We start from the raw sequence: 105383 nt of genomic DNA on the forward strand, positions 1-105383 counted from the left end.
AGGGCAGGAAACTTACTTCACAGGTGGCCCTTGGCCCTTTGCCACTTCTCCATCCCCACTGAGTCATTTGCAACTTGGGCCCAAGGCTTGGGAGCCCTCCACCCCAGAAACACACTCGGGGCCGTACCTCTGTCTTGTTTGGTGTGACAGGGACCAGAAGCTGAACCTGAGGAAGGCAGCCCCTGAGGGGTACAGGGAGGAGACAGGCTTGCTGCCACACCTATGTAGGTAACCTTAGCCAAACCACAGGGCTTCATGGGGGAAGCCGTGACTCCTCATCAGAGGAGCATGGAGACCATGAGCTCTGGACTTATGGGGGCCAGGTTCCATGCGGGGTCCACCATGGAACGGGCTCACAGACCTCAGGCAAATTACCTTTCTAACCTCAGTTGACTCATCTGTAAAACAGGTCTAACAGTAGTTTCTCAGAGAGTTGTTGTGAAGGTTAAATACCATAATAAAGGTAAAGTATTCAGCTCTGGCAGTAAACTAATGTGGTGACACTCTATAACCACACAGGTCTGGAGACAGTCAGCACGTCGAAGGCCTGGTTCACAGTCCTGACTCTGCAAACAGGAGCTGACTCCCACGGTTCTGCAGCCTGACCTCCCGGGGACCACCGAGAGCAGGGGGACTTCAGGTGCGCCCTGCCTGTGGGACTGAAACCTTGTTTATCAAATTCCAAGCACACAGTGCACCGAGAAAGGGTAGCTCGCTCCTTAGAAAATAACTCCTGACTCAGTTCATTTTAAGTAGCTAATTTCCCCCCAAAATGTTCAACATGTGTCCCTATTTTGTAAAACTATCTGCTGACCATCACCTTTTCAGCAACATTATCTATTGGGTGAAAATACCCTTCTCTGCTGGCCTGCCTGCAGTGGATTTTTTTTTTTTTTTTTAATCTGTTGCTTCAGGTCAGGAAGCTTCCCTGGTAGCTCAGTCGGTAAAGAATGCACATGCAACACAGGAGACCCGGGTTCGATCCCTGGGTCGAGAAAATCCCCTGGAGAAGGAAATGGTAACCCACTCCAGTATTCTTGCCTGGAAAATCCCATGGACAGAGGAGCCTGGCAGGCTACCAACAAGAGTTGGACCCAACTTAGTACCTAAACCACCATGTTCAGGTCAGGAACAAATGCAGAACTTGGATGTCCTTTTATTTCCCTCATGGCCCCAGGTGGGCAAGCGGACAGGCCAGCCCCGAGGCCCAGCTCGCCGTTCCCCACTGTCCGGACCCTGCCTCCTCCGCCCTGGCTCTCCTGACTAGAGCCGCCCCGGTTCAGACTTGCTCGCAGTGCCCCCAAGTGGTATGATTAGAGAGCTGCAGCTGAACCGCAGCCTCCAACAGAGCTCTGGGCCCTAACCCTGAAGACTAATCCAGGACACTCTCTCTCACCACTGACACCTAGGAGTTCTTGGATTCTCAAACTGTCTACCCAGAAGGCTAGTCCTCTGAGCCCTGACCCCACGGGACCCAACAGCAGAAAGATCTTTACTTAAGAACATCCTCTTTGTCTTCTTATAAAAAGAACACATTGCATCAGCAGGTAAGTGAGCAGATGAGTTATTCTACTTCCATACTATGAAATGCTGTGTCAGCATTCAACACATTTTATTTGATGCATTTATATGTAGCTTGAATCTTTTATATTCTTGAATTACATGTGCAATTTTGAGGGGAAAACCACATTGTTTTTTTAATGGAAAGTGTAAAAAAAAACACAAAGAGCAACATTTGCCTCTCACTGGCACACCACTCAGAAGAAAGCGCTTCTTTCTTCTGTCGAAGAGTGAAAATACTGGGACAGACAGCCCTGAGAAGCAGCACATCTCCGACCTGGGGAGGTCACCTGGGGTCCCCAGGCTGGGCTGACAGCTGCTAGCCTTGCCCACCCTGACCTGAGCCACCCCCAGAGGCACCTGCTCCTGTAGGGGGCCTCCCCAAAGCCTCTTTCTCCCCGGGGCCAGCAGAACACTCGGCTTGTAAGCCAAAAGTTCCTTCTCTTTGTTAACTACAAAATAAACATCTCCAGGCCCCCTGGGCTACTTGCAGTACAAATGTTTATGCCTTTGGAAAGAGAAAAAAGACTCTTGCAAGTTCTCCCAAGCAGATGGGCGCCAAGTTTGTAATTAACCCTCAGCAGTTGGGGTGTCTGATCTTCCGCCAACGGGTCTGTAGCAGGTTGGGGGGGGTGGCTAATGTGGGTTTCTGCTATAAATTTGCTTTTGATGGGCTTTTGAGGCCTTGGAACGCTCTCTGGAAAGGACACTGGCTATGCCTTTAAAACTCTGAATTAGGCACTAGGGACTCACCCCTAGAGAAAGCCCCCAACACAGCAGCACCCATTCCAGGTGAAGGGCTGTGAGCAGCTACAGCACTCAAACCACCTGGGGGCGAGACCCCTGATGTTGGGTGTGTACACAGAGGCAGGCGGAGCAAGGCTAACGGTTGCTGAAGATCAGGTACTTTGTCCTGTCAACAGTGGACATTGATTAAACATCCGAGGATCAGGCTCCCTGCTAAACTCAACACACTTTGTATTATTTCATTTGAGCCTCCCAGCCACCCACTAGGGTGAGTATAGTTATATTCACATTTCACAGATGAGGAACCTAAGTCTCAGAGAAATCAAGTCTTCTTTTTTCTTTTTTTTTCCCCCAGTCTCGTTTAATCCCAACTAGTTAGGTCCTTTTCTTCAGACAGAAGGCAGCTCTTGCCCAAGGTCATCAACCTGGTGACTGGAGGGCAGAGCTGGGACTGAAACCCAGGGCTTTGCAACTTCAAAGTCACCTCCGGCCATCCCTGTGTGGTTGTGCTTCACTAACACAAAGGGCAGTATCGCCTTTCAGATCCCTAGAAACAATACCAAACTCAAAACCCACCTGTGGGGTAGGTACCCAGAGGGAGTGAGAGGGCCAGCTGTCAGCCCCCACATCCTGAAGCCTCTCAGGAGAGGCTGGGGGAATCTCAAAGGATCAGCCTCCTCCATCTCTCTACTGGGGAAACTGGAGCCCAGAAGGCAGAATTCATGCCCCCATGTTGCCACCAGGACTTCGCCTCCACAGTCCATGCCCTTCACATGACTCCATGGAGCTTCTTGAAAAGACTGAAGCTGGTGGCAAGCACTGGACGTGGAAAAGAGGGCAAAAGCTGATCTTCCAAATTGCTTGGGTCTTTGGTCTTAGGTGGAGGGCATCACCCAGTCTAAGGGTGTTTCCTTCTGATGCAGAGTTGGCCATGGACTGCTGCCATCTTTAGCTCCAGCATCATGTGCATTCAAGGCACCCTTGGTGTCAACAAACAGTGTTGGGAGCCAGTGTGTGTAGAGGGTCTCCAGATTTTTTATGGGTGGGACCCAGGAAAGAAGTCCTTCTCTGTACTTCATTTCCTCCCACATCCTATTGGCCAGCACTAGTCACATGGCCTCAGCTGGCTGCAAGGTCTTCTGGGAAATGTAGTCCTGCAGGAGAGGCAGCGTGGGACATGAAATAGGTCCGTTGAAGGCACTGTTTCTGCCACAACTATTCAAAAATCCCACAGTCATATCAGGGCCTGAAATACCTCAAGATCTGAGGGAGGTCCAGGGTGAGTGCTGCTCAGCATGTAGTAGGAGCAACAGAGGGTGAGGCTGGAGAAGTAGGCCGGCCCAGCGTGAGAAACACCAGCGGAAAAGTAGGAAGGAGAGAGGATCCTGATTTGCAATCAGGCCCTTGTGGCTCAAGTCCCTGACATCAGTCCAGCCACAGCAGGAGAGGGACAGGATGGTGCCAGAGCGAGAGGCAGAATCTTCCGGATGAATGTTAAGGGAAACCCAAGAGCCCTGAAGATGTTCAGAGAAGGCCCCACCAGCCAAGAGTCCTGGCCGGCTTTCCAGAAAAGAAGAGGATGCGAGGGGGAGCTGGAAGAGAGGAGAGGAGAGAAGCAAGCACAGGGTGCCAGGGAGGGAGTTCTGAGACAACAGCGACTCGTGCCAGCAGGGCCCACTTCCCGTGAAGGCTCAACTGTGGGGACGCAGGGCCGCACGTTCAGAAGGGCCCCGAGCTCTGCTCTGCTGTCACCATCTTGAAATTCCTAATAATTTTCAAAGGAGCCCCACTTTTTCATTGTGCATTGGGCCCCACAAAATTGTGTAGCAGCCCTATGTCCAGCGGTATGGATGTGATGACCCTGCCTCCAGGGCAGAGGTGCTGCTGACAGAGGCTACTTTCCAGCCTGATCGTACAGCAAGGCAACAAGAAATGGAACTGGAGGCAGCTGTGGGGGGCTGGGGTGCGGTCAGCTCAGGTGTGTCTTGTTCCTTAACGTTCTGAGGTATAAACATTTAGGAGGGACTGGTTTCAGATTCTACCCATTGGGAGGAAAAAGATGTTAGCTGGTGAGAGATTTTTTTTTTTAATTGAGAATGATGAACTCAGTAAGAGATGTAATTTTTTGTTTAAATAAGATCCTCATATTTTATTTTATTTATTTATTTTGGCTATGCAGCACGTGGGATCTTAGTTCCCCACCCAGGAATGGAACCTGCCCTCACTCCCACACACACATTAGAAACACCGAGTCTTAACCACTGAACTGCCAGAAAAATCCTGAAACATGATGTTGAAGATGACAGACGATAGATGAAGTCCAGGTGCCCAAATGGGGAAATGAGGGCATTGGATTGGAGCAAGGTTCATCCTAATCTTAGGAGTCTCTACCTTCATATAACAAGAGACATTCAAGGAGGCCTACCCGTACGGTTTTTTAAAACCAGTCCTGTTGTTGGTGACATTGCAAAAGCAGGAAGCAGGTTAACTAAGCCAAAAGGGAAGTGGCTGTGGGTGGTGGGGATGGGGGTCCTCTTCAAGTCAAAGAGAGTGTCAGACACAGCTGGCAGGTTGATGGGACCAGCCCTCTACTGCGTTACCTGCAACAGGCCACAGCCTTAAGGGAAGAGGAACCTAGTGCAGTGAGCTCGACCTCGACACAGAGCTTGATTCCAAAGAGGAGGAATGACTAATAATTTGCTGAGTACACACAGTACCAGGCACTGCGCTACACACCTGTGTGAGTTACGCTTGGCTGCATGACATATCCCGTAATTGAGAAGTTTGTAACAATGAACATGTGTTATCAGCAGTTTCCCTGGGTCAGGATTCAGGAGCAGCTGAGTTGAGTGGCTTTGGTTTAGGGTCTCCCATGACGTTATAGTCAAGATGTCAGTGAGGGAGCAGCTTTCCACTGTGGCTCAGCGGTAAAGAACCCACCTGCCAATGCAGGAATCTTGGGTTCCATCCCTGGGTCAGGAAGATTCCCTGGGGAAGGAAATGTCAACCCATTCCAATATTATTGCCTGGAAAATCCCATGAACAGAGGAGCCTGGCAGGCTACAGTCCATGGGGTCACAAAAGAGTCAAACACGACTGAAGCGACTAAACAACAACAGCCGGGGAGGGTGAAAGGAGGAACACCCCAAAGGAATCCAGCTCAAGTCACAATATAAGCACATAAATGTGTGGCTTGCTCAGGGTCAGTGGTAACAGTTGTTTAATGGCAGAGGTGGCCTTGTCACTCAGTGACATCAGTGGTCTTCAGGCCCCGGGCAGGCTTCTCTGAGAATGTCCCAGAACCAAGTTGCATGTCATTTTCCTGTTGGTCAACATCCTGGTGTACGTATTTCACTGCAGAACCTCACGGAAAGGAGGATTTGGGCATCCCTGGATCTCCCAGCCAGACACCGGCCCCAAGGACCGCAGTCCCACCATGACTTCAACCACCGACTTTGAGTATCAGTGGGTGGCCTGGGCCCCCAGCAGAAAACAAGCGTAGTGAGTAATGACAGGTGAAGCGTGCGCCCTCGGGGCGGGCCCACACGCACACGTGAGAGAGCCCAGGGACCCTCGGACAGCATGCTGAAACTTTGTGGGAGGCTGGCCACCCCATCTTTGGACCAGACCTGCCTAATTTACCTCTGGTTACAGACACCTTCCTAAAGGCCAGGACCAAGTGATTTAGGGCACAATCCAGAGTGTCTGCCTGTAGGGCCCCCTCCCAGTGGAGGCACGCACCCCTCCAGCATCCTCAGCAGGTGGCCCTCCACCCCTGCGTGCACCTTCCTGCGGCCGGAAGCCCCTGCCTCTGCAGGCAGCTGCTCCTGCACTTGACAACACAGCTCTCGCCTGTCCAGCCCTTGTACTCTTGCTGGCCAGAAACGTGGGCCTTGTCCTGACCTTTCTCTCAGTCCCATCCGCTGCCCTTTGTCTCTCTGCCGCTGCTGAGGTCAAGCCATGACCACCCCTTCCTGGGAGACAGCAGTAGTCTCCTTGGAGGTCTCCCTACTCCTGTCCATTCTCCACCCTCCCACAGGGGGGCCTCCTGAACCCAAAGCTGACCAGCTTCTTCCTGCCTAAACCTGTCCACAGCCAGACGCCAGCCCCGAGAACCCCAGTGCTTCCAGGATAACAGGGCTTGTATGAGCTGGCCTCAACTGACCTCTCCACCCTCATTAAGAAGAAGGAGAGGCACTCGTCCTCGTGATGGCCCAGTCTGTGGAGTCTATTTCTCTCTAAATAAATCCTTTTCTTATCTATCCAAAAAAGAAGGAGGAGGAGGAGCCGGAGAAGGAGAAGGGACTTCCCTGGTGGTCCAGTGGTTAAGAACTCGCATGCCAGTGCAGGGTACTTGAGTTCCATCCCTAGTCTGGGAAAATCCCACATGCCGTGGAGCACCTAGGCGCATGCGCCACAACTACTGCGCCGGTGCTCAAGAGCCTCAGCTAGAGAGTAGCCCGCACACCGCAGTGAAGACCCAGTGCAGCCTAAATGAATAATAGAAAGTTGAAAGCAAATTTTATCAACTTAAAGAAGATGATAGTGGTGATTGCCAACACTTTACAGCACCTACCAAGCTCCGGGCACTGTTTAAATGCCCCAGACTGCCGTGTTGACACCTTGATTTTGACCCAGTGAGACCCATTTCTAACTTCCGGCCTTTAGAATGATAAGGGAATGAATCTGTGTTGTTTGAAGCCACTAAGTTTGTGGCAGTCTGTTATAACAGCCATAGGCAATGAATACATCCTATTTGAAATTTAAATTGAGAACTTTAAAAAAATCTATTAATTTGCTTAAAAATAACAATGAGTATATTTCTTGTTATACCAAGAATATTTTTATTTTAAAGTAATTATATTTTTAAAAAATATTAGTGTGAAGATGGCTTAAAAAAAATACTTTTGCAAATCTTTTTATGTCTGGCTCCACAGAATGATGGCTGGATTCCCATGTCTGCGCCTGCATTCTGTCTGTTGTGATGTAGTGTTTGGGTTGAAAATATGAAGAAAATTCAGCCTCAACAGACAGGAAGGTGGAAAAAAAGGAGGAGCATTTTCAAAGCATTTTCAGATAACAATGGCTATTTTTCTTCGATATAAACTAAAATGCGAACGTGGCAGTTTCTCAAAGGTTACTTGCAGTGTGGAGTCTGAAACCGTATCAATGGTCTTTGTTATGACGGCCTTTGAGTGATTCTGGCCTTGATGCCCCTTTGCTACCCAGAGGAGCTGGCAGTCCCCTTGCTGGGGGGACCATGGAAGGTGCTGGAGGTAACCCAGCCCTAACAGGAGGTGGGTCAGGGGAAGGCCAGAGGTGACAATGGGGTGGGGGTGGCGAAGCAGTTCGGGACAGTGGCATTGGATTCAACCAGCTGAGATCTTTAGAGGCCGCTGGTGACAATATGACACTGCCCCATCCCCTCCCCATAGACAATTACACCTCCAACAAAACTAACCCTAAGACACAAACCTTCGTGCACATTGGAAGTAAAATAGCTTCTCTCTTTAGATCTTCTGTTATCTTCTAGCCAGATTCTGGCCAAGTTTGTCAGAACCACCTCCGCTCATCTCTCTGGTCCTGCAGTTAAGACAAGCTGAGTGTGAATGCAGGTCCTGCCATGCACCGGTGTGCCCCTCAGTACAGCGGGCGTCTTAGCACCTGTCCACCAGGGTTGTAAGGGTCCTGAGAGGAGGCTTGTGAGGCACGGTGCCTGGCGTGTGCACGTTCAAGTTTGCTGTGATTATTGTAGGAATGCAAGTGACCTTCCAGGGGCCTCCAGCTGGCTCCTGCAGCCCAGATCTTTCAGCCAGGGCCCAGGACTTGGCGAGGTCGGCTGAAGTGTCCACTCTCCCCTCAGCTCCTTAACTTGGGGTTTCCCTGGAAGCCACAGGGCTGGGGAGGGAGCAGTCGATGAAAATAATCCACAAACAATCTATAATAAGAATAGCAAAGAGTTTTATTTGAGCCAAACAGAGGACAATAGCCAGGAAGACAGGTTCTCAGATAACTCTGAGAAACTGCTCTGTAGAAGCATGGTTTTCAGCACAGTTTTAGGTCTTGTCAGAACAAAGAACATCAAATGCATCAGGGATACATTCCTCCAAGTTTAAAAAAAGAACAGATCAGCATGGACACAGTGAGTCAGCGTGGCCTTGGCACCTGGGAAGGGAGTCTTAGCATCAGGGGAGAACAAGCAAGCATTGGCATCCCAGGAAGGGAGGCATTTAGTCTGTGTTTTTATCATGGTCATTCCTTACATGTAGTCAAATATCCCTTTTTATTTTAAATCAAAGCAGACATGCAATATATGTTTAATAAGTCACAAATGGGCCATACTAGTTAGCATAAAATTCAAGTTAACTCATGTATAAGCCAGAATGACTCCCCCGGACCCCAATACGTTGGACATTTCTTTTATCAGAGGAATACAAGGAAGTGTCTCAAACACAAGCAACCTCTCCATCTCTTCTTCCTACAGAGCCCAGAGCCGCTGCAGCCCCTTCCAGAACGATGGGCCTGGGGAGGCTGGGTTGGGGGTGGGGGGGACACAGGTCAGGAAGGCAGCACATTTGTCCCACAAAATTGAATAAATATTTACCATTTTGCTTCAAAAAAGAATAAATATTTTAAAGTAGAACGTAGACTAGGTGGCATAAACCACAGAAACACATTTTCTCACAGATCTGAAGGCTGGAAGTCCAAGATCAGGGTGCCGGCAGGTGTGGTCCTCCTGAGGCCCCTGTCCTCGGCTTGCAGACGGCCGCCCTCTCGCCACTCTGCACGCGGTTGCCCCGTGTGCACGTGCGCTCCTGGCATCTCACCACGTGCCCAGATTTCCTCTTCTCCAGGCGTATCAGATGAGGGTCCACCCGAATGACCTTGGTTTAACTTAATCTCCTCTTTCGGTCCACACGTTGTTACTTCTTGAGACACCAGGGGTTAGGACATACACGTATGAATTTGGGAGTGGGCACGATTCAGCCCTGCACAGGTCCTGAGAGCTTAGTTTTGTCTGAGCCAAGGGGCTGCAGGCAGTGGGGAGAAGCACAAGGGAACTGGGCGTGGGAACAGGCCCCACGATCAGAGGAGGAGAGGGGATGCTGCCTGCTGTCGAGGCCGTCCGAACGCGGGTTGTAAAAGGATTTCCAGACAGAGTGTTGCAGAAGGGAGGAAGTTTATTCAGAACAAAGAGCAGAGATAGTGTGGGCTCTCTGAGCTCAGTAGGCTGACTTTGTGACAGACCAGAGAAATCCGATGGGCTGCTGTTAGAACAGCAGGCCGGCTCAAGGGAAAGCCAACACTTTCATGGGTTAGAAGCCATTTTTATAGCTTCAAGACAAAGGGAATTCCTGCTGAGAGGGTGGCATTAGGTGATTAGGGCGCCAAGGGTGAGCACTGAGGTGGGCACTTTTGCCTAATACAGGCTCAGGAAGCTTGCGGGTGATGATCAAGGGGGCTTTTGGCAACGGTTTCAAAGGGGCTCAGAGAATCCCATGCACAGACCGAGCCTGGTGGGCTACAGTCCATGGGGCTCACAAGGAGTGGGACACGACTGAGTGACTAACACTTTCACAAAGGGGCTCAGTCAGTTCCTCAGGTGACCTTGGTTCTGGCATCTGTGGCCTTGGGATGGGACTCCACACCTGCCACAGAGATCTTTCTGGGAAGCAGAGGAGCCAGGAGTACATACCATGTCTGTACTCCAGCTAAGTGGCACAGAATCCAATGGGCGGTCTCTGTCTGGCCGGAGCTTCACTGGTAGGCCCATAGCCACGTCAAGGCCTGAGGCCTTCCGGAAAGTAGAAATTGGAACTTGGATGTCAGCCCAGCCCAGCAGAGGGGGCCTGGGAAGGAGATAGCTAGGGAGGCAGCCATGAGGGCCACAGGGCCCAGGGCGAAGATAACATTGAACATGCACCTCCCTCCTGGGCCTCTCCTTGCCAGAGCTGGGTGTTCGCCCACAGGCCCTGGACAGATCATCTCTGCACAGCCTCAGCCTTCACCATGACTGAGAAATACTCCTGCAGTTTCCGCAGCAACCCCTGAACTTCCTTTCACTGTCTGGACTGGCTCAGGCTTTCTCCACATTCTTTTCAACTTAATTGACATTTATACAGCTTCCTACCCCCAAATTGCAGAATCCACATTCTTTTCAGATGTACACAAAACATTTACCAAGATAGACCATATTCTGGGCTATAAAACAAACCTCAGTGAATTTTAAAGGATTTGAGTAAGCTTCTGCCTTCAGAAATTAAAAGAGAAGAAGAAAAAGAAGAAGAGGGACTTCCTGGGTGGCCGGGTGGTCAAGAGTCTGCCTTCCAATGCAGGGGATGTGGGTTTGATTCCTGGTCAGGGAACTAAGATCCTGCATGCTTCGGGATAACTAAACCTGCATACTGTAATGAAGAGCCGGAACGGCCAAAAACAAGAAGAGCAGGAGAAGGAGAAGGAGAGGAGTGGTCTTTGCTGAGTGTGTAGAGCTTCTCCGTTTGGTCTGCAAAGAATATGATCAATCTTATTTCAGTACTGAGCATTTGGTGATGTACATACATAGAGTCGTCTCTTGTGTTGTTGGAAAAGGGTGTTTGCTATGACCAGTGTGTTCTCTTGACAAAATTCTGTTAGCCTTTGCCCTGCTTCATTGCCTTTTATTCCAGGTATCTCTTGACTTCCTACTTTTGCGTTCCAATCCCCTCTTGATGAAAAGGACATCTTTTTTTGGTGTTAGTTCTAGAAGGTCTTGTAGGTCTTTAAAGAAACAGTCAACTTCAGCTTCTTCAGCATTAGGGATCTGGGCATAGACTTGGATTACTGTGATGTTGAATGGTTTGCCTTGGAAATGAGCCGGGATCATTCTGTTGTCTTTGAGGCTGCACCCAAGTACTGCATTTTGGACTCTTTTGTTGTCTATGAGGGCTACTCCATTTTTTCTAAGGAATTCTTGCCCACAGTAGTAGACATAATGGTCATCTGAGTTAAATTCACCCATTCCCATACATTTTAGTTCACTGATTCCCAAGATGTTGATATTTACTCTTGCTATCTCCTGCTTGATCATGTCCAATTTACCTTGATTTGTGAACCTAATATTCCAGGTTCCTATACAGTACTGTTCTTTTCAGCTTTGGACTACACTTTTACCACCAGACATATCCACGACTGAGTGTAATTTCCATTTTGGCCCAGCCACTTCATTCTTTCTGGAGCTATTAGTAAATTGCCCTCCGCTCTTCCCTAGTAGCATACTGGACACCTTCCAACCTGGGAGGGGTTCATCTTTTGGTGTCATACGTCTTTCCCTTTTCATACTGTTCATGGGGTTCTCGAGGCAAGAATGCTGGAGTGGTTTGCCATTCCCTCCTCCAGTGGACCACATTGTGTCAGAACTCCTCACTATGACCCGTCCATCTTGGGTGGCACGGCATGGCTCATAGCTTCATTGAGTTATGCAAGTCCCTTTGCCATGACAAGGCTATGGTAAATGAAGGAAAGCTATGGCAAAGCTAGACAACACATTAAAAAGCAGAGATATCGCTTTGCCCACAAGGGTCAGTACAGTCAAGGCTATGGTTTTTCCAGCAGTCATGTATGGATGTGAGAGTAGGACCATAAAGCAGGCTGAGAACCGACAAATCGATGCTTCTGAATTGTACTACTAGAGAAGACTCTTGAGAGTCCCTTGGACTTCAAGGAGATCAAACCAGTCAATCCAAAAGAAAATCAACCCTGAATATTCATTGGAAGGACTGATGCTGAAGCTCCAATATTTTGGCTACCTGATGTGAACAGCTGACTCACTGGAAAAGACCTTGATACTGGAAAAGATTGAAGGCAAAAAGAGAAGGGGGCATCGGAGGATGAGATGGTTATGAATTTGAGCAATGGACATGAATTTGAGCAAACTCCGGAAGACACTGGAGGACAGGGGAGCCTGGTGTGCTTCAATACATGGGCTGCAAAGAGTCGGACACGACTTAGCATTGGAACAACAAAGTGGTCTTTGCAGATATAATTAAGAGTTGTGAAGTGAGAAGATCATCCTGGATTATCTGGGTGAACCATAAATCCAATAACAAGTATTTTTATAAGAGAGACACATGAGGAAAAGGTGTTACGAAGTCAGAGGCAGAGGCGGGAATGACGTAACCAAGGAATGCCAGGTGGCCACCAGCAGCTACAAGATATGAAGAAGGGATTTTCTCATACAGGCCCCTGAGGGAGCATGGCCCTGCCAACACCTTCCTTTCAGTCTTCTGACCTCCAGAACAGTTAGAGGATAAACTTCTGTTGTTTTGAGCCACCGAATATGTGGTAATTTGTTGTGGCATCCTCAAGAAACTAGTATAGAAATGCATATGCAATTTTTTTTTAAAAAGAATTTTGGCCCACACCTTGAAGTGTACTTGAAAATTAACTCAAAAACAGATCATGGGGCTTCCCTGGTGGCTCAGTGGTGAAGAATCCTCCTGCTAATGCAGGAGACACAGGTTCGATCCCCGATCCAGGAAGATCTCACATATCATGGAGCAGCTAAGCCCGTGTGCCATGACTGCTGAGCCCATGTGCTGCAACTGCTGAAACCTGCACGCTCTAGAACCTGTGCTCTGCAGCAAGAGAGGCTACTGCAATGAGAAGCCCGCTCACCATAACTAGAGAGCAGCCCCCGCTCGCAGCAATTAGAGAAAAACCCGCATAGCAATGAAGACCCAGCACGATCAAAATATAAGTAAATAAATTAAAAAAAAAAACAGATCATAAAAGTAAAATGTAAAACTAACTTTTCTATAAGAAAAGAAAACCTTTGCAACCCTAGGTTAGGCCAAGATTTATTTATTATTGTTATTTATTGCTGTACTGAGAGGCACATGGGATCTTAGTTCCCTGACCAGGGATCAAACCCATACCTCCTGCATCCAGAAGACAGATTCTTAACTACTGGACCACCAGGGAAGTCCCAAGGCTTTTAAAATTTATCTGCTCCTGCATGTCCAGCACTGACCGTGAGCTCAGGCTCCCAGAGGGCGCTCAGCAAACGTGTCTAAGTGGGACGAATGAAGCCATTCAGGGCCCAAGACGCTCGGGCCACAGAGCCGGCATTGAGTCTCCTGGGGATTAGAGTCGGCCACGTTCCACCCAGCAGGGAAAACTCAGAGCTGACGTCAATTCAGACCCCACATACATGATTCTTACCCAGCGAGACGTCAAGACAATCTCACTCTTTGTCGGAACTGTGGTGGGAGTCTTAGGCAGAGAGAGAGAAGCAGTCTAAAATCAGTCGCTTTTCTGAAACCATCCACTCAAGAAATTAAGGATTCTGTCAACGTGCCCTGAATTTCTGGGCCCAGCAATTAATTCCTTCTAGATTAAAGGATTGTTGTGTTTCTAATACATTATTATGCGGAGCGGGCTTGCTGTGAATTTTAAAACTTTAGCTAGAATCCTCATTAACGGGGACCTTTTATCTGTGTGCAACTTCTAGAGGAGGCTGGCGGCTGGAAAGTAAGCTGACACATCCAAAAAGGAAAAGCACCGACTCAGGGGGCATCCTGACGCACATTCAGCATGAGCAGCTGTCCTCTATCCCAGCGGCAACAGGGCAGCAGGCCCAGGCTGGACATTGTGCCTCGGCCCACCAGCCCTCACCCACCCTGTCAGGTGTCCACGGCTGTTATCATCTGCAGCTGACAGGCGAGGGAACGGCGGCTGGTGAAGGGAGGTGAGGGCCCCTGGCCCAAGCCCGTGGCAGCCCAAGTCTGTCTCACCTCCAGATCCCATGCTTGTCCTGTTTTCTACTGCAGCCCCTGCTCCCCAGACAGTGGAGATCGCTGTGCAGAAGGATAACCCCAAGGCCTTCTGAGTCCACCGTCCATTCAACAGCCATTCCATCTCAGCACAGTACCCAAGGTCACATGTGTGCTGGGAGCGAGGTTCCACTGGGCCCTGGGGAGCCCAGAGGCCACAGGGAGCCATGGAGACGCAACTGCATGTGAGGCTGAGGGTGACCCAGAGGCCAGGGGTGCCATCCTCTGTCTGGGCACCTCGGGGTTCCCTCAGGGTTCTCTTCTCAGCATCCAGTGTGGCCGCACTCACGGCAGAAACTGAATTCAGAAGTAACCCTTTGTGGGGAGCTTTCCAAGACCTGGTCAGACACTGGCTGGGCCACCACGCGTGAACCTGGGTCTCCCCACTCCGAGTATTTTAGCCAGTCCTCCTTTTTATATGCATAGCGTGTGTGCACACAGCCTCTTCCTCACTGCACCCCAGGCCCCGCTGCCTGCCCCTCCACCCTTACAGTCCAGTGCAAGTTCCTGGAACCCAGGGTCTCCTTCTAGAAACTTCAGAAACTCAAAAGGGAGTGGGTCAGGAGCTCCTCTAAAAAGTGCCCTCTTCCAGCTCCGCAGGCGAGAGGTTGGGAGGCAGGCAGGCCCCTGAGAGCAGCTGTAGTCCCAAGGCCTCCTTCCTCGGGGCCCCTGGAGTCCACCTAGGGCAGAGGGGCTGCTCAGCGCCTCCTCCCAGGGCAGCTGGAGCTCACCACCACACAGAGCCTTCACAATATTCTTCTCTCGGAAAATAAAACCTAAAGGAAATACTGGGACTTCCCTGGTGGTCCAGTGGCTAAGACTGTGAGCTCCCAATGCATGGGAGCCCCGGTTTGATCCCTGATCAGGGAACTAGATCCCACATGCAGCAATATGAATTCACATGCCGCAACCAAAACCTGGTGCAGATGAATAAATAAATATTAAACTTAAGGAAATGCTGATGCATGCAGCAACATGGATGAACCTTGAGGACATGATCCTGAGTGAAATCTCCCAGTCACAAAAAGACACACACTGTGTGAACCCATCATATGAGGTCCCTCAGTTCAGTTCAGTTCAGTCACTCAGTCATGTCCATCTCTTCGTGACCCTGTGGACCACAGCACACCAGGCCTCCCTGTCCATCACCAACTCCCAGAGTTCACTCAAACTCATGTCCATTGAGTCAGTGATGCCATCCAACCATCTCATCCTCTGTTATCCCCTTCTCCTCCCACCTTCAATCTTTCCCAGCATCAGGGTCTTTTCAAATGAGTCAGCTCTTCACATCAGATGGCCAAAGTATTGGAGTTTCAGCTTCAACATCAGCCCTTCCAATGAACACTCAGGACTGATCTCCTTTAGGATGGACTGGTTGGATCTCCTTACAGTCCAAGGGACTCTCAAGAGTCTTTTCCAACACACAGTTCAGAAGCATTAATTCTTTGGTGCTCAACTTTTATAGTCCAACCCTCACATCCATACATGACCACTGGAAAAACCATAGCCTTGACGAGACAGACCTTTGTTGGCAAAGTAGTGTCTCTGCTTTTTAATATGCTACAGCTGTCAAAGTCATAGAGACAGAAAGCAGAATGGTGGTTGCCAGGGATGTAGGAAGGGAGGGATGAGGAGATTGTGTTTAATGGGGACAGGGTTTCGGTTTTGCGAGATGAGAAGAGTTCTGGAGATAGATGGTGGTTACACAATATGGATGCACTTAATACCGCTGAACTTCAAAAATGGTTAAAATAGTCAATTTAAATGATATGTATTTTACCACCATTTTTTATAATCTGTTTTATATCGATGCGCTGCTAATGTTTTTTATTTATTTATTTATTTTTGGCTTCCCTGGGTCTTTGTTGCTGCCTGTGAACTTTCTCTAGCTGTGGCGAGCAGGGGCTCTTCTTTGTTGTGGTGTGGGGTGTCTCTTGTTGTGGGGCACAGTCTCTAGGCTCGAGGCCTTCAGCAGTTGTGACTTGAGGGCCCTTGAGCAAGAGGGCTTCTGTAGTTGTGGCTTACAGGCTAAGTTGCTCTGAGGCATGTGGAATCTTCCCGGACCAGGGATCGAACCTGTGTCGATCCCATTGGCAGGCAAATTCTTATCTGCTGCGCCACCAGGGAAATCCACCCTGATTTTTTTTAAGTTAAAAAAGTATCTAAAATTTTCCTTCATCAAGCATCCTGGTATTCCCATTCTCCCACCGAATCCTGGCAGCCGTATTTGGAGGTAATTTCTACTTCTGCCCCTCATTTAATAGCTAAGGAAACCAAGATGAGCGGGGTGATATGAGTGGCTTGAGGTCACCCAGCAAGTAAGCACAGGGCCAGGCTTGGCCCAGGGGCCTACTGCAGGACCTGCTGTCTCCTGCCAGGGTCCCTGGCCATAAAGGGAGCCACCCCTCCCTGACCACTTGCCACAGCGCAGTCCCGATTCCCCTGCCAGGGGCGGCCGACAGGCCCTCCAGATGATGGGTCCCTGCTGACCGGGAAGGGGACAAATTGGAAACCCCCTGCCAGGGCTTCCAAGTGCAGCCCAGCCCTGGAAGTGCCTGTGCACTTCTGCTGGTGGGGCCGGGGGGCCGGCGGGGAGAGAAGTAGCCCGGCCCGGCCACAGGCCTGGACAGTGACCGTTGGGGGGACAGGGTTTTGGAACGGCCCAAGGCCCCCCCCAGGCCCTGGAATGACCAGTTTCCCCAGACCATGACGCCCATCCCTACCTGTATAGAGTCCTGGGGCTGCAGTAACCAAGTACCACAAACGGGAGGCGTGAACAGCACACTTCTGGCCTCGCAGCTCAGGAGGCGGGAGTCTGAGTTTGAGGGCTCTGCAAGTGCCTTCAGGGGCCTGAAGGGGCATCTATACCACCGCTCTCTGTACCTTCTGGTGGCGTCGGGCACTCCTCGCATCAGTGGTGGCCCTCTCCCTGTCTTCACACCATTTTCCCTCCATCTGTCCATGTGTCCAGATTTCCCCTTTCATAAGGACACAGCCATGTTGGATGAGGGTCCACCTCAATGACCTCACCTTAACTTGCATGCTCATTCACTGCAGTCATGTTTGACTCTTTGCGATCCTATGGACTGCAGCCCACTAGGCTTCTCTGTCCATGGGATTCTCCAGGCAAGAATACTGGAGTGGGTTGCTATGTCCTCCTCCAGGGGATCTTCCTGACCCAGGAATCGAACCCGCGTCTCCTGCATTGCAGACATATTCTTTACCACTGAGCCACTGGGGATGCCCAACTTGAGCATCTTCAAAGACTCTCTTTCTAAATAACATCACATCTCAAAGGTTAGGATTTCAGCATGTTTTAGAAGGACACCATCTAACCCACGACAGCTCTGTCCCACGACAGTTACTGCCTTTGGCCTCCCTGAGGCCAGCGGGGAAGGTTCTGAGGGTTGGGGATATTTGCAAAGTGAAAGGACATTTTGCATACTCTTTAAGATTTTAAGAATTTATAACCGTTGTCGCCCCGTACTGAGTGCTCGCCGTGTGCCAGGCACCCTCTACAGATGACTGTCACCCATTTTGCAGCCCTCAGTGGAAGGAATGAGACTCAAATCATCACAGTTGGAGTAAAAGGCAATGCCTGGGAATTCGGACAGGAGAGGAGGTGTGTGGGGAAGGTTTTTTCTACCTCCTAAATGTCTCCTTCCCAGGTGGTGCTAGTGGTAAAGAACCCCCCTGCCAATATAGGAGACTGTAAGAGATAGGGGTTTGGTCCCTGGGTTGGGAAGATCCTCTGGAGGAGAGTATGGCAACCCATTCCAGTATTCTTGTCTGCAGAATCCCATGGACAGAGGAGCCTGGCGGGCTACAGTCCATGGGGTCGCAAAGAGTCAGATGTGGCTGAAGTGACTTAGCACGCAAAAATCTCCAGATCTGGTGACTTCTCTCCATCCCCACTTGCCCTCCTGTACCAGTGTCCTGGGGCTGACGTAACAAATGAGCACAAACTTGGCTTAAAGCTGCAGAAGTGTATCCTGTTACACTTCTGGAGGAGGAAGTCAGGATGTCAGCAGGGCTCCCTCTGAAGCATCTAGAGGGGGTCCTCCCCTGCCTCAAGCAGCTCCCGGGGGCTCCAGGAGCTCCTCGGCTGGTGACTGCATCCCTCGTGAAGCTCTGCCTCTGTCTTCACAGCGCCTTCTTTCTGTCTCTCCTCCAGTGTTCTTTATCAGGACATTTGTCCTTGGATTTAGGGCCCATCTGGTAATCCAGGATGATCTCATCTCAAAGTCATTAATTTAATTATATCTGCAGAAGACTTCCCTGGGGGGCCAAGGGGTTGAGAATCTTCCCTCCAATGCAGACGACAGGGGTTCAATCCCTTGTCCGGGAAGATTCCACATGCCTCAGGGCGACTAAGCCCATGAGCCACAACTACTGAGCCTGTGCTCGGGAGCCCTCGATTTGCAACTGTGGAGCCCATGTGCTGCAACTCCTGAAGCCCGTGTGCCTAGAGCCTGTGCTTCACAAGAGAAGCCCCCGCCCTGAGAAGCCTGTGCACCGCGTCGAAGAGTAGCCCCTGCTCACCACAACCAAGTGAAGTCTGTGCGCAGCAATGAAGACCCAGTGCAACCAAGAATAACCAATTAGTTTCAAAAATAATTTATATTTTAAATTACAAGCGCAAAACATGAGAGACCACCAAGCCAACTAGTTAGAAACAAGAAAATACAGGCACACCCATAATCCCCAAGAACAAAGATATCTGGTGTCCAACCCTTCAAACATCCCTTTGCTCTTTTTACTTATATGGATCCCGAACGGGTGGCCGTGTACGTGGAAACTGTGACAACTCCTGGCCTTTGCATTCAGCTTCCTCTGATCTCCTGTGTGACTATCCATACAGAACAATTCAGCGCAGATTAGAAATAAACCAGATTTAACTTCAAAGGACAAGCAGTCAAGAGTTAAGCTAAGAAAGAAGGAGGATTTTCAGCTGTCTGGAGGTGGGGAAAAGATTTTCAATGGGACTGGAAGTTCTCTTTATTTGGCAAAAAAAAAAAAAAAGCACTAAAAAGAAGGAAAGCCCAAACCCCAAACAAAGATCTGGGGAATCACTACATCAAGGTGGATGGATTACAAATAATTTATTTTCTTAAAAAAAAACTTTAATGATATTATATTATCATAATGTTTTACCACTAAAAAGAGTCTAAGAAGGCTTTGAGGGATTACTGATGAAAAAGAATGATTTCATAAAACCCAGCAATTCTTAAGGAGAGTGCAGCCAAAAGGGCCTTTCCTGTTCTTTTATGGTTTCTTCCAAGAACAGGCTCACTGAGACAGAGAGCGAGTGAGCCGATAGCCACAGACCTGAGGGAAGCTGTGAACATCTCAACTCCAGGAATGAGAGTTGCCTGTGAGCGCTTTGGAAGGAGTGGGTAAGAAAAGGCATTCGAGGTGTCTCTCTTTCAAAGGACTGTGGTGAGAGATTTCCCTGGTGATCCAGTGGTCAAGACTCCATGCTTCTGCTGCATGGGGCATAGGGTCCATCCCTGGTCAGGGAACTAAGATCCCACATGCCTCGAGGCACAGTGGAAAACAGAAATGACTGTGGGGAAAAAAAATGGAAATTCTTAACTGTCCAGAAAGAAAGGCTGAACCATCATGTTTGCTTTTTTTTTTTTTTAATATTTTGCTGCAAATGTTTCCCCAAACTATATGTTCTTTATTACAAAAATTATTTGTACAAACATCCCTTCTTAAACAGTGATTAGTAATCCTAATATTTACATTCAAGTGTTTCACAGATTCCCATTTAGTCTAAAAAAGTATCATTAAATAGAAACACATACTCAGAGGCACAGTCTAGAGGGCTGCGGGCACAGAAGTCCCTGTTTTCTATTCCTTCATCCAGGGCAGGCATTGTTAAGTGATCACAGCACTCTTTTCCGTCAGTCTAGAGACTGTCTCTGTATTCCTGTCTGTTCTCAAAAGGCAGCTTCTTGGAGTGGATCAGAGAGACCAAAAAACCCCCCAGAAAAAAAAAAAAAAAAAAAAAAAAAAAAAAAAACCTCACTTCACTGCAGGTGTAAACCCAAGACGCCACCTAGTGGCAGAGCGTCCTAATTGCAGGCAGAGTACAACTGAAACTAGAAGAACCGGTTGGTTCCCTGGGCCAGCTAAGAAAGCCAGCCACGATGACAGTAATTAAACTATTGGGTCTAGTCTTGAGTAAATACATAGAGAAAAATTCTGAATTTCAACAGGGATTTTCCTTGCTTTAGCTGGAGAGATTGGCCAACAGAAGCATGTCATAACGAGGGACCTTTAGAAAATCCGATTCTCCCCCAATATTCTCTTTGCGGAAGACTGGCTCTTCCATCTGTCAGGTTTACCCTGATGCCCAGATGTATCATTCTGCAAACTGCACACCCTATGCCTCAGATTCACGTGGGTACTTTTTCCTGAGCAGAATGTGGCAGCCCTGCGTAAGGAGCTCCACTTTTGAATTTGAATGCTCCTCTTAAGCTTATGGCTCAGTGGTAAACAACCCACCTGTCAGTGTAGGTGACATAAGAGACATGGGTTGGATCCCTGGTTTGGCAAGATCCCCTGGAGAAGGAAATCCACTCCAGTATTCTTGCTTGGGAAATGCCATGGACAGAGGAGCCTGGCAGGTAGCAAAGAGTCGTACACGACTGAAGCGACTTAGCTCGCACAGTTAAGCAGCTTACCCTGAGACAAGTGCTGCTATCCCCACTTTCCAGGCAAGCACACTGAGGCTCAGAGAGGGGAAGCAGCTTGGCCAGGGCCACAGAGTGAGGAAGATACAGGCAGGATTGAGACGTCGTTCTGCTGGCCAAGCTGGGGCTACAGTGTCAGCCCCTTCCTGACAGCAGGCTGGAGTCCAGACAGGTCCGCTCTGCTCCTGGGAACGTCCCACCATGGCAGGACAGAAGCAGCCCAGATGGGCCAACGGGTCCCCATTGGAGGGAGCTGGGCACAGTGCGGGGTCCCAGGGTCGAGTCTGGGCCTGGACTGTCCTGACCATCTGCTCCAGGGCTCCAAAGCCAGATGCTGAGTGGCATTCTGTTGTCTCTAGCTATGCAGCTTATCAGCCTCCTGGCCTCCCTTTCCTGGGCAACATACCTCTGCATGGGCGGCTATGATAATGTGTGCCGTCTACAGGCACAGAGATAAAGGCCCAGGGCTGGCTCAGGAGGGGGCAGGCCCTTGCCGCCCCCGCGCTCTGCCCGCCACCTGCCCCTTGCCACCGCCCTGTCCTCCCACAGTCTCTCTGCTCTCTCCACATCTCTGTCTGCCGCGTGGCAGCCCTGCTGTCCTCATCAGGCCGAGCTCCTCCCTGCTGACGCCTGGGCTCAGTTTCTGTCTCTAACATCCGCGCTCTCTCATCCTGCTCTTCTCTGTCTCTGTCTTCCCTCCCCCTGTCTTCCTCTTCTTCCCTCCCTGGGATCAGGGAAGAACACAGCCCACTTCAGTTTCTCATGGTTCAGTGCCGACATGGGGGCTGCCCCAGCTCTCTGCCAGGACTTCCCTCTGGCCAGGGAGCCCACCTCCCCAAACAGCCTCCCCTCAGGTGCGTCATGAGTGACTGGAAGCCCTGGGCCAGGCCTGGTGAGGACAGGGGCTCGGGGTCCTTCCCGGGAGGGCAGGGAGGGGCTGCCTCCCAGGGTCCAGCTGGTTCAGAGGCCCAGTTCCCAATCCAGCCCTGTGGAGCCTCAGCCTGCCCAGAGTTGGAGGTCTGTCTTGAAACCTCACCCCAGCACTCAGGGGCCCTCCCAGGCTGCAGGCGCCCTCCAGCTTCTGGGCTGGGAATCTAAGAGCTGCCAGTTCATATGTGCACACACACACACACGTACTTAATTCTTAGGGCAAAGGGTGACTATAGTATGTATACTTTCTGGCATTAATTTTTTCTTTGAACCATGCAAAAGGATTCACAGTAAAAACTCACACCTTCGGTCCCTCATTCCATCTTCCCAAAGGCAGCCAGCTAGCAGTTTCTGGTGAATTCTTCTAGAGAAAGTGAATGTGTAACCTGAGTACTTATGGGGGGTATTTGTGCAATTCCCCACACACGCCAGCATCCTTTACACAAAGCTGCCGTTACGCTTTTCACTTAACTGATCTTAGAAGTTCCACTATCTACCCCATCTTTATATAGGTAAATGTATATATAAGCCTCATCTTTAGGAATATGTATTGGTATATATAATTCCCATGCCACAAAACCCATTCTTTAGTATGAACAATTGAGTGATTTCTAGTATATTCAGAGTTGTGCAATCATCGCCACTAATTTTAGAACATTTTCATCTCCCTAAAAAGAAAGCCCAGACCCATTAGCAGTCACTCCCGAGTCCCAGTCCCCAGTCCCCAGTCCCTGGCAATCACTAATCTACTTTCTTGTCTCTCGGGACTTGCCTGTTCATTTCATATAAATACAGAATGTAGCCTTTGGTGTCTGGCTTCTTTCACTCAGTATAATGTTGTCAAGGCTCTGTAGTGCGTATCTGTGCTGTGTCCCTTGTGATGGCTGATATTCCACTATGTGGCAATGCCACGTTTCCCATACCCCATTGACTTCGCAGCGTTCCTCTGACGGGTGTGCCTTAGTGTACTAATCTGCAATGGTATTTCGGTTGTTTCCAGCTTTTTGATACTACATATAGTGCTGCAGTTCATTTCCTTCTGTTCTTTGCAAATGTACATGTAAGAAATTGCCTCATTGTGGAATTACCAGGTCAAGGTAATACAAGTTTTATCTTTTATTACATATTACCAACTGTGCTCCAAAGATGGAATATATGAAGTGACATTTTCCCCCACAGACTTGCCAAAGCATTTTATCAAAAATCTTAGCCATCAGTTTTGGAAGGTGCTATCTCCCTGTGGTTTTCATCTCCAATTTTTCTCTTTTGAGTGAAGTTGAATGCCTTGTCATTCCGAGTTGTCTGTTCATAACTTTTGTTTGTTCCTCTATTGGGTCATTGATGTTACTGATTTGTAAAAGCTCTTTATATATGGAGGAAATTAGTTGTCTTTTTTCTGATAGGTTGCCATTTTTTCCCACAGTTAATCATATTATTCTTTCTCTATGCAGAAAATTTTAAGTACTCAATGCATCCTTTATGGCTTCTGGGGTATGTAGCTTTCCTAGTACTGTTAGGAAGATTACAGAAAGGGGCCAGCAACTATCTATGACCCATCAAGGGAACCAGACAAATCAACAGGTGGCTCTTACATAAAATTCTATGAGTGGGGAAGCCCAGTGGACACAAGACTTAGAGTTGGTGTGTGGGACACCTTCCTGGAGGCAGGGAGGGAGTCATGTCTGAGCTGAGACAGAAGGGGTATGGGCATTGGCAGGCAGAAGGGATGCAAAGGGAAAGCCCCATAGTCCAGCTGTAGAGCAGAGGGTTGTCTGGGAAAATGGAGACTCGCATTGGTATCTCAGGGTCTGGGGCAGTGGGAAGGTGAGCAGGCCAGGCCACATTCCATTCTTGCCTCAGGGCAGCAGAGACACTGCAGGTTCCCCCCATGGAGAAATGCCTCCATTCGCCTTAGGGAAGGTTCCGAAGGACTGGAAGGGTCAGCGAGGAGGCACATGCGAGGCCACATCCCATGGGGAGTGGAAAGGTGGGAAGGGACAAGAGCCGAAGAGCGGGCAGGTGGAGAAGATCCAGGCTTGGCCCCAGAGGGCTGGACCGGAGGGCAAGGCAGGGAGAGCCTGGAGTCCAGGTACTCCAGGGCTGCACACACTCATATGCTGTCCATCCATTTATGACTTCCCAGGCCAAGCTGCAGGCTAGAAATCCATTTATTCTCGGGCCAGCGGCTCCATCTGCCTGACGGGGCTGCCATGGCACAACTTACATCAGCAGCACAGGCAAACCAGAGCTCACTGGGCGGCCAGGGCCAGACATGGGCAGCAGATGGAAGCAGGCCCAGCTCCTGACTCTCAGGGCTGCAGGGTGCGGCTCTGAGCAAGGCAGAGCCTGTGGGTGCATAGGATGGCGCTGAGCTGGCACCCTGGTCCCACCCCCTCTGCTCGGCCCCCAGAGGAGCTGAGACCAACAACCTGGGGTCCTTTTCCCCAGGAGAACTTCTCTCTGCGTCTGCCTCTTTGTCGATCTCTCTGTCTTTCCAAATGCCTCTGCCTCTCGCTGGCTCTTTCTCTTTCCTTCTCCTCTTCCTCCTCAGAGTGGAACCCATTCATCCTGTGGGTGTCAGGTGGGGCAGGCCCACATGCTGCTGGCCGGGCAGGCACCTCCTGGGGCTGGTGGGGCTGGCAGGCAGCTCCGGGGTCTCTGCTCTGAGTGGCTTCTCTCACCTGTCCTTTGCACTTGCCAGATACAACTAATCTGCAGGGACTCGTGGCTGCCACTCCAGATGCATCCAGCAGGGGATGGGGAGATGGACGCTTTCCCCACACAGAAGGCCTTTTCACCTGGCATATCTTTTTCCTAGACCCTTGGTGACCAAGCATCCCCCTTACTAGCAGACAAATTCCACTACCAGTGATTTAGAGTTTAAATGAGGAAGAATGCCTGTTAAATGGGCCCCAACATTTAACAACGTTCAACATATCAGTCATTAACACTCTAGTATAAATGAGCCAATAATTTTTTTTTTTTTTTCCCTATTCTACCTGCCCCGTCCCCTCCAGCTAGGGGGATGCTGCCTTAAGAAGACTTTACTAGTTTGTTTTTGCAAGAGGGGAGATGTGGAGAGAGAAGCAGAGCAAAGGAACCCCCAGAGAAGGGAGGAAGGGCAGAAGCAGGGGGCAGAAAGGAGGGGATTTGGGGGGAAAACCAGAGGAAGGCAATTGGGACAAATGTTGTTAAGAAGCAGCCATTTATTTGTCTAGTTCTTCACGGCCAACACAGCACAGCCACAGGAAAGTCCCCAAGCCTTGTATCCCTCCCTCCTCTGCCTTCCAGATGGGAACACCGAGACCTGGGGAGAAGGGTCTCACTGTGGATCACGCACACATCCAGGTCTCCTAACTCCAAACATAGGTGCCCTGCCGGCCACTCTGTCATCCTCCCCACAACCCCAGAGGTGCCAGCCTCTCCTAGGATTTCCGAGGAGGGCAGGAAGGCCCTCTTGGGCCCCTGATTTATGATTTTCTGACAGCTTCCTTCCTGCTACCATTCCCTTCCAGCCCCAGTCCCAGCCCCATGAGGAAGGAAAGAACTGGGTGAGAAGGGCAGCTCCATGGAGCATAACTAACTTGGCTGGGCAGCTACAGGCCCTCGGGTCCCCCAGCATCCCCGCCCTGGCCCAGCGAGGGGCCGCAGCCCCGGGCCTCCAAATCAAAGGCAAAGGACGCAGGCATTGTTCCCTAACCTGGAAGGCCGGCCCTCTGGCCCTGCCCTTTGTCTAGGCAGAGGTTCTGCAGGCCTCTGGTGCTGCCTGGGCCCCTGGGGGCTGCTGCCGTGGACTTGGGTACCCCAGCCCTCTTGGGCTGCTCCTGCCCCTATAGAATGGGCAGGATATGGCTGCAGATCACCAGGGGCACCTGGGCTGGTGTGTGGACAGGGCTGATCTTACAGGCACCCCCAGCCGGGGAGGCTGCCTTTGGGACATAGGCGGAGAGGAGAGGCCCTTAGCACAGGCCCCAGGGGGAGATAACGGGAAGGAAGGCTGTGACCCAGGTTTGTTTGCTGTTAGGAGAACAGCATTTCCTGTTTGGACTAGGCTGCTGGATGTGTCAGTGAATCCACACCAGCAGGGCTATGTTTCCCAGACCCCGTGGCCTGCTTCAGGGTTGGGGTGGGGGCGGGCGGTGTCTGAGTCCATGTCCGCATGTGGCCCACACACTTGTGTGTGCATGTGTGCTGCCTCTCACCTCCTCAGCTCCCGATGGGAGTCTAAATCTGCGCTGATCTCTCTTTTCACCTAAAGAAGCCCCCCATGCAGGGCTGGACCAGAGGGTGGCAGTGTGGCCTGGTGGGTAAGCACCCAGGCCGGCCTCCATCACTCACCAGCCTTGAGCCCCACACCTGGGGATAATCTGGCGGCCTCCCAGGTGTGGGGGAAGAGGGCAGGCGACAACGAAAGTAAAATGCTTAGCGCAGCACCTGGCGCACAGTCAGCGCTCCGACCAGACCGGAAACTGCTGTCGTTACTGGCGGTTGTGGTCGAGTCTTGGCAGCGAGAAGATCAGGCCCCCGGGGAGGAGGCCCCTCTCCTCCCCATCTCAGCAAACGCTGAAACCTCAAATGACCAAACCCAGGTCCCCGCAGCATTTCCTGCCCTTCCTGCTCAGGGAGCAAAGAGGACCAGAAACTAGGCTGATGTGCACCAGGAGGGTGTGCTCGAAAGGGCGCCTCATACTCTGCCCCAGGACCACTGCCCAGAGACCCAAAGCTTAAAAACTGCCTTGTCTTTTGTTTGTTTAATTGAAGTAGGGTTGATTTACACTGTTGTGTTAGTTTCTGGTACACAGCAAAGTGACCCATTTATATATATACACGTTCAGTTTTTCGTATCATTTTCTATGATAGGTTATTACAAGATAGTAAATATAGTTCCCCTTGTTTATCTATTTTATATAAAGTAGTGTGTATCTGTTAATCCCAAATACCTAATTTATCCTTCCCGCACCTTTCCCCTTTGGTAACTGCAAGTTTGTTTTCTATGTCTGATTCTATTTCTGTTTTGGAAATAAGTTCATTTGTATCATTTTTAAGGTTCTACATATAAGTGGTATCATATGGTATTTGACTTTCTCTCTGACTTACTTCACTTAGATGATCTCCAGGTCCATCCATGTTGCTGCAAATGGCAATACGTCGTTCTTTTTACGGCTGAGTAACATTCCATTGCATATACAATGAGATATCACGGTATATATAGGTGTATATATATACCACATTTTCGTTATCCCCTCACCTGTTGAGGACCACTTAGGTTGCTTCCATGTCCTTAACTGCCTCGCTCTGGGACTTCCCTAGCAGTCTAGTTGTTAAGACTGTGCACTCTCAATGCAGGAGGCATGGATTCAACCCCTGTTGGTGAACTAAGATCTACACAACAAAGAGTAGAAAATACAGCATAACTAATAATATAAAAACACTACATCTCAGAAGGACATTTAAGGGCATGAAGAAATGCTCATGCTATCTTAAAGAGAAAGCAAAGCCAACACTTACAGTGATCTACAAATATGTACGAACATGTAAAGAAAAAAAAACCTGCCTTGTTTTTCCAGGTAAGGAAATGAGGCTCAGAGAGGAGAGGTGACTTGTCCCAGGTCACACAGTACCAAGTGGTTGCTCACTGACGTCTGGGCCAAAGGGGCACTGAGCCTGCATTAACTGCTGGACTGCACTGCCACGGGCTCTAGCTGTAGAGGTTATTTTTTTGGCTGCGCTGGGTCTTTCGTTGCTTTGTGCGGGCTTTCTCTAGTTGTGGCTCCGGCTTCTCATTGCGGTGGCTTCTCTTGTCAAGGAGCACGGGCTCTATGTTCTCGGGCTTCAGTAGTTGCAGCGCACGGGCTCCATGGTTGCGGTACATGAGCTCTAGAGCACGGACTCTCGTAGCTGTGGTGCACGGGCTTGGTTGCTCTGCGGCACGTGGAATCTTCCCAGAGCAGGGACTGAACCTGTGTGGCCTGAATTGGCAGGCAGATTCTTATTCACTGTGCCACCAGGGAACTCTGGGTTTTTAAAAAAATATGTATTTTCATTTATTTATTTGGCTGCATGGGGTCTTATTTGAGGCACACAAGATCTTCTAGCTGCAACATCCGGGCTCTAGTTCCCCAACCAGGTATCAGACCCGGGTCCCCTGCACTGGGAGCATGAAGTCTTAGCCACTGTTTCACCAGGGAAGCCCTCAGTTCAGTCACTCACTCATGTCTGACTCTTTGCAACCCTATGAACTGCAGCACACCAGGCCTCCCTGTCCATCACCAACTCCCAGAGCTTACTCAAATTCATGTCCATCGAGTCAGTGATGCCATCCAACCATCTCATCCTCTGTTGTCCCCTTCTCCTCCTGCCTTCAGTCTTTCCCAGCATCAGGGTCTTTTCAAGTGATTCGGTTCTCTTCATCAGGTGGCCAAAGTATTGGAGTTTCAGCTTCAGCATCAGTCCTTCCAATGAATATTCAGGACTGATTTCCTTCAGAATTGACTGGTTGGGTCTCCTTGCAATCCAAGGGACTCTCAAGAGTCTTCTCCAACACCACAGTTCAGAAGCATCCATTCTTCGGCGCTCAGCTTTCTTTATAATCCAACTCTCACATACATGACTACTGGAAAAACCATAGCCTTGACTAGATGGACCTTTGTTGGCAAAGTAATGTCTCTGCTTTTTAATATGCTGTCTATGTTGGTCATAGCTTTTCTTCCAAGTAGCAAGCATCTTTTAATTTCATGGCTGCAATCACCATCTGCAGTGATTTTGGAGCCCAAAAAAATAAAGTCTGTCACTGTTTCCACTGTTTCCCCATCTATTTGCCATGAAATGATGGGACCAGATGTCATGATCTTAGTTTTCTGAATGTTGAGTTTTAAGTCATAGCTATGCTGCTGCTGCTGCTGCTAAGTCGCTTCAGTCGTGTCCGACTCTGTGCGACCCCATAGACAGCAGCCCACCAGGCTCCCCCGTCCCTGGGATTCTCCAGGCTATAGTTTCAAATAAATACCCTGGACCAAGGGCCCCCAGCCTCTGATGTCACAATGTTGATAACAGCTTTTCCTTAGAGTATCCACTGCTGGAGAAATTCCACAGTGGCTCAGAGCTCCCACAAGTTTGGTGACAAAGGAACATGTATGCAGTCCATCTGGGCTTCCCTCGTGGCTCAGTGGTAAAGAACCCGTCTGCCAATGCAGAAGACTTGAGTTTGATCCGAGTTGGGAAGAGCCCCTGGAGTTGTTTTTTTGTTGTTTAGCTGTGTCCGACTCTTTGTGACCCCACAAAGCACACCAGGTTTCCCTGTCCTTCACTCTCTCCTGGAGGAGATGTCCATTGAATCAATGATGCCATCCAACCATCTCATGCTCTGTCGTCCCCTTCTCCTCCTGCCTTCAGTCTTTCCCAGCATCAAGGTCTTTTCCAATGAGTCGGTTCTTTGCATCAGGTGGCCAAAGTATTGGAGCTTCAGTTTCAGTATCAGTCCTTCCATTGAATATTCAGGGTTGATTTCCTTTAGGATTGACTGGTTTGATCTCCTTACTGTTCAAGGGACTGCCAAGAGTCTTCTCCAGCACCACAGTTTGAAAGCATCAATTATTTGGTGCTCAGCTTTCTTTATGGTCCAACTCTCACATCTGTACATAGTTACTGGAAAAACCTTTAACTTTAAGTGTATGGACCTTTTTCTCAAAGTGATGTCTATGCTTTTTAATGGGCTGTCTAGGTTTTTCATAGCTTATCTTCCAAGGAGCAAGTGTCTTTTAATTCCATGGCTGCAGTCACCATCTGCAGTGATTTTGGAGCCCAAGAAAGTAAAATCCATCACCGTTTCTATCGTTTCCCCATCTATTTGCCATGAAATGATGGCACCGGATCCCATGATCTTAGTTTTTTTAATGTTGAGTTTTAAACCAGGTTTTTTTTTCACTCTCTTCTTTTACCTTCATTAAGAGGCTCTTTAGTTCCTCTTCACTTTCTGCCACTGGGGTGGTGTCATCTACGTTATCTGAAGTTATTGATATTTCTCCCTCTGGAGTAGGAAATAGCAACCTGCTCCAGTATTCTTGCCTAGAGAATTCCATGGACAGAGGAGCATGGCAGGCTACAGTCCATGGGGTTGCCAAGATTAGGACATGACTGAGCGACTGAGCCCATGTGTTCATCACAGAGCATCTCAGACGCATTGCGAACAGGTGTGGCGGTGCTCCTCACTCGGTGGTCCTCCCGGGTCCCTCCCAGGACAGAAGCCACTGCCCAGTACTTTCCCTTCCTAATGAGCTGTGTGCCCTTCAAAGTGCTATCTGGGGTGTTCGGCTTTCAAAATATATATATATATATGTATTTATTTGGCTGCACCAGATCTTCGATCTTTGTTGAGGCAGGCAAGATCTTTACTTGTGGCATGTGAACTCTTCGTTGAGGCATGTGGGATCTAGTTCCCTGACCAGAGGTTGAACCTGTCGGTCCCGGCAGAAGCGGGGAGGTCAGAGACTATTCTGGAGTTTGGGAAGGTTCTAGGTGCCCTCTGATGAAAGCTATGGCCCCTCCACATAAACACACACTCCTGTCACAGACACATACATCACACACACGCACACAGACATCACACATTTCACACACCCCACCACGCTTGCACACACATGTGTCATATACACATACCACCCTGGCATACACTTTGGAGGAATTCACAGCCCTCTGCCCAGAAGCCCATCCATACACCCCAGATGAAGTAACTCCACCCTAAGCCTGTCCTTCCAGTATCACAGATGGGGAGACCCAGGCCCCGACCAAATGCTGTCTGCACTCTTCCTTGATTGTGCTAAAGAGATGACACCCCCTCTGAAGTCAGGAGGCCTGGATCTGACCACTCATGGAGTGCTTTGGGTAGATAACATCTCCTCTTGGCCTCAGTTTCTCCATCTGTAAAACAGCAATAAAAGTGGACACTGACTTATAGGGTCAGCCCAGGTCTTCTTCTCCCAGGGGGAGCTACAAGTGCCTGGGCCTTCCTCTTTTTCTCTCTAAAATAGGGATGACTGTGCCCACCTCACCCACAGTGGTCTTAAGATTAAACTGAGAGAGAACGAGAAGCGCAGGTGAGGTGCCCCCACACACAGTGGAGCGCACCGCTTGGGCAGCTTTTGTTGCATAAGTGGACCGCCCCTCTTGCCTCCATGACTGGATCCCTCAAAAATATCCAGAGGGGATGAGGCCCCTGGCATCATTAGCCCAGGCTTGGTGGTTTTAGGTCCTGGCTGCGTCAGAGACCGTGGCTCGGCCTCAGTTTGCAACACGTGGTTGGGCACCTAGGAACTGGCACCCCGCCCCCAAAAGGGACAAGCAGCGCAGGGCACCAGGCTCAGGTGGGCACCTGGCGGGCTTCCTGGCAGGGTCGTCCGGCCCCCTGGGGCTCCTTCCGGGTTGGCAGCGGCGGCGCAAGGGGCGGGGGGCCGCGCGGAGGGGCCGGGCGAGGCCGGGAACGCGCGCCCCCGCCCCGCGCCCGCCTCCCGCCCGCCCTCCCGCCGCTGCGCTGGGAACCGGGATCCGCGCGTCCGGGGCGGCTGGCGGCGCGGGCGGGCGGGCGAGCGGGCACGCCAGGCTGGGGGCGATTGCGAGGGGCCGCGCGCGGAGGGCTCCGGGCGCAGCATGGGCGGCCCGCGGGCCTGGGCGCTGCTCTGCCTCGGGCTCCTGCTCCCAGGAGGGAGCGCCGCGTGGAGCGTCGGGGGAGCTCCGTTCTCTGCGCGCAGGTAAGGGCTGACCCCCACACCCTGCACCACCTCAGTGTCCTGCCAGCCCGGGGTTGGGGATCAGGACTCGGGGCACCCCCGCCCCCAACCTCCGTGCAAGCCCAGGATTGGGAAACGGACCCGGTTCCCCACCTCACTGCCAGCCCCGGTGGGGGCAGGGACCGTGGGCCTCATTAGCTGGCAGGAGCTCCGGGCCGTGCGGGGGTCCTCTGCTTCACGTATCCAGAGCCAGCAGCCCCCGACAGCGTTCTCCAGCCCCCACCACTTCAACTCCGGACCCCAGGGGAGGGGGAAGGGACACGACGGAGGAAACCCCAAGATTCCTCGTCCCCTCCGCAGGGCCCCCTCCCTGCACGTAGGAGAAGCCCAGATCACCCTCTAGCTGACACTTGGGGGACCCTCCCCCCTTTACTCTGCTCCTGGCTTTTTTTAGTATCCCAGCTATTTATTTCCCTCGAAGGAAGAAGACGGGTGGAGTTTCACAGACCTAGGGTCAGTGTCGGCCCCCAGGGACCTGGCATTTTAGACTGAGTGCTGTGGGAGTGCTCTGTCTTCCTGCCCATCACTCAAGAGCAGGGAACATTCTATCTGGTGGTGTTTATGGAGCATCCCCTAGTACCAGCCAGGGGGCCCTTTACATGCAGTGTTAAGGATTGAATGAGTTAGGGAAGACTTGTCCCCATTTAGCAGATGAGCAAATCGAGGCCCTGGAGAATTGACAAAAATCTAGGCTCTCTGAGCACTGACAGAAGAACCGGGATTCAAATCTGTGTCTTTCTGGCCTTGGTGACACTGTTTGAACCTGCCCAGGCCCTGGTCCTGACTGTAGCCCCTGCCCCCGCTGCGGTCCCCTCTCAAGGGCCAGCCACTGCTGTTGTCTGAGGCAAACAATACAGAGTAGCCAGGCCTCTCCGGGCCTTTTCATCCCATTCAAAGGCCTGCCGGGCCCCCACCCCCTATGGCCTCAATTCTTTAATTCTTTTCAGAAATTCCGCTTTCCCAGTGGTCAGGGGCCAGCGTGTACCCACTGGGCTAGCAAGAGCAGGTGACGCAGGCAGGGCTGGAGGGCAGAGGTGGCTGTGATGTCAGAGGCCAGAGGTGCAGTTGTCTGAGACGGGGACTGATGCTGGCCGCTGTCACAGCCACCACCGCGCATGCTGACCTGGGCTGGCATTTCACCTGCACCTGTCCCCCTCCAGAACCTTTCCGACTGCCAGGAAGGCACACATTTGTATGGTCCTCATTTCATAGAAGACAAAGCTGAGGCTCAGAGAGGGGATATGACCTGCTAAGGGCAAGGACGTGAACCCCCAGGGTCCCAGGTGCCAGAATGACCAAGACTCTGACCTGGGAATACCCAGTGTCAAGCTCAGGATGACGGTTGAGAAGGGCGTAAGGCCTGCACTGCCCTTCGGCCAGTGCACTGCCTCCCAGCCTGGGCTCCTTTCCCCGCAGGGCTCCCCGTGCGGGAGCAGGACTGTGGCTGTGGGGCTGTCACCCAGTCATTGAAGGCTCAGAGTGGCCTGAGCATCACAAAAGCCCTGTAGGCAATGCTGTTGCTCCCATTCTATAGATGGAAAGACTGAGGCCAAGAGAAGAAACAGCACCTCAATCTAAGTCAGTCAGTTCCCAGATCCAGTGTTCCCTTCACCACGGCAGCTCTCTGGAAGAGGGAGCACGGGTGTCAGCTTGGGGAGCCGGGAAGGGTTTGCAGGTCATGGCCAGCAATCAGGGGCTCCAGCCTCAGACACAGCAAGGTCTCCTTCCCGCTCTGTCACCCACTCAGCGTGTGACCTTGGGCAGGTCTCTTCGTGGCTCCAGGGCTTAGTTCCCCTCTCAGTTTCCTCCCTCTTCCCCTCTCCCCTCCCCTCATCCCCTGCTCACGCAGGTTCTGAGGAGGGTCCCAACCTGCAACACCAACGTTAAGTGGGGGGGGGACCCTCGCTAGAGGAATCTGTGGTTCTGGGCTGCCAGGACCTCCCCTTGTGGCCCCAGCCCAACCTCGCTGGGCCTTGCTGGAGACGGCATGGGGATGTCGCGCCCATCACCCCTCCCTCCAGCCCCGCGCCCCAGGCGCCCCTTGGCAGCCGAGGGACCAGAGGCAGAAAAGAGGCTTTGTGCCTGGGGAGGGGGAGGCCCGGGACAGCATCCAAGGGGCCGCCCCCAGGCCCAAGAATGTGGCAAGACTTCGAGACCCCCGGAACCAGGGTGCCTGGGGCTGTGCAGAGCTGCCTGTGCTCGTCTTGCCCCTGTCCGCCCCCGCAGTCCCTGCTGGGGGGTCTTCCGCCCCTCCGAGGACCCTTCCAGCCTGTAATGACCCGTCTGTGTCTCAGCACTGTGGCTCTGGAGTTGATGCCATCACCGGCGTCCTGGCCCATCCTCCTCCCTTGCAGAGTACTGGCTTCCTCTGGGCAAATCCCAGAGTCAAGGAGAGTGGAGAACTTTCTTCCCCATCCTCTCCCCGGGGAGCTCAGATCCCAATGCTGCACCCATAGGGGTGACCTGGGTAGGTGACTTCTCTCCGGGCCTCAGTTTCCCCTCTGTAAAATGTAGAGCCTAACAGTCACGATCTCAAAGTCAAGGCTTGGGGTGGGGGTCGACCCTGTACGGAAGGTGCAGTACTGGTGTCCCTCAGGGAAGCCCCTGGACCCCAGCCTCCTGGCGTGGGCCCCATGTCATGGTCCAGGAACAAGAACGACCAAAAAGCACGTCAGCACTGCGCTCGGGGCTTAGGGTGAGTCACACGCTGCTGGAGGAGGTCCTGCTGTCCCCACGTGCAGATGGACAGAGCGAGGCCCAGAGCCGGCCAGGGCTCGTCTGAGGTCACCAGGTTAGGGAGCAGCAGGGCCAGGGTTGGAGCTTGGACTCCGGTGTGGGGTTCGGGCTCCGTCCACCCCACCCCCACCCATGGGTCTTCTTTCTTTCCTTTCCTTTTCATAACGGCCCTTGGCCCCCAGCCCGCTTGGCTGCCTCCTGCAATTAGCCCCTATCACTGTTCCGGATCACAGCCCTGGGCCCTGTGGAGACAAAGTCCCCTGGGCCCCTCGTGGCAGGGGGTGGAGGGCAGGTGGGCGGGGGGGGGGGGGGGGGGAAGCGGCCCTTTTAGGGGCAGCTGGTGCCAGGCCGAGCTGGTCTGGCCTGTTTTCTCTCCTCCCGGCAGCCTGTGGGGCTGCGGAGGTGCTGAGTGGGCAGGAGTGGCAGGCCCAGCAGAGGGGTTCTGTCTCCTCCCAGCCCCTGCCATCGCCCCGTCCCACAGGAGGTAACCCAGCCTCAGCGGCGGGGTCTCAGGCGGGTTCTCACCAAGCATGCCGGAAGGTGGGCGGGGGTTGGGAGGGCGAAGAAGCGCCCAAGGACAGCAGGCTGGAGGCGGGGCTTCCAGGGGCCACGCCCACCTCTGGGAAACCCCCGGGTCCAGGCTCCCCTACCCAGGGCAACTGCCTGTCCTCAGTCATTCCGTCATTCAGCAAACCTCCCTGGGCGCCTTTAAAGCTGAGCCCCATCCTGGCTCGATCCCTGCCAGCACCCTCCCCTAGCACCTTCGTGGGGGAGAAAAAGCTCAAAGCTGCTGTGAGTGGCTGGGATGGTTTAGGGACACCCTGCAGATGCCCAGCTGTGCCTAGAGCCTCAGGAGGCTCAAAAGGTGATAGGAGTTTGCGGAAGCAGGGAGAGGGCTTTGCAGGCAGAGGGAATCTCGTCTGCAAGGATCGGGGGTGGGAAGAGGGCACTCATGGAGGGAGGGCAGGAAGGAGAAAGAGTGCCAGCTCAAGTGTGCGGGTCCCAGCGGTCAGGGTAATGGGCAGTGTGGGGGAATGTGGACTCCAGGCCAGTAACACCCCTGGAAAGTGGGCGGAGGGGCCAGGCTGGGACCCTGCTGAGGAGCTCCGGTTTTATCCTGGCCACAGCAGAGCTGGGTCTTCAAGGCCAGAGAGGGGTGGGAAAGTTTTTGGTGACCTCCCCCCATACAAGATAAAGGCCACGAGGGGCTGACCTTGAATGCCACCTGGTCTGACTGTCCTCTCCTGTCTAAAATCTCTGCTGGCCGGTCACCAGCTCGGTGTTCCCTACGCAGGGGAATTGAACTGATGAGCAGTAAACCAGGGAACCAGACAGCAATTCACACAGGGGAGATTTCAACTAAGGAGGAAGAAAAAAATGGGCACCTCTGCCTAGGGGACACCAGCCGCGGGCTCTGCAGAGCTCCGGTGACGTCTGGATTGGAGTGGGCACCTCAGAGGCCCCCTTCTCTGGGTCGCCCACCTCTGTGCCTTTAGAGGACTGTTTCCTCCTCTGGGGTCGATTTCCAAGGGACTCAGAACAGTGAAGGGACGTCCCTAGAGTCCTATGGGGAGTTTGTCCGCTGGTTCCCTCCAGAGACTTCCTCCTCCAGGTGGGCCGGGTGGGGGTGGCAGGCGCAGGGCTAGGTTTCTGGGGCAGTGGCGGGACATTCCAGGTGCTCGCCGGCCCTCAGCCCTACTCAGGGTCACAGGCCTGGGGCTGGGAAAGGAATGACCGCTTCAGGTGACCCTCTCAGCTCAAGCCCCCACCCCTCCAGACTTTCCTTTGTGGCTTGGAGCCCGGGGTCAGCAGGTTCCCAGGCGGAGGCCTTCACAGAGCCACAGACCGTAGCCCAGGAGATGGGGAGGAGACCGGAGCCCAGGGCCCTGGGAGGGAGGCGGGGGGAGGGCTGAGCATCCATATCCCTGGGTTCAAATCCAGACCCTCCACGCACCAGCTCAGTAACATCAACAGTTTTCTCCCCTCACTGAGCCTCAGTTTGTTATTGTTCAGTCGCTCAGCCATGTCTGACTCTGCAATCCCATGGACTTCAGCATGCCAGGCTCCCCTGTCCTTCACTATCTCCTGGAGTTTGGTCAAATTCATGTCCATTGAGTTGGTGATGCCATCCAACCATCTCATCCTCTGTGGCCCCCTTCTCCTCCTGCCCTCAATCTTGCTTCAGTTTACCCCTCTATTAAATGAGGCGGGGGATGTTCAGGCTGTGGGAAGATGATGTAAATATATTTATTTTTTGCATATTTATTTATTTGACTCTGCTAGGTCTTAGTTGCTGCTAGGAAAGATTGAGGGCAGGAGGAGTAGGGGACGACAGAGGATGAGATGGTTGGATGGTATCACCGACTCGATGGACATGGGTTTGGGTGAACTCTGGGAGTTGGTGATGGACAGGGAGGCCTGGCGTGCTGCGGTTCATGGGGTCACAAAGAATCAGACACGACTGAGCAACTGAACTGACTGACTGAGGTCTTAGTTGCAGTGTGAGGGATCTTGTTGCCTGATCAGGGATGGGACCTGGGCCCCCTGCATTGGGAGCTTAGAGTCTTAGCCACTAAACCACTAGGAAAGTTGATGTAAATACCTTTGGTATACAGTCGGGGCTCAATATGTGCAGCTCAGGATAATTATTCGGTGGCATTTGAAGGAGCCAGTCCTCCACACTTGGGGTGGTGACCTTGCTCCCGGCTGTCACACAGAGGGGACCTGGGGATAAGTGAGGCAGGGCCTGTCTCCCACATGCCTCAGGGAGGGAGGGGGTGGATGTGACTCACCAGCTGAATTCAGCGTGACAGGGATACAGAGCGGAGAACCACCGCTCTGCTCAGATGGGGGCAGAGGTGGGCGAGGACTCGGGGAGAGGTGACAGCACAGCGGGTGGGAGGTGCCAGGAGAGAACCGGGGGGAGGGTGCTCCAGGAGCGGACCCAGCAAAGGCCTGGAGGTGAGGGGCCCGCGGCAGGAGTGGGCGCAGGAAACGCCAAGGGCTGGGGGTCGAGACACCAGGGCCAGGTTTCCATTGTCTGACCCACCCCCGCCCCCACACAGGGCTCTGGAAGTCACTCCTCAACCGCAGCAGCAGGGAGACTCCCACCAGGGCCCAAGGGCTCGGAGGGCTCACGGGTCGCCCTGCCTGGAGTCTTGACGCTCCCCGAGAGAGAGAGAGAGAGGGAGAGAGAGAGTGCATGCTGCGGGTGAGCCCTAGGCTTCCTGTCTGTTTCAGGAACTGGTGCTCCTATGTGGTGACCCGCACTGTCTCGTGCCACGTGCAGAATGGCACCTACCTGCAGAGGGTGCTGCAGAATTGCCCCTGGCCGATGAGCTGCCCTGGGAACAGGTGAGCGAGACCGTGTGGAGCAGGAGCTGCTGGCGTTCCTGCTGTGGTCGAAGAGCTGGGGCTGGGGGGAAGCCGGGGACCCCAAGGGTGGGTGGACAGAGGGCCCACTGCCCGTTTCCCGGCACCCCCCCTTTGGCTCTTGGGCCACCCTGGAGAGCTTCCAGGGGGAGGATTCCCCCATTCACCCGCACACCTTCACTCAGTGAGTGTTCACAGCTGGAGGACAGGCCAGCCCAGCTCACAAGGGCTTCCTGTCCAGTTATTTTCTTGATTCCCCACCCCTGGCCAGGGGCTGGGGACGGACTGGAAGGGCTGAGGCCCAGAATTCAAGAGGAGGGACGCTCCAGAGAGGCCTGGAAGTGGCAGAGGATCCCAGGACCCTGGGCTTGTCCTCACGGAGGGCGGGAGAGGGAGCGGGAGGCCCTGTCTGAGCCGGGTGACCCGGGCGCTCTTTCAGCTACAGGACAGTGGTGAGACCCACGTACAAGGTGATGTACAAGATGGTGACGGCCCGTGAGTGGAGGTGCTGCCCCGGGCACTCGGGGCCGAGCTGCGAGGAAGGTAGGACTGCCTGGGGCCAGACCAGGTGCCTCCCCTCAGGTGCGAGGGAGGAGCCGTAAACTGTCCTTCAGACGGTAGGCGCTGAGGGTCAGAGCAGCACGTGTATCAGGGGCTGCTGCATAGAGCTGCCGGTCAGTCGCACAGCCATGGTGGGTGTCTGCTGTCCCTCGGGTGTTGACGGGACCCAGTCAGGACCCCTGGAGGAATTTCCTGAGTGATGTGTGGCTCATAATCTGAAGTTACACATCCCAAGCCTTTCCTCCAAACTTGGGGACATTTCCACGGGAGGTGGTGACGACGCAGGGGAGGATCAGCAAGATGGGGATGGCTACACCCCATCCTGCAGGTTCAGAAACCAAGGCTCGGGATATGTGACGGGCACGCAGGTCCTCAGTGGTGGGGTTCTGCCTGGCTTCCCCCAGGCCCTCAGTGATGGGAGGACCCAGCGGGGCAACCTGGGGAGGAACGTGCCCCAGGCAGAGGCACACCCTTACCACACTCCCTTCCCTGCATGCAGCTCAGGGGGCTGGGTGGAACACCCAGCAGGGGTGCAGAGGAGGCAGCCTGCACCTCCCCAGAACTGGGAACTGGGGAGCGCCGTCTCCTCCAGGGGGCCTGAGTATGCTGAGCGGTCCAGACTGCATCCACCCTCATGGTCTGGCTGAACCCAGGGAGTGGAAGATTTGGGGGCCCCCAGAGTTGTGCTCCCAAGAATGGCCATAAGGAGGATGGACGGGCCCAGAGCCAGCCTGAGAACCAGGCCTGAAGGCCCCTTAATGGAAGGAGGCGCTGGGGCCCCCAGCAGCACGTTCACGTGTGTATCAGTCAAAAGACACATCCTGGTTCCAGAATCAAGGGACCATGATGCTACAGTCATAGGTGCTTCTGAGAGACTTATCCCCTTCACCTCCCTGGGGCCCGTGGCAGCCCCAGCTCACAGACGGGGTGATGGAGACCCAGAGAGGTGAAGTCACACGGAGAGGGGGCAGACTCCCCACAGAGCAGGGCAGGAGGGGCCTGGCAGTTTCCATGTTGGGTGGGAGAGCCCCCAACACAGTGGTGGTGATTCAGGCAGCCAGAGGGAGGGGCAACCCAGGACTGGTATGGAGAGGTGGTTACCCAGACAGGTGTGGGAGGGAGGGGAGCCAGGAACTGAGCCCTCCCCAACCTGCTGAGGGTGACCGGGGAAGGCAGAAGGGCCCGGGGCCAGGAGGGCATCCAGCCAGGAGGGGCTGCCGCCAAGGAGGCTGCAGAGATGCTGGTGGTGAGGAGAGGGCGAACCCCCAGGGTGTGGGGCCCCCCCCACCCCGGGTGCAGAGCGCCTGTGCTCAGGCAGGGCCTGCCCAGACACAGGTTACCCTGTCTTCGGCTCCCCTCCCAAGGGCGGACCCTCCCAGGTCTGTCGGGCCATCGCGGAGCAGTCGGGGCTGAAGGACAGGTGCGGAGCGCCCATGCTCAAGCGCCCATGTCCTCGAGTCCAGCTGCTGTAGGCCGTGCGTCCAGGACCCGGCTGAGGGCTGGGGCTCTGCGGAGGGTGAGCAGGGAGGGAGACGAGGCCTGGGGTGGGGTTGGCCCTGACACCTCCCTCTGTGGGACCTTGGAATTCCAGCCTGGGGATGAGGGCCTCCTGGGCCAGGCCCGCTTAGCCACACTCCAGCTGTGTGGCCTCGGGCTGGGGACTCCCTTGCGTTGTGCAAGTGGTTGTGCAAGGGCATCAGGCCGGCCTGGGGAGGGGAGGCTGCACTCTAGGCGGCACTTGGGCCCACTTAGGGGTGGGGGGTGGGGGTGGCGCGCCTTCTCTGAAGGGCACCGAGCTGCCCTGTGCTCTTACCGGGCACTCTCCTACGCTGGGCCTCGGTGTCCTCACCTGTGAAATGGACAAAATCATGCAGTCTGCCTCTCGGGGATGTTGGAAGGACGTGAAGGTGATGCGGCAGCCCATGAGGGGGGCAGCGTGGGATACCCAATGGGACGGGAAGGGCCTCTCCCCACCCACAAGACCAGACCGAGTAAAGGGAGGCTTAGGCCTGCGTGATCTAGAAAACTGCTCTGGGGATGGGGGGGCGGGGTGGGGAAGCATGAGGACATTGCTGACCCGCAGCGGGCTCTGACCTTCCTGTGACAGCCAGCTTCAGGCTGGGCCCCCAGCTGTTTCCCCTGCTGACAACTGCCCCTGTGGTCTGTCCAGTGCTGTGACGTGACCTGAGGCCAAAGAGCTGCCTCACCAGGGGCAGCGGGGCCCAGAGTGAGTCAGAGGGAACAGAAACACCTATCACTCCAGAATCCAGCCTTGGATTGGCTGTGCTCTGCTGTGTGACCTTGGGCAAGTCACTTCACCCCTCTGGACCCCATCTCTACTTGGAAGTCACCCAGGATCGAGAGGTGCCCGTCTCGTATCTTATTGAGAGGGCCAGAGACTCACATCTCCACCATGCCTACTTAATAAATGTCTTCTTTTCCTCTTTGGCCCCCTGTGCTGGGGGATCTGCGCTGCCTCCCAGCTCTGAGACACCCCCCTTCTCAGTCAGCTGCTCGGCAAACAGGCCTCTAGTCTCTGATATTTGTGAGGCCGGCAGACTTCCTGGCTTTTAGCCCTGGGTTTCCCATCTTGATTGAGGATGGTCTCTTTGATCTTCTTGACAATGAGGAGGAAGGGGCTAGAACAGGCCCCTTTTTACAGATGGAGAAACTGAGGCTCAGAGATGGTGTGGGTATCACTTGTAGGTATTACACAGCAAGTAAGCATCATGGCCGGAATTCTCCCAAGGGCTCAGACCTGAGGTCTGCAGCGTGCCCCTGCCTCAGACCCTCCTGCAGTCACCATGACGACAGGAGGAAAGCTGCCACTGTCCCCTATGCCGGGCACCAGGGCTGGCCCTCACCTGCATCGTGTCCTCTTGTCGGGGTGCCAGAGGTCCAGATGTGGAAACTGAGGCTGGGAGAGTGGTCAGAGCAAGATTTAAAGCCCTCAGTCCCACCGGAGCTGGGTCTTTCCTCTGCAGGGATGCTGGCTGGGGGCTTCACTTGGTGTGTTCAGACACCCGGGAGTGAGGCAGCCAGCCTCAGCCCCTCCCAGACAGACAGACAGAGCATCCAGGCTCCTCACCTGCCCCGCCCTGTGGGCTCCCCCAGAGCCTCCACTGGCCCCCTGGCTGTCTGCTCCTGTCCCCCACACCTGCCCCTTCCCTGTCCGTGGACCCCCGCAGCCCTTGTCTTCCACGGTTGGGGAACAGCAAGGGAAGAAGTTCGCTCAAGGTCACGTGGTAGGAAAGCGCCTTCTGGGCCGCCTGGCCTCTGCCTGCCCAGGGCTGGGCCCTTGCCGAGCACAGCTTTCATGCTCTGACCAGCTGCGGGGTGCAGAGTGGAGCCTGTGTCTTACTCCGCAGATTCGGAATCCTGCGTGTTAAACGCTGTTGGAATTTTCCCGGATCTGCCGTCCATTCCACTCCTGCCCATCCATTCTACTCCCATCTGGGGGGCTCGAAGGCCCCCACCTCCAACTCCCGTGGTCACATCCACCCCCCGTCAGGAGGCTCCCCCCTCCGCCCTCCCAGCTGCCTCAGCCAGGTGCCCCAGCCTCGCCCTCCCTCCTTTTCATCCCAGGGCCCACTGTGGCCTTCCTCCACCCCAGAGCCTGGGCAGTGGCTGTCCTCTCTGCCTGTGACCTCCTTGGTGCTCCCGCCTGGCTCCGTTAGTCCCCACCCTTCCATCACTAATCCTGTCTCTCCAGTTCCCAGCATAAGTCTGGCGTTAAGTGGATGCACGGGAAGTGAGTGGGGACCTCGTGTTCCCCCAGGGGGGCCCAGGACTGACACAGACCAGGGCCTCCCAGAGGGTTCTTGGAGCTCCCAGCCCCAGCCCTGACCCTGGACCCTGACTCAGGCCAGTAGTAGCAAATATTTACATTTGCAGAGTAAATTCCCAGGAGGGGAGCTGGGCTGGGCAGGGGAGGTCTGTGGTCACTGAACCCAGCAGACCTGGGGGGAGGGTTCTGGAAGAAGAAGCCCCTCGGACAGAAAGTCAGAGGTGGAGCTCAGGGACACCCCCTACTTCTCATACCATCCCCGCTGAGGGGGAATTTAAACTGGGTGCCTTGCCCCCTTCTCCCTCCTGCTGTGTGGACAGGCAGCCTCTGCTCCCTGGGCCGCAGTGTTCTCATGAGGAACCGTTGAGACCGAGCACAAGACACTGGGCAGTGGAGGGGCGGTTGCTGGGGGGCCACAAGGCTAGAAACTGCAGATGGCGCGGGCCCTGTGGAGGTCAGGGTGGAGTGATGAGAGCTTCGGCAGAGTGGGCTTTAGTGGGTTCTCTAGTCTGTCCAGGAAGACTTTCTGGAGGAGGAGACATGGGAGCAGCAGCTGTGGGAATGAGGAGGCTGTGTGTGTGTGTGTGTGCGCGCGCGCGCGCAGGGCTGGCCAGCATCTCCCAGGTGGCGGATGTGGTCTCAGGGAAGTGGTCCAGTCAGGGTCCCATAGTGGAGCCAGAGCGTGTGGTCCTGAAACTAGCCTGGAGCTCTTTGGAGGGCAAGATTGGGGCTGGGGAGGGGCCCTTCAGGATGGACCACCGGGCTAGGGTGAGGGGGTTCTCAAGCCACTGGGGCCCGCTTCAGGGGTCCTGACTCAACACCAGTGGGAGGGATGTGACATTTCTGTCCTACAGGAGACCTTTCCAGCCTGAGGCTTTTTCCCTACTGGAATTTTGTGTGGTATAGGGCCATTTGGGCTTCCCTGGTGGCTCAGTGGTAATGATGATTGCCTGCTGATGCAGGAGACTCAGGTTCAATCCCTGGGTCAGGAATATCCCTTGGAGAAAGAAATGTATTCCTTCTCCAGTATTTTACCCTGGAGAATTCCACGGACAGAAGAGCCTGGCGGGCTACAGTCCATGGGGTCGCAAAGAGTCAGACACGACGTAGCAGCTAAACAATAGCACCATTTACAACCTGGCTCAACTCTTAAAGTATTTCTGTCCATTTATTAGAATTTGGGGGAGTTTAGGGGATCATCTTTTGTGAATCTTGAAACCAGAGCCAGTATCTTCTGGTGTTTTTGACAGTTTTTGTTGTTTATTTAAACTTTCTTTCTTTTTTTAAAATTTTAGCTCACAGTTTCTTTGAGCCAATTATGTCTCCACTGATGGTCAGGCCATGTTTTCATTAGTTTTTCTAGTTCTCTCTGACTCCTGGTGAAATGGCCCAAAGCAAGTAGATTGAAAAAGAATTTCCAGCCACACGTTTCTAGATTAATAACTCAAGGACACCCTAGCATGATGTTAGAACACTTATGTTCATTTTCAAGACAGTTGTGTCTGCCGTCCACAGTATTTTGCCTTTTGCTTGCTTGCTTTACGTTCATTTTCAGCCAGTGACTCATGCATTCCTCCGTAAGAGGTTTGGTGAAGCTTCTGAGGCCCTACTGCGTGCTGGGTACTTTCCCCGGCCACACGCAAGATGGATGAGGTCCTTGCCTGGTGAGGCTCCCATTCTAGCCTGGGGGTGGGGGAGCAGGAGATCAGACTGGGAGCTGGCAAGCAGATGACATTTTTGAGGTGGAAAGTGCCGTGGAAAAAAGGGAAGACGATAGCAGGGTGGTGGGGAGGGCGGGCAGGGCAGATGCTCTGCCAAACTTCATCCCAGAGAAAACCCACACTTCCTTGGGGTCGGGGGGATGGCCGGTTCTTTGGTTGACATCCTGCAAAGAGTCAGCCAGTGGCCTTTTACAGCTTCACCTGGGAGCAAAGAGGATGAGGAGGGCTTAACCGAGGCCGTTCTTCTCAGGAGCCAGCCTCCTTGATGGGCACTGGGCCTCCCGCCTCTGCCCACCTGGACTCATGGTGCCGGGTGGCCCAGGAAAAAGGAGGCCAGGTCCCGGAATCAGACTAACCCAGCTTCCAGTCCAGGCTTCAGCCCTCAGCCAGGCGATCAGTCACTTCCACCTCTGCCTTGCTGCCCCGCAGAGGGAGAGATTCATATTCGCTCATCCATTTATCGGAGCCTGGGGGGCAGAGGAGTGGTAACACCAAGCTGCCCTGTGCCTCAGTTTTCCCACATGTAAAGCGGAGGGGATACTGGTGTCCACTCACAGGGCTTCATGAGGACAACGAGTTAAGACTGTCTTTGAGAAGCGCTCAGGGTGTGCCGGGCCCAGCTTAAGTGCTGAACAAGCATTAGCTGCTATTATTCCCTACCTTGTAGGATCCAGCTGGGCTATGTGAAGCTCTTAGCCCTGGGCGTGGCTCACAGTGGCGTACCCGCCTTAATTCCCCACAAGCCCCCAAGCCCTGCCCCAGCTGTGGGCTGCCAACCCACTGTCCTCCATCCCAGGTGAGATTTACCCCCTGCGAGGGGGCACATCGCAGGCCCCGGGGAGGGTACATGGGGGATTCGGGCCCAGCCTGAACGAGGGCCCCATGGTGGGACCCAGAGAGGGCCTGGCAGCCTCCCCGCTGGGGGATGGCCAGGGGGACCCGTCTGGTTTGAATTCCCGGCGCCTCTCGCTCGCTGCACCAACCCGCAGCCTGGCTCTGAGCTGCCAGGCCCGTGCCTTATTTGGGTCTCGCTCCCCCCAGGCGACACTGTGTGGCCTTAAAAGGCAGGCCCGGGGGTAGTGGGGAGAGGGGGCAGTTGCCACGGCTGGCTCCAAAGCCCCTCCAGCTGCGCCCTGCTCCCCTGGCTTGGCCAGCCCAACCCTCCAGCTGTGGAGAAAACCAGGCCCCCAAAGCCAGATCAGCCCGAATGGGCTGCTCCTCACAGGGGTGGGCTCCTGGAATGGGCCCCCCCGTACCCTCCCAGGCAGCCAGCTGCCCTCTGGTTTTCATTTAAAACCAGAGCTGGATCCACTTTGGTGTCTTCTTACCAAGTGGGGCAGGGAGAGGGCGGATGGTGACGTTGCTGTGTTTATTTACCGCCTACTGCATGCCAGGCCCCTGCGTGTGCTCAGTGGGCCCTTTGCATGCATGGCTGGCCTCAGGCCTTGTGCCAGTCCAGGAGGTGTACAGAGGGCTTCATGACCCCATTTTACAGATGAGAACATTGGCAGGTCCAGGGAGGACCAGCCACACAGGCCCGAGAGCGGCAGGGCTGGGAGCCGACCTCGAGTCTCTTGGCTCAAGCTCTGAGCCCAGGCAGCTTGCTGGGCTTGTTGGAGAAGCGCCCGGCCTTCCCCTCACCCATCACCAGCCCCTCCCCAGCCCCATCAGGTTGACAGCCTTGTCGCAGCTCGGCCCACCTCACGCTGTGTGACTCTGGTCCCACCTCTCTGGGCCTCTGTCTTGCTCTGCACCAAGGGGAATAGGGATCCCCGCTGTGGCAACAGTAGTCGGGGGGAACAGAGCAAAACATCATGGCAAGCAGGGCCTCACCCTCGCTGTCCTCAGTTACAGGCTCCCCTGGCTTCATGGAGCCCGGGTGGTCGGGCAGCGCCACGCGGCGGATGGCACTTCGGCCCACAGGCTTCTCAGGTGGGTCCCGGGGCAGCTGCTTGGGGTCCCCCTGGGCCAGGGGAGGCTGGAGGGGCTGGTGGTGACTGTCCTAAAAGCCAGCTGGGCCCAGCAGTGGAGGGTCAGAGACAGCACCCTGCCCCCGTCCACCACAGGCTGGAAATAAAACTGGGGGTGGGGTAAGGAAGGGCTCCCCCAGGGGAGTCTGCCCTGGGCCCAGGCACCTGAGACCCAGGAGCCCGAGAGTCTTGCAGACAGGGGTCCAAGCCCCCAGTTTCCTTTTTTTCATTGAAAGAACATTTGAGCGACTGCAGGGTGCGAGGCACCATGCCAGGAGCTTTCCATGGTCACCTTGTATAAACCTCCCCCTGGGACAGCATCACCGTCGCTGAGGGGTCAGAGAGGGGATGTGCCCTGCCCAGGACCCCACGGCCAGGGCGGGGCAGCGCTGGGCTTCAACCTCAGGCTTTGTGCTTGGGGAGACCCCGGGTCCCTTTGCTCTGAGCTCAGTGTCCCCAGCTGTGCACAGGGTGACACTTGTCCTCACACGCGGGATCGTGGTGAAGACCAGAGAGACGTGCGTGTAGCGTGCTCGGCTGCTGCCAACACTGCTGTGAATAACGGTGGGGTATTGCTGAAGAGGCCGGGGAGCTGGATGGTGGTTCTGGGGGAAGGCTCAGAGGGTGGCATGGGAGTCCAGCCCAGTCTGGACTATGTGGGGTCCCCAAAGCCAGCACGCCACGGCCAGCCTCACCCGGATGGGGAGCAGCAGGCATTTCCCTCCCCACTCCACCCCGTTTTGGATGAGGAGTCCAGTCCCTGGTCCTTCCCTGAGAGAAACAGTCCCCTTGGAGGCTTGGGAGCCAAAGGACACCCGCAGGGCATGGTCCACCCCGGACAGGCTGTGACTCCGTAGCCCCGTCCCTGCCCCGAGCTGTCTTATGGATTGGGGTCATCAGTTATCTGTCCCCTCCCTCCATCCTGCCCCCAGGAACCTGGGAGCCCCAACCCAGCCTGCTTCCTCTCCACAGGTTGTCTCAACTGCAGCAAAGTGTCGGAGCTGACGGAGCGGCTGAAGGTGCTGGAGGCCAAGGTGGGTGAGCACCTTGCCTGCCAGGCAGGCACCACCCTGCCCCCAGTGCCCGCCCTGGGAAGCCTGTTCAGACAGCCTGGTTGCTCTCTCTTCAGGAGGCCCGTGAAGCTCTCCCAGCCCCAGCCCCTCCCAGAGACTCCTAGACGCCCCCCAGAGCTTGTAAATGTCCCTCTCTCTTTTTTGCCAATGTAATTGCCCCAACACCTTCATCCTTTACCCCTCACCCTCACTACAATGCTATCTTCCCATTCCAAAAAGCAAAAACATGTGCTGCATGTCTCAAATTATCTCAAGATAAAAGGTTTTAACAATTAAAAAGTAAGACATCCTAAATTTAGAAACATGAAAAACTCAGAACCACGATAAACCTGCCAGAGAACCATCGGCCTCGGTCGCCTGTGCCCCCCAAAGAGAGCGACTGCCAACATCGAAGCATCTTTTCTTCCAGGTTTTCTAAAGACATGTAGAGACTTTTAAACTTCGTCTGCATATCCATCGCCTCCTCCCGGAATTTTTCTTGAGATTAGATTCGAAGATGTTCACCCAAGTGTTAACTATTCAGAGGGAGACAAAAGCGGTGGCTGCAGCCTGAGCAGACATGGCTCAGTGGGGTGTTAGGCGGCCACGGACAGTGCCTACACTTTCTAACATGGAGAGATGCCCCTGATGCATTAATATCAGGTGGAAAGCCCAAGTTTCTAAACAACATGGGTTAGAACCCCTGTTCTGAGGTATGAGCACCCCAGGAACCTCACGCTGCTCCCCAAGCTCGCTCCCAGGGAACGCTGGCCTAAGGGGCAGCTCAGCTCAGTTCCAGGTTAGCCTCCCTTGGGTAGGCGCACACGGCCCCGCGCGTCCTGGTCAGCAGGCATCCTGGCCTTTCTTAACCCCCAGTTAGTGGCTCAGGGGACCCTGTTGACCTTTCAGGCTCTCCCCCGCACTGAGTCCAAAAGTGGGTCTTCGTTTGTTTCTGTTTTTTACTTTCTGGTCACACCAAGAAGCATGTAGGATCTTAGCTCCCCAACCAGGGGTGGAACCCACACCCCCTGCAGGGGAAGCACAGTCTTAACCACTGGGCCTCCAGGGAAGTCCCCCAAAGTGGTTTTGTACACACCTTGGCATTTCTGTTTCATGTTGGACCCTCCCAAATTTCCCTTCAAATTTAGTAAAAATCCTTCCAACCTGTGGTGTTTTAAGAGACCAAGAGAAGTGTCATGTTATATATGCATGTAAATCTATATACATACTCACATGCAGGTAAGCACAGGAAAAAACCGCACGGCCTAGCAAACCCGGGGACAGTCTCAGAATCCAACGTGGGTGGCTGTGGTAGTGTGTGATGACTCTCGTACAATGAATGTGATGAACTGTGCAGCTGGAAAACCACAGGCACTTCTGATGAAGTTCTGGGCCCCTGTGAGCCTGGTCTCCACTCCAGGCGGGGTTCTGCTGGCCGCCTGGCCTCCCAGCCCCGCCTCCACGGGGCGAGCTAGCCTGTCCCGGGTGAGACGCTGGTACCCACCCCATTGTCCTCTTCCTCCACAGGTGGCGGTGCTGACTGTCACCGAGCGGGCAGTGCCCCCGACCCCAGGTGCCCCTGAGGACCCCGCCGCGCTCTGGGGTTCCCCAGCTGTCCAGGGCAGTCCCGGGGATGGAGGCCTCCGAGGTGAGTGGGTCAGTGGGGAACACGGTCCCGTGTGGGAATGAGCTGGGGGGAGCGAGATTCCAGCCCGCGCTGCCGCTGGCTCCCAGCCGGACCTCCACGCAGGCCTCAGTCTTCCCAGCTCGCCAGTGGGTCCCTAGGGGCCCCTGAGCACTGGCGTCCAGGGAGGCCCGGCAGCTGCTGGAGCTGGGGCAGAAACTCTGGGTAACACTGACCCCCGCCTAACCGCCCCCCCCCCCCACCCCAGGGCTGCCGGGAACCAGAGAAAACCAGAGGCCCCCTCTGCTACCTCGAGATGGTAGGTGCTGGTGTGGGCGGGGCCGGGGCGGGGCCGAGCAAGGCCGGAGCTGTCCAGCTGATGCGCTTTCTCCCCGCAGATCGAGTGGGTGCCCGGGGGCTTCCTGGACCCGCTGGCCCCAAGGGAGACCCTGGCAGCCGGGGCCCGATGGGGATGAGAGGCCCACCAGGTGAGTGCATACAGCACTGCCCCTTCCAGCAGCGCCCCCTCACAGGAGGGCCTGGACTGGGGCCCGCTTCCCGAACCTGATGTAGTGGAGGTGGCCTGGGCCCCTTCTGCCCACCCATCTCCGTATGTAAGAGGACTTACACCCTCTCCAGCAGTGACCCCCGCCTCACGCCTGGGCCCCCTGCAACCTACTTTTGCATTCACTGGGCCTATCTTCCTGCTCTCGTATTCCAAGCTTGAAGCTGGTCTCGTGGGGGTGGGTCGGACCAGACCCTGCCCTCCTGGGGCTCCCAGGCAAGGGAGGCCAGGGAGGGTGGGCCTGGGCAGAGGAGGACCAGCAGGGCCCCCCTCCACGTGACCAGCGTTCTTGTGGGGGCCATGGCTGGTATGGGAGCCCCAGGGAAGGAAGCCCAGATCCTCATGGGTGGGGTGGGAGATGGGAAGGGCTTCCCAGTGGGAGCGACACCTTAGGTGAGGCCTAGGATGACCTGAAATGCACGCCAGGCAGCCCAAAGGGAGGACCGAGAGAGGGAGCAGCTCCTGCAAAAGCCTGGAAGAGAGAGGACATTCTGGAAATCAGCATCTGCTCAGCACCTACTGTGAACCAAGTGTCCACTGTCCTCATGGCAGCCGGGGAGTCAGAGACAGGAGCTGCCCGGCTTGTGGCCCCTGGCACCCTCTGTACCCACTGCCCTCGGAGGCCCCCTCCCGCCCTCTTGCAGCCGTCCCGAGCCTCCCTGCCTCCAGCACACCCACCAAACCCTGGTTCCATTGCAGGTCTGCAAGGCCCCCCAGGGAGCCCCGGCCAGGCCGGAGCTGTGGGCATCCCCGGAGAGAGGGGACCTCCCGGGCCCCCAGGCCCTCCTGGCCCCCCTGGGCCCCCAGCCCCTGTTGGGCCACCCTACGCCCGGATCTCTCAGCATGGTGAGTCGCTCGGGGTCACAGCGGGTCTAGCTGGCGGTGGGGTGAGGCTGGCATGACCATCTGCTAGGCACCTTCTATATACCAGGCTTGCCCTTGGGCCACTCCTCCAATGGACACCATTGTCACTGAGGAGGAAGACCAAGGGCCAGAGCGGGGAGATCACACAGCCAGGGCCCAAGAGGCTGGCTTCAGATCCCTGCAGCCTCCACAGCCTGCGCTGGGAACCACCGGCGTCAGGCCCTCCCACCAAGCCTCGGACCTGGCCAGGATCCATCCCGCAGAGCTCCGGGAAGCTCAAGGCCTGGCAGCAGGACGTGAGCCCTGAACTCCCAAGGCCACGGTCCTGCCCCAGTGCTCATAGAGGCCCGGCCCCCTCTGCCCAGCTGGGCCCTGCCGTGCCTCCTTCTCCTTCGAAGCCTGACCGGCTTGCCTGCTGCTGGGGTCGGCATTTAGAGTGCCAGGTTCAACCCCATCTGCGTCATACCTTTGCTGCAAGACCGTTCATTCGTTCGCCCCCTCTGAGCCCCGGTTTCCTCATCTGTACCGTGAGGACAGCGATGGTGCTGGTGTCCCAGGGTTCTATGACAACCATGCACGGAAGCTGGATACAAAGCCGGCGTCAAAGATGGTAGCTTTCTTGACTTTCCTGGAGGCCCAGGTGGCTGAGACTCTGCACCCCCAGAGTGCAGAGGCCCAGCTTCAATCCCTGGTCAGCTAGACCCCACCTGCCAGAACTAAGAGCTCTCACATGGCAACAAAGACCCAGTGCAGCCAAGTAATATTTTTTTTTAATGGTAGCTTTCGTTATTGTTCCCATCAGACCTGTAACAGTCTAGGTTCAGCGAGGTAGAGTCTTGCTGGATGTCACCAGCTAGACTGTGGCTGAGTTAGAACCCAGGTCTCCCTGCAGCCTGGTCTGGTGTAACCCACGCTTCCCCCACCACCCGCCTTGGCACAGGTGCCCGGTGGCCCCAGCCACAACTACGGGCTGTCATACAGGGGACACAGCAGTCAAAGCTGGCTTGGCAGAAGAGACAGGTTGAAACTGTCTGCCTCATACTGCCCCATGCAGCTCCGTCCTGCTTTCTCATCATCCTTTCTCCCCCAGGGGACCCGATTCTGTCCAACACCTTCACTGAGACCAGCAGCCACTGGCCCCAGGGACCGGCTGGGCCCCCAGGCCCCCCAGGCCCCATGGGTAAGTTGAGTCCAAGCCTGGGGTAAGGGGCAGGGTTGAGGGCCGGCAGGGCTGGCCGTGCAGAGGGAGCTGAGGGTGGAACTTCCTGGCGCTGTACTATTTCGAACCTGAGGACGTGCCATCTGATTCCAGGTCCTCCTGGACTTCCTGGTCCCATGGGGATTCCTGGGAGTCCTGGACATATGGTGAGCATTTCGCCAAATTCTCCACTTATCTGTCTGTCCCATGACCCATGACCCAACCCACCCATTCACTCACTTATCCACCCACCCACTCAACCATCCATCCATCCGCCATCCATTCATCTATCCTTCATTCATTCATTCAAGCATCTATGGAGCACTTAATGTGCAAACTACTTTCCATGAATCTTATTCAGTCCACATGGCAAGGAACAAGTGTTGTTATCGCCCAAGGACGAGAAAGAAGGTGGAGATTCTTGCCCTAGGGCTGTGGCCAGCACATGGCAGCTTCCAGATCAAAGTGGGGACTGCCTGTCTCCACCGTAGCTCTGAACACTGAGCTGTGTCAACTTCCCACTCTGGGCAGACCATTGGCTGTGTGGTGAAGGGCCCAGAGGCCCAGGCCAAGCTGGGCACCCTCCCCTGCCCCTCTGCACCCCAAGTTGCTGCCCACTCTGCCCTGCCCTGGCACAAGGCTGAGGCCCTGTCTTGTTGCTCAGGGACCCCCAGGCCCCATTGGACCCAAAGGAATCTCCGGCCACCCTGGAGAGAAGGGCGAGAGAGTGAGTATTGAGGCAGCCTGGGTGGAGGATTCTGGGGGTCCTGGGAGCCCCGGATCAGACCCTCTGACAGCTCACTCCATTCCTCTCCTCCCTCCTGCAGGGACTGCGAGGGGAGCCCGGCCCCCAAGGCTCCATGGGGCAGCGGGTAAGTGACGCTGGTCACCCAGCAGCACGCCTCCAGGTGCCCACAGGCCCAGACCCCTGCCATGGCTCCATCCCCTGGGGGCCGAGCCCCCCGACCCTCCCGGGCTGGTCCAGGGTGAGCTCCAGCTCCATTCTTGCCCCCATCTCAGGGTCCCATCAGCCCCTTAGGACCAGGCTACCTCCATCTCCCTTGCTCTGGCTCTGTGTCTCTGGACCTCTTTCTCTGTCTTCCCTCTGTGTCTCCTTCTCTCTGACTCTATTTCTCTCTTTCTCTATCTCTCCACCTCTGGTCGTGGATTTGTCTGTTTGTCCCTTTAGTTTATCTTCCCTAGTGGCACAGGTGGTAAAGCGTCTGCCTGCACTGCAGGAGACCTGAGTTCGATCCCTGGGTTGGAAAGATCCCCTGGAGAAGGAAATGGCAACCCACTCCAGTATTCTTGCCTGGAGAATCCCATGGACGGAGGAGCCTGGCAGGCTACAGTCCATGGGGTCGCAAAGAGTCGGACACAACTGAACAACTTCACTCTCTTTAATCTGGTCAATTTATGCTTCCTGTTTTTTTTTTTTTTTAATTTATTTATTTGGTGGTGCCTGGACTTAGTTGTGGCACGTGGGATCTAGTCCCCTGCCTGGGATCGAACCCAGGCCCTCTGCACTGGGGGCATGGAGTCTTAGCCACTGGACCACCAGGGAAGTGCTTGCTTCATGTATTCTGAAGCTTTGTTATTAGATGCATACACAGTCAAGATTTTAATGTCTTCTTGGTCCTTTTATCTTTATGAAATGAATATCTTTCTCCCTGATAATACTTCTTGTCTTGAATTCTAGTTTGTTTGGTATTAAAATAGCCACTCAAGCTTTTTTTTATGCCTAGTGTTTGCATGGTGTATGTTTTCCAATCCTTTTACTTTCAACCTATTTGTGTCCTATTTAAAGTACATCTTGTAAAAAAGACATATACTTGGGTCCTTCTTTTTGAAAGAGTCGACTATTGAGTTCATTACATTTAATGATATGTATCCCTACTGATATGCCGGAGACCTGGGTTCAATCCCTGGGTTGGGAAGATCCCCTGGAGGAGGGCATGGCAGCCCACTCCAGTACTCTTGCCTGGAGAATCCCCATGGACGGAGGAGCCTGGTGGGCTACAGTCCACGGGGTCACAAAGAGTCGGACACGACTCAGCGGCTGAGCACACATCTCATCACTACTAATACGGTTTGGTTTAAGTCAACCATCTTGCTGTTGGAGTTCTGTTTACTTCAATCTCCTCTTGACTTCATTTTTTTCCTCTTCTTCTCCTGTCTTCTTTTGGATTGAGAATTGTTTACAATTCTGTGTTATCTCCACTAATGATATTTTTTGTTATACCTCTTTGTGTTATTCTTCTGTGGCTGCTCTAAGGATAACAAGACGTGCCCTTGACTTAGCACCATTTACTTGAATTGTTATACCTTTTCGTGTATAAGGAAGACCATCACAAACGTATAATTCACCCCCCTCTGTCCTCGTGCTGTTGCCGTCACGAATTTTACTTCTGTATTTGTTTTAAACCCTCAATTCACTGTCGTTATTGCTTTACACAACCAGTTGACTTTTAAAGAAGTTTGAAAAAAAAGTCTTTTACATCTAATGACGTGTTTGTCATCTCTGATACTCTCCATACCTTCCTTTAGCTTCGGATTTTCATACGGTATTGTCTCTCTTCAGCCTAAAGAACGTCCCTTAGCCTTTCTCGTAATGTGTGTCTGCTGCCAACAAAGCCTCAGTGCTTTTGTTTATCTAAAACTGTCTCTATTGAACCTTAATTTTTGAAAGTTATTTTCACTGGCTATAAAATGATAGGTTGGCAGTTTCCTCCCCCTCTAGTACTGTAAAGATATTGTTCCGTGGTCTTCTGTTTTACGTAGACAATTATAATTTCTCATGAGAAACTGGCTGTTGTTCTTACTGTTTTTCCCCAGTGCATAATATGTCTTTTTTTTTTTTTTCCTTTGGCATTTAAGATTTTTCTCTTCACCCTCGGTTTTCATCAGATCAATCATGGTGTGGTTGGGTGTGATTTTTTGTGTGTTTACTCTGCTTTGGGTTGGCTGAAATTCCTGGGTCTGTAAGGTTTCTGGGTCTTGCTTTTGTTGGTTGTTTTGTTTAGTGAATACAATTCTTTTTTACAGCATTTTTTGAGTTCACAGCGAAATAGAGTGGAAAGTACAGAGCGTTCCCATATTCTCCCTGTCCCCACATGTGGAGAGCCTCCCCCACCACCGACATCTCACATCAGCTGATGCAGTTGATGAACCCAGGTTGTCATGTCGTTATCCCCCAAAGCCCATAGTTTACGTTAGGGCTCATTCTTGGTGTTGTACAGTCTACAGATGCTGTTAGATGTATCGTGATGTGCACACACCGTAGTACTGTCATGTAGAATATTCCACTGCCCTTAAAATCCTCTGTGCTTTGCCTATTTATCCCTCCCTCCCCTGTAACACCTGGAAACCACTAATCTTTTAACCATCTCGTATATTTTTTCTTTTTCTAAAATGTTATATAGCTGGAATCATGCAGTATGTAACCTTTTCAGATTGGCCTCTTTCACTTAGTAATACACATTACAGGTTCTAGCTTGTCTTTTCATGGATTGATATCTCTTTTTAATTCTTTTGATCTGAATAATATCACATTGTATGTGCGACAATTCATTTATCCATTCACCTACTGAAGGACATCTTGGTTGCTTCCAAGTTTTGGCAATAGTGAATAAAGCTGCTGTAAACATCTAAGTGTGGAGAAGGCAATGGCACCCCACTCCAGTACTCTTGCCTGGAAAATCCCATGGACGGAGGAGCCTGGTAGGCTGCAGTCCAGGGGATTGCTAAGAGTCGGACACGACTGAGCGACTTCCCTTTCACTTTTCACCTTCATGCATTGGAGAAGGCAATGGCAACCCACTCCAGTGTTCTTGCCTGGAGAATCCCAGGGACAGGGGAGCCTGGTGGGCTGCTGTCTATGGGGTCGCACAGAGTCAGACACGACTGAAGCGACTTAGCAGCAGCAAACATCTAGGTGCAGGTCTTTGTGTGGGTGTAAGTTTTCAGTTACTTTGGTTAAATATCAATGAATGCAACTGCTGGATCATATGGTAAAAGTAAGTTTAGTTTTATGAGAAATGGTTTGTGTAAGAAACACTCCGTGTGTGTGTTGAGAATACTGAGATAGACTCTAGTACATTTCGACTCATTCTGGTCACCGTACCATACATTAGATCCTTAGGTTAGAATGCAGTCATCTGGGAGCGCCCTGGCAGTCCAGCGATTAGGGTTCAGCACTTTCACTGCCGAGTCCCAGGTTCAGTCTCCAGTTGGGGGAATAAGAGCCCTCAACCCCCATGGCTCAGCCAAAAGAAAAAAAAAATCTTAGTCATCTTATAACTGAAAGTTTGTATCCTTTTACCAACCTTTTCCCATTCCTTCCCTCCCCCAAACCCAGTCCCTGGCAACCACCGTTCTACTGTTTCTCTGACTTCAACGTTTTTGGTTGTTTTTCAGATTCCACACATAAGTGACACACCATACGGTATTTGTCTTCCTCCGTCTGGCTTATTTTGCTTAGCATAATGCCCTCCACATTCATCCATGCTGTCACATATGGCAGGACCCTCCCCCCCTTTTTTAAAGGCTGAATAATATTCCATTGTGTGCGTGTGTAAATACCGCACGTTGTATGTATCCATTCATCCATCAGTAGATGCAGGCTCTTTGCACATCCTGGCCATCGTGAATAATACTGCGGTGAATGCACCTCTTCAAGACAGTGGTTTCCTTTCCTTTGGGTGGATACCCTACTGTTAGTTTCTTGAGGAACCTCTATACTGTTTTCTGTAATGGTTGACGCATTTACATTTCCACTAGCAGTATTCAGAGGCCCCCTTTTTCCGCACGCTCACCAGCACTCATTATCTCTCACCTTGAAAACAGATGTCCCAGCAGGTGCACTTCCTGATGACTAGTGATGCTGAGCATCTTTTCACCCATTGGCCATTTATGTCTTCTTTGCAAAACTGTCCATGTCCATTTTTAAATTGGCTTATTTGGGGTTTTGCTATTGAGTTGTATAAGTTCCTTACACGTTTCAGATATTAACTCCTTATTGGATATGTCATTTGCACGTATTTCCTCTGATTTCGTAGGTTGTCTTTTCATCTTGTTGATGGTCTCCTTTCCTGTGCAAGAACTTTTTAAATTAGGTTGTCTTCTTCCTGTTGAATTTTTAAGAGTTCTTCGTATTTTTTGGATACACAAAGATATACCTTTATATACCTTTATCAGGTATGCCTGTGTGTTCAGTCACTTCAGTCGTGTCCAACTCTTTGCAACCCTGTGGACTATAGCCCACCAGGCTCCTCTGTCCTTGGGGATTCTCCAGTTAAGAATACTGGATTGGGTTGCCACGCCCTCCTCCAGAGGATCTTCCCTATCCAGGAATCAAACCAGCATCTCTTTTGTCTCCTGCATTGGCAGGCGGGTTCTTTACCACTATGGCCACCTGGGAAGCCCTTATCAGGTATATCTTTTGCAAGTATTTTCTCCAGGTCTGTAACTTGTCTTCTAATTACCTTGACACTCGCTTTTGCAGAATACAAGTTTGTAATTTTAACAAAGTCCAGCTTATCAATGATTTCTTTCATGAATTGTGCTTCTGGCATTGCACTTAGAAAGCCATCATCAAACTCAAGGTCATCTAGGTTTTCTCCTATGTTATCTTCTAGGAATTTTATAGTTTATAGTTTTGCATTTTACATTTAGGTCTGTGATACATTTTGAGTTGATTTTTATGAAGACTGTGAGATCTGTGTCCAGATTCATGTGTTTGCATTTTTCAACCAGTTTTTTAAAATTAAATAATTAATTACACTGGTCTTAATTGTGGCCCACGGCTCTTCCATGTTTGTTGCGGCATGCAGGATCTTTAGTCGCAGCATGCGAACCCTGAGTCACAGCACGTGAGATCTAGCTCCCTGACCAGGGATTAAACCTGGCCCCCTGCATTGGCAGTACAGACTCTTAGCCACTGGACCACCAGGGAAGTTCCTATCTTTGTTCCATTATGTTGCCTTTGCTCCTTTGCTCAGTCAACAGTATTTATGTGGGTCCGTTTCTGGGCTTTCTTATTCTGTTCCATTGACCTATTTAACTGTTCGTTAGCCAATACCGCACTGTCCTGACTACTGTACTTTTATAGTTAAGTTTCCTTTTGAGCACTGTTTACCGTCCCTCACAAATTTTGCTAAGTAGCATTTTTATTTTCATGTAGCTCAGAGTATGTTAAAATTTCTCTTGGGATTTATTCTTTGGCCCGTGTGTCATTTAGAAATCTGTTTAATCTCCAAGTATTGGGGAGTTTCTGATTATCTTTTTCTTTTTTTGGCTGTACCGTGTGGCATGCGGGATCTTAGTTCCCCAGCCAGGGATGGAACCCATGTCTCCTGTAGTGCAAGTGCGGAGCCCTAACCACTGGGCCGCCAGGGAAGTCCCGTTGTTAGGGATTTCCAGTTTAATTCCATTATGGTCTAAGGGTATACATTGTATGATGTGTGAAAGTGAAAGTCGCCAGTCGTGTCTGACTCTTTGCAACCCCATGGACTATACAGTCCATGGAATTCTCCAGGCCAGAATACTGGAGTGGGTAGCCTTTCCCTTTTCCAGGGGATCGTCCCAACCCAGGGATCAAACCCAGGTCTCCCGCATTGCAGGCAGATTCCTTACCAGCTGAGCCACCAGGGAAGCCCAGGAATACTGGAGTGGTTAGCCTATCTCTTCTCCAGTGGATCTTCCCGACCCAGGAACCAAACTGGGGTCTCCTGCATTATGGGTGGATTCTTTACCAACTGAGCTATCAGGGAAGCCCAATGTATGGTGTTTATTCTTTTTAATTTGTTGAGATATATTTTATGGGCCAGAATGTGGTTTGCCTTGGTGAATGTTCCATGTGAGCTTGAGAAGAATGAAAAATATTTTAATTAACTTATTTATTTTTATTTTCGGTTGTGCTCGGCCTTCGTGGTGGTGTGAGCTTTTCTCTAGCTGCAGCGAGCGGGGCTACTCTTCCCGGCAGTCCGTGGGCTTCTCGTTGCAGTGGCTTCTCCCGCTGTGCAGCACAGGCTACAGGCACACCGGCTTCAGGAGCTGTGGCTCTTGGTCTCTAGAACACACTGGTTTCAGCAGCTGTGCTGCATGGACTTAGTTGCTCCACGGTGTGTGGGATCTTCCTGGACAAGGGACTGAACCCATGTCACCTGCATTGCCAGAGAGATTCTTATCCACTGTACCAAAATATTTTCAACATGAAAAATCTAAATAATATTAAATCTTAGGCCCATGTGTCCAACACAAAAAGCTTAAGAAACAGAACTGGTCAGCACCTTTGACTCTCCCCCGTGCTCCTCCCCTGTTACTCTCCACTTCCCTTGAAGATCTTTTAAGGCATGAAATCCTGGCCAGCAGACTGAAGAGCCTGTGGCTTCAGGTAGCGTTCTCGTGATTTTTTTTCCTGTTCTGGTAGAACTTCAGGGCAGGTGTGATCTGGGAGACTAAAGGCTGAAGTTCTGTTGGATTTGTGCTTCTGGAGCATGTCTCTGATACCCGCAAGAAGGGCCTTTACTGGGGCAGGACTATTTATTAAGAGGCCTGGGAAGAATGTGATTGTTCTGAGCTAACTGACCTTATAAAGAGGGCCTTCAGCTGAATTCTAGTGTTTCTCTTTGACTTTTAGAATTTCCATTTCTCTGCTTATATTAGCCATCTGTTCTTAAATGTTGTCTATTTTTCGCATGAAAGCCCTTGGTATTAATCATAGCAGTTTTCTTTCTGTGTATTTGTGGGTTTTTTTAAGACTATCTGATAATTCCAACATACATAGCCTATCTGACTCCAGTTCTGATATTTATTCAGCCTCTTAAAACTGTGTTTTTGCCTTGTAGTACGTCTTGTAATTTTTTTGTTGAAAGGTAGATAGGACGTGGGCTTCCCAGGTGGCTCAGTGGTAAAGAATCCACCTGCAATGCAGGAGACATGGTTTGATCCCTGGGTCGGGTGGATCCCCTGGAGAAGGGAAATGGCCACTCACTCCAGTATTCTTGCTTGTGAAATTCAAGGACAGAGGATCCTGGCGGGCTATAGCCCATGGGGTCACAAAAGAGTCAGACACAATTCAGTGACTAAACAACAGCAGCAACGAGCCTCTGCAGTAAGCAGGCCTTTAGTAAGGCCGTGGTGAGGTGTCAGGAGGAAGTGCTCTGTGGTTGTATCATTGGGTCTCAGGGTTTCGTTGAGCCTGTGGCCCTGGATGGTGAACCTCACCAGTGCTTCTCAATTTTATTTTGGTTTCTCCCCTTTAAGTGGAACAAGATGGTCAGAGGGGGTTGGAATTGGGGTATTTCCCTTGTCCCACGTCAAAGGCTAAAATTGGCTAAACCTGGGTATTTCCCAACTCCCATGTTAATTAGGCACAGATAAGATCCCAGCGAGTTAGGCTCTGGCAAAGTAGTTTCTCCTGTGATCAGGCCTTGTTAAGAAGAACAGAATGCTCTGGGGTGTTTCAAGATGGTTCTTCGCCCCTTTCCCCAGGAAAAAAAAAAAAAAAAAAACAGGAAGGGATTTTTCTCCAGGGTTCACTGTGAGGACCAGCTAGAACTCCTGGAGGTAAAGCTCATGAAAGCGTTCTGCCATGCCCCCCAACTCCACCATCAGCCCCACCCGAGACTGGGTCCCCTGGAATTTTCAACCCTGGGACTTGTCCACACTGAGCCTCCAGCATTTTGGCAATTACTTTTAGGCTTCACCACCCTGGCACTGGGTTCCCAGGAAGGCTCCTGCTGCACTCAGTTATGATCGCCTGTCTGTCTCTGCAGTTTGGGATGGGGGGAGGCGGGGGCATGCGGCAGAGGCAGTGGTTTGCCCGGTGACCTTACATCTTTGATGGCTCAAAGAACTGTTGATTTTTCAGTTTGTTCAGCTTCTTACTTATTGTGAGGACAGAATGGCAACTTCTAAGGTCTTTATATGCTGGACCAGAAACCAGAAATCTGTTTTGTTTTGATTTTCAATCACACTTGGAAAAAAAAAAAAAAAAACTGGTTGATGTGTCTTCAAATGTTTTTTCTGTTTCAGCCCTCTCTTCTTTCCTCTGGGACTCCAGTTACACTTAAGTGAGGCTCCCGTGAGTCACTGAGGGTCTGTCATTTAAAAAAAAAAAATCTTTCCTCTCTTTGTGCTTCGTTTAGAATTATTGCACTGACCTGTTGTCAAGTTAATTGATTCTTTCTGTTATGGCCCATCTTCAGTTAATCCCTGCTAAGGAATTATTCTAATATTATTTTCATTTCCAGGATTTCCATGTGATTCTTTTTTTATAATTTTCACATCCCTTCTGAAATTTTCCATCTTATCACCCATTATATCAATTCCACTAGATTCTTTAACATATTTGTCACGGTTTTTTTTTAATTTAAAAATGATTTTACTCTATTTTATCAAAAAATTTTAAACTTAATACAATTTTTAAAGGTTACTTTCCATTTATAGTTATTACAAAATATTGGCTACATTCCCTGTGTTTTACAATACATTTTAAGCCTATTTTACACCCAATAGTGTGTGTCATAGATATTTTCAGCTCTATGTCTAGTAATTCAAATATCTGGGTTGCCCATGGATCTCTTTCTACGGACTGATTTTTCTGTTGAGGATGGGTCACATTTTTCAGTTTCTTCGTATGTCTAATAATTTTGTGTTGCATATTGGACGATATAGATGTCATAGTGAAGAGAATTGTCCTCTGATGAGTGTTGACTTTTGCTCTCAGCTTTGTGACTTTAGGATGGGCAGTTCACAGACCATCCACAGATTAGAGAAGAGTGTCTCTACTGACTTTGCTTCCCTACTGTGGCTTCCTGCTTTCCAGTATCTTCCCCTCAATTTCCTCCTCCTTGGGCGGTCTCAACCCCAACCTCTGACTCCTCAGGCCAGGAAGACCAAAGCTTCCCGCTTGAGCCATTTGCCAGGCAGAGAGGGCTGGGATGAGCCCTCAGAGGAAAAGCCATAAAAGTATGGGTGTTACCCAGTGCGGTTCCCTTCTTTCTAAGGTCAGATATCTTTCAGTTACTGGCTACTCTTTATCACTCTCCATTGCCTTCAAACAGTTGTGTTTTTTTTTGGTTTTTTTTTTTGCATTTTTATCTTGTGTTAGTCCAAACAAGCCACTCTGTATCTCTCTCCGTCTCAGCCTAACTCAGCTTCTCTCTCTCTCTCCACAGCCCCCAAGCCCTCTCTCCTTCCCTTTCACTGCTCCTACCTCTCTCTTTCCTCGCAGGGAGAACCTGGCCCCAAAGGAGACCCTGGTGAGAAGAGCCACTGGGTAAGCTCTAGCCCAGCGCTGACCTCCCGCTGCCCCCCTGCCCTGGACACTCAGGAGATTATATGGGGGTGGGGGAAGCCCATCCAAATCCCCTTTGCAACCTGGTCTCCCGGGGCAGAGCCTTGCCAGTTCTCAGCCCTTGCCCCCTCCCAGCACCCTGTCCCTCCCCAGTGGGCAGGGCCAGCCTTGTAAGCAGACCTATACACTCTGTCTTTGTCCCTGTCTCTGTCTTCTCTCTGCGGCCTTTGCAGGCCTGGGTGACCCTGCCGCTTCCTCCTGGGTGGTTTGGGCTGACCCAGTCCAGACTGCATGCCCTGCCCCCATAGCCCTTCCCAGCAAGGGCTTTGGCTTCTGCTCCCCTGTCTGCAAAAGAAAGGGAAGCAGGAAAACAATACCCACACAGAAGAGGGGGCCACTCCTGGCCCACTGGCCTTAGGAAAGCCATGAAGCACAGGAAGGGAGGTGCAGAAACACCGAAATACACAAGAGCCCTTTGGTAAAAGGGATGGGGCTCTGGACACCACCAGAAATGGTGGTACAAACGGTACACATTGGAAACGGTGAATCATAGGAAGGGAGGCCTGGAAAGCATCATGGACTCAGTGTACATGGTGAATGAAGTCAAGGGACCTAGATCCATTGTACCCAGAAGACGTACAATTAACATGAGATCCTCAACACCGTCACATACACAGGAGACCCATGAGAAGGGGAAGGAGAGGCCTAGAAACTGTCATACGCACCAGAGAACCATGGAAAATGAAACAAGGAGATCTAGAAACCACCGTACACAAAAGAAGCCTAGAAACTGTCACATGCACAGAAGACATAGAATAAACGGGAAAGGGGACCTAGAAGCCTTCACCGTCACGAGAGGGAGTTGCAGTGAATGAATTTCAGGGCCTAGAAATCACCGCCCCCCACCAGGAAACATGGCGGAAGCACCAGAAGCCCCACGATGCAGGGACCTGGAAACCACCACTGCCATAGGAGGCGTTTGGAAAATGGACGGGATGGGGGCAGACAGGAGAGGCCATTGGGGCATTCTTCTGGAGGCTGGCATTGTGCCCACCTCCCTCCCCCACCCACTCCTGGTGCAGTCTGGCTGGGATGCCCTACTTCCTGGCAGGCGCTAGTTAAGGAAGACATGGGGAGCACCCAGCTCCTGCCCCGCCCTCTCTGCTCCTGATTGTGGGTCAGTGATGGATACAGCCGTGGGAGCCCCCCACCATGCACGAGCCCTCCCCTGTGTCTTCCCATGACTCGTGGGGTCCTGCTACCTCTCTAGCAAGCCTCTCCCAGCCCCTCACTGCCACCCTACTCGCTTCCCCACCTTCCACCCGCTAGTGGCTCCAGAGCCTCTTAAGCACACTGACAGCATGGGCATGAGCTGGGCTGGGGGTCAGCTAGACCCAGGAGATCCCAGCCCTCCGGCTCCTTCACTGGCCTCTTCAGAGGCCTGGGGGAGGTGGGAGAGGTGGGGTGAAGGCTGAATTAGGCTGGGCAGCCCCATCCCTATATGGGGGGCCCAACAGGAAAACAGATGCCTGAGCTCTCTCAGAACAGGCCTCAAACTCAGAACCACCTTTGGGAGGGACTCCCACCGCCATGAGGTAGCAGGGCCCCTGCCCATCCACCTGCCTTCCCCTCACCTACCTGCTCTCCTGTCCCTGCTTGCCGCCTGCCTGGGAGGGGACCTGCTGGGCTGGGGGATGCATGAGGCTCTGGGGGCTGGGAGGGCCAGCTCTGTTGGGGGCAGGTGGGGATGAGGTCCGAGTGGGGAGGGCTCCTGTACCCACACTCCACCTGCTAGTCACCACTTGGTGAAGCTCTTGCAGCCATTGACTTGTCTGTGGCTCAGCAGTGACACCCAGTGGTCATGAGGATGCGCTGCAGGCACTGGCCTGTCCAGACCAAAGCCCATACCCCTTATTCAGATAGGAAAAACTGAGGCCCAACTCCACAGAGTGAATTGTTGGCAGAGCTGGAACTGAAGCCCAGGCTTTCCAGCTCCCAGGGCTTGGGGAACCAGCTAACTTTCCCCAAGCACCTCCTTGGTGGTGCCAGGCTCCAGACTGGGCACCGTGGACACAGATGTGATTTGGACACAGTGCCCACCCTCAGAGTGGTCACAGCAGGAGTAGGGGGGAACAGACCAGTAACCAGCAGTGACAGGACAGGGGGAGCTCAGCTGTGATGGCAGGGGGCAACTCAGCATCTTCTTGGATGAGGAGACTCAGGCTGAGGCCTGGCAAAGGGTGTTCTGGCAGAGGAGAGGAGACATCGTGTGCAAAGGCCCTGGGGCGAGGGCAAGCCTGGGGTGTCTGAGGAGCTGCAAATACTTGGAGCGACAGAGGGTGACAGGCAAGGAGTGAGACACGAGTCAGAGGCTTTGGGGACTTAAGAGGCCATATTGAGAAGTGTAAAGTTTGTGCTGTAGGCAGTGGGGAGCAACGCGTTGAAATGTTAAGTAGGGGAGTGATGTGGTCAGATTTTTGTTAGCCAAAGATCCCTCTGATTGCCACATGGAGAATGGATGGGAAAAGGGAGCAACGTGGGAGCAGAAAGAGAGACTAGACAGGAGGCTGTCCTCGTCATCCTGGCAAGAGGCTGTGGGGGCCAGAACTGGGAGGGGGCGGAAGATGGACAGATGTCAGTGGAGCTGAGAGACACGTGGGTGCTAGTCTGGCTGTGGAATGAGGGGGCGAGAAGTTAAGGGAGATGTTTACAATAGAGAAAGACAGAAGACAGCCAGGGGAAGCTGGCCCTCTGAGCTTTCTCCGTGGAAAATGGGGAATGTCTGTGTGACAGCTAAGGGGCTGTCCAGCAGGCCCTGGACACTCAGGCCAGGCTTGGGGGCACTGGGACATCATTGGTGCAAATAGCAGGCCACTTACCCAGAATATTTTTTTTTTGCATTTTTCCCCCAGGTTTTTACTTGGAAAATTTTCAAATATAGAGAAAAGTTGGTTCAGTGACTATCCTTATGCCCTTCTTCTGGACTGACCAGTTATTACTGTTTTGCCATGTTTGTTCTTTCAATCTTTATATACTTACAGACTTTTTTTTCCTAATCCATTGGAAAGTAAGTTGCAGACCTCATCTGCATCTCCCCCAACACATCAGTGTGTGTCTTGAAAGAGCATGGATGTTCTCCCAAAGAGCCACAGTACCACAGTCACCTATAAAGCAAATGGCAACCCACTCCAGTACCCTTGCCTTGGAGAATCCCATCGACAGAGGAGCCTGGTAGGCTACGGTCCATGGGGTCGCGAAGAGTCGGACACACAGAGTGAATTCACTTCACTACCTATAAATTTTACCAGTCATCTCCAAAATGCATTTTGTAGCTGGTTTAAAAAAAAATCCAAGATCAAATCAAGATTCGTGTATTGCATTTGGTTATCATGTCGCTGCTGCTGCTGCTAAGTCACTTCAGTCGTGTCCGACTCTGTGCGACCCCATAGACGGCAGCCCACCAGGCTCCCCCGTCCCTGGGATTCTCCAGGCAAGAACACTGGAGTGGGTTGCCATTTCCTCCTCCAATGCATGAAAGTGAAAAGTGAAAGTGAAGTCGCTCAGTTGTGTCTGACTCTGCGGCCCCATGGACTGCAGCCTACCAGGCTCCTCCGCCCATGGGATTTTCCAGGCAAGAGTACTGGAGTGGGGTGCCATCGCCTTCTCCTGTCACGTCGCTAGGTTCTTCTAATCCAGAACAGGCCCCCTGCCCTTCTCTTCCTTCTCTCGAGTTTGTCTTTTTGAGACTGTCCCTCCATCTAGATTTGCCTGACAGTTCCCTCAGGAGGAGATGCAGGTGAACTGCCCTCCGCCAGCTGGGGAGGCGCTGCCCTCTTACTGCATCTCACCAGGAGACGTGTGATGTCAGCTTGTCCCACTGTCCATGCTCCAGCGGCTCAATGTGGTTCTTGAAGGTCATCCACTTTTAGATGCATGTAATACTTGAAGAGGGCTCACTTCAGGGCGACCCCCCAGGCTCCATGGCCAGGCAGTGGCCTGAGAGTAGTCCCATCCATGTGATACGGACAGGACAGCCAGATCACAAGGGTCAGTCCTAGCATGGCCATGGACTCGTTCAGAACAGCCACGTTGCGAGGACTCTTGTTAGATGTTTTGTGTGGGAAGAGCTACCTCGAAGGTAGCAATTGTACCAAGATGCGTATTATACCTCATCCCTTCATTTAATCTGCACTGAGGAAAAGGACTTGAGAGAGACTCCCAGATGTGTCAGGGCTGGAGGAGTTCTTGCCGTCCTGTTGCTTGGTCAGAATTAACATCTCTACATCCCGGAAGTACCTTTAGTCTGGACTAGGAAAGAGGAAGGAAGGAGTGAGGGAGTGTGGGGTTCTGACAAGACCATGGGCCTTATGCTAGGGGGAGGAAAGGACAGACAGACAGACACTGGGAAGAAGTGAAGGTGAGGGCCAGCTGGTGGTCCCTGACCAGAGCCCTGGGCAGCGTCAGCGCTACTTGAGACAGGAGACCCTGGAGCAGGGAGGTCCAGGGGAGGGGTTTGAGGGGTGCTGGAGACTCAGCTGAGACAAAAGGGCGGGGCTGAGGGCTGGGCTCCCAGCCACATGTGCAGCATATGGACCTGGAGCCGTCAGAGCCCTTGGGAGGAAGGGGCCCAACAGGACTAGGGAAGGGCGCGCCTGGGCCTGGACTTCAGCCTTCCCAGCATTTTAAGCCTAGCTTCCCAACAGTGATGCCACTCAGACGTCTTCTGATTTTACTCTGATATATTCATTTGGACTTGAGTGGGAAGACGATTGGAAAGTAGCCTGATCCCACTGGTGGAGTTAATTAGCTGAGACAAACACAGTCTTGAAGGCAAAACTGAGTCAGTTCAAAGACTGCTAAGTAAACAAGAGTGCAAGTGGCCCAGGGATGTGGCAGGAATCCTGCGGATGTTGTGAGAGCAGCTGGTTTCAGGCAGCGGAGACGGAAGAGCGGCTGGGGCTCTGGGGCAGCCTCCGGGCAGGCCCCGGGACAGCAGGAGTGCCCCTGCAGACTGGCCTCCCCCTGCCTCCAGTGCAGCGAAGATATGCAGGGCTGTGGGCAGAGAGCAGACAGCTGGGTGGGATCCTACCAAGGGGGTTGCTTCTGCCTGCCTTGTCCCCCTCCTGTCTTCTCCGAGTCTTGTTCCAGCTGTCCGTGGGCCCTGGGCTGTGGCAGGTGGTGAGGGGCTGCGGGTGCATGTCCAGGGTGGGGCATGGGCCTCCAACAAGCTTTGCAGGGCCCCCCTCCCCTGCCCTCTTCACGGCTGCATCTGTCTCTTTCCTCCACAGGGGGAGGGGTTGCACCAACTACGCGAGGCTTTGAAGATTTTAGCTGAGAGGGTTTTAATCTTGGAAACAATGATTGGGCTCTATGGTGAGTAGAGACAGACGGACAGACAGCCCAGCCCCCACCCGCCAGCCTTCCCCAGGCCCTCCAGGGTGGAGCTGCTTGGGCCCAGTCAAGAGGCCGGAGAAGGTACCTGACCTTCTCCAGGTGGGGACGTGAAAGGTCAAGACCACCCATCCCTCGATGACTGGTCCCACGAGTCCACAGGGGAAGAGGGGAGCCCCAGAAACCCGGGCCCCCACCCCTGTGGTCAGACCTGGGGCTCCGGAAACTGTGGGTAATGTGGTTTCCAGGCCTGCAGGGGTGCCAGGGCGGACAGATTTTGAGTCTGAAGGGAATGATGGGCAACAGAGCCAAGCTCCAGGGTAGCAGAGGATTGTGGGTAAAGAACCAGACTGCAACAGTACAGGGGATTGTGGGTAATAACGTCAGAACCCAGGCCACCAGGAGGACTATGGGCGATGGATCCAGACTCCAGACAGAGCCAGTGTGCAAGTCCATGGGCCAGCAGGTCACAGGGCTAGACTCCAGCAGGGCAGGGGACTGTGGGTGACATAGGCAGGCTCGAGTCCCAGGGGATTCTGGGTTATGTACCACCCTCCAGCTCTGACCCAAGAGGCACTCACTAAGCAGGCCGTCCTGGTCCCAAAGTGCCCCATGAGTGGGCTGAGAGACCCTCCCCCAGGCAGTCATCCACCAGTTCTCCACCCATCTGGTCACTTGAGGAGCCAAGTGAGCCCCGTCCCCACTTAGAAGGAGAGAACAAGATCCTGACAGAGGCTCCTGCCCCTCCCCTCAACTCCCTGGCCCAGCCTGCCCCCGGAGGCCAGACTCGCACCGTCTGCTCTTCTCGATCTCCCATCAGGCTCCTAGCTTACAGAGCTTCCTGCAGCAGCAGGCTCAGCTGGAGCTCCTGGCCAGACGGGTCACCCTGCTGGAAGCCATCATCTGGCCAGGTAATGGCAGGGCGGGCAGGCAGGGGCAGCCCCTGCCAGGAAGGGCCTGGGAAGGGCCTGGGGACACAGACGGCACCTCCCAACACTGGATCCAGACTAGCAGCCCCCACCCCCTCTTCAGCCCTTCCATCCGGCCAGCAGACGGTGTCTGGCACAGAGAAGGTTCTGGTAACTAGTTCCTGAGTGATTGAGCACCTGCTCTGTGCCAGGTACCTCGCTGGACAGGTTCCAACAGATAAGAGAGACACAATCCTGCTCTCGTGGAACTTAGGGAGCTGCTGCGGGCAGGTGGGGAGGGGAGCCCTGGAGCTGGGTGTTAAACCCAGGGTGAGGAATACCCCAGTGGAGTGAGTACTGGCAACCAGGAAAGCACGGAAGTGCTCCTGAAGCAGGCTGGGGCATGGCAGAGGGCATCTTGGGAGAGCTTCCGGAAGGAGGCATCTAAGTGGAGACTTGAAAGGCCAGGATCGGGGGCAAGTGAACAGGCAAAAGGAATAGCATGGCCAAAAGCCAAGAGACCAGAGAGAACCCAGAGGGATTGTTCTGAGTTTGCTGAGGGGTGAGAGCTGAGGCTAGATGATCTGGCAGGGCCCCGTTGGAGAAGGTCCTTGAATGTAGACATGAAAAGAGGTTAGCCCCACCTGGCTGACACAATGGGGCTGAGGAGGCCTACCAGAGTTAAACTGGAGTCTGTGGCGGCCCTGGAGAGAGGCAGGGATTGACTGCCCTTGGGGCTAACCCTCTTCTACCTGCAAAGAGGCCCCAACGGCCACTCTCCTCCCAGATGTCCCATCTCTCAACGCTTCAGTGCACACGGCCTCAGACATCACACGTAACCTCATGTCTGTCCTACAGATGGGGAAACTGAGGCCCCCAGCAGGAAGGAGAGTTAAGGTCAGAGCTATCTCCTTCATTTGGCAAAAGTGTAGGGCACACCAGCTGCGTTCTGGGTCTGGGCAGGTGCAGAGGCCGGTCTCAGGGTACCTGCCTTGGTGGCGGAGGGTCTTCAGCATCTGCAGAGGTGAGGGGCGTGGGGAACAGGTACGCCAAAGGATGTGTGTGAGGGGAAGCCTTCCTGCGAGATGGGACCCTCGCATTAGTCATGGAAGGCTCCGAGTGCCAGGAGGAGGGGAGAGGACAGCCCCCACAGAGCCCCACTCTCCAGGGGTGGGCAGGTGTGCGGGGTCTGCTTCCAGAGCTGCTCCTGCTGAGCCACATGGCTTCCCCAACTTCTAGAAACTTCTCCAACCATCTCCCAGACCTTCTCTTCTCCCAGAGGAAGGACCAAGGACCAAATCCCAGGCTCTCAGCTCTTTGTCAGGTGCCCCCCCACCCCCCTCAGGAGGACTGGGACAGGAGCCAGAAGGGACACACTGTGGCCTTGACTCTGTGCCCTGCCCCTCCTTCAGCAGCCCAGGGAGGAAGTGCCAGGCACCTGGCAGGGCCCATGTCCACTCAGTGTGGCCTGGAAGGGGGTTGCGGGAGGAGGGGAGCAGAGGAGATGGAACCGTCCCCACTGCTCCATCACATACACCATGGCTACAGAAGACCCAGATGGGCTCGTGTTTAGACTGTGATCAACACCAGTAATAGTAACAGCTGTCACACAGCTGGGCCACCCGGGCCGGGGAACTTATATTCAGCATCCCCAGTCCTTGTAACATGCGTTCTAGGTGGGCAGTACCATGCCCACCTCACAGAGGAAGAAGCACAGGTTCAGAGGGCTCGTGACTCCCGCAATGACAATGGGAGAGTTGTGAGCCCCTGGGGTCCCCTAGGTCTGGCCTAAAGCTCCAGCTCTTCGGGCTCCATCAGCAGAGGTTCCCCGACCTCTCTGCTCTGCTAGGCACTGAGGGGGGCCCAGGGAAAACCTGAATTTGGTCATGTCAGAACAGCATTGGCCATGACAGAACAGCATCTCATGACCGACTCACAGCGACCAGACCTGCAAGAGTTGAAAACACACCAGCCTTGTGACTATCAAGACCCAGTATTTACTGTGAAAACCACTTTCCACTCCTGGTCACCTTACACACTTCACAGGAGTGTGACTCCAGCAGTGTCACCCCACATTCCCCTGGGACTTGCTCAAGGCCGCACGACTGGAATACGGTGGGGCCAGGACTTGGCCTGAGCTGATGCTGGAACCTGAGCTCTGGGCTTCCCTCTCCCCGTGCTCCCTGGTTTGGGGCACAAACTCCTTTGACTGTGACTGCAGATACCTGTCTGCCCCGAATCTCAGCCCAGAGGTTCATGGGGCACGGGGCCAGGATACTAGACAGTTATGACTATGAGGGTGCAGCCGCTTGGCCTTCAGTGTGAAGCTGATGCGCAACCAGAGTCCAAGTGTTGGTCCTGTGAACAGGGTTTTGGAGGCTCAGCCAAGTCCTCCATCCTGGGGCTCTCCCTCTGGAAAAACAGCCCATCCTTCCAACTTGCCTATCCCCTCATTTGAGAAGGACTGAGGTGATAGTGACAGAAGGCTTCCTGGAGGAGGTAGGTCCTGATCTGGGTTCTGAAGGATGAGTAGGAGTTTGCCAGGTGGGAAGAACGCCAATTATTCAGTTTTACTTTTGGAGGTCAGCTAATTTGCAGGTTGGGGCATATGTCACCATAGCCAAATCAGAACTGACTCCAATAATTACTGGAGTTGCCCAAGGCCTCTGTATCTGGACCATCCCCCAGGTTTTAGAGATCAGACAACTGAGACCCTGACAGAGGTCCAAAGCTACACAGTAGGTCAGCGGCAGAGCCTGGCCTTCTAAACCCTTCTCCACTTGGGTCGTATAACTCAAGGAGAGAGAAAGAGTGATGCCTGGCCTTAGTCTACCCAGCTATGAAATGGGAATGACTCAGGGCACACCTCCACATCCAAAATACGTTAATGAAAAAGCACTTTTTCATGGCGCATCCATTACGTACGAAGCATTTCAGAAACGTGGTGGGTTCATCCCCACCTGTCACAGAAAATCATGTAGAGGCCCTGAGCGCTGTAGTTGGGTTAGGGGATAGTAACTCCCAGGGGGACGGGCACTAACCAGCTTCCCAGACCCCCTTCTTTCCCACAGCTCTGCTTCCAGATGACAGAGCCCCACCCCCAGAAGGCCAAGGGTAGGTGGGTGCCTCACACAGACCTCACTAACCTGGCCTCTCTCCATCCCTCCCTCTCTTCTTCCCTCCGGCAGAACCAGAGGGGTCGGGGGCAAGCCTCGCCAGCACAGGCACCCCCAGCCTCCTGCGGGGCAAGAGGGGAGGACACGCGGCCAGCTACCGGATCGTGGCCCCCAGGAGCCAAGACGAGAGAGACTGAGGGTGGTGGTGGCCCCTTGGGGAGGGCCAGCCAGGCTTCCCTTCCCAGCCTGGCCTGGGCCAGCTGCCTCTGGGGTCTGCCCGCCCATATTTATTAATATCCTCAGGGTCCCTTCCACCACCTAGGCCTTTGGGTGGGGGTCTTGGTCCTGGCACCCCATGCACGTCTGCTTCCTATGAGGCTGAGCAGGGACCAGGGCCTGAGAGGGAGGCGTGGCCCAGGTGAGAGGTGAGGCCTTGCTCAGGGCCCTGGGCCTCAGTTTCCCTCTGTGAAATGGGGTGATGCAGGTCTGCGGGGGCCGGCAGGGTTGGAGCTTCTGTTGTTTGGAGCTGCCCACCCCTCCACACGCCCAGGGATGACGAGGGTGGGCAGTCTCACCTCCCGGCTCCCCAGCCAAACCTGGGGGGCCCATCTGTACCCCTCCTCGTTTTCTGGTGCTGGTTTCCTGACCCTGAGGTCAAGCTACCTGATCTGACTGGATGTTCAGGGCCCTTTATGTCACTTCTGACCCCTGAACCCTCAGTCCCTTCCATGGTCTGGGGGAGGGGGCCACCTGCTTCCACACCCGCTTGTGACAGCCCCAGCAGGTAGATGCGTATCAGCCAATAAAGGCCCCCGCCTGACTGCCCACCGGCCTGGTCTGTGTGCGCTCAGACGGTGCGGCCAGGCAGGCCAGCAGCTCTCCTCAGTGGCCTTCACTGTCCCCGAGGGCTATGGAGCCAGGGTTCCCTGTCCATCACCTGGGTAGCCGGAGGACAGGGTAGGGGAGCAGAGCCAGGCGTCCAGGAAGAGCACTGCCCTCCTGCAGTCGGCCGTTTGTTCACTGCTCGTTCACTCATTCTACCCCGATGCCAAACTAAGAGTCAGACAAGCACTGCCCCACGAGATCCAGGCTGAAAAGTGAACTGTGTTTTATTCTGAACAGTACTGGGGCAGGGTGCTGGGGGGCCACCCTGGACCCCCTCCTGACTCTCAGCAGACAGGGCTGGGGCTTCAGCGTCCCCCTCACAGGCTGGGCTTCTTCTCACCTGAGGGCCTGTCTGTGCTATGGGGGCCCAGGACCCTCAGGGTGGGTGGGCCCTTCCCTCCCCTGAGTCACCAGCGCCTCAGTGCCCACCTCCCCGCCGACCAGCAATGCAACGGCCCCCTCCACTCGGCCAGTGGCTGCCAGAGCCACCACCGCCTGCTCCGTGGGGAAGCCCATGCGCTCCAGCTGCTGCAGCCTGTGGCAGGGGAGGGGATGGGAAGGGAGGGTCAGGGCCACCTCCAGCCCCCACAACAAGGCACCCCCCCCACCCACCCCACCTTACCGCAGAGAGGAGACGGAGGACTTAGGCAGCCAGAGTGGGCTCTCAGGGCCCTGGGCTGGGCCTTCAAGCAGCGAGGCCTCGATCCCCTCCTGCAGCATTTGCTGGTCCAGGGCTGCCCACAGCGGGGTCCCCGGGGGGAAGCCGGGCCCAGACCAGGCCAGTCCGGCCTCTGAGGAGCCCTCCCAGAGCGGCTGCACAGGCCTCAGGCCTGGCAGGATCGGGGCTGAGCCTTCACTGAGGGGCCAGAGGCTAGGGGAGGCCATGCGGGGAGGTCCAGGGGTGGGGGGCCTGGAGGGGCAGAAGCAGAAGAAGGCTGACTGCCAGCCACCGGCACGGCTGCCACCACCAGGGCCAGTGTCCTCGGCATCACCCTCACCTCACTCCGGCAGGATGGGCAACGGGCAGCTCAGCTGGGCCGCCTGGGGCGGGAAGGAGCTGGAGCGGCCAGCATCCAGCCAGGGCTTTGCACAGGACACCCTCCTGCAGCGCCTGCAGCCGCTGCTCCGAGAGCTCCAGCCACCGGAAGGCCCCGGCAGCGTCTGTCTGCCCGGGGCAGGGCGGCTGGTCAAGGAAAACCACATGCATCCGGGGGAAGCCCACGCCACATGCCGGGCCCCGTGCCAGGTGTGTGACGGGCATTCCCTCCTGTCTCCTCACCATGGCCCTGCCAGAGCGGTGTCATCACCCTTATCAGCATGGAGGCTCAGAGAGGAAAAGGGACCCGCCTGCAGCTACCCAGCCAGCAAGAGGTAGCGGCGTGCCTCATCCCTAAACCCATCTCACCCCGATTTGGCAGCCCCCCATCTGCAATCTCCTGAGCCCTGTGGGCCCGCTCAGGTCTGTGACACTGGGCATTGTCACAGCGAGGGCAACACGCTCCCCTCTCCAGGATCCGGCCGGGCATCCCCAGTCCTAAGCAACCCCCAGGGCCAGCCTGCGCCCACTGTTCCCTCTGACTGCAGTGTCGCCCCGAAAGGCATTAAACCTGTGTTTAACACACCCGCACCACACCCCCTTCTGGGGCCAGGAGAGCCCCAGGCTCACTTTCACCCTGGCCCTTCACCCTCCGCGCTGACTGCGGGCCTGTGCTCTCCTCGTCTACCATCGCCTCATCTTGCACAGCCTCAGGGTAACTGCCATCTCCACTGGGACGTCCAGGCTAGGCGCCTCCTAAGGCCCCTCAGCTCCCAGGCTCTCCTTTAAACTGTTAAATGGCACCTCTACGTGGCCACGAGCCCCCAGTCACCAGCCCAGAGCCAGAGAGAGGACACTCAGAGATGCCCCTGGGATGCGTGTGAATGAGGGGGCCTGACTCTCATGCCAGTTCCTTCCCTGGCACCCTGGGGTCCCAGCCACGGAACCCGCACGTCCACAGCAGCCCTGGGCCCCAGCAAAGGATACAGGCCAGGCCAGCGAGGAGGCCGCAGAAGAGCTGCAGGAAGGGTGGCTCGGAGCTGAGCAGTGGTGTCAGGGCGAGCAGCAGCCACGGCAGGAGCCATGGTGGCAGGGCCCCCCGGGGCCGTCGAGGGCGAGAACCCTGCCCCGCCAGCATGGCCAGGTGGACGGGCATGTACCCGCAGCCCCCGGCTGCACCGGACACCCCGAGGCCTGCCAGCAGCACGGCCAGCAGCCCGGAGGCCAGCGCGAGCAGGCTGGAGGCGTGTAGGAACCGCAGCGTGCCCAGGTGGCGCTCCTGCTGCCAGCCCAGTGTGGGCAGGAGCAGCAGGCTGAGCAGCAGGCCGGGAAGGGCCGTGTGGCCCAGAGCATGTGTGAGCAGCCGGTGTGCTGGGGGAGAGAAGGGGCTTATGTGCCAGGTTAGGGGCTGTGGCCCCTGAGTCTGGCCCAGGTGTGCCAGAGCCATCCACCAAGCCAGTCTCCCCTCCCGGGGAGCCAGAGCCTGCCCACAGCCAGCACTTTCAGCCCTGGTCGAAGGGACCAAGGGCTTCCAAACACTATGGCTACCCTCCCCACTGCTGCTTTAAGCAGAACAAGCCAGACCCAACAATCAGTCTTCTTAAGAGCAACCAACCATAGGTAAGTCACTTCATTTCTGTGAACATCATTTGAGTTCCTCAAATTCTTGGGAAACAGGTGCTCAGCTCCCGCCAGTCCTCAAACCCCTAGCTCCTCCTCCCCATTTTCGGGCTTAGCTAAAAGCCTTAGTTTAAGGGAAAGCCACCAGACAGGGGAGCCATCTGAAAAGAATTCCTACTCACAGGCTCCCACCCCTGTGCTGGCCCCTCTGCCCTCCCTCCTCGGCTGTGGTTGAGCTGGGCATGCTCCCTGTCAAGGCGGACCTTCCCCGGGGTGCTGGGTCCGACCCCTGCCTGACCGCTGCAGGACGCACGTGCTCCTGCCAACTGGTCTCAGGCCCTACAGCAAATCTCCTGCCTCCAAGCCCCATGTGGCCGGCCCTCACCCTGCCTAGGGTCCAGCAGCAGCTCTGGGGCCAGGACGAGGCTGGGGCCGGCCCCCAGCAGCCACAGGGTGCTCATTAGCAGCATCAGGACAGAGGAAGCGAGAGGCAGTGCCGGAGTCGGTAGGCCAGGGGGGCCTCTGGCATGCATAACTTGGCTGAAGGTGCTCAAAGGTGGCCGTGGGACTGTGTGCTAGGGGTAAAGGAAAACAATAACAACAGTTATTATTGCAGCTTTTATCTGACCTCCTTTCAGCTACCATAGCAATAGCACCGTTTTACAGAAGTAGAAACCGAGGCTGGAGAGGTTGGTGCAGCAACTTGGCCGCATTAGAGCTCAGAGTCTGGCCCTGTGCTTAGCCACTGCTGTCCCCTGTCTATGTGTGACAGCGAAGAGGCCAGGCCCCGATGGGCCCTGAAAAGGCGCCCAGACTGGGGAGCACGGAGAGCAGCAAGTTGAACGGGGACGCCAGGGTCCCCAATTTAGGGGGGTTTTGTGCAGCCCCACCAGGGCAAACTGAATGCCATCTTCTGCCTCCCTATTCCCTCTGGCTACAGACCAGCCACCTTCCTCCCGCTCCGCTCCACTGACTTAAGAGCTACAGGTGGCCTCAGCTGCCCTTGACCGAGGGGGCAAGGCCAGCCAAAGGGCAGGCAGATTAGGGAGCAGGTGGAGCCAGAGGGCTGGAGGAGGGGCAGCCGGAGTCCACACAGTGACACGGGACAGAGACACCCCTCTCCTCTAGCCCTGATCACAGCCCCTCTGGCCCTGCCCTCACTTTCACAGGAAGATTCCAGGATCCACTCCACTTCTTCCTGTTGTCTACTCCTCTCTGAGCAAGTTTAGAGCCTCTCCTTCCTCATCTGTAAATTGGGGATTAAGAAAATTTACTCCTTGTAGGATAAGAAAAAGGAATGGACTAGGCAGGCCCACAACTCCTGCTGGATAAATGGTAGCCACCCTGGTCGTCCCCACCAACGGAGAGGCCTCAACACGGAAGCAGCTGCTCCAGCCCAGCTGCCCTCAGTCGTGCCAATCCCCTGCCCACGAAGCAAGGCTTTCCCTCCCGTGTTCTCCCTCCTCACATCCAGCCTGTCTGATAAGCCTTGCCGGAATCCCCTCACTCTGGTACCCTAGCATGTCTCAGGACTCCAACTGAGCCGATGTCACAGGAGAGGAAGGGAAATCCCAGAGGTAAGAGGGCTGCCTCATCTGCTCCCTTGTCAGGGGCATCCTTGGCATCAAAACCCACCTGCCACTCTCTTGCAGAAAAAATATAAACTCTTCTGCCTGCAATGTCTTTCGCTTCATGTCTCCAACAGCAAACTCCTACTCATCCTTTGAAGCCCAGCTCAAAGCGCCCCTCGCCCCCACTATCATGGAGCCTACCCTATCTAATGAGTACCGCTTGGCCAGTTTTCTAGGCAGGTGGTCTGAACTGGGGGAGGAGGGATGCTCCTCTCACTCACGGCCAAGTTTCCCAGGGTGCTCCTAGCACACAGCTCGTGCTTTGTATGTGATCGTTGAAAAGAAAGACACTAGCTTTGTTCCAGGTCCCGCTCAAGGATTTGAATGAGCCCTGCCCTTTGCTGGACCTGGGCATCCGCCTAGGGAGATCGGGTTGAGTCCAAGAAGTCAGGCTGGTGCACTGCCATCTTCCTGCACCCTCACCATCACCCCCCTCCCCCCGGGCTACTTTAACAAGAGTAACTGAACTAGGATCTGAACGCTGCAGAGCTCAGTCTCTTTATCTATAAAATGGAGCTGTGCACCCTCAGAGCCCGCCTACCTCTCCAGGAAACCGGAAGGACAGAATGGAAAGATAGGGACGGGGATGATTCTTCCGGGTCATGGACAGTTGGGCTGGCGGGGGGCGGGGGGCGGTCCCGGGTGTGGGTGAGACTTTAGGAGATGTACCCAAATTCCTTGGGTCTCAGTTTCCCCTTCTGTAAAAACAAAGTGTTGGATGAGGGGTGATTAAAAGAGTCTTCGCAACCTCGACCGTTACTGGGGGGTGGGGGTGGGGGGCCTCTCGAGCTGGGCGCTACGTTCAGGGCCTCCCATCCAGCCCACCGGTCTCGGCTCCCTCCCCCGCGGCCGGGCCACGTGTCCGGGGTACTCACTGCGGAGCGCGCCCCCCGCCCCCCGAAGGCCGAGTGGGGCCCTCGGCTGGCAGTCGGTACTCTAGCTTCCCGCCGAGGTCCAAGCGCCCCGAGCCCATTCTGCTCGCCCTCCGGCGCGTGACCCCGGCCGACCGGTCGGCACGCCACCCCCTCCTCAGCCGTCCGCCGATTAGTCAGCAGTTGTTTCAGGCCCGGGTCCCTTCCCCCTAGTGTTCCCGCCGGCCTCCGTTTCCCTCCAAGGTAGTCTCTTCAGAGACGGTCCCTAGAACCAGCGGGCGTAACCATTCCCCAAACGACCCGGCGTCGACCAAAGAACCACTCCGCCTCGTTACCGAGATCCGCTCACCCGCCGCGCCCGCCCCTGCGGTGTTATTTTGGTCCGCTCATCACATCCGGGGCTCTTTAGAAAGAATTAAGACTAGAGAGGCGGGCGCGAAGGACGAGAAGTGGCAGGTCATTTCGCCTTCCCCCACCCCCGTGGCGGGAGCCCGATGGTAGCGCCCGAGGTTGCGGGTCTCGCGCCTGCGCAGTGCGGCGTCTAGAGGAACAGCGAGAGGGAGACGGACGTTGAGAGAACGAGAAGGAAGGAGAGAAAATGGCGTCCACGGGTGAGCGTGGTGGGACTGTGGTCGCGCCGCCGACGGCAGGGACGCCTAGATTGGGGGCCGCTCGTCTTTGGGGATGGCAGGGACGACTGAGTGGGCTTTCCCGAGAAGGGTGTGAGGTACCCGCCGCGGTCTGAGAAGCTCGATGGCCGGCGTCCCCCTCCGCGCCTTCCCCTCCCCCCACCGGGCAGGCCGGCTCTGGAACCTTCCGGCGCCCCCGGCGCGCGGGGGGCTGGAGGCGGCGGGGGCGCGCGGGGCCTGCTTTGGCCTCCATTGTGTGGCGGCGGTCGGGCCCCGAGATCCGGGCCGCTCGCCACGTGGGCGGGGCCTGAGGCTTCGGGGCCCCGCGTGGGGTGGGGGCGGGAGAGTTTGGCCAGGCCTCGGGCCCGGCACCCCGAAACTGGAGGTGGGGCGGGCGGCAGGTAGCGGCTCGAAAAGCGGCAGGCCCGCTGTCTTTCTGACTTCTCCCCGCCACAACCCCACTCCCAGGGCCGCAGCCTAGGCCCGAGGCCGATTCTGCCTCACCGAGAAGCCCGGGGCGGGGGGGTGGGGCGGGGGGAAGCAAACATAAAAAGGCTTCGCGGACTTGTGAGCTGAAGGGCGCCGACCTGTGAGCCGGAGCCCCGTCGTCCTTAAAGCCGGGTCGGCTGGCACGTCGTCCAGAGCTGCCGAATTGCCTTCCTCGGCGGGTTCCAGCCCCCAAGCCGAACTTCTGCCCGACTGGGCTTTAAACGGAGCGCCCCCACCCCACGGTCCGCTTTACAACTACCCAGTCAGCTGCTGCTTAAAGTTTTTTTTTTTTTTAAACCATTATTAGTCCTTCTTTCCGCCACAAAAAGCAATTAAGCGGCTTCCCAGGGCCATTTTTCATCAAACGCGGAGGGAGGCCTGTTGTATAATGAGGCCAACCCAGTTCTCAAGGCTAGGAATCCACCACCGAAAGACATTTCTTGGCCTTTTTGATTTAGGAGAAACAAAAGTCCTCGGTCGGCGTTTGAATTATGCTTAAGTAATCTTCTCGCAGGTTTATTCGCTTAGGTTAAGCCGAGAGAGGCTTGTTTATTTCGTGGTCTGACAGAGCGGAAGGAGGCGCGGACTGGCCTTTGAAAGAAAGCCGGGGTGGGATCTGTAATTTGGTGTGTGGGGTGGTCCTTAACGCCCCGGGGTGTGTAAGAGAGTTTGCAGACCGTGCACTAACTGCGGTTGTGGATCGGGTGGGGCGATTTTTGCCTCTGGGGTGGTTCTTAGGCAGCCTGACTCCAGGCCTTGCAGGCAGTTAGAGAAGAGGGAAAATGGGAAAAGCTTTGGGTCCTTCCGAGTTTTAATCCGAAAAGGGTCCAGAATCCAGCAAGGGCAGGACAGTCTTCAGAACTCTCCCCAGCTTTGTGGTCTGTACACAAGCATGTGGTAGATGCTGGCTGTTAGTGCCAGGGTACAGAGTGCCCCTGGAGGAAAGGACTCTGAAACAACCACCGTCCAGGACACCTCCTGGTGGGGAATGGTTTGCTCAGAGCCCTTTCCTCCTCCCTCTTCCCTGCAGTGTTAGGAGTTTGTAAGGGAGAGTGCTGCTCTCCCTTCCCCGTGAAAGTTTGGGGAGTACACATGTGTGTGTATTTAAGTGTGTGTGTGTGGACCTGCCAGTTTTTCGTTCTCCTTTGCTCAAGCTCTGTCTACTGGTGGCCGCTGCATACTTTATTAGAATTGCAATTGTGGTTTATGTAGACAGCAGGTCTGACCTGGGGAACTTTGAGGGAATCCTTGTCTGGACTTCAGTGCCCTGTCCTTCAAGGTGACCGGGTTAGGCTAGACCTTTGAAGAGCTTTTTGAGCCCTTAGTTTCTGATGTTACAGCTCTCACGGAGTTGTCCCAAAGTGACTTTAACTTATGATGTAGTCTGAAGCTCCTAACTCTGAACAGTTCGAATCGTGACTGCCTGAAGTTTCTAAAAGCCACCACATTGGGCAATATTCTTAGCTTTTCTTCCTCCTTATTTGGCATATTTAGAAAAGTACCTAAAGTATATGTCCCCTTTAGCAAAGAAACTTCCAAGTAACCACCATTCAGACCAAGAAATAGAATATTGCTAGCACTCTTGGTTGGGAATATCCCCAGGAGGAGGACGTGGCAACCCACTGCAGTAATTTTTCCTCGAGAATCCCATGGACAGAGGAGCCTGGTGGGCTACAGTCCAAAGGGGCACAAAGAGTCTGACACGACTGAAGTGACTTGGCATAGCACTCTGGAGGCCCCCACCCATAGCCCCCTTTCTTCTCAACTTGTCCTGTGTTTTAGTGTAGTCTTTAGCTACACGTTTGGGAGTTATTAAAAAAAATAATTATAACTGCTAAATAATCCAACCAGTGTGTAACTGTAGATTTTTGAGGCCATATAAAGGTTTGTATGCTGTAGGAAGATAACATAAGTTCTCGTGAAACACATTTACCACCTCCCCTAGCCCAGCGGTGTGGGACTAAATCAGCTGGTTTCCCATTGATCTGAGATCATTCATTGTTCCTTGTCAGCTTTGCCAGTTTTGTTTTACATAACTGTTGTTGTGTAAAAGTTCTCCTGCAAACATTGAACTTACATCTCAGTGATATAGAACCATTCCTCACACAGAAGCCTCAGTAGAATGTAGGTTGAAATATTTGATTTTTGGTGTTTCATTGGTGTGTTTATTTTTTAACTAAAACGTTAAAGAAGTGATTTGAATTTTTATGTCACATATGGAGCTAAGATTGTCTTGAACAAATTGATTTGTTCATTATACATAGCCTTTGGTGGTTGATTTGATAATGTTGATGATTCAGGGTTCTGAGTTAAGGGTGTAGAGGAAGGAAAGTGGTCAAGTTATGTGTAGAGGTGAAAAATGAGCCAAGTTAAAGAGATGGATTCAGCAGAATGCTCTGGGGGCAGGCCAGGTGAACTGTGAAGCAGGCTTCTGTTGGAGTGAGGTTAGAAAACCCCTCTGTGAAGATCTGTCAGCTTTTGCTTTCAGATAAGGCACTACTTTCTGATTGGAAAGAAAGGACCCTTTGGTCTGCCTTAATGGCGGTATTGTCTTCTGACATATTAATAGAATAAGATAGTAGTTCTTAGGGAGAGCAGAGAATTGGGCAGGATTTTTTAAAAGTATATATAAATGTTTGCTTCTCCCACGAAAGCTTCTTAACAATTTTATTTTCTATTTTCACTATTTTTAGACACCTCAGTGGACCAGAGGGGTTTTTTTCTTAAGTCCCTTTTTGTGCATTTGTAGATTAAAAAAAAAAGAATATTTATTTGGCTGTGCTGGGTCTTAGTTGCGGCACATTGAATCTGCATAGCGGCATGCAAACTTCTCCCTGGTTGTGGTGCACAGGCTTAGCCACCCTGTGCGTGTGGGATCTTAGTTCCCAGACCAGGGATCGAACCCATATCCTGTGCTCCAGAAGGCAGATTCCTAACTACTGGACCACCAGGGAAATCAAACTATTCAACCAAAAGATTAAATGCTTTCTCCTCTGCCAGTTCGGGTCTTCAGTGGGATTTGTAACGTGGGTTGTTTTAAAATTATAGATGTAACCCCTCATAGGGTCAGCAAACCCTTTAGAATGGGGTTTGCAGGATTACGTGTATCATTTTCTGCCATTTCTGTTCAGCCTTCCTAGGGAATTATGGGTGGTCTAACTTGTTAAGGGAGTGATTTTTTTTTTTTTTTTTTTTTTGAACTAGGTTTTGAGGAGATGCAGCTACTGATGTAACCATTCCACTATTAAACATTGTTATATTGTTGCATGCCTCCTGAGGGTAGAATTTTGGATCCTGTTATATTTATCTTGTCTCCTGTTAGTTTTAGGATGATGATCATGTATTTGAAATGACAGCCAGTGGGTTAAGGGAGGCTTTGTAGTCATGGGAACATGCAAAGTATCTTTGCCAAATCAGCTGATCTTGACCTCATTCACTAGCACTTTGTTCAAATTTTCTGAATTTAACTGGCTTAGACTTATTTTTGGTTTGGTGTTGAGAGAGAAGAGATATTCATTTGGACCTGTGTTGTCCTGTGGTCCTCTCGGTACGGTATTTAAAAATTCATCTTCCTGCTGCCTGAATTCCTTCCCTCCTTTTTCTTTCCTCCTTGTAAATTCTGGCTTCACACTATATTCTCTTCTTGTTTTCTCTAGATTATAGTACATACAGCCAAGCTGCAGCCCAGCAGGGGTAAGTCAGATTTTTACAAGTGTACTTTGGGTGTGATTGGTTGCTTTTTTAGAATACAGAGCCTCCTCTAATTGTAGAGAATTTAGTAATGGAATTTGGATGGTCTGTATTCAGTTCTTGCATTTAATTTCTCTTACAGCTACAGTGCTTACACCGCCCAGCCCACTCAAGGATATGCACAGACTACCCAGGTAATTTTTAAGATAATTATATGTGGCTGCATCCCCAAGTAAATTGTTTGCATCAGCCATTAAAACAATAGCTAGCATGAATCTTTTTCAAAAATTAAGTAATGGAAAAGTATAATGTGTTTGAAATCATAAAATGCAGATATTTAAACTTTCACAGTGGGAGTGCCGTTGTAATGAAACCATCCTCAAACTGGGAGTTGCTAGTTCTCCTTTCCTTTCTAGTATTATTTCAAGTTACGGGTTTTGCTCCATGCTTGTTCCTTTTACATATTTTGTGTTTGTTTAACTTAATTGTACAGCAGTTTTGCAGAGGAAGGTGATAATATGGCATTTTGCAGATAAAAAATTGTAGTGCATAGATACTACACCATTTGCCAGTGGTTGCACAGTAAGTGATGGGTCAGCTCTTATGGCTGCCTAACTATAGGGCTTCTGAGCTCTTTCTAGTACGTGAGCCTGTTTTAAAATTTAGGCCAAAAGATACCAGAAATTAGCCACCTAGTGTTCTCAAGATTGCCTCAAATTCTGAAATGGTCTGTGGCATAAAAGAATACTAATAGCTCTGTTGTGGAAAGATTCTAGGACAGGCAGGATGTGATGTCTCTAGCAGATCTTACATAACTGGCCATTCAAATCTAGAATGTGATCTTACTGATATCTGAAGGAACAGCTCATACCTTGCCAGGTTTTAAGTATTACTGATGTCTAAGTTCAAAATTCAGTACTCATGCTTTACTAATCTAAAGGACATATGTAGTATTCCTCATTTTCTTTGAAGTGGTGTGATAATTTGTAAATCTTTGTCCCATGCTGAAAATCCAGTTTTCAAAATTGTCTGACAGGTTTTAGCCCCATTTTCATTTTTTTTCTCTTTTCATTTTGTTTTTCTAGCATTTGTTTCTATTTGCTAAAACTGCTACACTGCATGCTAGCAATTACACATCTTTTCCCTCATTGTGCATCATTTGAGGGTATCTTGTTAATTTCTTGTATCATTAAATTGAGATTTTTACCTACTTATCTCAGGAACTTTTTTGTAGTTTAGGAAAATACAAGTGGATTAGATAAGGGGAAACAGGCATTCAAGATATTGTGATCTCGTCTTTTTTTTTTTTAATCTTTTTATTAAAAAGCATATTTTTTACTTTGGTTTTCCAATTTAGGAACTTAGAAGTAAGTTAGTCCATTTTATTGCTAAAATGCTAGATTCATGTATGAAGTTTTTGAATTCTTTTTCTTGGAGCAGGCATATGGGCAGCAAAGTTATGGAACCTATGGACAGCCCACTGATGTCAGCTATACCCAGGCTCAGACCACTGCAACCTATGGGCAGACCGCCTATGCAACTTCTTATGGACAGCCTCCCACTGGTAAGACCCTGGGAGACTTTGGGGTCACCTTACCTAGGGTGTTTGTTAAGGAACTTGCTAGTTGTGCTCTTGGGTATATATTCTAGTTGATACCTTGGCGTCTGGGAATCCTTTATTCTTAGGAGGAGCTGGGTTTTTTGTTTTGTTTTTCCTTTTCGTTACATTCTTCTTGAAGGATCTCTAATAGAATGTGGGTGGGGTAAATTCCAAAGGAAAAAAGAACTTTTTCTTTTATCTATCTTATACAGTGTATTAAATAATCTCACGACAAAATGGAGAATATATAAAAGATTGTGCTAATGCTAATACTGGGTAAGAATGAGCCTTCTTGAACCGAGCTGCTTAAAAATCGCACTGATTTTCAGATCTGTTTGCTTCATCTGATAGTGTGCCCTCTACTTTTTGTTTTGTGCTTTCCACAGTAGAAGGGACCAGTACAGGTTTGACTATCCTGCTCATTCTTGCATGGGAAATGCTTTCCATCTTGTCTAACCCTGTAATGTTAACCCTTTAGGTGTTTTCATTTGTTTAACCCTCAAACTTTTTAACATCACACACAACAAGGTGCTAATGGAAAATTGCTTCAGGTGCCATTTGCAGATCCATGTCCTTTTTCTTTATGTGATTTTGGGAAAGATTTTGCTTTGTTTTATTTTACATTATTTTGTGTCAAGCCTTAATAATAGTTGTTCACCTTCTCAGAGGTATTTCAGATGACTACTTCCCAGCTGATTTCCCCCTGTTCCCTCAAGGATAGGTTGCATGATTAGATTTGTTTAGAGGAACAGATTGCCATCCTGCATGTATTACGTTTGTCTGTTGGTTGGTTTCCAGTCCAGACATGTTTTATTTTCCTTTTAAGTATTAATGATGTTTTTTTAATCCATAGTATGTTTTAAATATATATGTAACAGCATTTCAGGGAGCAAAAAATGAACTACTTTAAGAATTAGAATAAATTATATCCTAATACTGGGGTTGAAAGTGGAGTGTGTGAAAATTGTACAATAACTTTTTTATCTTTAATACTGTGTAACATTTCAGGATCCCTACCTTTTCCCCACCCACCCACTCTTGTCATTATTATTGTAAGAGAATATTACTTTTCAAACTATCTTCAGTCCCCAAGTTATATATGGTCTACCAGAGTTGGCAGGGAGAAACTCACCTATGATTTAATTCATTGTGTGACTGTGTCATGGATTGATGGGATGTATTTCCTAGTCTACCTAATGCGTATCATTGAATAGGATGGGAAGTGTGTAAACTTTCTGTGGGTGTTGGCAACTGTAGAAAAACCTGGAACTGAAATTCTGCAGTTTGTATTTTTAACACAGAATTTTGAAATTATGAGATGAACTTTACATATTCAAGCTGTTACATTTTTAATGATATGTAATTGACATATATGACATTAGTTTCAAGTGTACAACAAAATGACTCAGTGTTTGTGAGTATTGTGAATTGATCACCACCAGTCAGCATGAATCACCACACATCATCCTTCCCCACGCCCCCCAACACATACGCACACATCATCCTTTTGATGAGAACTTTTAAGATCTTCTCTCCACAACTTCTAAGTATACAATACAGTATACTGCACTTTACTTCCCCGTGACTGATTTATTACAACTAGATGTTTTTAGCTACCTTTAACTCATTTTAAAAGCAAGTGTCATTTGAAGTTAAAAAAAATACAGCTTTTGGAGTCTCTGAATCATTTTATAAGAACATGATCAAGTCATTTGTAGGAAATACAGTTTCTAGGTTCTGTAGAGCTCTGTATTCACTTTGTAGTTTATGGAAGACCTGTCATATCTCCCCTAATTCTCCCATCAACTTTGGGAGTGTAGGAACTAAAATTAAGCCTGGTGAATAAATTGAGGCTGACCCACACCAAATGGGGCCCCAGCAGTAGTGGTGTTGTGGCGCACACGGAGCACTTTTTCCCTCGCTTCATTCTGCCTTTACACACAAAAGTCACTGGATAATTACTGGAAGAAATATATAAAAAGACTCTTTTCCTGAATATTTTAAAATAAAACTTCATGAGGAGGAGCTATATAAATCTTAGCTTATTAATTGGAATGGAAATATTAGACTTTAGATTGTATTGAAGTTGAACAAAAATTCTGGTGGTTTGTGTGATGTTTCTTACTTTCTTTTTTCTTAAATTCATCACCACATGGTAGATATGTTGTCTTTTTTATATTGGTCATTTTTATTGTCATTTTGTTCTATTAATTTTTGCTCATTTTGCTTGGCTGCTTGTGTGGGTATTACAAATTAATTAAAAGATTATTAATCCAATGTCTATTACCGTAATTTTCAGCACTACAAGGGTCTGTTGATGGATGTTTTTATGACATGAGTTATTGCCCTTATCAGTTTTTGCTTTTTTTAATTGTTGTCTTTATAAATCTTAAAAATGGCTTGTCATGGAGAGGGGAAAAATCTGTGTAGGAGTAATAGGGTAGGTGGAATTAGATTCCAGTTAAATTTAAATAAATGAGTGCTTTATATGGTTGACATTAGGATTCTGCAAAGAAATTTTAAATAAACAGTTGAGATGAATAACATGCCAACTCAAAAAACTTCCAGTGCTTGGGACTCCTGTTTTGTGAAATATGCTTTCATACACGTTTCAACCCAACATATTTGAGAAGGCAGTTACTGTTTTTGTGTATAATTAATTTCAGAATTGCCCTGAAGTGTTTGAAGAGAAGAAAGTATTCTGTGCTACAGACTGGGTACATTTTAGATTGCACAGAGGGAAATTGGTTTTTTTTTTTTTTTTTGGGCTAGTAAGTTCTGTGTAGAGTGAGGACACTGTTCTAACTGAGGTTTGTTATGAGTACTGAAACTTTTTTGCTTTATTGAGATTTGGATTTTTCTTTGATAGACATAAATGCTGAGTACTAGATTTGACTCTGTTGCATGGCTGACTGCTTGTTGAATAGGAATAAGGAAAGCCAAGCATCAGGAAAGATCATGACACCTCTTCTAGGAAAGGGACTCAAGTTAGGAACTGCAGGTTCGGGGGTTGTCATGTTCCAAGCCCAAATTCCAGATGGAAGGGCATGGACCCCAGAAATTCCCTGGTGGTCCAGTGGTTAGAACTTGGGGCTTTCACTCCTGGGGCTTGGGTTCACTCTTCTGGTTGGGGAACTAAGGATCCTGCAACCTGCACAGTGCAGCAAAAAGGAAAAGAAAGGGTGTGGACCCTGCCTGGTGTGGCAAAGGCAGGAACTAGGGAGAGACCCGAGCTTGGTCTCTGCACACCCACAAGGACAGGTGTGTAACACTTGGTCAGGGACACGGCAGGGAGGCTGTGAAGCCCACCTCCAGCATTGCTTAGCAGGGAAAATGCTCATTTGCTCACAGTAGGTAAATAAGAGAGAAGTGGGGTGGGTGACTTGGTGACTCCTAGCATCTCAAATGGTTTATGTAAAATGTAACATTAACTTTCAGTGTGTTTTGGGAGTATTAAGATAATTTATCAAAAAAGTCAAAGAGGAAAACCTTTGTTGGTCATATGTACGTAAGCAGATATAATTTGTAGTATGTCTTTATTACTAATGTAATGCTGGTAACTGGCATTTTCTTAGTAGTTTATTACCCAAAAGAAAATTAGTGGTTCTTAAAGAGTGTTTAATCAGTTGTTAACATCTCACTGAAAATTAAACACATCTTCTCCACAATTTCCAGTTTCCTTAAACTTGAACTGCCCATGATGCTTGGAGCTGAAAGCAAATAATTCCAAATGATAGGTTTTAATGCTAAACTTGTACCTGGATCCTTATTTTGCAGCTACTTTAATATATGTCTTTTACCTCCCTTTCTGGGGCATTTTATTCCTGTTTTAGAGATTTGGGGGATACTTAAGTAGTTAGTTGAAAAACTTGTTTAAGAAGGCCTGCTTGCAAAGCCAGTGTAGAATTTGTGTCCCCTATTGAATCCCTTACAGGAGGGGGCAAAGGGAGCCCTTTTTTCTATATCAGCATTTCTCTCTTCCTTTCTGTTTGGTGTGGTTTAGAGCAAAAGAGACGGTGCTTTGCTGAAAACTGAGTGTTTTCAGAGAACTTAGGCTTTAAATACTGGTTTGTTGCTACTTTTACTGAAGGGGAGATATTTAAAGGGGCCAAATATCGTAATGTTTGAAAGTGATTTATAATTTGTTCTGTTAATGAGTGTCCAGGCAGATCTCTGAGGAGCCAGAAATCTGACGTAGCTCTCCTTTGTTCCAGGATATTCTACTCCAGCTGCCCCCCAGGCATACAGTCAGCCTGTCCAGGGGTACGGCACTGGTGCTTATGACACCACCACTGCTACGGTTACTACCACCCAGGCCTCCTATGCAGCTCAGTCTGCATATGGCACTCAGCCCGCTTACCCGGCGTATGGACAGCAGCCAGCAGCCACCGCGCCTGCAAGGTAAGGCCCCTTGCCTGCTCCTACCGCCACAGCCTTGGGCCCCCTCGCCTGCTTCTACACTGCAGCCTTGGGCCCCCTCGCCTGCTCCTACCGCTGCAGCCTTGGGCCCCCTCACCTGCTTCTACGCTGCAGCCTTGGGCGTTCAGAAGAGGGCTCAGCCACCCCCTTGAGAGCACCCTGACTTGGTTCCTTTGCAAAGCTTACTTAGATCTGCTTGGGTGTTAACTGTTCTTCACCCAGCACAGTCACACCAGAAATGTTACCCATCATTAAGTAGATCAGTGGTGCCATCCAGGGGCCAAAATAAGGAATGTCACTGAGTGGGTTGTTTGGTTTCAGTAGAATGGGCATTTTGATACGAGGAGGTATTGTATTTACTTTGCTAAACCCAGATGAAAATAGAGTGTGGTTTCCTCACAACAGAACAACTGATGGACTTAGAGTTTGATGCTTTACCTTTGGTTTTATTGACCCTGTAAATGGGTAATAGCTTTCTCTTTGGGAAAAACACTGTAGTTCTCAGTTGGGGGCGGGTCGGTTGTAGAATCATGTATTTCAAGAAACAGTCCCATGATTCAGTTGTCAGTAAAGGCTGTGTCCATATCCAAAAGTCAGACATTGGTGATGTGGTTTTCTGTATTGTGTACTGGCTTGGTAATCTAAGTACCACAGGCAAGTATGAATTCTTAACTGGGTACCCTGTTACGGGTGAGTATTTGGGCAAACAGTTCGTACTCCGTGACTGATAAGCAAGTAAACAATATTAATTATTACTTAACAGAAGATTTCAGGTCTTTGCTTTAGACAGTGCACTTAGGTGGCTTCTGCATACAGTCTGGAAGGAACACTGAATTCTGGTTTGAAAGAAGACTTTAGGGAGTAAACACGAGATCAACTTGTAACCTAGACTTTTTTGTCTGCTGTAGAGGTAAGAAATTAGCTCTGGCAAACACTCATGAGAGTACTTCTAAAATGCACAGTGAGTAATCAGAGCTACTGAGTAGTTTACATCTTTTAGACAGTCTTCAGTGGCTAGTGTTAAGTGGGTTCCGCCAGTGTCCCAATTCAGTTGACTTAGAATGTCCTCAGATGTTTGAGGTCCCATTTGATGCTCCATTGCAACAGTGTATCCAGTCCATGGTGGGCGGGGGTGGGTGGGGGCAGGTCTATGTTAGTCTTTGAATAAGTAATCCTTTTTGGTTTCTTAATTTTTCAATCCCTCACACTTTATAACAGTCATCTGTCTCCTGATCAGTCATAGCTAGTCAGTTCCCTCAGAGAGAGGGAGCTTGTGAACTGTTGCAGCTCTTTGGAGAAAGCAGTACTTCCACATCCTCCCTGGTCTGCCTGCTGATTCTTGGGCTTTGCTTAAAATAGTGCACACTCAACTCTGCTACAACCCTGTTACAGACTTTGGGGTTAAGGGGTGATAAAAACCTCTTTGGTTTTTTTCCCCTTGGGATTAAGATTGGTTTTCATCACTTCACAAGGATACTTCCCAGTTCATTTTAAGCATGAGAGGATGCCATAGACTTACGTAAATGTTACTTTAACCCAGAATTTGCATTATTGTTAAAGTTTCTTGTTTGTCTTTAATAGTCCTTATTGAGAAAAGGCATTTTCTTCCTGAACAAACCACTTCCCATCCCAGATCTGTTAAATGGGCAGCACAGAGTATTGTAATTGCTTATATAGCTGCTGATGTGAAATGAAAGGAGCGTGTTGATGTCTCTTCCGTGGATGTCATTAAGACTCTTCCATCTTTAGTGTTCTCTTCCAGCAGAGACCGTTGGACCAACATTGGGTTTTGATGGAGTTCACTTTACAACTGTATTTATTTCCAGGCTCAATCCTAACATTGTTTATTGCTCATAGATTATAGAGTTCTTACTCAAGAGTTTGGTGTTAAGAGAAAAGTCTCACTTTTTTATTTCTCCTTTTAGACCGCAGGATGGTAACAAACCCGCTGAGACTAGTCAACCTCAATCTAGCACAGGGGGTTACAACCAGCCCAGCCTAGGATATGGACAGAGTAACTACAGTTATCCCCAGGTGCCTGGGAGCTACCCCATGCAGCCGGTCTCAGCACCACCATCCTATCCTCCTACCAGGTCAGTCTTCTCTTGCTTGTTCGTGTGGCCAGTGAGCTAGTGGAATAATAGAGCAGATTTTTTTCAGGCAAGGAAGCTTGCTTTTGCTTCCTCAGGTGAACTGTGTTACCTGACTCTTCCAGGGATAAGCCTGACCACATATTCTACATTAAAACCTCAGTCAAAAACACTTCTAAATATCTACATTTTTACCACTGTTTTTTTTTTTTTTTAAATTTATTCAGATGAGAAACAGTGGCATGAAAGCAGATAAACAGAACCATGGAAGTCACATTTTCCAGGTGCAGTTGAGACGGATCAAGTTGCAGGGCATTATTTTTTCAAAAAGAAAGTTTACCTTAATCATTTAACGTTTAACTTAAAGGTCCATTCTTGCCCCAGTCTTAATGGCTAAGCTAAAGCCTTTCTTTTTGACTTACGAGTTTATTGTTCTGCATTTTGTCTTAATTAGCCACACCAGCAACTACAGTGTCCAGTTTTGGTTTCTTTAAAGTAGAGGAAAAACCACAGGTTGTCTCAGATTTATTTTTTTGATGCAAGTTTTCAAATGAACTGTCTGAATTGTGTCCTTGAGTGTTAACTTGGTTTTGATAGAATTAATATTTCCCCTTTTTGTATTCATTTCATTGGCTTATGTATAAGCAAGCACAGCTGATGGTAAGTGGCTCTGTACAGCTTGGAGCAGAAGTGGGCAGGGTTCGAGCATTTCTTCCCAAGGGCCCACCCACACCTGTCATGTTGAGAGCACTGAATCTGGCAAGTTGAACAGATGTACTTGGTGTGAAGAGAGGCTTTTGAGTCCTAACAGCTTCCCAGGGGCTTCTCTGGTGGCTCAAACAGTAAAGAATATGCCTGCAATGCAGGAGACCCAGGTTTGGTCTCTGGGTCTGGAAGATCCCCTGAAGAAGGGCATGGCAGCCTACTTCAGTATTCTTGCCTGGAGAATCCCATGAACAGAGAAGCCTGGTGGGCTACAGTCCATGGGGTTGCAGAGAGTTGGACACATTCTACAGCTGTGGTGAGGGAGGTGCAGACACTTAAAATGATTGTAGTTAGAATTAAAATTGTACTGTGCCTTGTGTTGTTTTTCATTATCATGGTTCATCTAAAGTTTAATATTTCAAGCTTTATTTCTGTGTAAGAGTATCTTTGGTTAGTTTCCCTTCCCTTTAGTTGACATATGTGAAGGTGAATATAAGTCTGATATTCATGTTTCATACAGTACCTTGATTCTGATGTTTCCTTGTTCATCTTTTCCTTATTAATGCCCAGATTCATAGACGATCAGGCATGTCTGGAAGTTTGGAACTATATATATATACCAAAGCAACTTGAAACTTACCCTCAAGAGAAAAGTGGCCACACAAACACACATCAAGTGGCCTTGTACCTTCAGAAAACAAGTCATCACTCCAGGGAATTATGTTGGCAGGCAGCCTTAGAACTGAACACCATACTGAGCTGCCTCGCTTTTCTCAGTGCCTTTTCCTGGGTCTGTCTTCCCTGGGAGCACAGTCTTCCCTTAATACAGGAAGCACCTAGGCTCCCAAACGTGCCTTGAGTTTGGTTGAGAATAACTATTGTTCTGATGAGCACGTGTGCCTGCGTGTGTGTGTGCTCAGTCGTGTCGACTCTTTGCGACCCCATGGACTGCAGCCTGCCAGACTCCTCTGTCCATAGGATTTCCCAGGCAAGAGTGCAAGAGTAGATTGCCATGTCTTCTGCAGGGGATCCTCCTGACCCAGGGATTGAACCTGTGTCTCCTGTATTGGCAGGTGGAGCCTCCTAACCCTCCACTACTGCACCACCTGGGGAGCCCTGTTTTAGTAAAGGTGGGGGGGGGGGGAGTCTTAAGGTTGTACATTTTATAGATGGGTTCATCGTGTGTGTGTGTGTTTTGTGTAATACCCTCTCCTATTCAGAACTTGATTCTAGATACAAAAATACTTTGCTCATTTTAAGTTCAGCATGTTAATATGTAAAAAGTAACTACAGTTTTAAGGGTTTCTATGTCACATGCTGGGAATGTCTCTTACACTTGGGGGACCTAAAATAACAAGCCTCTCCTAACAAACTGTTTTGTTTTGTTTTTTTTCTCAGCTACTCCTCTACGCAGCCGACTAGTTATGATCAGAGCAGTTACTCCCAGCAGAACACCTACGGGCAGCCGAGCAGCTATGGACAGCAGAGTAGCTATGGTCAACAAAGCAGCTATGGGCAGCAGCCACCCACTAGTTACCCCCCCCAGACTGGATCCTACAGCCAGGCTCCAAGTCAATATAGTCAACAGAGCAGCAGCTACGGGCAGCAGAGTGAGTTGCTAAGAGAGAAAACCAAATAAGAATGGTTGTGTTTAGAGTTTCTGAAACGGGGAAACACTCTTGACCACTGTGTGCTTTTGAACTCCAGTATGCATCTTGAGGGTATCATATCCTGGCTAATAATCCTGGCTTTTCTCCAGTTTAATTGTTGTTAGTATGCCTTAGGAGAAAAGAGAGTTTGTAACTGACCAGAGAAAAAGTTTCAGACTGCCAGCCCTGCTCTCTGGGGAGGTTATATGCAGTGAGTGAAGCCAGCTTTTCTTATGGCCTGCCCACCCCAGTTCATTAAGAGAGCGTGAGCAGGTAGCTATTGAAGACTCTTGCAGTTTTTATAGTTAAAAAGATACTGTATTTTTATTTTGTTTTTTTTGTTCACATTCGTAAGACAAAAATTTTTGTGGAATGTTGTTACGTGGAAAAGTAACCAAAAATTCAAAAAGTTGTCTTTACAATTTAGTCTTTGCCTGGATTGTTGTCTTTAAATCACACCCATGAGTGTGTCTCATCATGACAATGGGCAGTGCTTCTTGATGGAGACTACCCCTTAGCAACCCCCAAGAAACCTGACCCATTTTTGTTTTCACTGTGGTTTAAAGAACAGTTTTTTAAGGCATCTTGGGATACAGAACCCTGTGAACTGTTGGTCAGAGTCCTTTTTTTGTTTGAGAGTGGTTTTTTCCTAGGCAAACTATATGAGATTACTTCAGCCTTTTTTGTTGAACTTCATAAAAAGCTTACTGATAGGGGGACTTAATCAGATGTAAAGAAGATGGGACCTCGGTTAGTGCCTTGCAGTTGAGAATTCTATGATTCCAGGAGAAAGTACAACAGCAGTGGTGTAAATGCTGATCCATGGCTTACAGATGTGACTCTTTCCTCAGGTTCATTCCGACAGGACCACCCCAGTAGCATGGGTGTTTATGGGCAGGAGTCTGGAGGATTTTCCGGACCAGGAGAGAACCGGAGCATGAGTGGCCCTGATAACCGGGGCAGGGGAAGAGGGGGATTTGATCGTGGAGGCATGAGCAGAGGTGGGCGGGGAGGAGGACGCGGTGGAATGGGGTAAGAGCAAACCTTTTCTCCTTTTACCTAATTTTGTTTCATCCATAGGATTTTCAATGGAAAGAAGGGACTGAAAGACATGGGGAATTTATTTCTGCATTTCCATGGGTAGTCTGATGAGCCCAGGCCATCTTGCAGACATGGAAATGCTGTCTCTGTGGCATATCTGTAGAGGCAGTTCGCTTTTTTCAGTGCCAGTCAACTGGGTTGGGTGGGGAGAACAAAGAGTGGTTTTGAAACTAGAGCTTTCAGTCCCCTTCCTGGTTTCCAGAGGCCAAAGGCCTCCTGGCTAATAGATTTGGGATGGAACACACACAACCCTTCTAACAACCCTAGGTGTTTGACTAATTGCTTCTGAATGATTGTCTTGAAATACCTGGTGTATATACTGCAGAAAAGGAATGCAGCTGTTTTCCACAATGTTTGTCCCCAACTTCTGTTTATACTTGGAACTATTGAACATAATGATGAAGATCTTGGTCCCATAACCCTTGAACTATGGCCTGAGGTGCACCTGGTGTACAGAGAAGTCTGGTAGCGTTGTGCAGAGTAATGTATATAATTGTAGAAGCACTCTCCCCAGTGGAGATTCTGAGAAGTCTAAATCGGTTTGACCATTTTGATGGATGGCACAACCTGGTTTAGAAAACTTTGTTTAGAGGAGTAACATGAATCTGCTACCCCACCCTTCCCCTCCCTCCTCCCACATCCTTTTCCCTTTCTGGTGTCTCTGCTTTGATGAAGGTGAGGTGAAATGTTGGTTAACATAATCCAGAAGGCTTAGTTCTGTGTGTGTTCTGTCCCTGTATAAACTAGTAAAAATAAAAGTTATGCAGAATGTTGGTATAGGTATAAATTGGATTTGGTGCCACTGTTGGTTCAAGGAAAAACCGAATAGAATTTCTTTAGAAGTGTACTTCAAGATTAAATATATAATTGATTTTTAAATTTTATATTAACGAATCTGTTTACTGCTGAACAATACTAGTTTAAAATATTGCTTTGCATATTCTGCATAACTTAAGTCTTCAGTGAAATCTTTATTGGAAGAAAGTCATTTTATAAGATGCAAAAATGTATGAGTAATTTGGTATAAAGTAGAATCAGTCTTCTGATTTGGAGAATATCATTCCATTATAAAGGTTTCACTTCTTTACTGATGTTTTAAATAGATGTAGACACTTGAAATCACTATCATCACGTCTCCAATCATTTAGACTCCTTAGTATTTTTCAATTGCAAAACCAATTTTAAGTTTATTCATTTCAATTCTCCAGAAGTAATAATTCTACTAATTTTGCTAGATTTTGCTAGTAGAGGGTGTTCCCTCTTTCCCAGTGAGAAGTCTCTGCTGAAGCCATAGGAAACACCGTGGCTCTCCCCACAGGCTTCTCAGCAGACTGTGACGCGGTCTGCGGGACCCTGTGGGGACAATACAAGAGCCTCCCCTGCCCCTCTTTTTTTATTGTGGTGTGGTGATGGTTTTCAGTGTCTTCTGCAGGTAAGGCACTCAATGTTGTTAACATGCCCTTTTTCATTGCCTCAGTATTTTGATATTTTCATTGGCTGTTAAACGTGGAAACTTTTTAACATGCTTTGTCGCATTTATATGCTACAGGTTACAAAGTGAGAGCCTTGTATACACTTCAATACTTAAAAAGTACCCGTACTCAGTACTCAGCCGGCAGCATAATGAAAAGTGGGACTAGACACGGTGTCCATATGGAGAGGAAAAATATACATAGAATATTTTTAACAAAATGTATTCATTGTATAAATGGAACCTTCTGTAACTTGGGTAACTGCGTACTTGTTGTTTGGTAATGAACCAGAGGAGGTACAATACTCTAGAATTGTGTAACATTAAAGTGTAAACTTTTGTGTTTAAAGAGAGAGAACATTTTATGGTGTGTACTTTTAAAAAGGAAGCAAAGCTGCATGCAACAGCTTGAAATTGTATATTCAGGTATTAAAGGTGCAATACTGGTTAGAAAAGCGCGAGGCCTCCCACTGAGGAGCTGCCTTTTATTTAAGAGAAAACCTAAAAGGCCCAATTCTTATTCTTCCCCTTTCAAAATACATAAGGCAGTGATTTATGCTGTCATTGTCTTGATCTCAATTGACTTGTCTATAAAGTTGCACCCCCAGTCTGTGGAGCCTTGGTGTTTGTTGTAAATTCTCCTTTCACAGCGATTGTTAAACCCATTAGTGCCCTGCAATGTGTGGCTTTATGCTGAAGACCGGCTGGAAGCGTCCTCTGGTGTCTGTCGTAGGCCTCTACTGTGGTGTCTCCTGCTTTTTATAAACTGTGATTGTTAAGAAGCCCAGGGCCTCACTTGGCTCTCCCCTGGGAGAGGTTGAGGGTGCACCTTTATGAACATGAAAAGGTTCATCACAGCAGTTACCTGGCTTGCTGCTCCTCTCCACACAAGCTCTCCCTGTTTTTCAACTGATGGGGTGGGTGTTTGGGATGTATTTTTCCCCCAATTTGCCAAGTATTGCACTATTAATACCAGCCCCTGAAATGAAAGGAATCAACCACACTGGTGTGTACAATCAGACAAGCAAGGTTGTATATAAAGGAAATTTGAGCAAGCTGCCCTGAAGAAAGGCATAGTGACAAGATGAGAGAGATGCATTGTTTGGAGATGTGTTTAGCCAGTGCCCTTCTTCCCCACGAGCCCCCCCAAGGCTCAGAGCGGTACTGGCTTTTAAAGGGAAAGGCCTTCATTTCTTCGTTTATCCCCCCAGCAGCGCTGGAGAGCGAGGTGGCTTCAATAAGCCTGGTGGTAAGTTTTTGAGTATTACCATGGATAGTGTTTAAAAAAAAAATACAGTCAGTTTTTAGAAAACTATAATTTTTTATTAGTTTGATAAGTGGTTTAAAAATGATCTCTACAAAAGAGACTAATGGGTACTGCCGGCACTGTCTTAGGGGTAATAAGGTTAACCCACGGTTACAAAACAAAGGGTGACTTGGAGTATTGAGCAACTGCTTCTGTAATATGGGGGAGAGTACATTTTTAAAATTTGGTTTATTTGGAGGAAAAAAAATTGACTTAAATTTAACACTAATTTGGCACGTAAGCACTGAGAGTGTATTTGGTTAATGGTTTAAAAGCAAACTCTGAGCAAAGGAAAAGCAAACCCTAGCAAACCTGTCACAGATGTTAAAGGGGCACTGCTCCATTTTAGCAGTGCGGGTCATTTTGAATTTAATGAAGCCCCATCAAACGGTGGTATAGTAGATAGCTATGTGTGTTTGTAAGGTTTGTAGCTTGCAAGACGTGCACTAATAATATTTTGTATGATCTTTCCTGGTTGGCAGGACCCATGGATGAAGGACCAGACCTTGATTTAGGTAATTTTGAATCCCTGGAATTTATGTTGTGCTTTGTAATTGAATAGCCCAGAAGTGAGTGTGTGTTGGGAGTTCAGCAGCCAGGTAGATGAGTGGAATACTCTCGCTGTCAAGAGCATTTTAGGGCTTCCTTTATCTTGAGTAAACAAGAATATACCAAAAGTTCCATCTCTTTCTTATTAGTAAGGTTGGTAGTCCTCTTGGCTTTGTGATGGATGCTAGCAGGTGGTAGTGACCATTAGTTAATCAGCCCTGATGGATACATGACAGTAACTGCCTCTCCTTTACTCGGGAAGGCCCACCTGTAGATCCAGATGAAGACTCTGACAACAGTGCCATTTATGTGCAAGGCCTGAACGACAGTGTGACTCTCGATGACCTGGTGGACTTCTTTAAGCAGTGTGGAGTCGTTAAGGTGAGTAAGAGCATGACCTTGTGGGCTGGCAGACCTGTAACCACAGGGCATTTTGAAGAGAACTGACTTGGAGAGTTTCTGAAGTGGCTTGATTTTTTTCCTTCTGGACTGTCCATATGTGGTTTGCTCCTTAAAATACAAAAAGCAGAAAGCGAAAAATACTGTTCTATAGAAAAGAAGTCCTAAACATGGTTTAAGCATATTTGATAACTCAGGGTCACTTTTATAATTATAAAGTTAATTGTAAGAATATTTACATGAACTTTTTGGGGGGAGGAAATACAGACTATAATGTTTTTAAAAATAACATTTATGTGTATATATCCCAGCTTAGGCAATAGGGCTTTATGAGTACCTTTGAGGTGCCTGGTATATGTCTTCCTTTCCTGGTTTTGTCCCTTCTCCCCACTCGAATCCTGAATTTTATCATTCCCTTTCTTTATAGATGTACCTCAATAATATTTTGTTTCACGTAATTTTGAAGAATATTAAAACACTACTGTAAGGCAAGACCATTCTGGACATACACTGGGAACAAACAGATGAGAGCCCTCAAAGTTTATGTATAGTCTAGAACGTGTTGTAAAGAAGAATACAGTTGTGCTCTGTCCAGTGATCATAATTCTTAAGGAGGAAAATAAATACAGCAAAATAGGAAAGGGATAAAATGAGGAACAGAGCCAGTCCAAGTGGGGAATAATTTCAGAATAACAGCAGGAATAGTGAGACAGGAACTTGCCTGGCAGTCTTGAGCCTGGAGTGGCTAGAAAGTTTGGTCTGAGCTACTGTGATGGTTACCAATTAGATGAGGAAAACTAAGAAAAACTGGAATTTTGAGAAGGGTTGAGGAAGGTCCCTAGGTCAAAATCTCAAAGTTTGGGCATCCTGTATTTATTTGTGGTGGTAAGTTCTGTAAAGTTGCTACAGACACTGGATTAGTAAATGCCGAGCCATCGCCCCAGAACTGTGTACACACATCTCACGTAGATTATAATCACAAATTCACAGTTCATCCTGATAAATCCTACTCGTTTTACAAAGAAAAAGGTTCAAAAGTGTGACTTGCCTGAGTTGGTATTCAGAGTTGTCCAACTAGTCCCAGAGCCAGAACTTGTTACAGAACACTGCCCCCGACCTCCCAGCTTTCAGCCTCTGGTCATTCTAGGAGAGCTGGAACGGGAGGGAAGACATTGTCTTCCTCTGCAGGGAACATGTGCATCCGGCCACACGTTTTTCACTTTCTGTTTATTGCCACAAATAACCACAGAAAGTGCCACAAGTATTGATTCTGGAGTGACAAATACTTGAATCCACGAATAATGAGAACTGACTATACCCAGGTGTAGGACTGCTGCTTCCTAAGGTGTGTATCTGGCCGACCAGTATAGACTCTTCACGGCACGTCCACCACAGCCTCACCAGGAACCACGTGTGTGTGTGTGTGTTTTAAACTTTCAGTAATCTGGTAGAAGAAAGTGGAAATGTAGTTTGCTTTTCCTTGATGGTTAATAATGTTATAACGGCATCCTGTCTTCTCTGAAACGCCTGTTTGTGTCTTACACACACTTTTCATCGGGTTGTCTGTCATTTGTTGATTTATGTGTGGTTCTTTATATTGTCTGAATGCCTGTCTTTGTCTTTGTTGCAAATACAAGTCTTCCAGTTTGTGGCTAGTTCTGAAAGGGCGGGTGGGAGATCGCACCACTCTGCTTGCAGGGTCTTCGTTCCCCAGCCATGGGCTGGGCCTGTGCCCTTGGCAGTGAAAGAGAATGCTCAGCTCTGGACCACCAGGGAGTTCCCTGAGGCTCACATTTTTTACTCACTTTCTTTTGATGAATAGGAATTCTTACTTTTTTCAGTCATTACCTTACTGGGTTGTATCTTTATGTTTTTTATCTGTAAGACCTTTTATTCCACAACATCTTTTTGAAAGGTCTGCATTTTCCCTGGTGGTATATAGTGCTGTCACACAGAAAGTACCATACCTGGATCTGTTTCTTGGCTCCATATATACTTTTTGTTAATTTGTGTGATCCTATGCTAGCAGCTCTGCTAATTATTCTGTGCTAAATCTTGATCTCTAGTAAGGCAGATTCATGTTTCATTCTTTTTACTTCTTGTTCTCCTATCTATACATTTTCAAACCAATTTTATGACGTTTAAAACCCCAGTTAGGGGACTTCCCTGGTAGTCGAGTGGTTAGGGACTCCATGCTTCTATGCAGAGGGGAAGGTACGATCCCTGGTCGAGGAGCTGAGCGCCTACATGCCTCGTGGTGCAGCCAAAAACCACACACACACACACACAGGGTGTTTCCTGAATTTATAAGAATTTGAGAATTGACATTTTTATGATATTGAGTGCTTTCCTCCCATCCCCCATTAACATTGTATTTGTCTATTAAGCCTTAGGTAAAGTCTATCTCCTTAAAAGTTTTGCAGATTTTTATTTTTTTCATGAATGGGCTGTTTTGGAATGGATTTTGTGATCCAGCTATATAAAAAGTTGGTAAATCATAAATTTCTACTTGTGGATTATATAGTAGTATATTGTCTATTTGGGTATGTAGGATTTATTCCTAGTTAAGAAAGTAGTGTTTACCATCAAGTTTGTAAAATTAAAGATTTTTAATTATATAACCCGTCATTCAGACCACTGTTTTGTCACATTTCCTGTCTTTATATGCCCTTTATAAAACATAGGCATCAGTACATGTGTATAATTTACTTCTTTTAAGCTCTATACATATTTTCACGTATCACTAGACACACAAATGTGTATCTGAAAACTAGTATTTCTGGTCATAGCTTGATTATGCTCTTTTACGCCTAGATGAACAAGAGGACTGGACAACCCATGATCCATATTTACTTGGACAAGGAAACAGGAAAGCCCAAAGGCGATGCTACGGTGTCTTACGAAGACCCAGCAACTGCCAAAGCTGCTGTCGAGTGGTTTGATGGTAGGAGCCCTGGGTCGGCGGGTGCGCCCTGCCCTCCTGGCTCTGCCTCCTCGGGGCACACGGAGGGTCTGGGAGCAAGTGTGGCGAGGGTCACCTTAGGTCTTGTGCTCGAGTATGTCATTCTGTTAGAATGATTTTCTCTTCATGTGGCTCTAGGGACCAGGGACAGATAGGCTGTCCCTCTGTGTAGCTTAGGGTGTGCAGGAAGGAGCACTCAGGAGGCAGAGGAGCAAGGAAACCCGCTCTCTGCTCCTGGAGGAGCGCTGGGGGTGTCCAGGCGGCGGCTTGCCCTGCTCCCCTCAGCCATACGAGGGCCCGGTGCTGACCTGGGGTTGAGATCCCTTATTTTCAGTCATTCTCACTCAGATCCACTTGCTTCTCTAAGAACAGATGTCATGAGGTGCAGAAAGTCCCACAGACCCCTCAGCCATGCATCGTATATATATATATATATATATATATATATATATATATATAATGACTTTGATGTTGATTCTGGAATTTCACTTCTCACAAAACCAACTTGAAAGTGTCACCAAGTTCTGTCTCCTCTCAGCCACTTCCTGCTCTCCTTCTCACCCTATTAAGGCTTTTCTGGCCTCGCCTGTAAGTCTTAGGGAAGATTGTGGGAAGACACTGATGCAGTGGGAATGGTTGAGTTTGATAACGGGGTGCAGTTGGTGAAAAACGAGTTGTGTAACCTTACCTGATCCCCTCAAGGGGAGTAGGAGTTGGACTTTGGGAGTGATGAGTGTTCTCATCTCTTTTTCTAGGGAAAGATTTCCAAGGGAGCAAACTTAAAGTGTCTCTTGCTCGGAAGAAGCCGCCCATGAACAGCATGCGGGGAGGGATGCCGCCGCGCGAGGGCAGGGGGATGCCGCCGCCGCTCCGAGGAGGTATTTACCGGGGCTCTCTGGGCTCCGCTCTGCTGCTCTGAACGTTCTCGGCGCACTTGTCTCTGAGGAGCTTGGTTTCTAGAGTGAAAGCCGGCCCCTTAGGGATACAGAAAGGTGTGTGAAGTCAATACTAGTACTGAGTGCTGGCAGCAGAAGACGAGGAGGGCTCGACTGGCCAGGGAGGCTGGGCGCCCCGGGAACCGTGCTGCTGGGGGTCGGCCCTTGGGCTGCCTTTTGTTTCTCCTGTTTTGGTCCCTCACGTGTGAGGAGGCCTGTCCTCCAGCTGCAGGGACAGACCACAGGGACACAGAGCTGTGCCCAAAGAGGTGATTTCGCTGTTTCCTTACTGCAGGTCCAGGGGGCCCAGGAGGTCCTGGAGGACCCATGGGGCGCATGGGAGGCCGCGGAGGAGACAGAGGCGGCTTCCCACCAAGAGGGCCTCGCGGTTCCCGGGGGAACCCGTCTGGAGGAGGAAACGTCCAGCACCGAGCTGGAGACTGGCAGTGCCCCAACCCGTATGTACTAATCCCCGCTCCCATCCCGGAGAGGCCTGCCTGCGGGCTTCCTTTGTCCAGAGCAGCCTGACCCTGACCCTGCTGTGGGGTGGGCGGCCCCGTCAGTCTTACCAGCTGCCGTGGCGCCTTCGGGAGACGGTCACACAGTCCACTGGACTCGGGCCCACCTGCACGTGCTTGTCCAGACGCTCGGCCGGATCAAACCCTGGTCCTGTGCTGTGCTGCCTGAGGCTGCGGCTGCAAAGCCATTTTCTGTAGTCAGATCCTCTGAGTGGAGTTGGACCCTGACTCAGTGTTTGTGGTGGTTTCTGCTCAGGCGTGGCTTGTTTGGTAGGTGATTTCCGTTGTGATATAATTTTATTTATGCAGGGGCTGTGGGAACCAGAACTTCGCCTGGAGAACAGAGTGCAACCAGTGTAAGGCCCCAAAGCCTGAAGGCTTCCTCCCACCGCCTTTCCCGCCCCCAGGTAGGTACCCGTTTCTTGGCACTAAACGTCTTATTAGCTCCATGAGCTTGGTAACCAGCTGCCCAGGGTCAGGGTGGGTTCAGCAGGTGCAGCCCTGACCTTTGAACAACACAGGGGCACTGACTCTGTGCAGTTAAAAAAAATCCCCTTAAATTTCACCATCCGCCCTGTGCCTCCATGTTTGTGGTTCAGCATCCTTGGATTCTATGGACTGCAGATTGGGTAGTACTGTACTTCATATTTGGTGGTGGGAAAATCAGTGTGTAAGTGGACCCCCGAGCGTTTCAAACCTTTGTCAAAGGGTCACCTGCGGTCCCAGCGTCAGTTCTGAACTGTGACCTGGTGTGCAGTGAGGGAAGCGCGGGCCCTGCTCTCCACACGAGGCCTCTGCGCTCAGCATTCTGCCCTGGCACTGAGTGTCTCTCCTGCGCTCTCCCCTCAGGCGGTGACCGTGGCAGAGGTGGCCCTGGAGGCATGCGGGGAGGAAGAGGTGGCCTCATGGACCGCGGTGGTCCTGGTGGAATGTTCAGAGGCGGTCGTGGTGGAGACAGAGGTGGCTTCCGTGGCGGCCGGGGCATGGACCGCGGTGGCTTTGGAGGTGGAAGACGAGGTGGCCCTGGGGGACCCCCTGGACCACTGATGGAACAGATGGGAGGACGACGAGGCGGGCGAGGAGGACCTGGAAAGATGGATAAGTACGTGGGGGTGAACCAGCTGGGGGGCCTGGGCTGTCAGCCCATTCCCCCGGAACAGGTCTCACCAGCCCCAGGCGGGAGGCGGGCGGCTGCCCTGAGCTGGGGCTGGGCTTCCTCTCCAGCCCCCCCCACCCCCCGTCGTCACCCACCGCCCCCTTCCCCTCCCCTCCCCACCGCCATGTCACCCACCAGCCCCTTCCCCTCTCCACCACTGTGGTAACCCACCGCCCCTTCCCTTCTGCCCGGCAGAGGCGAGCACCGTCAGGAGCGCAGAGACCGGCCCTACTAGACGCAGAGACCCGCAGAGCTGCATTGACTACCAGATTTATTTTTTAAACCAGAAAATGTTTTAAATTTATAATTCCATATTTATAATGTTGGCCACAACATTATGATTATTCCTTGTCTGTACTTTAGTATTTTTCACCATTTGTGAAGAAACATTAAAACAAGTTAAATGGTAGTGTGCTGAGTTTTTTTTCTTATTTTAAAGATGGTTGTTTAAGACTAAACAATGGGAACCCCTTGTGAGCATGCTCAGTATCATTGTGGAGAACCAAGAGGGCCTCTAACTGTAACAATGTTCATGGTTGTGATTTTTTTTTTTTTTAAATAAAATTACAAATGTTTATAAACAGTCACCCTTCTCCGCCTCTGTTCCGCATCCACCACATACCTACTTGGACGTGCGCCCCTGACCCCCGGGTCTCCGCTTGTTCAGGCGTCCTGACCGCCCTCCTCAGGTGCCAGCCCCTCCCTGGGGGGTCTCACCCAGCCCCCTCCCCCCACCCCATTCCCAGAGGGGAAGTGTCCCCTGTCCTCATGGACTCTGTTCCCGCAGGCCTCAGCCCAGACTGTCCCCACCAAGACCCAGTCCCGGCTTCTCGCCACCCCCCTCACCCAGCAAGGCCGCCCTTGCTGTTCTCGGACCGACCCCCCGAGGACTCCCGCCGCGCCTGCCACGACCCCCAAGAGGCCCTGGGGACCTGAGCTGCCCCCTCAGCCTGCCTCCCTGCGGTCCCACCACGCAGGCCAGTGTGTCCCTGCCAGAGGCACAGATGCTCCCCCGCCAAGGCCCGAACACACCCAAGATGCCACTGGGCTCCTACACTGTGCCAGGCGCTGCCCCAGCACGTCCAGCTCCGTGGGTCGGCGCCCTGGGGGGCCGAGGGGACGCCTCAGAGCCTGTGCTCTCTCACACACACACACACACATCCTGGGCCTCAGAGCCTGTGCGCGCGCACACATGCATCCTGGGGCTAAATGCCTGATGCCCGTCGGCTGCCTCCCCGGCCCGCAGCCAGCTCTGCCTCAGGACAGCCACCAAGTGTGACCCGTCTTGGGGCTGAAGCCGCCCCGGGTGCCTCTGCCCTCAGATGCCCTTTCGCAACCCTGACCCCGAGGCTGCGCACAGGCGGCTGGAGCCCACGGGCGCGGCCCTGCTCCCTGCTCTCAGGAGCTCCCAGTCACACACACAACAAATTTTCCAGCACAGGCTTGTGGCCCCACAAGGCCACACCCCGCAGGTCCAGGTGCAGGTTGAAAGGTCAGTTGAGACGGATGTCGTTGAGAACAAAGGCTTGCAGGGAGGGGCTCACCTCCAAGGCAGGGACGGCTGGACACGACCCCGGGGCCAGTGCAGGCCCCGGAGCTGCCCGGTCCGGCCCAGTCCTGACAGGCCAGGCTCAGGACGAGCGCGAGCACAGGGAGGCTGGGGCAAGAGCAGGCCTTGCGGGGCCTCTAACGGGGCAGGGTGGCTGCTCAGAGGAGCTGTGGTCACTCGCCCCGCAGCCAGGGCAGGAGCAGTTGTCACGGCTGGACCCACATGTGGACAGGGCAGCCTTGAGCCCCTGGTGGGTCACACCCACTCACCCCAGGCCGCGCTCCTTCATCAGTCTAAGCCAGAAGGTATCAGGTGGAGCCGGCCAGGACCCCAGCTGCCCAGCGCCAAGGGTGGGTGGGGGCCCTCGAGGTAATCATCCAACCTCCGGCTGCAACCAAGGCCAGCGGGCTGCGCGCTAGCACCCAGCAGCCCACACTGGAGATCCAGCCACGTGCCCGCTGCCCAAGCTGCGTGGGAGCACAGCACTCTGTAGTCGGAGGTGGCCTGTGAGGTCTGCAGGGATGGGCTCTGGACAACCTCAGCCCAAACCTCTCCTCCCTCCAGCAGCGTCTATGCGTCTCTTGGTCCTGCCAGAAGTCACCTTATGACGGAGGGGGTCAAAGCCAAAGCCCTCCATGGCCCAGGCCGTGGGTCTGGCCACACCAGTGGGCACCACACCTGCCATGTGTCTAGAGTCAGAACGCTGGAGTCGGGGCTGCAGACAGAAACAGTGTCCCCTCGGGCCCTGGTCCTCAGCGGCGCAGTGGATGAACACCCTGATGGCGCTGGGCTGAGTGACGGTATTTTCACAACTCCGTGATGTGACAGCTGTTGTCCCATGTTACGGACCGTGCAAACGCCACTCAGGGAGCTTAACCATCGCACCCAGTGATCAACAGCAGGCCTGGGTCCAGTTTGAACTTGCCCACGTCCAGGGAGGTCATGGGGCAGATAGAAGCAGGGGTCAAAATCCTGTACAGCTTGCTGACCACACACATCCCTTGCTCTCTGGGCCTCCGTCTCCCCAGACTGTAGAAGCAGAATACCAAACAGCGTCATACCTCACAGGATACTTCGGGAATTCGTTTCCACACTCTAATCTTACCCGGCCCCGTCTGTAGCAAACCTGTCCTCCCCAGCTATCAGCGTCCCGAAACCTGGGACTCTGTCTTCACCCCCATACCTCATTCACCAGCACATTCTACCCGCTTTCCCCTCAAAATACAGCCTCAAAATTCAACTTCTCTCACCAACTGGCACCACCTGGTTCCCTCCTAGGTCCCTGCCCTTAGCCACAGGGATAAGTCAGGTCACACCCCTCCCCTGCTCCAAACTCCCTCCGTGGCTCCCATGTCCGTGCAAAGCGGCATGGCCCACAAAGCCCTACACAGCCGTCCGCAGCTGTCCCAGGCCCCGCCCGCATCTCG

General features: G+C 51.7%; 3 protein-coding genes across 16 annotated transcripts; 2 read left to right on the plus strand and 1 right to left on the minus strand.

Annotated features, from left to right (window-relative positions):
* The first annotated feature begins 504 nt into the window (after window positions 1-504).
* On the plus strand, window positions 505-71520 carry EMID1 (EMI domain containing 1). 6 transcript variants are annotated; one of them, XM_070769784.1, is made up of 17 exons: window positions 505-640; window positions 1410-1547; window positions 19405-19513; window positions 37507-37620; window positions 38078-38181; window positions 45556-45639; window positions 46650-46711; window positions 48257-48377; window positions 48622-48672; window positions 48752-48841; window positions 49618-49764; window positions 50873-50962; window positions 51095-51147; window positions 51645-51707; window positions 51808-51852; window positions 61218-61262; window positions 70768-71520. In XM_070769784.1, the coding sequence occupies exons 3-17, from the start codon at window positions 19479-19481 to the stop codon at window positions 70987-70989; spliced, it is 1326 nt and encodes a 441-aa protein (XP_070625885.1). In that variant the 5' UTR covers window positions 505-640; window positions 1410-1547; window positions 19405-19478; the 3' UTR covers window positions 70990-71520. The 6 variants fall into 6 exon arrangements, with proteins under 6 accessions (XP_070625885.1, XP_019832836.2, XP_019832833.2 ...); XM_019977277.2 differs by lacking the exon at window positions 19405-19513; XM_019977274.2 differs by lacking the exons at window positions 505-640; window positions 1410-1547; window positions 19405-19513 and adding exons at window positions 31103-31491; window positions 67492-67582.
* Window positions 71521-71786: 266 nt separating this feature from the next.
* Window positions 71787-77211, minus strand: RHBDD3 (rhomboid domain containing 3). Of its 6 annotated transcripts, none has more exons than XM_070769788.1 (7): window positions 77089-77211; window positions 76409-76565; window positions 74622-74811; window positions 73604-73987; window positions 72579-72741; window positions 72203-72490; window positions 71787-72115 (listed from the first exon to the last, which is right to left on the minus strand). In XM_070769788.1, exons 2-7 carry the CDS (start codon window positions 76469-76471, stop codon window positions 71938-71940), a joined length of 1266 nt encoding a protein of 421 aa, XP_070625889.1. In that variant the 5' UTR covers window positions 76472-76565; window positions 77089-77211; the 3' UTR covers window positions 71787-71937. The 6 variants fall into 6 exon arrangements, with proteins under 6 accessions (XP_070625889.1, XP_019832837.2, XP_019832838.2 ...); XM_019977278.2 differs by lacking the exon at window positions 77089-77211 and adding an exon at window positions 76743-77046; XM_019977279.2 differs by lacking the exon at window positions 77089-77211 and adding an exon at window positions 75398-75482 and having other exon boundaries at window positions 76409-76563.
* A 36-nt stretch (window positions 77212-77247) lies between these two features.
* Window positions 77248-102994, plus strand: EWSR1 (EWS RNA binding protein 1). Of its 4 annotated transcripts, none has more exons than XM_019977266.2 (17): window positions 77248-77350; window positions 81514-81550; window positions 81690-81741; window positions 82985-83111; window positions 87362-87548; window positions 89492-89659; window positions 91760-91971; window positions 92862-93042; window positions 95794-95831; window positions 96371-96403; window positions 96700-96818; window positions 99651-99780; window positions 100554-100676; window positions 101029-101191; window positions 101561-101658; window positions 102101-102353; window positions 102603-102994. In XM_019977266.2, the coding sequence occupies exons 1-17, from the start codon at window positions 77338-77340 to the stop codon at window positions 102640-102642; spliced, it is 1974 nt and encodes a 657-aa protein (XP_019832825.1). In that variant the 5' UTR covers window positions 77248-77337; the 3' UTR covers window positions 102643-102994. The 4 variants fall into 4 exon arrangements, with proteins under 4 accessions (XP_019832825.1, XP_019832828.1, XP_019832826.1 ...); XM_019977269.2 differs by having other exon boundaries at window positions 95797-95831; XM_019977267.2 differs by having other exon boundaries at window positions 82988-83111.
* Window positions 102995-105383: the final 2389 nt, after the last annotated feature.

Source organism: Bos indicus, chromosome 17, assembly GCF_029378745.1.
Source record: "Bos indicus isolate NIAB-ARS_2022 breed Sahiwal x Tharparkar chromosome 17, NIAB-ARS_B.indTharparkar_mat_pri_1.0, whole genome shotgun sequence".
Classification (NCBI taxonomy): domain Eukaryota; kingdom Metazoa; phylum Chordata; class Mammalia; order Artiodactyla; family Bovidae; genus Bos; species Bos indicus.

What these genes read in the sequence shown, in the direction of transcription:
- EMID1 (XM_019977272.2), top strand. Translation starts at nt 31,391, where the DNA reads ATGGGCGGCCCGCGGGCCTGGGCGCTGCTCTGCCTCGGGCTCCTGCTC. An exon ending in CTGGAGAGAAGGGCGAGAGA is followed by an intron (nt 51,708 to 51,807) that starts GTGAGTATTGAG and finishes TCCCTCCTGCAG; the next exon opens with GGACTGCGAGGGGAGCCCGG. An exon ending in AAGGCTCCATGGGGCAGCGG is followed by an intron (nt 51,853 to 61,217) that starts GTAAGTGACGCT and finishes CTTTCCTCGCAG; the next exon opens with GGAGAACCTGGCCCCAAAGG.
- RHBDD3 (XM_070769788.1), bottom strand. Translation starts at nt 76,471, where the DNA reads ATGACCCGGAAGAATCATCCCCGTCCCTATCTTTCCATTCTGTCCTTC. An exon ending in GCTGCTGGACCCTAGGCAGG is followed by an intron (nt 73,988 to 74,621) that starts GTGAGGGCCGGC and finishes TCTCTCCCCCAG; the next exon opens with CACACCGGCTGCTCACACAT. An exon ending in CCTCCTCGCTGGCCTGGCCT is followed by an intron (nt 72,742 to 73,603) that starts GTATCCTTTGCT and finishes CCGGGCAGACAG; the next exon opens with ACGCTGCCGGGGCCTTCCGG.
- EWSR1 (XM_019977266.2), top strand. An exon ending in TTATGGACAGCCTCCCACTG is followed by an intron (nt 83,112 to 87,361) that starts GTAAGACCCTGG and finishes CCTTTGTTCCAG; the next exon opens with GATATTCTACTCCAGCTGCC. An exon ending in CAGCAGCTACGGGCAGCAGA is followed by an intron (nt 91,972 to 92,861) that starts GTGAGTTGCTAA and finishes CTCTTTCCTCAG; the next exon opens with GTTCATTCCGACAGGACCAC.